The sequence below is a fragment of the Plectropomus leopardus genome, chromosome 7 (assembly GCF_008729295.1).
Source record: "Plectropomus leopardus isolate mb chromosome 7, YSFRI_Pleo_2.0, whole genome shotgun sequence".
NCBI classification, from domain to species: Eukaryota; Metazoa; Chordata; class Actinopteri; order Perciformes; family Serranidae; genus Plectropomus; species Plectropomus leopardus.
The window spans coordinates 11277607-11421785 of NC_056469.1; the positions used below are offsets into that span (position 1 = coordinate 11277607).

The window sequence follows — 144179 nt, forward strand, 5'->3', positions numbered from 1 at the left end:
TTGCTGTCAGTTTTGAACTGGACTTGTGTAACTGCAATAGTACAACAGTGACATCTGATCTGGGATCTGTCAGCTGGAGGTCCTCACAAAGTTTCGAGCCCTGACTTTGACCAATACAATTTCAACAGTTATATAGGAGTTTGATGTGTCCTGCAGCTGAATACCTTTATGCTGATGGCAGCACACTGATATATTGCCCTGTAAGTCCACATACTTTCAATATGTGTCTTCAGAAATGAAAAAGTATTAAAAAGGCTGCAAAAACCTCTGCTGTCTATATTTTCATTTCAGCGTGGTGACAGTAAATATAATCTACCATATAAAGAAAACTAAAGTTACAAAAAATGAGCACCCTAACATGTAAGTACTGTTTCATGACTCTATTTAGGGCAAACCATTGTACAATATGAAGGCATGCAGCAACACACTGACTTAAAGTGTACTTTTCTGGAAAAGCTTCTGCAGCAGGCCACTGCCAGGAGGATAGGAAACAAATTGCTGAGCATGCATATTTTATTTGTTTTTCAGGTCTGGTTTAGAGTGGGTGGAGCAGCAAGAGTGGATTTGTCAGTTTCATTAACACACACACACACACACACACACGCACGCACGCATATGCAAAGACACATACACAAACACACCTTGCTGACAGCTCTGTTGCAAAGGATGTGCAGGTGAATGCACAGGAGGGAGCGAGAGACTGAGCGAGTGAGCAGAGGGGAGAGAGAGCGCTTGGTGGAGAGACGGCAGACTAAGAAAGACAAAGACAGTGAGTCTGCGAGATTTGACAGTGAGAGTTGAGATTAATTCACAATGTCATGAGGACCTCAGAGAAGGCAGATCACGCAGGTGAATGAAGATGAATAATAATGATGAATACACGTAGGACCACGGTGCATTCACTCAGACAACATTTGGCTCAAGAAGGCAGCCATAGCCACCTTAAATAAAAAAGAAAAAAAACATGCTGTAAGGTACACAAATCTAATGTAAATACTTTAAAGATATATTTCAAATTGAAAAAATCTAAATGTCTTCCTCTTGCAAAGATGAATGGTGAATCTAAATCAAGTAAAAGCGAATGAAAACCTGCTTTTAAAAAAAAAAAGCCGACTGTCGGCTTGGTGTGTCAGGGCTTTTAACAGTCGTTACAATAGAAACCTGAATAGCCATTTGCACAGGGTTGTAATAAAAAAAAAACTCTTAGTATATCCTTAGTAAAAAATCCTTAATATTACAGACAAACTAAGCTTTTCCTAAAAATAACAAATGCACTCATACAAAGGTTATCCCAATTATCACTTATGATCAACTAGAAGCGTGTGCCAGTGTATTAATCTGCAGACACTCTGTCCTCTGCTTGTATTTTCTTATTTTCTCCTTTATTTGTTTCATTGGGGACGTTCCGGGGCACATCGTGCAGATGAGGTCTGGACTTTTTAAAAGGTAGCAACGAGCTGATGTCAAATGTGATGGCATCTTAAACTCCATACGTGCGCCATCCACGTCTGCTAAACACAGCTTCATACAACTGAAAGTAGTACATAGATCTCATTTTACTAAGACCCATCTGAATGTTTCGCTGTTATGCTTTCCATGTGGAAGCCAGCCAGCAGACTTAACACATATGCTTTGTTTTATCCAAATCTTTCCTCCTATTGGATGAGTATTTTTAAAGCTTTTAGTGAGATGTTTGAAACCAAAGTAGAACCTGACCCACTCTGGTTAATTGAGTTAAATAAAGCCTATGCAGTCATAGCTTTCACTATTCAATCAATCAATCTTTTCTTCCAGACTCAGGGTCCATATACTATTTTTTTATTATTTATTTATTTTTTTAAAGACAAAACATCACATGCAATAAATAGATTAAAATCATGTCATAAATATAGTTTAATCAATGTCCAACAACAACTACACCAGTATCCCTCTAAACTATAACAAACACACTTCACCAACAGAGCATTGTTCTGTTAACTCTCTTACACTGGCAATACTGCAGAAGCCCACAATTCCTGCACAGTATACCTTTAACGTGGTCTAAATTTATACAGGAAAAAAAAAAACAACAGGAAAACAAAGCAATATCTGCCTCTTTGTTTTGTTTGTCTGTTGATCTGCCCCTTTGGCTGCAACTCTGGGTTCAGCAGTTAATAAATAAACAAACAAATAAATAAATAACATGATCGGGGCACTGACATATTTTTCCAGGGCCGTAGTTCAAGAGGCTGTGCTTCAGAGGGCCCGGCACACATCCTCTGTTGTCCATCTATTGACTGAATCCTATGGGGTTCAGTAAACCCTGCCAACTAAATGAGTGGCAGACTCAAAAGAGATGCCAACTTAGCAACAATTTCCACAGGCAGTAAGTCAAGGCTGTGGCACCCAGACAACATTTGGAGCCAAAGTAGACGGGCAATTTAGCCAACGATTATGACCAAGAGTATTTTTCCATGATACTTTGCTCCCTTGCAACCCATTGTGTTATAGACATTGATTTTGTCTGAGTTGCCAATTCCATCCTTGCTGAGGGCAATACTGTCTAGCTATATTCCCCTGAATAGTTGTGATGGTGTCAGTGTAAAAACAAAAAAAAAAAACCCAAACAAAAAAACATACCCAAAACAAACAAAAACGCACAAATAGGACTTGATTTTTGGCCGTCTCCCCGTCCTGGTAAAATATGTGTAAAGAGAACAGATTTTGCTCAGATTTGGGGCCATCACATTGTGCTTTCAGCTGGCAGTGTCATCTAATATCCATTACAGTTTTGGCATTTGCAACCGCTGAGGCTCCTGAGTTATTGTGCTGCTCAAGTCCAAGCCGGGACGCAATGGTTTGGAAACTAAAGCTATAAAATGTAACAACAAGTACTCTGCATGTCTGAAAAGTGACAGAGCGATGAAAAGACAAAGAGAGGGATGTGCTCTGTGAACAGTAGCACACAGGGAACACAGCTTTCAGTGGCCTCTCCTGTTTGCTGACTAATGAGTGAATAATTGAGTGCAGTCGGCCCTGCGGCTCCCTGATTAGAGCCTGACTGGGCCCCTGAAAAGACAGAAAGGCAGGAGTCAGGTCTTTCTTTCTCTCTGTTTTATCACCCAATCTCTGCTATCCTCTCCACTCTCCACTGCACAGATACTTATCACATCAGATAATAAATTACATGCACACGCACTTACACACATAGACACAATCCCTTACACATACAGTCACACAGTGGTACTGATTGCTGAAACAATATGCCGTCCAATCAGACAATACATGCAGCATAATTGGCCCAGAGGACAGTGACAATGACATTAGCAGCACAGAGCGCAGCGAGAAAGAAGTGAACAGAAGAGTCGGATCATGGTTTTTGTTTTAGAATTTAGGTTTCAGCAGCAAAAACCTGTCTTGTTGGATCAGCAAACCACATCCTCAGAGGGTGAAGTGTCCCTGAGAAGAAAATGGGGAAATGTTTGGAGTATGGAGCTGAACATGTTGCATGGAGGATCTGTCAGCTGAGTTATTAGATGGAAATTAAACAACCCTCCTTTGACGGACGAACTGAATGTGACAGGTAAGAGCTTCAGATTTGAAATATAAAACATGGTGAAATGAGCTTGCAATTAATTGATGTGTATGCAGACACATGCTGTCACCACAACTACTTCATTTATTTTCATATTTCGCATAATTACTGTTTACAAGGCGATCGAAATGATTGCTGCCATGATAACTATGGAAAGTTGTTATGGCAGCAATCATTTCATTGTGCGTTCTAGTATTGAAAAACGTTGTTTGTGCCTCTGATAAGTGCTACCTCTTGCGGCTTATTTATACTGATTTTTATGTACCAAAGCAAAAACTGTCATTTCAAATATTGTGACCTGCACTGCCAACATGGTTCCACACATCCTTTAAGATGGTATAGATAAAGCCAACAGATGGCACAAAAGGCCAGAGTCAACAACAAACAAGATAACGGTGGGGGAGGTCGTAATAAAGTACAACCTAATGGAGGCAGCATTGTAGACAGCAGTGATCTGTGAAGCCATTAAATACATTGTGACATGTGTACGGAGAAATCTTCCCACTATATTACAGATTAATTCCCGTCTGCAGTTTTTAAAATGTCTGTCCTACAGTCGTAATTTGCTTGAACTACACTACACTGCCTCCACAGTCTCTGGTGGTGCCTTTCCTTTTTCCCCGTATCCGTAAAGCAGCAACCTCAAGGGCTGAAAAAAATGAAGCCAACGTTGAACTGCAGTCCCTCTAATGGCCACTAGAGGCTGGCTCCAGAAACCAGGCCCTCCCAATAGACCCCTATGTTAAAATGCCTAACTTTACAGAAGAAATAAACATATTTACAGCCTGGTGCAAAAAGCAGTTCTGGTGTTCATGGCTAATTACAACATGCATGACAACTGTACTTGGTGTGATCTTTATATAAGTCACTCATTTACATTGTTATTAAGCCTTAAAATTATGCATAATTAAGGGTGGGACCACTTTTAGTGACAAGCTGTTTGTAAGTGACCTTGGTGTTTGAGTCAGATCCCCCCCCCCACTCTAAATATCTGAGATGGCGAAGGCCAAAATGCCAAACTCGGGGCTTCAAAAACAGGAGTCCACAAACCAATAGGTGAAATCATGGTAGCTACAGCCATTATTTTATACAATCTACAGAACTTGGAAGATTTATGAAGAAAAGGTGCACTAATATGGACAAAATGAGCTACTGAGCATAAATGAGGCATTACTCAGACTGAACTCACTGGATCATAGGGACACCTCCCTCTTACTTGAAGCAACACACCCCTACTAGTCAGTGTAGCCACTTGTATCTTCCTGAGATATGGCTGTTGATGGTTTGAACGCTTGTTTACTGAAATGAGGATGAGCCTCTCAGCACTAACAAATGCATGCAGATAAACAGTCATTTAACCGCTGAATAATTTGTAAAATTCATCCCAGGGGCAGCATGTGACAGAATTAAGACACCCTTTTTGTCTGCATGGCATTATTTTCCAACTCACTGCTGTTTTCTGCCACTGTGGACAGGAGGGGAAAAAACTCAATTCATAACAGCCATGTGTGAAAAGAGGTGAAATTGAACGTATGGGAGATTTAAGTGTGAACCACAACCGTACATAGATATCTGAAGTAAGCAATGTTCCATTTTCCATGTGTGAAAAGAGCTGCCATGTCTTTCACATGCTCCCAATTCTTCGGCATTTGTCTCCTGTGGTCTATGAAAATGGAGAAAAGTGGAAGCAAACACACACACAGGCACACACAAAGCGCCGATACTGCAGTGCCTGCAGCCACAGTGTAGTAGTAAGAGTGAAGGTGTGTGTACGTGTGTGCATGTGTGTGTTAGCGGGACTAGTGCCAGTCTTGGCATGGCTGGATGCCTGTCTGTGAGCCTCCTGAGAGGGGACCAGGGGCACAACAAATTGGCACACTACACTCCTTAGTCCCACCTGCGTGTGTTTGTGTGTTTATGTGTGTGTGTGTGTGTGGAGAAGAGGCTAATATGTGTGTGTGTTTGTGTGTGTGTGTGTGTGTGTGTGTGTGTGTGTGTGTGTGTGTGTGTGTGCACATGTGAATAGCGGAGGCTACTTTGTGTGTTTTTCTGGAACCCTCTGGCTGAGACTAGCATCAGCTGTGGAGATGCCCTCTATCCTTCCTCCTTTTCCTCCTTCTCTTCTTCTCCTCATTTTTTTCTGTCTTCCTGTCTTCAACTCACCTTCATCCCTCCATCCTTCCTTTTGTCTCACTGAAGGCCCTTACACACATGTATACTCCTCAGTATTAACAGAATAAATTGCACATTTCAACCAAGCCAGCAGCTGCTATTGTTTACACAAGCAACACCTTAAAGGATAATGCATCTATATTTATCTTATTGCCAACATATCCCGTGAAATAACAAAACCAACAATGTGTTAGTCACTCAATAATTTGTGACTTCCCCAGCCTGTTTTATGGCTCTCTGCACTGAGCCCATTTTGCTTTAGTGAAGATGTAAAACACATCACATACATATTCTTTCATTCAAAAGAAAAATAACTTCCTAAAACAACTGGGGCAGCAGTTTTTAGCAAATGTTACTCAAGGGACTAAATGGTGCTTGTGTGGGGGACTATTTTCAGCTGCGGATTTGGTGCACTACTGAGTATTTGCAGTAGCAGGATGCTGTATGTGGGATTGACTTAAAATAAACTACAGTGTCCATGTTCATTGCAATGAAGCCCATGACCTGATGCAGTGATGTTGTTCATTGATTTGTTTTTGGCCAACAATGGAGCTGTACACACAGAGGAATAAAACATATCAGGCTTTAGCTACACAGACAGTATTAGTAAGTAGGACACATTCATTTGGTCTTCTCAAGAATTTTGTAAACAATAAGAAAAACCTGGTCTTTAAAGTGAAATGGCATCTGTCCGTCCCCCTCAAATGAAAAACCACATATCCAAGTCCTTGCATTGTGTATACCATGTAGTTCACACAGTATGTCAAATTGCTGTTTTAACTACAATTTTGGCACCACCTCATACATTCTATTGATGGATTAGTTGATTTGTATTTTGTCTGAGAAATCTGAATTTGAAAAGTAACCAGTAAGTGGAGTTCTCAAATAAATGTAGTGCAATAAAAAGTATAATGAAGTGGAGAATGAAGTGAAAGAATGAAGTGGAGTAAAAGTATAAGTAGCATTAAATGGAAACACTCAAGTCAAGTACCTGAATTATTTCACTGCTGGAAAGATTTTTTATAGATAAAACTAGGTTGTCTATGCAGTAGACAATCCAGAGAAAACTGAGCAACAGGACTGTGGCATTCACTTTGACTCAATAAATAGAAAACCTACAACTACCAGAATGCACTGCACCTAACATCGCCAAAAAACTCTCCTGCTGGTGGGTGATGTAATAATCATGTAACAGTTAAACAGTAAGCTAAAACATGTTTCTACAAGCTTTTGAGGAAATAAGGAATACAGGAACATAGTCTTGGTTCATGTTTGATTGTCACTTTTAATGTCTGATTTGACTTTTGGGTGCATTCAAGAGAGAGGGGAGGGGGGTATCTCTGTCTTGATCCGCTTCTAAACCCTTGGTGTCTGTGGTGGCGGACATATGAAAATAAGGAAGAACAATCTGCACTTTGAGCATCATTCCACTATTGTTACATTTTCACCATCTCTACTCTTTTACTACTTCACTGTTTTCCTCTCTTGCCATCCACCGCAGCAGCCTTTAAAGCAGGGAAACCACGAAATTATACCTTTGTAAAAGTACAGCCATGTTCATTAACTGCCAAAAGGTAAAAGGTGACGATGCCTTTTTGTCTCTTTCCAAGAACAACTGAGATAGAAAAATGAGGGAAATATAAACTTAACCTTTAGACTGTGTTATTTAAGCTGCTCTTTATCTTCAATTAAGCTTGACACTTGACATTTGTGACAAAAAGTCACAATTAACTGCCTTTTCCTCTGACACTGCAACCCATTTTGAGCATAATACAGTATTTTCCTTCCTTTGGGTGGATATTACTCTATTAATCACACGCAAACACCTTCATCTCTATTACATATTTGCAGCAGTTGTAGCCTACTGAGTATCTTCGCCCAACCATTTCCCGACCAACATGCACAGATTCATATTGGTTTGCACAGTGACCAGCAAGTGTATTGGAAATCAATGGCTGCTGCTTGAATTGAATCATGTGCCCCTGTGCAGTGACTGTGAGTGTATCAGGAAGAGAAGGGAGGATGTGAATTGGATCACTGGGCAATTATATCAGGTATGTGTTCCAGCTTGTAGGAAATATCTATATCTACTGTTTGTTCATGTCATGTCTGCAGGTCTTCATCCTTAGAATAATGTGTCCTCTAGTGTTTTATGACATTACAATTCAGCTTCATAACAATTTAGAATGTCAGCGACATGAAAACATCTGAAGACCTTGTTGTTTACAAGGTTTTCCTTTAAAAGATTGTGCTATTTTGTCATTATTGGTGCTTGTATTCTCTACTCAGGCAGCAGGAGAGAAGAGGGGGTGGGCAACTGGGATTTGATCCTCGGGGCGGAAAGAGAACACATGTGGTTGCAGAAGCAGGGGTCAAAACCACTCGTCTATCTTTTAGCACCCATGTCAGTAACTTTTACAATCACTTACTGAGCCTGTGCCAGCAAAACAGGAACCTCTCAGTAGAAAATAAAGTAAAAAAAAAAATCACTTTAGATCTCGTTCACCCATGAATCTTTGCCCTGTAAAATGGTGGATATAGATTTAGTCTTGTCTGACTTGAGGTCTGTAAGGTTTTTGGATCATATTTGTATATTCCATAGGGGTGAAGCCATTCTTGTCTGTTGTTTTTATTATCATGGAGTCACATGGGGAAACTTTAGCCGTGTGCACCTTGGCCAAAGTCAAAAGGAACACCTTTAATTCAGAGACAATAAAAATCAACCAGAAATACTTGTCAGCAGGCCAGTGTTTGCACATTACATTACAATAATACCTGCAGCATGCAGGGAGAGCATTTTTTGCACATTTGCATCATCCTCAGGATATCTAGGAGTTGTCTTTTACACTCAGAAACTTGAGCAATTTGGCTTGATTTCTTTCAAAAACATGTAAGAAAGGCAATTAGCAACAAGAAATGACCGAAAAAATGAATGAGAAAATAATTTCAAAAGTTATAAGAAGATTACCTGATAGGTAAAAGATATGTAAAAAAAATAAAAATAAAAATAATAAAGTCCTTTTTTGGAGGCTAATTTTAAACATATGATTATATATTTATAGATTTCTTGATATTTTCCCCTCGTTATTTGATTTTATACCATTGATTTCCTCTCTCTCTCTCACTCTCTTTTTTAAGGCAATTTTCAGGTCATTTCTTTGTCACCTTTTACTGACCGTTTTTGCAATGCTCGAGGCATTTCATGCCAAGTTGCTGATTTCATCTCCCATTGTTTTTGAAAGAAATCAAACCTATCTGTTTATGTTTCAAATGTTTAAGTACTTGTAAAAGGTATCTGAAGGCAGTACAAGAAACCTGATGCCGATCCAGGTTTCAGAGGGTTAAGGATAGCCTCATTTAACTTCTTTTGAATTCGCACAAAATCGACAAGTGGTCTGAAAAATCTAGGCATGTTGTCACTGAGGCACACAGGAAGACAAATACTGCCAGTAGAAAAGCAGAAGAGAGGCAGAATGAAGGACAGACGCCCAGAGTGTAGAGGAGAGAGAGCTTAGCAGCCAGAGAGACAGAAAGACTTTGAGACAGGCGGGCAGACAGATAATCTGTGGACTCAAAGGAGGGGAATGTCATTGATCTCCCAGAGGACAATACAATACCGGGCCCTCTGCAGTGCTACCACCAGCCCTACACACACACACACACACACACACAGACAGGGGTCAGACCTTTTGGGGTGTGGTGGTGAATAGAGTCTAATTCCTATTCAGTCAGATGGAAGATAGAGAGTCATTGTCAGGAAGCATTACCCAGCATGCCACACACCACATCAGGGCACATAAACCATCATGCATTCTTTTGCTTTTTTGCTTTTAAAAATCACAACTTTCATGACTATTTCATAAACACAGACTGCTTTTCAGTTTTCAGCATCCACTCCATATTGCTGTAGTACATTTTATACAAAAGTTAGCTACGACCAAGTAATCTGAATGAACGCGAGGCATTCCCTGAGTGCTGATGTGGAGTATAACAGGGACTGTTAACTATGGATATATCACTCGCTTCACAGGTGTTCTAAACCATTCATTACATCAACCATTAATACAGAACCCCAGTAATGAGTCCTAAAAACCATAAAAGAAATGAACGGGTTTTTGGTTTGAAGCCCGAAAAAAAGTCTGTGGCTAACAAAAAGCTTAAGAGACTTTCACGTTTTGTTTACCAACATAAAATACGTCAGTAAATACCCAACCGTGAACTCTGAAGACTATATGTGTCTTTAAAACAAAAAAGGTCTGGTGATTGCACTGAAACTTCAAAAATTAAAAAGCAAATGGTGTTTGTTTGGTATATCATAAACATTTGTTTACCACAGAGCTTATTTTCTGCAGTGATCCAAAATCCAATGGAAAAATCTCATAGGCTTTTTGACAAGGGAATCAGGGAGACACTAACTTTCATGTTGGCCTAAAAAAAAACGAATCCCTGGGGAACGTTCTTACCTTACATTAAACATACGTTATAACAAACTGTGCACCTTAAAAGATGAACTTACCTCCACAAAAAACACTTGAGTTAAATTATGAATGGTCGTCAGGAGAGGATGAAGGGAAGGGAAGAAGCTTCTGAAAACCTCCAGGTACGCTACGACACCACTCTGCTGATGAGTTAAGCTATTAATTCACCTGCGCACATGTATGCCACCAAAGCGACTGTCAGCAGACTCATGATATAAACAACAAAGAGTAGCACGCTACAGTGCAGGAATGTTTGTGTTGCCGAGCAACAGTTCAGTCCAAGTCCAGATGCAGAGTAAAATAAATGATTACATTAACAAACAAATCACAGTCTATACTAATAAACTGTGTGTGTAGAACTGTTTTTGTACTGAATATTAGCACGGCTCTAGATATTAATCTATGACGGCACCACAGACATGCTGATATAAATACATCAGTCGGCATTGAAAGTGAAATTGGTTCATTATAATGGAGGCAAAGTTAAAGCAATCGCACAGAGTTTATCCATAGGTCCGTTAACATTGTTTGTAGTTATTTATATGCATTCCAGTAGCCTCTTTTAATTGAACACAAATGGGGAGTATACATTTTGGTCCTACAAACAAGCAATTATCTTTGTGTTTTCCTCTTCTCCATTTTCTTCACAGGCTCACTGATTAAGGTAGCTGCAACATATTTAATTAGGATTTTTTCTTTCCCAATTTTAATGAGGAAACTTTAGTGAAAACTGATGACTTCTGTCCAAATGTCTCTGTCTCTCTTTGTCACTATATTCCTCTTTGAACATATATAGAAACATGTTACCTTTACGGTGCATACATTAATTTAGTGTATTTTCCATTCTTACGCAATTTCTTACAAACTCAAAATGGGCAAATAATGATTCTGTAATTATTACACAAACACTGCCCCTAAACCGTTGATGTGCTCTTGGTTGGCTTCCAATGTTTTACACAGAAGTATATCACTATATCACAACATCAAAGTCGTTTCCCTGCAGATTGTGTTAAAAATACGACACATATCAACCTAAATAAAACACTGACTATGAAAACAGACTTCATAAGACACTTGTTGCTGGCCTTCACAAACTTAATTGATAAAAAGCTTTCAACCTTGATCCAAAAAACACATCTCCACACTCACGTTGGAGAGTGAATAAAAACTGAAATATAATATTATGGCTCAGCCAAGTGAGAAAGCCTCAAATATAACCTCTTTTAAGAGCACCATACCGACCTTGTACCACTCAATCAAAGTGAGGCCCATGCACACTGTTTTAAATGTTTTATTTGTATGTTCAAGGTCCGTGACACATGGCAAGGCTCTCTGATTATTGATGAATGGGAGAAAATGAAGTGGGCTAAAGGGAACAAAACCTCCAGACTGACTATTTTTATTATCTGTTATCAGACGACTGAAAATGCTGCATAAAATGGCAAAAATATATATCTCTAGTTGGGAAAAAAAGACATCTAAAACAGCCGTGTACCGAACATTTTCTACAGAAACCACGGGTTTCCAAAAATACCCTAAAACAACAACGTTTTCCCAGAGAGAAAAACTGAATTCTCTCTTGACAAGCATGTTCCCATGCATTATCAATGGTTTAGCTCGGCCCCATGGTGATAAAACATTTTCTACACATGAGAGACAATGTTGGCTGTCAGTTACTTAAAAGAAATGTTAAATTTGGAGCTATGGTTCTTGGAAACATAGACAATATAAATAATGAACAACGGCTAGAGAAAAAAAAAAAGAAGCCAATTACAGAGAGAGCTGGGAATGTAACTGATCTCCGTCAATGTGAGACAGAAATGGACAGAGATCGATGGATGGGGCTTCGGTACATGTAAATATTTACAGCCTGACGAGTCAATACAGTAAGAGGAGGTGAGAGAGAATGTTAGGGACAAAGAGAGAGACGGACAGACACATGGAGAAACTCAGAGAAACAAGGACTTATTGGGCAGAAAATAAGAAAGTAATTCTACACACACACACACACACACACACACGCTCTTGCACAGCTCACTGTGATAATGGTGACATTTGCAGGCTGCCAGTGGTTGTGTGCGGCTGGCTGATGGCCCACAGCGATGGCCTTTAGAAGAGTGACAGGCCAAAATTACCATTAAGAGCCAGCAGTATTAACCCTCCATTATACATACACCACACACACGCTCACGCACACACACTTCATTGCCATCTATTACTGCTCTATGTGACTTCAATAGCTTAATAACCTCGGTGTTGGAAAGATTTGATTGCTCTCTCTGTCTCCTCTGCTCACCTATCTATCCTTCTCTCATCTGCTCCCGCCTCCATCTTCTGCTCCCTGCAGCCGGCCGGCCGCTCTCCACCTCCGTCTCCACCTCCTCTGCTCCTATCAGTCCTCCCATCTCTCCTCTTCCCTTATCTACTTTCTTTCGCATCCTTTCCTTCTTTCCTTACGTTTTCCTTTCATCCTTCATTACTCCTTTCCTTCTTAGATTAAATACAGAATAAACACCACATCATGTCCTGCAAGAGTATTTTCCCCCAGCCTTTTTTTCTATTTTGTTGCACTTTTATCTGTAATTTATATATATGTTTTTAAAATGTTTTTGTCTACACAAACCTCAGACCTAGTCAAAAATAAGTGAAGTAAAATGAAAATAAAGAAATTTCCCCACAAAATGTACTAATACTAATACTTGTATAAAATGCAGAGTGGAATGTGCATGTTTACTTCCTTTGCTATGAAACCCCTAAATGACACTTGGTGCAACCAATTACTTTCAAATAACATGCTTTTTAAAAAAAATAAAGTCCACCTGTGTTCAGTCTAAGTGTCACATGGTCTCAGTATCTACGTGCATGCTCTGAAAGGCCTCAGATTCTGCAGCAACACTAAGCAATGGGCACTCTCTTAAGAGGTCAGGGGAAAAGTTCTGGAAAAGTTCTGATCAGGGTTGGCTTCTGAAAAAATATCGGAAACTTTGAACATTCCATTAAGCACTGTGAAATCCATGACCCCAACCAACCTGCTAAGGGAGGGTCGCGCACCAAAACTCAGGGACCAGGCAAGAAGGCCATTAAATAGAGAGGCAACAAAGAGACCAAAGATAACCCTGAAGGACCTGTAGAGCTCCACAGGGGAGACTGGAGAATCAGTCCATGGGACCACTTTAAGCCCTGCACTTCACACAGCTGAGCCTTGCTCGATTACCTTATCAGTCATTTTTATGTCTTTTATGCACTATGGTTTCTGCCTTGTGTATTTTATTCCTGTATCTACGTTGGTATTGTTTTAAGTGAAAAACTTGGTTATGGTGGTTTTGAGAAGTGTTACTGAAATACATCAATAGCTTTCTTTTGACTAATGCTGCGTTCACATGGAATCAGGCAGGCAGTAGCTGGCAAACAAAAAACATCTTTTGGATGGCACGGAAAAAAACAAACAGTCACGTGGAATGGCAGGATGGGAAAACTTCACATGCATGATGACGTGTTGTAACGGTTGTACCATACTGTTTACAAAGAATGGAATAAAATACACTGAATGCATGTTTTGTGCTTATTATTTTATGTAGTTTTTCTAGTAATGTCCTGATTGCATTTGTTTTCCCTTTGTGTGTGGGAGCTATGCAACATGGGTTGTAAATTCCATAGCGGAGGACATCAAAAAGTTAAAGTATTTTAATTATGAATGGCAATGCCATCGACAGTTACCATTACCTACTGCTTCCATCCACTTAAACGATACCCGGTTTGCCATATACCATCTAACACATCAACGCAGTGTTAGAAATGTGTAAAGACAAACCACATATGTTGTGGCTACATACCACACTCAAGACAGGACTTTGAAAAGAGGATGAAGCTGTAAGCGACACGTGTTGCGCCATTAAAATCTTTATCCTCTTTTCAAAGTCCTGTCTTGAGTGTGGTATGTAGCCACAACATATGTGGTTTGTCTTAACACGTTTGTACTTTTTCCATAGTACCAGCACCTTTACTAAAGCTGTGCACGGGCATTTTTCTATTTTTGCAGTGTTAGAAATGTTCGCTACGTCATATCCATATGTGTAGTTTTTTTTGTTATATGTACAAAATATCAGGTAAAGAAAATTGCAGCCTTTGTCGGGTTAAATCTGGTTAAAGTGCAGAGTTTTGTTCTTTACATTATGTTTACACATCTCCAACCCTGCTGCAGCACAGAGCTTCACTGCCTAACAGATGTGAAAGCTTCTCCTAACAATACTGACCTTGGCAGCAGGGGATAGACAGGCAGGGCAGTAACCAGACACACAGACAAATAGACTGGCTGATGCTCTACAGGCTGCAGCATTTACTGGTCTGTAAAGTCAAGTTGGGAGAAGTCTGTGCATGGCTTTGGTGCATGTGTGTGTGTTTAAGAGAGTGTGAGAGAAAGCTACTGCCTGTATGTGAAAGTTTGTGTGTGTGTGTGTGTGTGTGTGTGTGTGTGTGCAATGTGTGCACGCATGTGTGTTATCAGGTTGGTGCAGACTCTGCTGTCCAGCGGTGTGTGAGATGAGACAGAACGAACGATTTACCACCATGAAACACTAAGCAGACTATTAAACACGCGCGCACACACACACACATGCACAGAAACAGCCACACACAGCCATCCTTTCCAGCTCCACACACACGCTTTCACTCTTATCTGCTGTGCTACACACAACACACACACATGCACGCACAGATACTCATATTTAGCAGCAGTGTTATCAGAGGTCACCATTGGTCCATATCTTGGCCAGGGGCAAGCACTTTGGGCCTGTATGATGTCAGGCATATCTGCAGATGGAAAACTAACCAGCCATAGCTTCAACACTCAACCTCACACAGTACACACTCAAGCACACAACACTTTGCTAATATTGAGTTGGGACCCAATGATGGCTCTGTGAAGAAACTCTCTTTTAGCTGGCACCCTTCAACAGGAAGGTCAGGAGCAGGGTCAACTGCAGACAGCACTGTGGAGCTCGAGCCGCTGTCCAGCACAAGAATAAGGATGATGCTTACAGAGCTGTATTTTTTCGGTAGCTCATTCCCAATTTCAACCAGTTCCACCCTTTGCTGTCACTTCCTCTTAATTTTGGATTCCTTTCTATCAAAAGTTAATTATTGCCTTTGCACTAATTATTTAGAGCGTGAGTTCTGCAGCACATCTGCAGAATCCTTTGAGTGTTTTTGTTCAGTATTAATGCGAGAAGCAATGTGGGCCTTTTCATTTTGCATGATGCAAACTCAACATGTTATTAACTATGAATCAGAGAACCGCACTGGGAACACAAGCTCGAAGAGTCTAAACGATATTCATTAAAACTGGCACATGATTTGAACAAAAACAAGGCCAGCACAGCCACAAAAAGACTTCTATACTGCAAAAATCTGAAGTCCGCTTGCCTGCATGTAGGTGTAGGCAGGCAGATGGCATGAGAAAGGAGGGTTGGGCGTGTCGAGCAAACAAATGGACTTAAAAATCTGGCTTATAGGCGTACTTCAAAACATACAAAATCATTTTGTTGGAAAGTCAAAGAATAGTTAAAATTCGAGCATATAATCCACACAAATGTAGATTATTTTTTGCTGGTTTCCAGACAGCAAATATCAAACCATCATATTTTCAAAACTTTTAGTTGTTGAATCTAACCCTACCATGCAGATGTCATTACAGTTTTACAACCTCAATACCTGGATATCAATTATCTACCTGAAACAAGCAGGCGAGGATCCAAAGGCATTGTTTGCCCTGAACCAAAACTTCTGCTTTATAGTAGTTCATGAGTGGGTTTCCCTTAAACTAACTACACTTGCCTTTCGCAAGAAGTCCGCCTTTGAGATTAGATGATGTCACCACACTATAAGATATTTTTAACAATGATGTTTTCTCTCAATTTTTCCCCGACTTTGAAACATTCAGTCTTCTGCAAAACAGCATTGGATTAAAAAGCTTTTGTATTTTCATTTCTTTATTGTATTATTTTGATTAATTATTCATCTTTATTTCATTTTAGTAATATATTTTTTGTGTGTGGAGAAAAAACATGTTATATACCTCAGTGGCGTAAGATAGTTACGATGGGACCCATTGCATGGCAGTTAAATAATTATAAAGCACACACACAACTCAGCTTGCACAGCTCATATTGCCTTGTCACACAAACAAATAGAGACTTAACATTGGACAACATCAACATACATTTTCCCCTGCAGTCACTTCTGTAAACGTCTATGACAAAAATATGTAAAATATGTCGAGGAAGCATATAATTTTTAGGGCTGCCCCTTGAAAGTCGGAGGCGAGAATCATCAGAGACCCTAAATTGACTGAGATTGCTTCAAGTCAAGCAGTTGTTTTGTTTTTTCTGTAAAGTTTACTTCTGGGGACGTTTTGGTCCCACGATTTTGCTGCAGAGTGAGTGCTCTTGACTTTCACACTACTCTTTGCAGCTTATGCAGGCAGGTGAGGAATTAGTGAAATACAGCTCACAGTGAGTTAATATGATACAGACTCTTGAATTTGTCAGCAAAAATGTTGTTGCACATTTGCAATCCGTTGTTAGCACCATTACCTTGTTTACTACATGAGGTGAATGCTGCTGTCCCACTGGATGTCCTGCACAGCCTGTTCAAACTTTAAAACTTTGGATGGGAAAACAAACTTAATTATCGAATATTCATATTAAACTACCCAATCCAATTCAAAGAGCATAATCTGGGTAGTAGAGGTCCATACAGCCCTAATACACTGGTTAAAGATTGATGTTAATTTACAAAATAGAAAAAAAAAGTAGAAAAACCAAGCCGGAGTTGTGTTTATCTTTTTGAGGGCATGTATAACATAGCACTATTTCGATTTTTTTTATTTTGATTATTTAGATTTAATGTTAGGTCTCTTTTGAAAACAGGCATATTTTCCGGGTGGCAATCTGAAACGCTCAAAAGGGTTTATTCTCCAACATGTTATTGGAGGGCTCGCTCTCTCTGCCTGTATTGTCTGTATTTACGCCCCTGGTATTCCTTCAGATCAACATGTAGTTTTCTGGTGCTTTCTTCAATGTAAACACACCATTTAATGTGGCTCTCTATTGTCTGTAATGTCCCATTTGATTGGTTGGAGCCTTCTAAAATCGGAGAAAAGATCATCAGGATTGTCTTGACTTGGGCGTGGAGATTACAGATTTGTTGGTATGGAGTTTGAAGGACTTGGGCAATCTCAGACAAGCAGGGTCACGGAGGGAAGGGACGTTATTATTTCCATCATGGCAAATGTAGGATCCACTTATTGTTATCCAAACAAATGTCAACCAGCTTCAGACGTCTTGGCACGAACACTGATGCAGAAAAATAAACAAGTAGAAATAATGAGGCAGTATCTGTACGGTATATCTAGGTTGGAGGCTATTTGGCTGGCTTTTTCTATTGGCACTATCAGCAACGTTTCTCTTACAACCCCAACAGAAACCAACTGAATTAGCCCATACAATGGGCTGATACAACAAAACAAGCCAAGCAGGGGAATAGAGCCATTAGAAGGAGTCATTATGGCCTAAAGTGCTGCTCCACTTTTCTTTATCGGCTTAAGGCTTTACAGGTGTTACATTTTAACTCAACTTGAGACTTAAAAATGAAATAAATGTAGATTGTAAATTTAAATAACTTTGTACATCAACCTCACCAAAGTCCCAAATGGAAAATATCAGTTTAGTTTTTTTTACCAATGAATCAGATAATAGCCTTAAAAAACAATGTTATTAAAAAAAATTATGAGGTGAGGGTTTTAACGAATCAGTGGCAAAATCTTTTTAAATGTGATGCGTGAGACACATTAAAATCCCCTATTCCCTAAAAGTTTCTGATGACAAACTCCTGGCAACCCAGGGGTTTTGTTTATTTTGGGTATGATGCCAAAAATATGAGCTAGACGCTGCTACACGGATCAAGTCTGAATATTATTCAAATGAATTTGCCAATCTCAGGTGACTTGTTTTACTCAAACTTAAAACATACACTTTCTAGACAAATTTACGACAGCGCTTTATTTTTATTTTTATTTTTTTTTGTCGGAAGCGAAAAAACAAAACAAGTTCAGATCACACAGATTCCTCCTCCAGGCAACAGCTCACCTTTATTGTGCGTTCCACATCCAAATTTTGCATCGCAGCTTTTTGTAATTATCATAAACATCAGTTATTACTGATCAAGGGATTTCTATTGATCAATCGGTTGTCTTTATCATCGCCCCAATACACAGAACAGCTCTATAGACTCACGTATAAATACACACACGCACACTCAAAATTGAAAAAATAACAAGATTGCTAAAAATAAAAAGCAGATAAGGATTGGGGTTGTTAAATTATTGAAAAAATAGCAGTTAAAAATCTATTTAGGTCTCCAGAGAAACTCCCTGCCTGCTGATATTTGTTTTGTTCCATTCGTTCTGTTTTTATTGTCTAACTACCCCAGGCCAAACCATCACAAGTGTCTAGCGGGGGAGGTTGGGGAAACAGCCAAGTTGAGGCAACACTCTGCTGCTGCTGCTGCTGCTGCTGCTTTCCCAGATTTATATTCAGGAGCCATTTTCTGATTTGGCTACCCAGAATTCAGTCTGAGCAGGTCTCTCTCTTCTCTATGTCTCACTCTCTCCATCTCTATCACTCTCTTCATTATCACTGTCCACTCCACAAGAGAGTAAAGGGAGAGGAGCAGGGGGTGGGTGGTGGTGGAGGGTTAAGAGGGAGGGAAGTGAGAAGAAGGAAAAGGTGAGACAGACAGACAGAGAGCAAGAGAGAGAGGGGGGGGGGGGGGGGTACAGAGAGCTGTAGCTATCTGCTGAAATATTCATGTTGGTGCCAGCAGCTTTTCCATTCCCCGCTCAGCAGGGGGCTGCTGTTTGATACATCCATCGCTCTCTCTCTCTCTGCTCACCCCTCCCTCCCTCGGTCTCTCTTAACTAGTAAGGTTAGCAGATAGTTAATGCTCATCGAGAGATGGAGGACCGATCTCTCCCCCAACTCGGACAAAGCAGCACTGCCTCTCGGACTTAAAACGCTCTGCATTAAAGAAAAAAAGTCTTTCTCATTTCCCACAATTTTACAAAAAAAACCCTGTCTTTTGGAAATCAAAGCTTCTGCACGTTTCTCCCTTGCATACTAATTAATTGTCTTATAGAGAAAAAATGACCAACATTTAGACCACAGACTGTATGTAAAGAGTTAAGACTCTATAGCCAGCTGCTATGGGTGGATGGTATGACATGATAATATATACCAGGAGATTATATAAATTTGTCTCCAGTCAATGCCATATTGTTGATACCATGCTGGCTATCACTTAACAGTTTCTGAAGGTGTGCAGAACATTGATGGGCAAACAATGAACCAGACTGCTGTATGGTAGGCTAATACTGGATTTTTATCATTTTTGCACCAAAGTGAAGAATATCTTATAATAAAAAAAATAATTTGACAGACACAGATCTATAGACATATTAATTACACACAAATACAAAAATAAGTCCTGCCATTTCAGATCATATTTCGGTCATAAGTTGCACTTATCAGTATTACAAAATTAGGGCATGGACATGCATTACAATTTTGTAGAGTTCCAACCTCAAATACCTATGAGCAAGTTTGACATTATGTTTTTCAACAAATAACGTGTGATATAATATTAAAGCACTGTTTACTTCAGCTAAACAAATATGGGAAGCAACTCTTCCAGTAAACAGAAAATGAAAATTGAACTGTCGCCTCTAGCCTACAGTCACAGGTATGAAATTTGAGGAAATTGTGTCTTTTTAGCATAAAATGAGCTCATGTTAAAAGGGTTGATGATGAAATTTCAGCTTAAGTTGGGGACAGAAGAAGGTGAGTATGAGAAGAGAAAAAGCAGGTAAGAAAGTAACACAGACTGAAAACACTCAAGGGGAGCTATTATGCGCATTCACAGGTTCATACTTGTATTCTGGGTTTTAACTAGAACATTTTTACACTTCATATTCCTCATACTGTCCGTGCTGGACCACCTGCATTCACTTTCTGTCTAAGACACTCCATTTAAGCGTCTGTCTCTTTAAGTCCCCCTTCTGCAAAAAAACTCACTCTGCTCCGATTGGTCAGTGTTTCTCATATGTCTTCACTACCACTTTCTACTGTAACAAACTCACCAATAAAAGCTTCTCAACCAAAATCCGCGTTACCAGACATGTTCCAATATGAATATAATCAAAATTCAATTCAAGAAATTAACAACATTGAAGATTACATGCTTCCCTGATGTTAGCATGTAGCTACATGTAGCAGTGTGGGCAACATAATGTAAACTCTGCAGTAGTGTGCCTGGACAGACTGTTCTCACGCGCTGTTCATACGTTTACCTACGAAGAGTAATACACCACAATTCATATCATAACCCATGTAATCATTAGCCAGCGATTTGTGTATAAACCACTGCTTCAGGGGGGCTGGATCATGTGACCAATTCACACATTGGGGAACTTTGAGTTACTTTAAGGTATTCAACTCAATTCAGTTTTATTTATAAAGCCCATTATTACAAATCACTTGCCTCAGAGGGCTTTACAGGATACAATATCCCTCTGTCCTTAGACCCTCACATCAACAAAGGAAAAACTCCCAAAAAAAACCTATGATGGTTGAAAAATCTGGTAAAAACCCAAGAAAGAGTGGCTGAGGATGGATTCCTCTTCCAGGATGGACAGACATGCAACAGATGTCGTAAAGGACATTAAAATCACAGTATGTCATCAACATGTTTCTTCTCCTATCTTTATAATCTTACCAAACCCAACCAGTGAAACTTTATGCCAAATATGTAACTTCACAGTGTGTACGTGACATCATTTGGGGGTGGGGGGAGGAGCACACAACCCTGTAAGAAAATCCATCACAAGTTGACGTCAGCTTGTGATGGACGTTGGAAACCACACCTGTTGGAAACAGAGCATTCTGAAGCCTGAGGTATTTGCTCACTGGGATTAGTTTACATCTTGAAAATCATCCCAATCAAAATTATTAGCTTCCAACAAGATTTTTTAGCAAAAATGATTGCAATATTGACGTTTTAAAATGCATGCTTGCTTAGAGAAAACTACTGCATATGAAATCAAGTGCCCCCTAAACTAATACAAGCCTCCACTTCTAAAGAGCTGTCACATGGCAACACCTGCACCATGTCACAGCAGCGTGTGGAAAACTTTCCTAAATGTTCCAAGTGCAGACGGGCAAAATGAAAACCATCCATCATTAGCCATCATCACGCGTTGCTCAGAAGTGTTTCGGATTTACAGAGAAGAAATCACAGGCTATGCAAAGAGTTCATGAGCCCCGTGTCTACGCCACAAAGCAACTCAGTCAACTTGTTAAACCTCCTAAAAAAATCACCACCAACTTCAGAATGATGCATGCATGAAAGCCAAGAAGAATAATGTCACTAACATTATTGGACTGTTACTGTTAATCCCCATCCCTGTCCAGCATCAACATCCATGACAGCTGTGAACTGTGACCACTGTTAAAAAATACTTAAAGATACTTATCCATAGAAGATGCACTGAATTCTGGTGAAGAAGAACCTTATTTTCTAATTCGAATGCAGAGATTAGTAGACTTACATTAGCAGGAAGGTTAAAGCAATGCTCTGTTTATTTAAATGTATAAAGAGCATTTAAAATATTTTTTCCCTACAAACAATAATTGTGATAAATAGCCTTTATCTCAATATTGATAATAATAATATTCATGACCATAATTTTTCCCATATTTGTGCAGCCCTAATGTTTACTGCATTATTTGAAACTTCGGCCATATTTAATATGAGGATCCAACACAGTAACTTTTTATATATGACAGAAGAATAAGAATATTCGGTGCCCCACAGTCAACATATTTCTATAACAGTAAGCTGGCTCAGATCGATGTTTGTATCACAATCCAAATGTACTTTTCACGCTCACTATAAGTTTAAGTGGAAATGTTCAGTGTCACATGATCCAAACACTGTTCCAGAGGCCTCTCCACACAGCACAGGAAACAATCCAAAGGAAACACCGCTGGAGAAGAAAAAAAAACACAAAGCAGCAGCTGAAGTCTCAGAGGGCGAGGCTGTGCCTTTCGGTGAACAACCGCATCATTTTATTTAGAACTGATGTCAGGCCTGGTGGTTAAACAGGGAGGGGCTGCCCGTATGATTGCACTGGGTACGTCCATGCCGTGTGCTTGTGTGTGTATGTGTGTGTGTGTGTGTGTGTGTGTGTGTGTGTGTGTGTGTGTGTGTGTGCGTGTGTGTGTGTGTGTGTGCCTGTGTGTGAGTGTGTGGTTGCATTTAACCAGCACATGTGTTGGGGGATGTGGCAGATGTTGCAGAGGCAAGGATTAGTGTGTGTGTGTCTTTAAGTGTGTGCATTAAAAATATCTTCTCCACAGCAGGAAGCCACAGTGGCCAATTACAGTGCAGCATCTGGGCTTGCACACATTTATTAGTGTGTGTGTGTGTGTGTGTGTGTGTGTGTGTGTGTGTGTGTGTGTAGAGGGGATGGGGAGGTTCAGGCGGAGTTCAGGTTATTTACATCTTAGCATGTACAGTTTCAGTAAATGGTGCATTGTGTGTGTGTTTGTGTGTGTGTGTGTGTGTGTGTGTGTGTGTGTCTGTGTGTGTGCATGCGTGTCAGTGGTGAGGCTATGTCACAGCAGCTGAATCTAAACAGTCGCCACGAAGAGGAGGACAGACCAGGGGAGAGAGAATTAGAGGGAAGGAAAGAGGAGTAAATACACTGTAGCAATGAGGACAATGGTGAGAATGAAAACAACACTTTATGGAAGGGAGCGGAGAAAAACTCGATAAGAGCTGTCACTTCCAGCAGAAACGTGATACCTTGCTCTTTTTCCTCTCCACACTCTCAGAAAAGAAGGTCTGGAGTTCAAGTACAACCCTAGCAACAAAAGGTGCAACTGCACCATTCTTAGTCTGTTGCATAATTCCCTGTGGAGTCTGTGGAAAATTGATTCTATTTCGATTCATTTCATTTTCTCTTTTTCAATTAAACACTCTGAGGTGATGATAACTGGTGGATTGATAGACACTGGTTGGCCTGATCTCAATTTAATTCCATTGAGATAAATTAAATCAACAAAGGAGGTGAAATACTACAGAATGGTGTATCACAAATTTACATTTTCCTTCAAGAGAGTCAAATAAATATAAACTTTTCTCATCCTGTAGTTTGGATATTGTAGCTGAATATATCTAAAGTCTCAATACTGTTGATTAAAGCTTAATAACAATGCAAATTTCTGTGGTTAACAACAACATGCAAAGGCCACGTAAAATATTTATCGGTCTTCATTATTGCCATTGTTATGATTAGGCCTGGCCAAAATAGAGAAAATCAAATATCGCCAAATTTTTGGCCAAATACTTCAATATTATATTGTCTGGTTGACAACTAGTACTTTCACAACATATTTACACAATGAGATTTTGATTAATAACCATCAGTAATCTGGATATAATAACTATGTGGGTAAAGACAAATAATTCAACAGCTACAACAGTCTGGTAAGTTCTGGTTTTGTCAAAAATATCAATTTATCAATACATATCGATTCTGAGTAGTTTCAATACATGTTTTCTGCAGTATCGACACTATCAATACAACTCTCGTTTTCTCTTCTCTGAAACTGTGAGTTGACATACAAACAGCTGCAGTGCCCTCTATAACCACACCTCCTCTCACTCGCTGTCTCCTCTCAATTTAATTCAATTTCATTTAAAGGGACTTTTTGCCAGGCCTTTGTTGCCATCAGACACACGTCTACGTCGTCAAATCAAGAGGAAAATGAAAACAGAAATTGCACATCCAAAAGCAAAGAGCTTCTTAACAGCACTTCATTGCATTTTGAAAATGTCAGAATCTCGGAAGCTTCTAAACATGTGCATTTCCACAGGAAGAATATTGTTTTCCTTGAAGTAAAAAAAATTCACTACAATCATTCTGCTAATCTCTGCGACAAACCAAGAAAAGAAAAGTTGTCATGTTATAGCCTTGTTTCATTTATTATCATTTTAAAAATACATTGTAAATTCTTGTCCAAGCGGTATTGAAAATGGTAGCAAATATGAATATTTTTCAAGGTTTTGCATTAAAGTTACAAATTCTAGTATTGTGACAACAAGTTTAAAATATCACATCCCTTTATTGTAATGCAGCGTTTCAAACCAGAAACTAGAGATGCACTGATGGCAGTGGCCGATGTTTTTCCATTGTGTAACATCAATTTTGCGCAGGCTAAAAGGAAAGAAAAGATCAACGTGTCAGGGGACGCATTCCATTGTTTCTCTCATAAGCTACATTGTAAACAGCAAGCCCCTGCATAAATCAGCTGGCAGAGAGCTGGTTAGCTAAAGCCATTAGCAGGCGGTGGCCGGAAAAACTGCTGACGGAGGTTGCATGGAGTTACACTATGATGCGTTTAAGCTCTCTTCGGTAAAAATGAGAAGTGTGTGACATTAATTTATAATGTTCTTGTGATGTGTTTAATGTAATCTTATGAACTGTAGTTTTTGGCAAGAAATTTAGATAAATGCAGCTGTTTAAAAGAAAAATCTTTTGATGTTTTTGCAGCAAGATATAATAGACGGAAATTAACTTAACACACACACACACACACACACACACACACACAGACACACACACACACACACACACACACACACAGACACACACACACACAAATCATCCTTCACGTTCGGGTCTTCTACCAGAGGCCTGGGAGCTTGAGGGTTCTGCGCAGTATCTTAGCTGTTCCTAGGACTGCACACTTCTGGACTGAGATCACAGATGCTGTTCCTGGTATATGCTGCAGCCACTGTCCCCGAGTGCTCCGACAACCACTGTTTCTACCACTGCCCTCACCTTCTCTAGCTCCTCTTTCAGCCCTTAGTATTTCTCGAGCATCTCGTTTCCTTTTTCCTGATGTTGCAATCATTCGGGATTGCTACATCTATCACTACTGCCTTCTTCTGTTGTTTATCGACCACTACGATGTCTGGTTGGTTAGCCATTACCAGTCTGTCAGTCTGGATCTGGAAGTCCCACAGAATCTCGGCCCCGTCATTTTCCCCCACCTTTGGAGGAGTCTTCCATTTGGAGCTTGGGACTTCCAACCCAAACTCAGCACAGATGTTCCTGTACACGATGCCAGCCACTTGGTTATGGCGCTCCATGTACGCTGTGGCTGCCTGCATCTTACACCCTGCTGTTATGTGCTGGACTATTTCAGAGGCCTCTGTGCACAACCTGCACTTTGGGTCCTGCCTGGTGTGGTAGACCCCGGCCTCTATTGCTCTTGTGCTGAGTGCCTGTTCTGTATAACAGGCACGCATGTGTGTGCATACATATATATATATATTATATATATATATAGTAGTACATAAGGGAGACGGCCCCAAGCTCTGACTTGCTAAGTGAATGTTAAGTTAATTTGTTTATTATATATAGCTGCAAAAAGCAGCAAAGCTCTTATATATATATACACACACACACACACATATATATATGGATATATGGATAAAGATATATAGATATAGATATAGGTTTTTGAAGCAGCTTTTGAGTTTTTTAAGTACTATATGTTTTTCATGTGAAAAGTTACATTAAAGGCTCAGGACTTTGCTGCATGTCATCCCCTCTTTCCTCCCCTTTCAGACCTAAGCTGTCCTATCAAAGTAAAGGCAAAAAGCCCTAAAAATAATCTTAAAAGAAAAAAATCAACTAAATAATGAACAACAGCAAAAACAAAACAAAGAAAAACAGCGGTATTGGCTAAGACCTAATTGTTATTTTAAACACTGCCAGAAATTCACAATTGGTGCATCCTGAACCAAAATCTCATATATCTATATCAATATGATATCAATATAATGCCCAGCCACAGTTGTCGTTAGTTAGAAAAATCAGGGAAGGGGGGTGAGCTTGTGTGTGTTCGTGTTTGCAAACGTACACAAATAAGAATTACAAAATCTGGGAAATAACCATTAATCACCTGTGTGCTTCTAAGCCTTTGTGGTATTTCAGGGAATTAATGGAGAAAGCCAATTTTAATTGAGGCGCCCAGACAACAGAGCATAATAATTACTTTGGAGAATCGAAGAAAGCGGCTTCTACAGGAGGTTATTGACGAGTGGAAAAGCGTGCTGTATTACTACTAATTACGACTGGGGCTATGTGAGATCATGTTTGCTATGCTGACCAGATATTCACTGATATGATCCATCCCACTAATACCTGTACAGTGATGAGTGATGCTGTTCATGTGATGAGAGGACTTTATGGTATTTATCTACTGCACATTTTCCGTTGACATCTAATGAGAAAACATATCGAAGCTTTAGATAATTTTGCAAAACTCCATTCACCTCTACGTATTTTTAACATGAAAACTTAAGTTAGCCAAACATATCATTCATTCATGTAGCCAGTCGTGCCAGTTCATTTTAGCGAGTGGTTGAGCTCATGCCACAAGTTTAACTGAGATCTCACACGCTGGTATGAAAGCCTCAGTTGGGACAAATAATGACACCAGATAATTAGAGGTCTGAAGGACAGAGTCATGACACTTTACAGTATTGGTGAAGGAAGAAAAGGAGGAGAGAGGGGTAGTGGAGGAGGATCGAGGTGTATCCAATGAGCAAGAAAGCTCTCATATAACTTTAGAGCAACTCCAATTGACCATGTCCTCAATCAGTCTTTTCCCATGCGTGCGGCTGAGGAGAGAGTCCACTCTAATGTGAGCACATCGACAGTGGCCTGCATTATTCATACGCTCTGTACAGATACTGTGTTTGCAGCACATCTTTTAGAGCACACCTGAGTTGAAAAGCTCGCTAAGATGAGAAAGTGTAAGAATTTAAGTGAACTCTGTTGGGCACCCATTTAACAAATGTGATCACTGTTAATTGCAGAAACATAAATACATCCAGGTAATCATGTCAGAGCAAAACATCTTTAGTCAAAATAATTGATTCTTAGATGCACCATGATGACAGGTTATGTCTTGATGCAGAAAAGTCAATAATCACAAATTTGGAACCCAATTCTTGACATTACAATCGCCTCTAAACATTTGTAAGACCTGGCTGTATACTCCTTTAAGCTGAAGCAGCTGGATGGTAAAAACAACAGGCCTATCATCATGTGCGTCGCTTTAATGTTTGAATATTTGAAATGATTTCATTACTCTCATTTTCCACAGTATTGATAGACTGGTACCAACTGGATGTTGCTGCTCTCTCTTGTAAATGTTTACTACAGTCAGTCTGCTGTTCATTGCTACTAACCAAGAAAAGTTTCCATTGTCATGCTTTAGCCTGCAGTATTATATTTATTTTTAAATTTAAAAAATTTAAGTTTTATGCTCTCAAAGTAATTTTCCCCAAGTATTGAAAATGTTATCTTTTTTTTCAAAGTATTCCAAATTAGAAGTTCCAGTATTATGACAGAACAAGTTACTACTATTGTATCAATAAACTATAACAGAAGCAAATTCATTTCTTTATTTTAACTATGGGTCATTACAAATGTGCTGTGTTTTATAAGTAGCAAGTAGTCACACAGTGAGAAAAAATAAAATTTTGATGCATCAAGATGCATCAGTAATCATTTTTTACCCACTAATCCTATATCAAAATATACTTAAATTGGAGATAGAATTTTATAATGAAATAATGAACTTAAACCACAATATTGCATGCAAAAACGTACAACAAATGAGTATTGTCTATAACGTCAAACCTTTTTATTATTAGTATATAATGACACTACATCTACAATTAACCTGACGCACATTATATAGACTACAACGTACAGACTCTAACAAAGGGAATTCTTAAATGGGTTAAAACCTAAAAGTTTCTGAAGTTGGTCACGTTCAATCTGTCACAAAATAATTAAGAATGTGCTCTGACATAAGTAAATGACATTGAGATTGTGTTTCCATTTTTAATTAATAGAATTAAAGTGAAACGACCCCGGTCCTGCTGTGATAATTAGCTGTTAGACAGCTCATATAGAAAATCTATTGGTCTCAAAGAAGGACTAATGTCTCTGGGTCCAAGCTGCCAATCCCATATACAGGAATGGCCATAACCATTTCTTATTCTTATTCCTTTTTTTATTGTAATGGCTACATGTAGCCACGGGCCAGCACAAGAAAGACAAGAAAAGCTGGCCCGTTGGTGGAGTAAATGGAGAGAAAGAGTAATGCAGAGTATAGATTGCTGCAGTGGATATATTGCTGTAGAGAGCAGAATGTGCTCAGCAGGGCAGAATTAGTCTATCAAGCATAAGATAAAGCATGTAAAATACCCAGTCAGATAATGTAGAGCCCAGGGTATTGACTGCAGCAGAACACCGCAAAGCATCTTAATGTGAAGGTTGGTGGTCTATTTGTTTGTCAAAAATCTTGTTGGCTTCATTGACATTTAATTTTTTTGTACTAAGACTGAATGAATAGCCACTTCTGTCCAATCAGAGTTAGAGCTAGAACTGCTGAGAAACATATCTCATTGATTAAATGCAAACAAAAATCAAATGAAAATCAGTTACAGCGACTTTTATTTGGTCTGCTGCAACATTTTCTGCTCTATTTTATTATGAGGACAAACATCACTATCAGCACATGCACAGCTAATAATGCCCATGCGCTGATTACAGCAGAATGAAACATTCAGTCATCCAAGTTTCTGGCAGGCCTTTAATGCACACCTGCTACTGTAGGGAGTCAGCCTCCACATTATTATTGAATCTGTCATGTTCTCACGACTATAGTGTTGCTTTCTCCTTATAAGCAGCCAAAATAAAGAATAAATAAGCGAAAACAACAATTTACACGCCCTCAGTGGCGACAGCTAACCCGCCCAGCGCGTCTTGTTGGCCTCAACATCGCCTCTTTTGTCCCTGTACTCTGCTGTGTCCCCTGAGGTGAGTTTACTTTTTATCCATGTGTAACTACTGCCCCCCAGCGGCCAAAACCCCTCACTGCCTCCACAACTGCACTGCAGCACGGGCACGCTTTTAATAGAATATTAGATCTTAATAAGGCCCAAAATCGTTCCTCTCACTTGGGGATCAGAAAGTATCAGACACACACACACACACACACACTGATCAGTGTAACAGTTGTAGGAGAAGTTTTATCTGGTTGCGACTCACTGCACACCTTAAATCTTGCGAACCTTCCCTTTGAAACTTAAGGCCAGTTTTACGCAGTTTTTCATAGGCCTATACACTGAAAATGGACTTTAGTTTAACTAGATATAATTTTTAAGAAACTTTAACCAGGAATAACCATATCTGATATAAACTGCTGCTCAAGGCAGATTTGTTAAAAGCACAGAGGGGTACCTGTTTTTTAATATGTGAAAAATTAATTAAAAAAAAAAATTTAAAAAGCACAAAGGAGCTCTTAAAATTGATCTTCACTAGTTTAAACCTCACATTACAGTGCAGTTGTTGCCCTTATTTTATTTTTAATTTCAGGGGAAATTAATGATGTTCCCTGATGGTGTCATTAGGGAAATCTCTGAGCCTTTAGTGATGCTGGCAGCAGTTTTTGCACAGGCTGCAGTGCACACATGCAACGCTAGGTTGTCTTGCAACGTTTACCATCTTCCGGACATAGTTACAATCATTACAGACTGTGTTTTTGTAGCTACTCACCTATCTGAACACCTTTGAGTGAGTCTGGTGCACCACGAGGTCCTGCAAAATCTGCACAGCTTCTCTGCCGTTTCATTCCCAACGCCAGAGTCCACTCCACAGGTCCACCTGGCCTCTCTGCCCCACTTTAACCAGTCCACTCAGCCTCTCTGTCCCAATGCGCACCAAAAAGTTTGCAGACAGTTCAAACTGTGACGGAGATTATCGTTAAAAAAAAACCAAAAAAAAAAAACAGTGGGTACATCAGAAGTCATCATGGGCGTTTTAGCATTTAGCTGACCCTGCATGAACCTGCTAATCAACATCATAGGTGTGCCGCAACTTTTTCTTCTTCATTGGTTTTTAATGACTATTGGCATCCAAGAAGTTGCATTATCGCCACCTACTGGATAATAATAATAATAATAATATAATAATAACAATAACAACAACAACAACAACAACAACAATAATTAATAATAATAATAATAATACATTTTACACCCTATTATAAATATATCATGTATACAACATCCCCACAACATCCAGATATCTCCTTGCTGCATCTATGAGGATCTAAATTTTCTCAGATTGTCTCTTCTGTTCCATCAGGACAGTCAATAACCATCACCACACAGTCCAAAAACTTCATCTGATCCTTGCACAAGCATGCCTCCTGACTGACTTGTCCTCCTTAGCTTCCTGTCTCACATCATTTCTCATCTATTTCCTCACATTTGTCTTTTCTTTCATTCTGGCTCTGGTATTTCTGCCTCCCTCACTCTTTTTGCACAGTTTGCCTTCTGCATGATCAGCTTTCCAAAGAACACACTCTGGTTCTTTCTCATATTCTCCTTCACAGTCGCTCTCTCCACATTTACCATGTGTCAGAATCACTCCTACACACACACGCACACACACACACACACACACAGACTATGACCAAACTTCACCACACCTTTCTCACTGTGTGATGCATCAAATCAGTAATTAATTAAGGTAAATGCAATCATTTTTAAACTATGCTGAGGTACAATAATGCTATTAGCATTATTTACACTTAAACCTCAAAGGGATAGTTTAGATTTTTTAAAGTTGGATTGTATAGGGTGCTTATCCATGGAGGGTAAATTACATACAGTAGATTTCAGTCGGTGCACCCCCAGTTTGGAGAAGCATGTTGGAGTTGGACATAGAAGCGAAGAGTAGAGTTGTCAGCAACAAAACATATTTTAGCCAACTAAAAAAGTAGTCTGAAGTATCTGCTTAATTTAGAATATGTTCACTGCTTTACCTTCACATCAGACAGTGATTTCCAACAGGAAGATTAAATAGTTGTATTACTCTCTAAAAAGCCAGACTCCACTGAGAAAAACAATGATTAAACATTGCTGTTATTGAGTGACTTTGACGCAAAACAGTTAATTCAAAGTCACACAATAAAACAAATTAACTAACTGATCGAAGCAGCAGTAGACCAGCAGTTCAGTGGGCTAAAATTACTGTTTTTGTCCACAGATTGGCTTTGATAGATGGGGAACTGAAGCCGTTAATTGCTTCGCGAACTGCTGGGTGATTGCACCCCTCACCCCTGATTATTAGTAAAATTAATATTCACATTACCCTCTGAACCAACCCTCCTTTTTGTCTGTTCCTGTTTGTCTTCTGGGTTTTGTCTTTCTAATGATGCCACTTTGCTTTAGCAGCCCTCTGGCTATTAGATATCGAAGCTTCCTTAAATGCACTACAAAAATGAACTGCTCATTGCAGCAGGCTACATAACTCAAGCAAGACTGAATCTCTGCAAATTGATTTTCATGGTATTGCAGGAAACAATGACAGCCTGGAATGCAGCACATCAACCTAAACAATCAATTATTGTTGTTAGGGGGCTAAAACATGCAAAAGTATGAGTAGCTGTCCTTGGTTCCCTCACACACACAGACACCTCCTCTTCCTCCTTGCCTATCAGTATCATTTATCATCAGCAGAAGAACTGTTATTATCGGTGTGGTTTCACACAGGTCTCTATTTCTTGCCTTTAACTGTGAATCCCTCTGAGAGGACTGTCATCTAAATTTCCCTCCTATTCATTGTCACCTCTGCACCACTTCAAACATATATGACTAGCATTTATATACATCACCACACAACAAAATAAAAACAGTTTTTAAAAAAAGAGCAGTGACAGAGCAGTATGCTGAAGATAACTAAATCTTATTTTATACTAAAGCGGCTCTAAGGTGTTAATTTGATAACCTTTCAAATACCCAGCAGCTCACGCAGTTGTATTTAATATGTGAGCGGATATGCAGTATGTATAATTAAATCCTTCATGGAGGGTTGTCCTTGGATTCTTGGACAGGAACACAACTTCCTCTGCAACAGCGACAACTTGTCTGAGAGCACACAGACTGTCTTCATCAGTGCACCATGGAGAGAGCGGCTGTGGTGTCGGCCCCCAGGAGTCCCTCAGTACCAGAGTGCAACATCTCAACCTCCACCTTGGCCTTTGACCAGCACTTCACCACAACTGCCAAAGGAATACTCCTCCTGGCTGAGATAGTAAGTGTGAATATGGATCTAAAGCTGTGTGTTTGAAGACTAAATCAGTACAAATGTTTAAACAAAGCTGATTACAGGAAGCTACTATTGGATACAGTCAACCTTTGAAACTTGAACAACTTGTTTTAATTTCTTTAAAATATGGGCAGAAGGCAGCGACCAATTTGACAACTCATGGCCAAAAAATAATAGGACATAATGACATAACATAAAAAGTTTTAAGAAAATTACCTAAAAACAAGCACAAAAAAAGTTTAAAAGTTGATGTTTCCCCCCCAAAAGTGGAGAAAAAAAAAATGTTCATTTCTTTTTCTTTAACATAACTTTAAATATATAATTAGAATGATTATAAATTTATTTTTCTGGACATTTTTCCCTGGTTTCCTGTTCATTTCTTTTAATTTGTGGGACATTTCTGTAGTTGGTCATTGCATTTTTTCTCCATGCTTTTGAAAGAAATCAATCCAATTTGCTTAGGTTTCAAAGGGTGAAATCGTTTGTGAGAGGCGTCTGAATGCATCAATCATTTTCAGGAATTGGTAATGATTTTAATATTTCTGAGAGACATTAAAAGAGAAGAAAAATATGTGTTAGTGATGAGAACTCCTCTCTCCAGGTGATTCAGAAACACACACACACACACACACACACACACACACACAAACATACACGCTTAGGGACAACTTGTGCACATATGAAGGCAGGTTTTGTGTTAGAAAAGAGTCAGAAATTGGAAACTTTCTTTTACCCAAAGGATCTGAAATCTATGAGAGTAAATTGTTTTTTTTTTTTTTGTGTTCAGTAGACTGTATTTAATGGAGTTACAAAAAAACCCAAGAAAAACTAACAATTACTTCTCTAGGAAAATAGGAAGTTAACCAAAAACACACCAAGCAAACCAATTATTCCTCCTTCCTCTCCCTCATTGTGTCTCTTCCTTTCCGATTTAGCAGAGGGAAAAAGTCAAGACAGGCTTTCTGTAAATACAGTCTGGCTGGCTGCCATGCAGAGGCTGGGCAGGCCACGGTTTGAGTATCTGATTGCAAACAAGTGCAACAACTTACAAAAAAAGTAGAATCTAACTGTACAAAGACTCTTAAGCTGTTTTAGATTGAAAATCATATTTGTGTGATTGTATAAATAATGAGCATAACTTTGAATCATAAATACTAGATTTTGATGTTATATTGATAACCAATAGGAGATTTTACTTTAAGAAAAACCAATCCTCTTTGAGGTCATGATTCACACCAAAAAAATGTTTTCTTCCTGTGATATTGAAACATCCAGCAGCAGTCTTTTGTTGCAGGACAGGAAGGGTGAGATTGGCATAGAGCTGGGAGGAAAAAGATTCAGTTACTCACCACAGTTTGAGAGGAGATGAGGTATGATGGGTGTTTAAAATTTGGAAATTATTTATGGAACAACAAATGAATGGCACAGTAGGTTTTTATGTACAAAAGTGACACAACAGTTAACATTATGATTTTTAGTTTGACTTAATTATTTTTCTATTTGCACATCAACTGCCTCAAAATGCTACACTTATAATCTCCTTTTTGTGACTTCAAGCATGTATATGGTGGAATCAATGAGGGTTTAAAGCTCCTGAATGTATTCTGTCAGAATTTCAAACAAAGGACAACTGTACCAAATATTTTCTTCATTCAGTGTGGATAGATATAATAAAGTGCTGCCGTCAGTGGAAAAACACACCAACAAAACTGTGTCAAACCTTGTTTGTTATCACTCTCATTTCTAGTTTTATCTTTCACTTCTTTTTATCTTTTATTTTCTTCTTTCACTCTGATGATAATATGATATGGTCTCCTCTCCTCTACTACAGGTGTGTGGTATGCTGGTGTGGATTCTGGTCGGGGGTACAGAGTATTTTCATTTGTCGGCTCTCTGCTGGGTGATGTTTGTTGCCATACTGTGCTGGGTCCTGACCGTCTGCCTGTTTATAATTTACCTCACTGGAGCCCACCACAAGATACCACAGGTTCCCTGGACTACACTGGTAACACACACACACACACACACACACACACACACACACACACACACACCACACACACACACACACACACACAGTAGTTTGGTTCACTCATTTTGGCTTTGCATTAAACTTGGTTTCCCTGCTTGTCTATTCATCTTTTTCACTGCTTGTGTCTTTCTTTCTTCTAGTCGCTGTGTGTGAACTGTTGTGCTGCAGCTCTGTATCTTGTGACAGCTGTAGCAGATGCTCTCTCAGTCAACCAGGCCATTAGAGGGCGACACAACTACAACTGCTGGGCAGCATCTGCAGTAAGAGCACTTCAGATTTTTTTAGAGCTTGGATGGATTACTGAAAGGGCCTGCTGGGCAAAGGGTCCAAAAAGTGGCAGGGGGCCCCTGGCCTTCCCCTGCAAACTGTCATTCAAATTACTGCAACACTTAACGACTGCTGAGACTCAAAATGATCACAAAAAGAGATGCAAAGAAACTGCAAAGAGACACAAAACAAATGCAAGGAAACAAAAAAATGTCTATTAAGAGCCACAAAACCACAACAATTTGCATAACGACTAGAAAGAGATGCATAACTGTCTTGCTGCTAGAGGTTCTTTGCATATCTGTACCCTGCGGCCCGTTGTCTCATAATCTGCCCATGGTTGAGAGAAAAGTTCATCCAAAAAGACAGGTTTTCCTATTTTACGTATGCATGTATGTCAAAAATATCACAACAGTTTGTATGTCCACATTATACAGAAAAAGAAAAGAGCAGCCTGTTGTCAGAAAAACAACTGACGCTCCATGAGTTTTTGAAAATAAATAAAGGAATATAAAATAACCACGTGTGCAATATAGTGTAGGAATTGTTCAAACAAGTGACTGTGCACTGTGCAAAATACTGTCTAGTCTGGATGCCAAAGTCCCGTCCTCGCTATTGTTTTGGTGAATCATGAGCCCTAATTCTACAAATATGTACAAATACACTGGGCTTTCAAAGCCGATTCACAGATTTTTAGACACTAGTACTCCTTGTGAGAAGTAAAACTCACTTTGTCTGTAAAATTAATGGAATCCTCCTTTAGGTAGTTTTAAGACATTTTTTTAGCAATTGAATCAGTATCTAGTTTTTTTTTTCCACCAGAACTGTATTATTGGCAGCATGGGGAGTATTTCAAAACATCCTTTACAGAAACTATAATGTCCAACTGTTTATGTCCGGATTTTCATTCTGATACATCAAGTCCCTGCTGATACCAAGGGATCAGTGCACTTTTCTCCAAGTTTGAAATATGTAGACATCATAGTGTTGAACTCGCTCAAATCACTGTCATGTATTGTGCTATGATGCCAGTGATTACTGTGGGACTGACATAATGGAATTAATAAATATGATAATATAAATATGTTATTGTAGGCTATAATAATATTGACAAAGAATATGTATCATATAGATGAGGTCATATCATGGCTGACACTGTATTTATGGGTAGAGCAGGGAAAAAAGCAATGTCTAGATTTGTGGCACATTTTCTGTGCATTTCAGTGCATTGGTGTTGAAAGTAAATGACACCAATGAAATGAATTACTGTAATGAAGAGAGCAGAGCAACCATAAATGGAAAAGTTTTACACATAGTCAGGGGCATCGTAGCAGAGGGGACTGATTGCTCAGGGCCCCAGTAGGAGGGGGGTCCTCAAAAAGCCTGGAAAGAAAAGTTTGGTTTTGTTTGCACATTTTTATTCATAGGACATTGTACCATAAGTAAATTAAAATTGGCTGAATAAATCAGTTGAAAGACTGAACTGTATAAAAAATAGTAGAAGCTCTCTGCAGTCCCTTAAAAGAGGAAAATAGTTTAGTCCGCCCCTAAACTGAGACACAGCAAGAGCCAAGTGAGTGACTGATTATGCTAAAATAAAAGGTTTTTGAAAGTGACATAACATGAATCAAGATATGAAGGGCAGGGGCCCACAGAGACTGCTTCTATATGACTTGACTTGACTTACTTAAGCCCTTTGCTTCTCCAATGAGCATAGGTCATTGACAAATGACTTCCATTTCACTCAATTATTATTCAATTATTGCTTCTATATGGGCCCCAGAATCTGGTGCTATGCCCCTGCACATACTACCCAAGATGCCAGATGTGACAGATTAAGTAACTAAGGTGGACACTGAAATTTTATCAGTGCACTGAGATTTTGAGTTTATAGTGAATAATGCTCTTGAAATACCGTCCCTCTCTTTTTTCCCATGCTCCTTCGGTTTCTCATTTTCTCTCTACCTTCCACGCTTGTCAGTTCTTTGCGTTTCTAACCACACTGTGCTATGCAGGAAGCAGTTACCTGAGCTACTGTGCCTGGAAAACCACAGAAGAAGGAAAATAGTCAACTAGTCGTTGCTGTTTGAAGGCAACAATGTTCAGAGCTTTCTCTGAGGAGCGTGTGTGATGGAGAGCTGACTTCAGAGCACAACATGGCTTCAGTCACACAGAAATTTGTGCAGAGACTGTAAATATGACCATGATAGAGTACCTTTGCTACATGACTTGTGTTTTGCAGGAAGACACTAAGGCAGAGGGAGACACTTTTGTTCACAACAAATTTTTGTGGACTCTGTCAAATAAAACTGATATCGGAGTTGAATTGTGCAATTACAAAAAAAAGTAGTTCTCAGAATGAGCAGTAAGCTGTCTGTGATCCTGCATTCAGTAACTTTTTTAATTCACATGAATTTTGTTCCTGGTGTTGGGTATATACTTTGTGTGATAGAGGACCAGATCTTGCCTTTTAAAAAATGCTTTCCTTAAATGTATTTCTTAATTACACACAACCAAGTTGCTTTCATTTATTCATGTATTTTTTAAAATTAATTTTAAAAAACAGCCACACAGGAGGAAGTTACAAGAGGGAAAAGTACCTTTCATAAAATACAGGAATATATTGCAACTGAATTCAATATGGCTCAAAGTACACATTTCTCCAACCAATAAAAATATACAGATATAAAAATCACAAAGTAATCTGTATAATCTCATGCTAACTTTAAAGACAGCATTACTCAAAATACATGTTCAATAAATCATTGCTTTCTTTCCTTCACAACTGCAGAGTGACAAAATACTTTAAATAAAAGCCCCTTCATTTAATAGATGAAAAAAGATTGCCTTGTATATAAAGTAGATCCTGTGTGTTTAAGTGCACCACACAGGGTGACAAACTGAGTTCATCTTTAACCGTCACCATTAATACTTTCTTTTTTTGTTGTTGTTCATTAACCAAGACGAGATTTGGCAGAGGTATTCATATAACAGTGCAAAGAGTCTAAATGCTTCCTTAATCGAAAAATATAGATTGATCATTCTAGTTTATGATTATGAAACAGTAACTGGTTATTAATCAGCTTGTTTTCAATACAGAGTGTTGTTGCTGTTGCTCAGTTCCTGCCAGAGTTTCCAGTGAGCTCCCACAGATTTGAGCCCTGCAGAATTGTAGCGACCACTCAGCATAAATAGCTCAGAGCCGGGGTAGTCGGCATACATGTTGAAGGAGTTCTGTAACAAAGCATCAACAATTAATATGTGACCATGAGTAATAGTAATCGTACCAAAAACAAAAGGTTGAAGGTAATTACATGTGAGGGCTGGCCAGCTGACAGAGATCGCCCATGGTCAGTCTTGAGGACCAGCTGATAGATGTAGGAGGTCTGGTATTTGCCAGAGACCTGTAACATGACAATTTCAGCATATTAATACACTGGGTACATGTGGTTAGTCCTTTATGAGAGATCAAATTATTAATTTTTTAATAATGATCAATTAATATAGTATAATATAAATTAGAGTACATTACTTATTTAAAGAGAAAATGTGCTACTTCTACTATAGTATCCTGGATCTGTATAATAAAATACACTATTATCAATATTATTATTGTTATTTTATAAATGTCAATATACTGTATATTACATAACATTGTCTTAAAAATAAAACAGAAAAGTTTGAAAAACACACAAACACACACACATACGAAAACACAAAAAAACATCCTTAGTGTCAATGAAATAGCTGACCTGAATAATTTTCTCGCCTGGATAAAGAATCAGCTCCTGCTTGTCGCCCCATTTGCGACCTATAACCTCCGACCATATGTAGCCATTGCGCACCTGCAAACTGCAAGGACACACACAGGAGAGAGAAAAAACACTGCTGAACACCAATAATGCAGTTAACAAGAAGATGTGATGGCACTTATTAAAAGAATAATGGATGGGAAAACATTATGTGCAGTCATAATGTATTGTATGTGCAAGAACAAGCAGGTCAGACAATATAGCAAATGCATAGAAAACACACTGGGCGTAAAGGGCGGCTGATTTCTTATGGTTCACTAAAAAAAAAAAAAAAAACACAAGTCCCTTCCCAGCTTCATTAAAACTTTCAATGAGCCCTCCCCTTAAAAACTGCAACACCCTCCCCACTAATATCTCTGTTTTAGCATTATTGTTTCAAAGCAGCAATTTAAGATGTACAAAGAATTCAAACTGGTGTAGTATTGTAAACTGTTAATAATCCCGTTTCACAGTATCCCCAAAATTGCACATGAGATAACACTGCAAACATAGCATAGTGTATTTATGTTCCAGCTACCCTGTTTTTGAACAAAAGCGCTATTAACTGAACAGTTACTGCCATCTTCAGTGACTAAATGCACTGGTTACAGGATTTTTAATAGCTCAAGGGCAGGCTGAGATAAAATATAAATCTGGAATTGAAAAAATATATATTTGATCCAACTACACTTTTCTCCAAAAAATTCAGACCATCATCCCTTCAGCTAAAACAAAAATATCAATAACCCTCCCCCTGTATTCATTTTCTAATAAATTCCAAACATTTGGACAAGGAGGACAGACTGACCCTGTGATGTAAGAGTTTGTAGACTCCCAGATCCTGATCCCAGTGAGCCGTTCGTCTGCTTTAGTGGAGAAGGCAGTGCCACTACCAGGTCCAACAGGAGGTGAGAAGGAGTAGTACGAACTGGGAGCTGGAGAGGTACAACAAAGTTATTATGTAATGGATAAGAGGAAGCTATGGCTTCTTGACTCAACAATTTATGTACAAAGGTCTTATTAGATGGTAGATGTTTGTAAAAAAAAAAAAAAAAAAAAAGTATAAAATTAGTATTACAGGACTCATCAGATGGAAGTCTTACCGGCTAGGCAGCTGGTGCAGAGCACAGCAAGGAACAGGAAGGAAAACATTCTGGTGTGTGAAGGCGTCCAGGGACAGGACTGGAACCAGAAACCAGTTCATCAATCATCATTATCATCATCATCATCATCATCATCATCATCATCATCTTCACCTTCATATTATTATCAATGGCTATACACATTTCTTAAGACATTAATCCAGTCTGGCATTTGCAGATGACCAAAAGCCAGTAAATTAATAATAAATTTAAAAAAATCAGAATTTGAATAATCAGTGCCCATAGCCACAGTAAAATGCTAACGAAAGTTGGTCTATTTTAGAGGGAGCCATGTCCCACATAGTTACAACTTTAGGATACAGATATTCAAACTCACCTGCAGTCTAGATCTTCTGAAACCAGCTCGAGTCCTGAACAAATGATGAGGTGACACTGTGTTGCTGGCATTAAAAGACTTATACATCCCTCCCTCCCTCCCTCCCTCCCCCCCATCACACACACCCCCATACACACCCTAACATTCCTACTTGACAGCCTTTGACAGCTAAATAATAGCAGGCGTCTCATTCCAAAAGTTTGAAACTGATCCAGGAAGAGAGCATCATTTTGATTACATAATTGAATTCAGTAGCATAGTTTGCACGACATTTATGGGAAATTTGAACTTGTCCAACCTAAACCATTTTGTAAATTCTATCTCTCTTTTATCTGTGTCTCATCATTTATTACCTTATTACATCAAAGTTAAATTAGCCTAGTTTTAAAATAAATGTCAAAGTCAATGTCGCTTGTCAGTTCTTTGCATTTCTGACCACACTGTGCTATGCAGGAAGCAGTTACGTGAGCTACTGTGCCTGGAAAACCACAGAAGAAGGAAAATAGTCAACTAGCAGTTGCTGTTAATGTTCAGAGCTTTCGCACAACATGGCTTCAGTCACACAGAAATTTGTGCAGAGACTGTAAATATATGACCATGATAGAGTACCTTTGCTACATGACTTGTGTTTTGCAGGAAGACACTAAGGCAGAGAGAGACACTTTTGTTCACAACAAATTTTTGTGGACTCTGTCAAATAAAACTGATATCGGAGTTGAATTGTGCAATTACAAAAAAAAGTAGTTCTCAGAATGAGCAGTAAGCTGTCTGTGATCCTGCATTCAGTAACTTTTTTAATTCATGTGAATTTTGTTCCTGGTGTTGGGTATATACTTTGTGTGATAGAGGACCAGATCTTGCCTTTTAAAAAATGCTTTCCTTAAATGTATTTCTTAATTACACACACCAAGTTGCTTTCATTTATTCATGTATTTTTTAAAATTAATTTTAAAAAACAGCCACACAGGAGGAAGTTACAAGAGGGAAAAAGTACCTTTCATAAAATACAGGAATATATTGCAACTGAATTCAATATGGCTCAAAGTACACATTTCTCCAACCAATAAAAATATACAGATATAAAAATCACAAAGTAATCTGTATAATCTCATGCTAACTTTAAAGACAGCATTACTCAAAATACATGTTCAATAAATCATTGCTTTCTTTCCTTCACAACTGCAGAGTGACAAAATACTTTAAATAAAAGCCCCTTCATTTAATAGATGAAAAAAGATTGCCTTGTATATAAAGTAGATCCTGTGTGTTTAAGTGCACCACACAGGGTGACAAACTGAGTTCATCTTTAACCGTCACCATTAATACTTTCTTTTTTTGTTGTTGTTCATTAACCAAGACGAGATTTGGCAGAGGTATTCATATAACAGTGCAAAGAGTCTAAATGCTTCCTTAATCGAAAAATATAGATTGATCATTCTAGTTTATGATTATGAAACAGTAACTGGTTATTAATCAGCTTGTTTTCAATACAGAGTGTTGTTGCTGTTGCTCGGTTCCTGCCAGAGTTTCCAGTGAGCTCCCACAGATTTGAGCCCTGCAGAATTGTAGCGACCACTCAGCATAAAATAGCTCAGAGCCGGGGTAGTCGGCATACATGTTGAAGGAGTTCTGTAACAAAGCATCAACAATTAATATGTGACCATGAGTAATAGTAATTGTACCAAAAACAAAAGGTTGAAGGTAATTACATGTGAGGGCTGGCCAGCTGACAGAGATCGCCCATGGTCAGTCTTGAGGACCAGCTGATAGATGTAGGCGGTGTAGGAGGTCTGGTATTTGCCAGAGACCTGTAACATGACAATTTCAGCATATTAATACACTGGGTACATGTGGTTAGTCCTTTATGAGAGATCAAATTATTAATTTTTTAATAATGATCAATTAATATAGTATAATATAAATTAGAGTACATTACTTATTTAAAGAGAAAATGTGCTACTTCTACTATAGTATCCTGGATCTGTATAATAAAATACACTATTATCAATATTATTATTGTTATTTTATAATTGTCAATATACTGTATACTACATAACATTGTCTTAAAAATAAAACAGAAAAGTTTGAAAAACACACAAACACAACAAAACATCCTTAGTATCAAGAAATAGCTGACCTGAATAATTTTCTCGCCTGGATAAAGAATCAGCTCCTGCTTGTCGCCCCATGTGCGACCTATAACCTCTGACCATATGTAGCCATTACGCACCTGCAAACTGCAAGGACACACACAGGAGAGAGAAAAAACATTGCTGAATACCAACAATGCAGTTAACAAGAGAGATGTGATGGCACTTATTAAAAGAATAATGGATGGGAAAACATTATGTGCAATCATAATGTATTGTATGTGCAAGAACAAGCAGGTCAGACAATATAGCAAATGCATAGAAAACACACTGGGCGTAAAGGGTGGCTGTTTTCAAACGTGTGGACATGGAGGACAGACTGACCCTTTGATGTAAGAGTTTGGAGACTCCCAGATCCTGATCCCGGTGATCCGTTCGTCTGCTTTAGTGGAGAAGGCAGTGCCACTACCAGGTCCAACAGGAGGTGAGAAGGAGTAGTGCGAACTGGGAGCTGGAGAGGTACAACAAAGTTATTATATAATGGATAAGAGGAAGCTACGGCTTCTTGACTCAACTTGAGTCAACAATTTATGTACAAAGGTCTTATTAGATGGTAGAAATTTGTAAAAAAAAAAAAAAAAAAAAAAAGTATAAAATTAGTATTACAGGACTCATCAGATGGAAGTCTTACCGGCTAGGCAGCTGGTGCAGAGCACAGCAAGGAACAGGAAGGAAAACATTCTGGTGTGTGAAGGCGTCCAGGGACAGGACTGGAACCAGAAACCAGTTCATCAATCATCATTATCATCATCATCATCATCATCATCATCATCATCTTCATCATCATCTTCATCTTCATATCATTATCAACAGCTATACACATTTCTTAAGACATTAATCCAGTCTGGCATTTGCAGATGACCAAAAGCCAGTAAATTAATAATAAATTTTAAAAAATCAGAATTTGAATAATCAGTGCCCATAGCCACAGTAAAATGCTAACGAAAGTTGGTCTATTTTAGAGGGAGCCATGTCCCACATAGTTACAACTTTATGATACAGATATTCAAACTCACCTGCAGTCTAGATCTTCTGAAACCAGCTCGAGTCCTGAACAAATGATGAGGTGACACTGTGTTGCTGGTATTAAAAGACTAAATGACCTCCATCCCTCCCTCCCTCCCTCCCCCATCACACACACCCCCATACACACCCTAACATTCCTACGTGAAAAAAAAACAAAACATTATTTAGAAAAACAAAAGTTTGAAACTGATCCAGGAAGAGAGGATCATTTTGATCGCATAACATAGCATAGTTTGCACGAAACTTAACACTTAAAATGTATTGAGCAAGAAATTCTCACCCCAAGAACCAGCTGTTCTGGAGCTTCATCAGTTCAACTCAATTCAGTAGATTCTATTGGCATGACATTTGACGTGTTGCTAAAGTGCAATTAAAGACACTGAATGAAATCAGAGGTATTTTTAAACTGGGGCTGTATGAGATACTTATGTAAATAGTCAGTGTGTTACGTACGTGGTTGCCGCGCTCCCAGCCTGCAGTCGGGCGTGCACACAACAGGGATTGATATCAAAACGTATTTTCGCCACTTTTAAAAAGGCCTACAGAAACAACGCATTTTCAGTCTCAGTGGACGTAATATTTAGAATATTTCCACGGCTTTACCTTGCTGTCACACAGCTTTTTCCTTTAGCACTACATATCTCATACGCTGTTCAGCTGTTTGGATCAGAAAGGACTGTTAGCAGCTGTTACACGATCCGACTGTGATTGTGATGATTCCACCATATTCATTTTTGAAGTCATAGAAAGGAGATAATGAGTGTAGCATTTTGAGGCAGTTGGTGTGCAAAAGAAAAATAATTAAGTCAAACCAAAAACTATAATGTTAACTGGTGTGCCACTTTTTTTTACATTTAAACCTACTGTGCCATTCATTTGTTGTTCCATGAATGATTTCCAAATTTGAAACACCCATCATACCTCATCTCAACTCAAATTGTGTATATGTGTGTGTATAGTAGATCTGCTATATGAGTAATTTAAGTTTAACAATTACATTAACAACAATTTATAATATATAATCATCAACTGTAAAAAAAGAAATAAAAGAATTTTAAAAAAAAAACTATGGAGGAGTGGAATGCTTAAAAAGGCAGTGTGTGAGCTGTGAGATGATCTCCAGCTGTTATGTGTTATTGGTTTTTGTGTGTGTGTGTGTTGAGTTGCTTATCCTGAGTTGAATTTGCTGAGGGTCAGTAAAGAGACAAGCTATAGATTGATCTAAAATCAGAGCTATTAATTGTAAAAAAAAACCAAAAACAAAACAAAAACAAACAAAAAATATAAGTAGTGGACTAAAAGAATCATGACAGAGTTTACTCATTCATCAGAAAAATATAAATGTTCAAATCTGACTTTTTTCTGAGTGCCTTTAAGCCCAGCTCAGACCAGTGATTTGCAATAAGAGGAAACCATTTTAGACTGTTGCAGAGAAAGTCGCAGCAGTGTGAACTGGCCTGTCTCAGCTCGACTCAAGCCGGCTGATGGTGTCACCTGTGACTTAACTTGTCAAGTCGCCAGCGGCTGGTTTTAGACACAAGAATTTCTTGTCCATGATGTCTGGACCTGTAATGACCTTAAGGACATTATGGACAAGAAGTCATTTCAAAGGGCAAACTCTGCAGATAAACATTACGTGATATGAAAACAGCTACTACAGGGACCTTAAGGTGTTTCATGAACATTTTTCTGGATGCCGACGTATATGTCGGAATTCATTAGAAATATACTTTCATAAATACAAACAAACAAAATGTAAAGACACCAGAGTTAAGGTTGGTCTTTTGCTTACCACAGTTCTGCTTATACGCATTATCGGATAAACTTCAAATATGTAACTCCCTATCCTGGACCTGAACCCATGGGTGTGTCAGAGAGAAGACAGATCTACTAGTAAGCTGTTTTTCCTCCAAAGCATTCAAAGTCATTTATAAACAAATTCAAAGGTTGAAATGCCAAAATGTCCCGTGCAGTACTAGATTTTTGAAAATATTTTTTACTCCATTTCCTAAATAAATTTATACTTTTACTCCAATAAATTTCTATGTATCGGCATAAAAGTATCTGATTATCCAATAATTTCTGGACATATCTGCACAAGAAGGAGAAAAGTCTGACCCAGTGATGTGGGAGCTGACTAGACTAAATCTAATACATTTTTTTTCTCAAATGCATTCTAAGTCATTCATAAACAAGTTCAAAGGTTGAACTGTCAAAATGTCCCCTGTAAAGGCTTCTTATAATTATAATATTTCTGTTAAAAAGAGTAAAAAAAAAACCCCCAAAAAAAACCAAAACATGCACTTTTTTCTAGGTCTCAGTCCCTCGTGTTGAGTCGTTTAGATACATCCAGTATAATCAAATTGAATGTTTGTCAAGTCAGGAATCAAAGAGCAAATAAGAATCATAATAATTTACTTGAAAACCTTCTTTTGATTAAAGAGATGTGACATGTGACATTCCCTGAACACACGAGTACACAATGTCCTCCCAAATGTGGGAGTTTCCACAACATTGATTCAACTGGTTCTTCTGGAATGACCTTTTGCAGCATTCTTGTACGATGTCTCACTATTATTTTAAAACGAAACGAAACGAAAACTTCCTGCTTTATATATATATATATATATATATATATATATATAGTGGTATAATGTTACGAGTAATATTTTACATTCCTATTTTATACTCCTAAAAGTATATTTCTTCATTTTACTCTTTTTACTCAGTATCTATGTATTTAATATGTATCTAAGCATTTTTGTTGCTTTGTTATGACAAAATAAAAGTGTAAGCTGTGGCAAATCAGTGGTCCTCATGTGCAAGTCAGGTAATAGGGGAATCACATAAAGGCAAGTGTAAAGAAGCACTCTCAAAGCTGCAGTTAAATTTCAATTTCCAGTTAAGCCCAATCAAAATATACATATATACTATTAAAAATATAAGAAAGAAATAATTAAGTTAACGCAAGAAAAAAACTGATGGTGAAAAAGAACAAATTACAGTACAGTGCATGCATAAAAGTCCAAGATATCAATGTCCCAAATTACATGTCATGATACTGAGTGGAACATACATGTCACTGTGTTGCTATGTTAAAAAAGATTGCAATGCCATGTTGTTATAAATAATAATAGATTTTTCCTTGTGAATGCATCATTAAGTTATTTTGTTTAATAAATTAAATAAAATCTACAAACATAATTTGTAAAGATCAATCATCATTGCCTTGCAGTCTTACATGGCGTTTATCTATTATTATTATTATTATTATTATTATTGTCCAGTTTGCATTTTAAAAGTCTTTTTTTTTCATTGCTTTCCTAAAACAGAATGAAATGTAAAAGACAATGCAAAATGCCTGTCTGTCTTTCTGGTAAGTCTCTTTTACCCACAGATGATTGCAAAAACAAGGAAATGGTTCCTGACAGTAAACATGTCTGATGTCGATCATGAGAGAATGCTGGGAATGGTTTGGTGTGGCTATCAACACACGCCAGTGCTCTCTGAAACTGATGAGCAAAATATGCATGTCTGTCATCACAAGACCGTAAAATGCCTTCTGTTTGCCAAAAAGTACACCAACAGGAAAGACCAGAAGAAACGCTTCAAAGGGGAATTTAGAAACAGTCCAAAGACAAGTTTTAAGTTTGAGTTAACATCACTTGAAAATGAAATCATGCACTGTTTCTCTATTTTGGCAGTCACAGAGAGCACCTGTCACACAGCTGAGGAGAGGAAAACTGAATGAATACCTCAGACGAGAAGATTTCTTTAAGTATTATAATACACACACGGCAATTTTTAAATCTAACTTTTAAAGTATATTGACGTCCATGTGAGCATATATGTCTCAGGGGGAAGTCAGTTTGACAAAACCATTGTCTTGACTGATGCATTGTTCTTTTGCACATGGACAGTAACAGCCGTGTGTAATGTCTGTCTGTAACTGTGTTGATGGTAAAATGTTTGACAGGAAGGAAACCTTGTCTTTTACTTTAAACAAAATCTAAAAGGACATATATAATAACCTTAACCTTACCTTTATCTACTCACCTTACATAACTTATGCATAACATCTTGCCACATCTCAAATATTATAAACCTGTCATAGGAGGGAGGGGTATGTTTACATTGCATTCCTGTTATTGTGGTTAATATGTGTGTGCGTCACCAAGCAGAGCATTGGCAGTTCCCCTGTTCATTATTTGTGTATTATCAGTTCTGTTTGAAGGCACTTGGCCAACACATACTGGGTGAACTGACAAAAGAACAAGGAAATCGTATAAAACACTTTGATGACAGGGTGGGGCTATTAAATAATGATTATAAAAATTGTAAAAAGAGGGGAAAAAAAGACAATAAGATAAAGTAAATAAGACACACACAGAGATAATAAAAATTAGGTTTGATAGCAGTTAATAAAATAAAAGCTATGTAAACCCAAGCCTAAAAAGATTTTAACGTTTAAGTTTTTTTGTTTTTTTTTAAGCTGTCAAGGCTTTTGCAGAGATGAGGGCCACTGACACAAGGTGCAGCATCACCGTACTTCTTAGGTCTACTCTGGGGGACATTTAGGGGACCAGAGGTAGAGGATTTTAGGGATCTGGAGGTAATGTGAAAAACAGTAAGGAGTCAGTCAAGAAGGACAGAAGCAAAATCTTCAAATGTTTTCTGAAATGAATAGGAAGCCAATAAAACCTGAATGTTTAGTTTATGGTAAGTTGGCGTGCTACTGCATTTTGGATCATCTGAAGCTTGTTGTTGTCTTAAGAACCAGACATTTCAGTAGTCAAGTATGCTTGGAATAAAAGCATGTTTTTTTCCGTGACTTCCTCAAATGTAAAATGTTGCCTGAGGGAAATATTTCTGAGATAGAAAAAAAATGCATTTCCTCCAAAGCCACGGGGAAAGTATTTGTATGGCTGAAAGTCAGAGAAAAAGAGACAAAACAAAATTCAAACTAACATTTTATGTGAGTTTTATCAGGTTCAGGGAAGCCTCTTTAAATCAATTCTCAAGAAAAATTCCACTGCAGCCTCCCTTATACAATTATTTTAACATCATTACCCCATGTGGATATGGCATGATTTTTATGATAGAGAAAGTGATGTTATTAGTTATAATAATATGTATTTGTTATTATTATTTACATTTTAGCCTTACATTATTTTCCAGTGAAGAACTTATCTGATAAGGAGGATATGGACAGACGGGGAAATATGAGGATAAGGGAAAGGGTTGGAAATTAAGTTTGTTGTCCACCTGCCACTGTGGCTGGTGGAATCCAAAATCTACCACACACTCAATAGATTACTGTTGGGTTTTGTTTTTTTTTTGGCTGGTGATTTCAGCAAATTTAGAAGCCACTTGCATATTTTACCTACATTTGGCTGGTGCTAGCTTTCAACCCTGATAAGGCGGAAATGTCATGCACATTAATACGATATAAAACTCTTTAGAGTTGAACTTTGTCTGAGGAAAAAAAGTTTGACAAGAAAGAAACAAACACAGAGCAGCTTCTCCCTCTCTCACTGAACTTGTTGTTTTCACATGGGTCTAACGCAGGAACAACCCATACAGTGATGCAAAAAAGTTAAACCACTGCAAAGCTAAATAACTCTTTGATGGCTCATCATAGAAGCTGGCATACCATGTCAATTAAATTGATACGGCAGAACTCCAACGGACACAGCCTCAATGAAATAATCCATAACATAACAACCACCTCCCACACTGTAATGTTACAAATTGAACTTAATTACAGGAAATCTATTATGCTGTTAAACAGGCCAGTTGGAAACTATGTCAATATGACAGTAAAGAAAATACATACTGATATACAAAGTCTTCTTATTTTACAGTTAACATTACTATCTAAAATATCAAAAAGAAAAAACTCCTTGGGTAAATAACAATGATCCTTAAACATTTTTAAAATATTTTAATGTAATTTTCCATCAGAATGTACTGCAATTTATGTCCATTAATAATTGATTACAATTACAGAACCTAAATAATACATAACATGACAGCCGACTGAAACAAATCAGCAGGATTTCACAACAAGTTCGAAGAGGAGACTGAACAGGTGACGCAGAAAGGTCAGGTGATTTGTGGGGATTGCTCTGGTAGCCTGCACTTAAAGGAAGTGGTTCCTGGGATTTTAACCCTTTGAAATCTGGATCATCATCAGTTTTCTTGCGATGCATTCAAGTTCCTTTCACAAGCTATTTGACCCTTTGAAGCCTGAGCAAACTTGTTTCAAAAACACAGGTGAAAAAGGCAATGGCCCCTTTGGCAAGAAATTAGTAAAAGGTGGCAAGAAAATTACTTAAAAATTAGTTTGTATGTTTTTTAACTTTCAAAATAATAGTGAAAATGTCCAGAAAACTGTATTCATAATAATTTTATGTTTGAAATTGTTACAGAAAAAAAAATATAAATTAAATTAAGTTGGGTTTTTTTTCCACTTTCAGCACTTTTAAAGTGAGTTCTCTTTTGTTTTTGTATTTTCTTTACTTTTTTATTGCTTATTTAATCATTTTTTATAACATTTTTCTTGGGGTTTTTTGTTGCTAATTTTGGGCCATGTCCTGTTAAGTTGCCCATTGCCTTTGCCCGATGTTTTTGAAAAAAAAAAAAAAAATCAAATCAGTTTGCTCAGGTTTCAAAAAGTTAATATTCAAAAGGAAAGGGGTATAAATGATGAATTTGGGCCACTTGTTTTGCTTGAAGAAAAAATAATTCTCATCAAAAGACAGAGAATATGCACTTTTTTGATATCCACTGAGGGCTAATGTCATTCTGCTGTTTATGTCATCCACAACCCATTAGAGATATGAGCATCAGGTGACAATAAATCGTTTATAGGTTTTGACAGTCCTGAAACGTGACCAATTAATAATCAGGCTTTTTAGCTTGATTGAGAAAGTAATTTTACTATTTTTGAACAATATTGCCATAAGGAAATGCCATCAGATGGGTGAAAATAATTGTTAAGTTTGGCAAAATGTCCAAAGGCACCATAGTTTCACTCAAGTGATGCCAATAATTAAGAACTTGTGTAAACCGCTATCAAAGGCCTTTTAAAAAATATCACAACTTTTATTCTTTTGAAGTTTTCTCAACATTTTGTGGCCTTTCCAGGGGCACAGGCTCTGTAATAAACCATCTGAGCAACTAACAACTTTATAATGTTGTGAGCCAAAAACTGACATTTGCTAACATCATCACATGACATTTTTTAAATGCAACTGTCCTAACATCCTTCATTTTATGTATAGTTTTTATTCTTACCAGCAGCAATTCAAACGAAACATATAGTCACACATTTTCTCAAAGTAGTCATGATCCACACCAGGAACCACGTGGAGTCTTCTGTCACCCTCTTTCAACGGCTCTGTAAAGAAACACAGGCAAGGAATTACAGAATTGACAGGATCTGTTTGTGACACACTCACAACACTTTTTGACTTTTATGATAAATTTGCCTCATTTAGAGCAGCAACCTTTAAAACGTTGTAGCCCGCATTACAACCTGGGGAACAAGAAGGTTGGAGGCGTTGGTATTTAGTTGGCAGAAAAGGTAAAATCAATTAAGCAGCAGCAAAAGAAAGGACTTCAACATATATGTCTTCCTCGTTTCTGATTGCCATCATCGACTGAAATGTCAAATGGACAAGAAATAACTTTGTTGTTTAGCATAGTTTTATCAGAGGTAGGCTAAACGCTAACTCACAGTTTAGCATATGATGTTTCCTAACACTGGCTAGGTGACTCACTAGACTGATTCAATGAGCCAACTTTTCAGGGCTAACTTTAGCTTAGCAGCAACACTACGCTTCTGGACATTTTCACTTCCCACCTTTATAAAGACTCACCACAGATATTAAATTTACTGAACCGTTAACATTATCAACTGCGCCGGGCAACTCTTTTGGGTGAACGACCACATTTTCCCCTGCCATCGCCGTCATTTTTGCAATAAAATCAAACATCTTACAGCTCACCTCAACACAACGACCGATTTACTTTACTTCCGGTTGCGTCTGACGTGTCTTCCGTTTCTCTTGGCAACAGGGGGACGCGGAGAAAAGACAGTTGTTTCACAGCCGATTACTGAAAAATGGCAGGAACTGAGCGCGTAAGTTGTCTGTGTTTTGTGTTGGGAGCATTTTTATCAATCTATATGTTCTTATGTCAGCGATAATACACTTTTAATGTTTATATTAACGTTAGATAACCGAAAACACTGAAATTATGTCAATTTTAGCAATGAAAACTTACTGGCACCTTGCCAACGTGACTGAAATCAAATTGAACTTTCTTTATTAACTACTGTTACATTAGCACGTTATACCAAATATTTCCTAATTTTATTAAATATCTTTTTAAATCTCATTCTGCAGGCCAAAGTTGAGGAAACACTGAAGAGGATCGAAGCCCATAAAGATGTGATTGGAACAATAATAGTCAGTGCAGAGGGTAAGCCAAAAAGCATTAATCTCCAATTTTCAATACATGATTTTAAATGTCTGACTATAAAGGGTGTACATGTTTTATCTTTTTAGGTATTCCCATTAGAACAACGTTAGATAACGCCACTGCGGTTCAATATGGAGGACTTCTTCGCAACCTCACAATGATGGCCAGGAGCGCAGTGAGAGATATTGACCCTCAGAATGACCTCACTTTCGTCCGTGTCCGTTCAAAGAAACATGAGATCATGGTTGGACTCGGTGAGTATGTAGAAACTACATCAGTGTTGCTGACTTATGTTGACCACTGAAACAACCATTTAAGGTTACGGTTGTAACCGAGAAGAGGCTGTGTTTATTACATTTGTACCCTCCGTCTTCTCTTTTTTTATGTTTCTGCAGAGAGCAACTTCCTGCTGATTGTCATCCAGAAGCTTTGTAAATAGCTGCTGGACATTTCCATGGGAGTCAGTCTTTTGTTTGTCATGCTGGTGCTTTGTCCAGGCAAAATATCTTTTTCCACTGTTACTTTGCTCCCGTACTGCATAATCCATTTTTTTCACTTACTGAAGTATGTCACCTTGATTTACTTGATGCATTGTTCATGTAGCCTGTCAATCTGATAAGTGAAAAACGTGATAAACCTGAATAAACGTTAGGGGAAAAATAACAAACGCAGATGCTTCTATACAATAAGAAATTAACCAGGATGTATAAAAATGCTGAGCTAGCTTTGATCAGGACTTTCTATCAAGATGGCAAGAATAAAAGTCTAAGGTGACTTTAAAAGGGAGATCATTACTTGACCCCAGGAGCTTTAGTTGCTCAACTGATTAAAGCTGAGCAATCCTTGTAACTTAATTGAACAGGAGCATTGACTTAAGTGGAAAGGGCATTTATCTCTACATGATAAGCACATGCTTGACCCAGTTTTGGTCTCTGATAACTCTGCACTGTGGATCAGATTTTTCTTGGCATGGTTTGAATTCTTTTGTCCTTTAAGAGATGAGGGTCCCTGGAAATCAACACATTGTAACTAATCACTTTTATCCAGATCGTTAAGTTTTTAGATGCTTTATTTAAGTAAAAGTATACAGTGTAAAAATATTCCAAGTCCTGTATTCAACATATTAATGATAAAACGTAAGTGTTATAAAAATGTACTTAAATGGTTAAAAATAAAAGTACTCATTGGTCAGAATAGTCCCTGTAACCAACTAGTGCTTCCATTGTTTACAACCTTTAGGATTTTGTTAAAATTGTGTTGTTTTGTGGGGTTGTACCCACAGGTACCCATCTATCATTCTAAAGTACAGATGGTGAAATGATTAAATTCTCTGGAAAGCTCCACCCATCTAACACCAGGAATGCGTTCAGCCCCGTCAAATCATAGCAAATAGCATTTTTTTTTAAAAAAAAAAAAGGTAGCATGTTGAACTCCCCCTTGTGTTATGCAAGCATACTAAGGTATGGCAGGGTTTTTCAGTTTCTTTCAAAGGGGCTTTATTAGTATGGGAAATAGATGCACTGCCAAAGCAAAGCCAAAAATTCAAAAATCTGAAGTTCAATAAGTGAAGATCTGCTAAATGTTTAATTATATACATGTCGCCCCTAAATGGGTAAAGCTTGTTTTGTCCATTTGAACAAAAGAAAACATACCTCCAAACCCATTGCACACTGTTCCACACCATTTAAAGGAAACATTGAACCATAGCAAAATGATGCATGCCATTTTGAGATTGAACGTGCTTCTGACTAGTCTAATCAGTCAGTGTGACTGAAAACACTTGTGAGTGTGCAGAACTTTCAAAGGAGCAATGTGTAGGAATTACTGCCATCTAGTGTTGAGGTTGCAGATTGCAATCAACTGAATATCCCTCTACTGACCCTTTCCAAACATGTGGAGAACCTGCAGCAGCCATTATAATGTAATAGAGCCAGTGTTTGATTTGTCCATTCTGGGCTGCTGTAGAAACATGGCTTGCTTCATAAACCAGGGCCGGCTCCCTATGCAGATATAAAGAGCTCATTCTTAGCTACAAAAACACATCAATTCTTAGATTCAGGTGATTATACACTAATAAAAACATATATATGAATATTATTTTCCATTTCTGCCAATATATCTTCCTAGATTCTGCACACTGGACATTTAATTTGTTATAGCTGTCAGATTTACACAGTGGAGTAAAGATGCAATTTAAGTTACATAAAAGTTAATTTCAGATCCATGTCTTTGCTCAGTCTCTCTGAACCTGGCAATCACTTAAGTAGTTGTTGTCTACTCAGTCGTTTAACAAAAGTCATTTTAAAATTCAATGCAGGTTTCTATGAGATCATGCTTTTTCAACATAACTTTACAAAATAAAAGAATCTAACAAAAAAATGAATTGAAAGTGAATAAAAAAATAATCCAAACCTCCAAAAATACTTCTAACGAAAAATGTACAATAAAACTATACAAACTTCTTCATTTAATAATGGTATTCTCCATAATGCCACAGTCACTTATCAGGGTTTCTCTTTTACTTTTGTAAGTTTTGCCGTCAGTTTGTACTTCACTCACTGATTCTAGTCAAGCCACTATGCTCCAGTAGATGGCCTCATTGAGCTACTGAAGATTAGCTGACCTGCTCACTGCTGTTACTTTATTAATGAGCCATGCTGTAAAGAGTGTATGCAACAGTAGAGAGCAGTTTTACACTGTAGTATGTCACACCGTCTGTATTTGTTTATATGTTGTATTTGACTATATTCAAATGCCGACTCTAAACTTTAACCCTTTTTAAACACCTTAATCATAATCAACAATAATATTGTTAGTTACAGTCACAGAAACTGCACTTCATTTCAGGTACAGTAGCAATGCATTTTAATACATCGGTTTTGGCTCTCTGGGGGTTGATGGTTTTTACATCATCTTTGAAGTCTGAAACGGCCACAGCAGGTGAAGCAGGGTGGATGCGTTTATGATCAAATGAGTGATTTTCACTGCTTTTCTGTCTGTGGGTATTAAATCTTAGCAGGCATTGAGATGTCAGAGAAAAGCGAGGTGCCACTTGAGACAAGGGAATTTCTGTGTATGTGTGTGTGCGTGTGTGTACTACTGTACCCTATAGTAGTTGTATAGCAGTATAGCATTATAGAAATATAATATAAATTCAAAATCTACTTTTAGTTACAGCGTAACAATTTTAACAATTTTAGTTGCTATGTTTCTAATCGCAACATCAACCATCATATTGAATATCCCTTCATGCCCTCTGGGTTGCATATACTTATAAATCACCAGTGCAATTTACAGTATCATTAGAAACTTTGGGTGTTTGATGGTTTTGAACAAAGTGAACATGGACTTGTAATGACTGGCTCTCTGGTTGATCCAAAATTGGGCTTAAATTGTGTTTCTTTTTCCCATATTTATGAAGTATGGAGTCATTTTCTCTTCCTCAATCTAATTTAGTTCATCCTTCATTTTGTTAATTTTCAGTCATGCTTTAATAGGTTGAAATGGAATCTTGTGTTTCAGTGTCACTAAATTAAACTTAAATAATAGGCTTTCTTTACAGCAGGCATTTTTAGTTGTCATTGTTATACTTATAAGTTATTTTAATAAAAGCTACCCACTTGCTTTGAAACATTTTTTCTTGTGCATTTTATAGTCACTTTATTTTGTTTACTAAGCACAATACAATGATTCAATTGACCTAAGCGCAGTGCTGTCAGCTGGCAGAAAGTAATGACATTATAAAAGCTGTTAATAGACCCTGATTGTCTAGCTCAGTTATGAAACAGCACCTCTCTTCTACTGCAAAGTTGCTTTAATCTTAGGGAGTCGGTGTGTGTGTGTGTGTGTGTGCAGTCATTGTATGCACACCTCTGCACTGCTTACATCATCGTGAATTAATGAGAAGTTTTCACTCTTCATGCCCTAGGGCCCGATGTATAAATGGTGTGTATGCACAAAAAACATGCATATGCATCTTCCAAAAAATAAATATATATTGGAGAACATGCGGTGACAGTGTACGCATCTCACGCTTACTTCAGACTGGGAGCATACACAGTTTTAGCTGAGATAGCTGTGGGTGATATTTTTGTACAAAAGATCAACTGTTACAAATAATATACTTGTTTCTATTCTATATCTTTAAAGACAATAAAAATGTTAAAAAAAAAATGTATTTAAAACTTCTGAACAGAAAAACACTAAATGAGGAGAAATGCAAGTAAAAGCATCTTTAAAAAGACGCTCCCCCTGTGGTAAATGATCATGTGTCTCAAACTCCATACCCCAAGTTTGTAAAACTGAATTTCAGTTATAAATTTGTTGTCTCTAAGCATGATATGATATGACTTATAGTAAGTGACTTCACTTCTTAAACCTAACAGAACTTCCCTTAAGCCACACAGGATGTCATGACTGTTTTCACACACGGATAAAAACCCACAACCTGAGTTTGTAAAATTGCTGGAGTTCCCCCTAAACATTACATTGAATTGAAATTAAGCTGGCGTTAATTTCTTATGTTCTATTAATATCAAAAGTAAGAATACTCGCTCAAAGAAAGACAGAAATATTCTATGTTTTCATATGCTTGAAAGCACAGAGCGCCACGTCGGCTAATCAATTCAATCTCAGTTGAGTTTAGGTGAATATTAACAAAACAGTTTAAGTCTATCAATGCTACATTCTGCATGTAGAAGCATCTGCGCTCTTGCAAAACTCTTGCAACTTGCTGCAACTGATGTTGGAATCGTCAATTCTACTGAAATAGATTTGTTGATCTTCTGTAAGTATCGCAACCTGTATTAGATATATTTGCAAACCGTGCTGTGGTTGTATTTATTGTATTAACTACATTTTCCTGAAAAGATAAAGCTGACACTCGAGCAGGGATAGCCAAGGCTGAACTTTGCAATGCAACAAGACTTCTGGAAAGATCAGCAATGATGTGACTATACCGACAAGCTGCATTCTATACCTCCCATAAACATTTATGAGTTTAACTGAGCATTAAAGCTGAATATGTGCCATGCAACGTGTGCTAAGTAAAGTATCGTCTGTGTGTGTGTAGAGCAGAAACAGGTCAGTGTTGCTCTTGTGAGGCAGGCAGAGCTGGCAGGACATTGAGAACACTGACTTTTAACCTCACATGTGATATCAAATTTGGGTGCATGAAATTTGACAGGGACATATTTTCACGTGTCAGACTGGATAAATAAATGAGATTTTACACATTTAAACTATTTTTGGTACAGTAGATGGTGTGGGTCTTTTTACCTAACCAATTACTAACAATAATCTACACACACACCTGCAGTGCAGGGGATGATTCATTTACAGAGTTTCATTAACTATGAGTCAGGGTTAAAGTATCATTCAAACCTGTGCATTCAAGAAGATTGACACATTTCATTCCCTCCTACTCTTTTTCCAAACAAATTACCAGGAACACACACCCACAAGACTCCTGCCAAAAGGGAAAATAATCCACCTTCTTTCCGTGCTAATAATTGCACTGATTGTTGTACCTCTGATACACTGAGTGCATTATTTAAGACAAAGTTGACTTCATTATTTTTTGCGAAAAAGTTATATATTTACAGTATGATTACATATAAGATTTTTTATATAACAATGTAAACTGATGCAACACTTTACCACTGGACCATTTGTTCAAAGAAAAAAACATCTAATTTTATGGCAGTTCACAAAAGACTGCACAGCTACAGCGAAATGTTGAGCATAACCCTGACTTGGCTGGTTCTGTGTAAAGCAGAGTCTGGTCTAAAGTGCAGAGGTGACTGTTGTTCAGTGTGCTGAGAGTAAGGGTGGTTTGGCAGGCCACCAGAATTTTGACATACTTTTTTTTTTACATCTAGACTTTACAGGCATTCGTCATATAGTCAAAATGATGACGACTGTCATGGTGGGTACTATTGATCTTATCTAACACTGTTACTGCTCCTGGAGACAGATAAGACTCTATAAATTTAAAGATTAAGACTGAAATGAAAAGTGCATTGAATCCACGACCATAACTTGTGTACTTGCATTATGCACATAAGCCACTCACTTCCACCAAACGATGCGGTGGACAAACTGTACAAGACCAAACCCTAAGTGTCTCTGTGAGGCAGTAATGTTGCAATGCCTTAAGTCAAAAAAGAATTTGGAAAAGAGGCTCCTTAGAATTGCACATTTTGCAATAACAGCTTAGAACTTTAAACATCCCATGAGGGCGCTAAAATAAAATGTTATTTTCCAGAAATCCCATAGTGAGACCCCTTCTAGCTAACAAAATACAGCTTGGTACCATTAGCTATGGCAGTCAGCTAGCCACCTGTGACTGTCATCCACACAGTCAGGAATAACCGTCAGTGCAACCACCAGGACCTCGATGAGCTTCTTTGCATGGGGCCACCAGAATCTAGTTTTGCAACTGCAAGAGCGAGACAAGATCAAGACTTTGAGGGGCTGAGACCAAGTCCAGATCAAGATCAGGCCAGTGTGAGTCCCATGCACACAGTTCTGATAAAATGTGAAACATGAAAACCATAGACACTCCTGAAATTGATCTGAAAAATCAACATTGTTGTTTGACCTTTTTAAAGTTTGTAAAGATGATAACAAGTTCTAATTTTATTCTACAATGGAAGTTACAGCTAATGCAGTAGACATTACGCATGTTTTCTTGGTTAAACCCTCCTTTTATCTCGTACCCACTCAAATTTCCCTTGAATCAAGGCCCCAGCTGCAGAGGAAGTTCCATCTTGGCTTCTTTTTAAAAATGAGCGCTCACTTGTGGTCTTTCTTAACCTCTGAGTCTCATAATGCATTTTTTTTTAAATGGGTCACTGGAAACAGACTCTCTCAAAAGCATCACTGATTAACCCTAACTGACACAGCAAGGGTCAGAGCTATTACACCGTCATCAGGCCTAACTCTGGTCTTTACTACCTGCTGCTGCAGAGGTTGCATCAGAGTGTAACTAAATGGCATTTAAAGTTAAATGTCTGTGGGAATAAAGTGCTGGGTAAGCAGTTAACCTCAGGGGGAGAGGGAGAAGGAAAAGAGAAGACATAATGTGAGAGAGAATACTGATGCCATAAATAGTCATATAGGTTTACAGTCCTCAGGTATAACATGTAATGTATGCTGACACTTTGTATTGCCAGTGTAATTTCTTGTCTTAAAAAGTAGCCTGTGACAGAAACACACACACAGAAACACACACAGATTCACACACATGCAAAAACACAGAGCACAAAAGCAGTGCCCTATCCGGTCCAAACCAGTTTTTGTGATCTGGGAGATTTGGCTTCTCAGCATGCAGACGAAAAAAGAACAAAAGCTTAATTGCATTAACCTGGTTTTGAGCATTAAGACTTCCCAACAAGTCGCTGTGGGCAAAATGTCTATGCACAAACACACACGGCAAAAGGTACTAAACTAAAGGGAGTGAAATAAATAATGTAAGTACATACTTTATATCTACAAGTGAAATAAGTTAAATATTACTTTTTCACTGGAAAAAGTAAAGCTAGCTAAATGCACAATGATGTCTTTGAAAGCAAGGGCCACCAAACATAACTGAAACACTAAATCCCAAAAATGATGAACAATATTTTGAGGGAAGAGACTGACTTAAACTTAATGTAGTGTTTTAGATGTCGAACAGACATGATTTTGTTTTTCTAAACTGTAGGTAAGATTACAGGTTTGTATAACACTATTCACATGTAAGACTGATCAAGCAAGCTGATACATCTTCACCTGTAACCTTTGTGTGAACTCTGCTCTGACCATGCTCTGTACTGTATATTGATGGATGAATGTTGTCCAGTTTTATTATCATTTAGACACGTATGCACTTCACTTGCATTCAACGTGCACCCACACATAAACAGATGAGGATAACTTGCTTATAAATACACCCTCATAAACAGATACAATCTAAGCAGGCATGCCCCTGCAAAACACACACACACACACACACACACACGCACACACGCACGCGCGCGCACACACACACACATGCACGCACACATCCTGACCCTACACACATGTTTACACTTACTGAATTTAGCAATAACCCCTAATGGACTTTTGGATGGTTGGAAATCAATGCCCCCGCAGGGTTCAGCGTGTGGTCATGTCACAATGTCAAATGATCTCTGGGCTGCTTAATTTTATCTTCATGCAGACTCCAGAAACACATAAAGTTTACAGTAAAGTAGGACACTTGCATGATTAAATATGATTCCAGGCACCGAGTTTTGAATAATGTGTAATGATCGTATACAGGTCTAACTAAGCTCATATGGTATCGTGTTTTACTGAAAAATATCTCATCATAACAACTGTACGATAAAATCTTAAATTGACAAAGTTTGATTTTTCTCATCACTGCAATTGAAGTGGCACAGCCAACAGGTTAACAGCAGAAGACGATTCTCTGTTTCAGGTGTTTTCAGTGTGAGAATTCATCCTTTAAAGTTTACTTGTGGTCAAAGAAAAGTTATGGCACAGTCACAGTTTCTCACTAAAATGCAGAGCTTATCGAGCGCCCAGTGGCTCAGCTGGTAGAGCAGGCACCCCATGTGCACAGGCTATGTCCTCGGAGCAGCGGTCATGGGTTCGAGTCTGGCCTTGGCCCTTTGCTACATGTCTTCCCCACTCTCTCCCCCTTTCACACTTAACCTGTCCTGTCCCAATAAAGGCAAAGGCCAAAAAAATAGAAAAATGTCTTGAATGCTTTTTCTTCCTCATTCAATATCTAAAGAGCTGATTATTAGACTTTTTTTTTTTTTTTTTTAAATTAATTGCATTTGTTAGCATCCATGTTTACTTGCCAGCAGTCATCATCATTGCCTTTGAGGGCTCATTGCATCCTCGCTAAGCATCAATCAGCAAAAGAAACTGAAACTGACAGTATTAATGTGTAATACATCGTCCACATGCTCACACGAAATGATACCAACAAGCCAGGGACCTACTTGTGAAAATGTGCTACATGGTGCTATAAATGGCCAAAACAGGGCACTTCTAAGTGCATTAAACACCCACTTTGAATGTTATCACTCAATTAAATGGCTATTGTAAGTGGTTATCAGCCTCATACATATGGATTAGAAGGGGCCTGCTACACCTATTGGCCGGTTAAGAGGCTGTTGTTAATTCATTTAATGAATTTTATCAATTGCCAGTGCAAGCATACATATGAAATACTTACAATTATATGAAAGCTCTCCTGTTTTCATGCTTTTGCTGCATCGCTGAATGGCTTTAGCTTTTTAACCAAACCACACAGATGGTAAACATGTCATCTACTCTTAATTTGAAGAAAACAATGAATATATTTTTGATATATATATTTATTTCAAAAGTACTACAATAAGCACAATGAAAGTTTCCACAGCAGCTACATGCTGGTAAAATACATTTTTAGAAGAAAATAGGTTTGAGGGTAAACCGGTTCCATTCTCTTTCTTTGGTATTACATGATTTGGCTGTTGAGTCATTCTCTACAATTATGAGAAGCAAACAAGTATCAGCTTGATGGATTGCATTGCAAAGCAGGTAAAATGTCAATGGTTATCTTGCATACCCTCGATGATGTTCAAAACAAAATGACCACGATTTTATGTTTAATTTTTGTGGGTTAGGTAACAAGCATCCATGGACCCTGGGGCATCTTAAATTGCTGTCAAACAAAACAATGGCATCAATCCTTGAAATTATCCACCAGTGATAGTCACCCTTGCTATAGATTTCTGAAAAATCAACATACTTTTTTAGCTTACTCATGCACAACTGTATTAGAATGTGGCATTGGCACACTTACTCACAACTCTACGCTACTGAGTGGCCCGGCTTGCATCTACAACTCGAAATATCATCAGATGAATTTACATTTACAAAACTCTTGCAGGGTTAAATAAGACCTTATTTATCAGCCTGCAGAGTGATGCTAGTTTGTGTATGAGCCTGCACGCCTCATTACTGTGTTTGTGTCCCTGTGTGTGTGTGTTTGTGTGTGCGTGTGTGTGTGTTTGTGTACTAAGCCCAGAGAAAAGAGCATGCAGGCTCATAGTTTTTTCTCATGTCTGGTTGGAAGCATGCAGGGGCAGAGAGGATTTACAGGAATTGGAGGAGAGGTGAAGCAACAGTGGTTCTGCAGCAACTGATGCCACAACCTACTGCCAAGAAAATGACGAAGGCGTGTTAAGTGTATGTGTGTGTGCGTGTTTTGTATACACTCATAATTTCCCTAAGACATGGACCTCTGGGACAAGACCAAAAAAATATCTGATGGTCTGTGCACATACAAAAACTCCTTAATGGACTCAGGGGTTTACAGTGGAAGGAAGAACAATAAATAAAAATAAATACTGAATACTAAATACTGGCACTACTACCTTTATAGCAGTTCTGTGTTTGGTTTCATTGCTTTGTCTATGTGGCGTTGCCATACCTCAGCAGAAGCCATCTCTGGACTACTGTGGGAAGCTACCATCGAAGTATAAAGAGACCTGAACAAAGTGTTCGAGGTGTGCCCCCGATCATAAGTTTCACGATGGTGCATGAAGCCAATAAAGCTCAATTAGATATAACTGCAGCTGAAACAGATACGTAACCCAACCACTGGCTACAAGGCTCACCCACCATACCTGCATGTCACTTCACCATCAGCCCCCTTCGCCTCTTGGCCCAGAAGCTGAAGCCCTGCTAGCTATAGATATATATTTATTAGTCCTTTCATAAATTCATTTTGTGCCATACAGCATTCCTGAAATAAATAATCAAACAACACAACAAATAAAAACAACAGGGCATCTCTTCCATATTATAGACCTATTCAACACATATTATTGAAATGCTCTATATAGCCATGAAGCTTTAAAGTATTACATTGAAAAAGATGTCAGTGAGGTTAGAATAAGAGTAATGGGAGGGTTACATCTTGTTACTTATAAGGTGAATTAGAAAGTAGATTATTGCTACATTTGGCCTCGTATTTGTTCACTATAACACCTTGTTGTTGCAGGGTTTTGATAACAGTTGCATTGGAGGGTGTGTATTATACTAGTGGTTGGCGTTTTTTGTCGGGGTATGTCATATACGCCACAAATAGAATGTGTCTGCAGCTATACATGTCTCTCTATATCTGTGGTATGAAATTGCCAGGATTTTCCACATTGTGCAGCTCATAGAGCAAGTGCATGCAAGGCTTATGGTAGCCAAGTTTATCCAAGTGTGGCCAAGCGGCTAACTTCTGATTTAGCCCTCTGTCAACTTAAATTGGGATAAAAAATTTTCATCATGCAGCTCTTCAAGACTTTTGAAATGTTATCAGACCAAATGGCTTAAATTCTAATGGTAGAATGAGTCATTTCGTAGGGGCTGTGATGCTCAAAAAAAAGTGTCCACTAAATTATAGACCTTTCTTTAACACTTTGTATTTGTGGAAAAAAAGGTCATTTTTGGTATCATGTGAGGTACTCAGATGGTATAATTCCACTTCTAGCCACTAAGTAAAGCTGGCCTCTAAGCAAATCATATTAAACACTGCAGGCTGATGTCTCTCCATTGAATTTTACCATACGTGGAAAACTAGGATTTATAGCCTATGGGTATTACTTAGTCTACATCACTGCCGACTGTGATCTTTTATGTTCAGTTTATGAACAGTTATCTCCTTGCAATGTTATGCCAAATTTTTGTCAGAATGCTAACTAGCCAGCATACATTCTGTGCACTAGCTGCTTAGGACTTGTTCATGTTTCAGTAGTTGATGGAAAACATCATTTTGTACATAATCTTGCAGTGAACTGTAATTATGGAAATCAATAATAGTTTGATAAAAAAAAGTGTCAGTAATTGCATGGATCAAAATCTGTTTTGGTGAAAATGGGTTGATTTGCAAGTACAAATCAATCCACCATCACTAATGTTAGCTATCTTAGCTATGTTCCCTGACAGTAAATGAGCCACATAATCAGCCAGTGACCAACAATGGTGCTCACAGGTGTATTGAACTACATTCATGTCTTCATTACATAAAATTTCTCAGAAAGGCCATGCGAAGTAAAGTGTCAATTATTTATGTTGTGCTGCGTAGACAGTAGGCTCACTGGCTCATAACATAACATAATCCTCTTCAGATTAAGTTGAAGGTTTTGGTGGCAAAACATTATCTTCCTTGCTTTGATGACAGGAAATACTGCAAACCATGCAGGTACAGCAATTTTGAACATCCATTCTGGGAACCAAAAGCAGAGACTTTGGCTGTCGTTAGAAATAGTGGGCTGATTTAACGATAGAACAACTGTCTCTCAGTACTAAAACCTTCTTGTGTTAGCATTTCACTCACCCATGCATGTTGATGTCATTCACCACTATTAACATTTTATTTTAAAAAGTCAAAGCTTGCATCATAATTTTAAATGACATGATGAATAAATAAAATCTCAGCTGTGATTTTTCTGCACAGACTTGATTGGATTAATAATTAACAGAATGGAGTTTCGCATATGTGTGTGCACATGTGTAGCATAATACATATACACGCATCAGGCGAACATATGAGTGTGGGCACATGCATGTCTGCTGGTGTATGCATTTCAATATCAGTCTGTGTGTCTAAGTGTGTATATCTCTGTGCCTGTGTGTTCACTAATCGATCTCGTCTGTGTGTCAGAACGAACACTGTCTCAAATTGATCTCCTCCATCTATTTCTCTTGTGTAAGAGCATCGTGACTGATAGTTGACCTCAGAGTTTCTCTATCTCCTGACCTGATATCTGAACATGAACAAACCTGCGTTTGAGCATTGGAGCCACTATCGTTTTGTAATTTTGCAAAATACAGTCCTGTCATTGTAATGTATGCAACTCTAAATAATATATTGTGTTTGTCCTTTTACTGTATATATCCTAAATCAATAGAGCATAGAAGACTGTAGAAAGACCTAGTCAAAAAGTTAAGATATTTTGAAATAACGCCCACAAAGCAGCTCTCACAAACAAGATTACTTCTTCAACAACTCAGCATGTTCAGATGATGCAGCTCATTGAGTTTATTTGTGTTGACCCAGTTAATCCTAATGACCACAGATAAAGGAGACAGACAACTCTGTGATTTTGTTTGATCATTGATAATGATCATTGACTCGAACTTGATCAAGTTTGAATGGCTTGTATTGAACACTGATCGTTTATGAATGGTCAACATGGCAAAAGTTTGCTGCTTTGATTAAATCTTGATGTGAAGGCTTAAACCTTTGAATAATCCTGATAGAATGGAGACTGTTAAGATAAAAGACTCAAATGATAGCTGCAGGAAGATTATGCGGAAAAGGCTGACAAACTAAACACACACACAGACACACACACACACACACACACACACACACACACACACACAGACACCATGAGCGCACTACTGAAGTACTGAATTGAGCCAGCACACACCCATCAAACTATTCATCATCCATCATAAATTCTTGATGTTGCATAATCCCAAAAATTTCAAATGGAACGACAGCACGCTCTGAGTATGTGTTTACTACAAACCACAACTATTCTTTTATGCACGTTTCCTTCCTCAGAAAACTAAAGACTGGCCAAGAAAACCGTTACTCACTTCCTCTTTCGTGTTGTTCAAAGAAAACCAGAGACAGGCAGAGTAACCAAAAACAGGCTGCAAGAGAAAGAAAAAAGAGCAAAAGTGAGGGAGAAAGAGAGAGATCAGTGTGATGGGATGTAGTGGTGTAAGAAGTGTAAAGTATTCAATTACAATAATATTCATACCTACAGGAACTGTTTGACATTTTTAAGAAACATGCATATTCACTTTCTTGCAAAGAATTGCAAGAGGCAATTAATATTCCTCTCCTCTCTGTACTTTAAATATGAAGGTATAACCAACAGCCAGTTAGCGTAAGCTAAAGCCTGGAAACAGCAGAAATCATCTGGCCTGGCTCTGCACCCACCAGCACCTTTAAAGGTCATAATTTAATATGCAGACTATTGCTTTAAAGGTCAGCGTGTAGGATTTAGGGGCACCTATTGTCAGAAATTGTATATAATATTCACAACTATGTTTTGATTTGTTCATAATGACCTGAAACTTGTTGTGTTTTTCTTACTTTAGAATGCTGTTTACATACGGAGAGGGTCCTTTTACACAGAGTCTGCCATTTTGTGTCTTGGCAGTAGCCTAGAATCTCATTATTAACACATGTAGTTAAACATAAAAGTACTCATTATCCTCAAAGGCATTGCTGTCATAATATGATATTTGAATATTTTTACTGATGCATTTACACGTCAGCAGCATTTTAATGTTCTTCTTGAGGAGAAGCTAATTTTAACTTCTTTAAATAATCCATGACTTCTATGTACTGTATAGCAATGCATTGTATCCTTTATGCTTATCATGTAAGATGAATGAAGCACGGTTAAAAAGTGCAGTATTTCCCCTTGAAATTTAGTAGAAATTTAATGGAGATACCCATGTAAAGTACAAGCTCAAAGTTGACTTAAATGGGAATGTAATTAGTTTACTTTTCACTTCTGATGAGATGGGAAGAAAGGCCAAACATCCAGGAAGACTAAGAACAGAAACACAGATAGGAAAGCACAATGAAAACGGACACACAGGCCTTTATCTTTCTGACAAACCACCTCATTCAGCCACTGAGCCACTACCTTGACACAGTAATTCTCTGAACTTCAGCCAGATTTAAGGACAGGGACCCTGAGCAGGTCAAGTTAATATGTCACCAATCCTGGCTTTCAGGCCCCATTGTGAAATCCTCATGTGAGTACGTGCAGGCCATGCTAAGCTATCAAGGGAGAAAGGGAGGGTTTGCAGTCAAAGGGGCTGATCTCAGCGATTGATCCGCTGGTATAAAATGCTGCCCATGGCCGAGGCTCAGAGTGGACATGCTGCTCCAGCACTGAGCCTCCAAACCATCTACCCATTCCTTCTCTTTACAGTCTACCATCACCTTCAATCAGCCATGGGAGTTGCCTACAGCGTTGGAGAGTAAGTGAAACAAATCTTCAAGAAAGCTGCAAACTTTGTCATGCGGGGTCCTGATCATGGGGGTGCTATCTGGAGTTGAATCGGACTTTACTTTGGTTTGCTTGTTTCATTACATATTAGTAAGAAAATGAGAGCTTTATTTCATTATTAGATTTTAAATGCAACCTTCAAGATTTAATTGAGGATGCATGGGATGTAAATCTGTGTCCAAGTCACAGGGATTAGTGTTCTTGATGATGCATATATTCAATGTTACATATGTGCAAAGGAAGCAAAGAGGAGTTACTTTCATTTTACATGGTAGAAAGAGATGTTGCAATGCGGTTGACAACTCTGATGAGTGTGTGTGTGTTTGTGTGTGTGTGTGTCTGTGAGACAAAGGAAGAGAGAGCAACAGTGTGGGAAAGGGAGAGAAATTGCTGTATACTGTAACTGTTGTCGTCAATAGAAAATGGATTTCCAGGATTTCAGCCCAGAAGTGGCTCTCTTTTGGAAAACTGTAAAAGGGGACAGAATCCAACATAAATAACTCCAAATAAGGGCTTCCAATTTTTCACTTATGTTCTCGGATATCCACAGCCCAGCATGATTAATGCCTAAAACATTTAAAGTATGCTTCACTTTCCCACTATTCATGTTCGAGCATGACTCAACAGATAATAGGGATTTGCCAGTGGCATTTGCAACAATTTGTTTTCTCTCTCATGGAAATAAAGGTTGGGCCAACTGCCATTAATGATTTAAGGACGCAGCAACACTTATATGCTCAGTAAACTCCGAAATGTGTTAACTGTTCTGCTGTTGAGATGATGTAATGCATCATGATTATGCTTGGGTTGCACAATTTTCTTTTATTTTCTAACAATATTGTGTCATCATAACTTTATAGTGGTGTTTTATGAAAAAATCATTTTGCTTTTCATGTTAAAATTATTCATTTTAGTCATAGCAGGGCACATGAGTAAATACTAGGGATCCACGATATTGGATTTTTTTGTGGATATCCAATATGTGGATATATAACAAATCATTTGGCCGATAGCCAATGCAGATATCTATTTATCCACTTTTTTCCCCACCTTATTTTAGTGATCATCAAGTCTCTTCTGTCGTGGAATTAACATCATATTATGCATACTCTTATTGTGATGGCCCACTAGCAGATGGAGACATAAAATACAATGCGTTTCAGTCTGTGTCATATTCATTCATTCATTCATTCAAAATACTTAACTTGGAGTTACTGTTTTCAAATGTTAACTTTGTCAATTAAAAAAACAAACAAAAAAAAAACAACTAAAATATCTGTTTGTCATATCGGTAGAAACCACCATGTTGGCCAATTCAAATATTTTATTTTGTAGTGAATATCAACCGATACCGATGATGTGCCAATATTATTGGGCATCCCAAGTAAACACATTATCTTTTTAGTTACAATATACAATGATTATCTTTTATTCAAAAATGCACTTTCTCCCTTTGCTTCCACAGGGTTGACCACCTCTACACCTTCTTTGTCCAGTGGTCACCAGAAATCTACAATAAGGGAAACAAGAAGAACCGCAAGCCCCGCTACCGTATCAGAGAGAAACATCTGAACCGCTGTCTGGTAGTGGAGAAGAACAAGGAGGCTGTGATCAACAAGATCCTCAATAACTCCTCCAACTCAACTGCTAAAAACTGGGAGGTAAGGTTTGAATGAACACACACGATTACAGGAGAAACAAAAGCCCTCTGTGGCTCTTTCTCTGCAGGTTAACGTCAGGGCAAGACGAGAAAGCTCTGCAGTTTAAACATTTGTTTTTACTTTTGTAAACCCTCTCACAAAAATCATCAAGTATCCCCGATTTACAGTAACTGATGCACCAGAGTGCTTGGCAGCTATCCCAGAGGTGGTGGGAAATCCCAGTCTCTATATATGGACATCCTATCTCTTACTCCCTCCCCATTATCCCAGAGCTGTGCTTCACTTTCCTGTTAGAGAGAAAAGAAACTGTTCTCTATCAGAGCAAACCAATGAGAAACCCCTCCACTTAACTTTTAAACCAATAGCATGTCAGACACACAGAGTGAAAGCAACCCAGGGGTAATAAAAGTGACGGATGCTGGTTGCTTTGGTTAACAGACATGTGGTTCTCCAGAGTGCACAGCTTGACAGAGAAATCAGGAGCTATGAAGCTGCTGCCAGAAAATATCAAGGTGTTTTATTTTGCAAGGGACTGTGGGGAGCCGTATGTTGAGGTAGGACTGCAGTGCTGCATCTTATCATGTTAGGAGACATAGGGCTTTTATCGGGTACAATACGCTTTACTTTGGGTTCTCTAACAGAAAAAATTTAGACACTGAATTTGGTGAGTTCTGGTAAATTTTTAGACACCAATTTGTGCCTTCTCTGCATTCATTTATGCTGTAAAGGTCATTAATTCTGTCAAAACATTTCTCTGCTACTCTGATGTTTTATTGTGAAAATAATTCCTACTTCCAATCAAGGTGTACTGGAGGAGTACAGGAGCATTAGGTGACATTGTTTTAGATTTTTTTTAGTATAAAAAAATCAAATTCTTCTTATATTTCAAAGTTCTTAAAACTGTTGAACTTTGTAAATCAGACAAAAGAGCAAAACAATGTTTGTTCTCTTTTAAGCTTTACCACTGAAGTTGCAGCTATAATCATACATTCTAAATGAGGGGGATGTTTCCCCTGCATACACCCCAAAATCCAAACCTATGGTGTTAACTGTAGGCAGGTGCAATGAAATGTTTAGCCTTAAACATTTTGTGTGTGCTTTTTGTGAATGAGTCACTCAGCCACAAGTTTCTGTGTAATGGAGAGGAAATATTAATTTTGTTTTACCTTGCGTCTTCCCCCAGATAATCAAAGTGAAGGACTCCAAACGCCGCCTGAGTCTATGTAGTTCTGAGGACTCTGAGGCAGAGGAGCCTGACTACCAGGAGGAAGTTGATGCTCTCCCTGTCCTGGGAGACCACAGCCAGCTGCTGCATGACTACCACCTGGAGAGAGTGAGTTAAAACAGCAGCTTTATTATAATCTAAGTGAACAATTTTGCAGTGATTATCGCCATTGAGAAAAGTTTTTGTGATGATTATTTTTATACCTTTAAGTACGACACCTTTTGATTAACATCTCCTTTTCCGACAGCTTGCTGCTCACATGCCAGCCAGGACCCAGGGCTACCCATGGCAACTAGTCTACAGCACAGCCATCCATGGGAGCAGCCTGAAGACTCTGTACAGGAACATGGCTGGTCTGGACAGCCCTGTGCTGCTGGTCATCAAAGACATGGACAAAAAGGTTTGTATATTTATCTTCACTCGCCAAAGCTGTTCGGGAGACAAATGTGGTCAAATAGACACCCTGATTAATAATAAATCTGTGGCTCCTCCTTTAATGACCCTGTGTCTTGGTCTTTTTAGGTGTTTGGGGCTTTTTCTTCCGATCCATTCAAAGTCAGTAAATACTGTTACGGCACAGGAGAGACCTTCCTGTTCAGCTTCAACCCTGAGTTCCAGGTAAGAGTGGAGTTTCCTATAGTGTGGTTAAAAACAAATGTGACGTGAAGTTTGCAACTATTTAAGAGCAAGTTTTTATCTCATGAACTAAACATAGATTGAGTATATGAATAACTTTAAAAAAGCATCATGAAACATTTTTGTCATCTAACATTTTCAGATATTTTGAAACATGTGCATTGGGTTTAAATGAGTGTCTAATGTCTTTCTTTTGGCATTTCCCCAGCCATACATGTGGAGCGGTGAGAACTCCTACTTGGTGAGCGGCAACTTGGAATCTCTGCAGATTGGTGGAGGAGGGTAAGTTATTAATTTCGCCCTGTATAATTTAGATACCCAAGGATAAGGCAGAGGTTGCTTCTTCCAATGTCATAAAGTCATAAAAAGAAGGACCATAAAATAGTTACATTAACAGCTACCTGTGAGATATTTGAGATTACAGCACTTTTACTGCTATCTACAGGCATAAAACATGACCAACTTTTATAAGATTGGCATTCATTTTCTATTTTATGTTCTTTCTTAGGGGTGGATTTGGGCTGTGGTTGGATGCTGATCTGTACCGTGGCTCAAGCTTCTCGTGTCCCACCTTCCGCAATGCGTCGCTCTCCACACAGGAAGATTTCATTGTACAAGACCTTGAAGTCTGGACTGTGCAGAACTGAAGAGAGATCATCTGAAAAGTTGAGCTAAATACAATACAACCCACTATCCTGTCTGGAGTTACAGAACTCCCAGACCTTTAAGGAGTCCATGTAGTTCTCGCCACTACTGTACAAAACCTGGTAGATCAGCTGCTATCACCTGTGCACCTGGCTCAGATTAGCCCACATACAGTTGCAGAAGCCTGTTGTGGTGGTCCTCAGGTTGGACGGTCTGTTTATGGTGGTATGATCTGTGCCTGTTTAAGACAAGTGGCCAGATGGAATCCTGTAATTCAGGGTCCTGCTGCTTTAAAATACCGGCTATTCATCAATAGCCCCAAGCTAAGACCAGTCAGTAACTGGCATCTGATGCTTTAGGCCCTCCATGCCCTCCCTTTGTTGTGGGGAGCATTATAATACAAAGTTCACAGTAACACTGTTGAATAAAAAGATTGTAACTACTGTAAGCACATTCAGGATTTAAGGAAAATCTTTTAATTTTTTTGTCTAACAACGATTGTGACATTTTTAAATGTGCGTTTACAGTATGTATCTGCGTGTGTATGTTTGTAAGTGTGTAAGAGTGCATGTTTTGTTTGCTTTCATGGCCCTAAGATTTATGAAACTTACTTGGTGCAGAAAGGGTCATGTAAAACTTTGAGACAAAAGAAGTTGAACAATTACTTCATGGTGAAAAAAAACACTTTAACATGACAGGACCCATACTGGGCTATCTGGATTTTAATTGTACGTTTTTCTAATATGAGGTCTGATTTGAATGTCGTCCATTTGAAAAACTACTGCTGCAGATGAAGACCAAAACACTCAGGTTGAAAAATAAAGTAAGGAATTGCACTATGAATAATGTCTGGCCTGTGATGTGTGCGATTTGTGGAGGAAGCGACCTCAACTGTTAACTGTCACTTCTGTATTTGTAAGGTGAGACAAGGTGTCTATTTGCATAGACAGTATTATGGAAGCATTTCAAATCTTTTACATCCTTTACCACCTATATGTAAATATATAAATGCATTTTTTAAAATAAAATCTAAACAGGAAAGCAAAGCAAACATTCTTGTTGTTTCTGTTTGTTTTATATTTCTTTACATGTGTGAGTCTGCACTGCCAGTGTTGTTTTGTGAAACCACAATAAAACTGTGGTTTACTGGTGAAACACATCACCTTTTACCCTGAGGAAGCTGTTTTTTCACACTAAAAACAAACTATATTTCAACTGTCATATTTGTGTGACTATAATCACAGACAGAACAAACACACGTGCATATAATGAGATAAACAGAACCACAAAATACATTTTCCACTTAAATATTACCACTGAATGAGGAAACAACAGAGTAGAAGCAGAAGTAAAGCGAAAAAAATATAATAATGTGAACTTGCAGACCTCTAGACAATAGGTTTGCTGTACCTTTGGGAACTTCAGTCAGCCTTAAAGGGCCTCGCCATTCATCAGAAGCAGTGGTTTGTAGTGCTTCAAGCTTACAGGAAACCATGCATGGAAATTACCCCATTCACTGATCTGCAATCAGTCTTCAGCAACAAACAACCTGAATAAAGATATTGAGATAAAGCAATTTGGAAATAAAAGATTAAGTGGTGCTCTGCATTACATTTTCATTCATCCACAACAGCATGCACTGAATGAGAGGCAGAGTACACTCTTAAACCACTGCCAGCCTAGATACAGATATGGATGGGTTACTAAATTAGCAAGGGGGGCCAGGTATGGTGGCCCAGAGAGCTAAACACACAGAAAATTAAGAAAACACATGCAAATAGACAAAACACAAGCAAACTTATTTAAAAAAAATCGTTCTCAATGTGACAACACATACACAGCATTTAGAAAAAAATGCTGTAAATACAGCAAATACTTTGTGTTGGTACTTATCTCTACTTTCTATAATTCTCTAAGCTTGGCATCAGAGCCATGCACTCTAACAAACCATAATTTCCCCTAGGGATCGATAAAGTATTTCTGATATCTGATAGTGATTCTGAAACACAAACAAATACAAAAACCAGCTGCAATGAGAATACACCATATTGAAAACTGTTTCCAGGACAAACTAAAAAGAGTCTGTTTCGTCACATTATTTACTGGCATGCTAATAATAAGACATGGAAAACAATAAACCACAAACCATGGCAACAAGAAGTGTGTCCCCACCCTATGCACACTTTATAGCATCCCCTGGGAATAGTTTCCATTGTCATCTGTGCTACTTGCAGCTCGTATTTGGTTGTTTTCTCTGTTTCAAATGTTTTATTACTTAATGCTGTTAAATTGATAGAGATGTTTTCTTGATTTGCTTGTTTTGTGAGAGTTGTTGTGGGTTTTTTTTGTTTGTTTGTTTGTTTACTTACATGCTTTCTGTATTTGTGCCTTGAGCTCTCAGAGCCACTGTAACCTGCGGCTTTAAGCAGGAGCGTCTGTTTGAGGTAACAGAGCTCAGTCAAATTAAAAAAAAAAAAAAAAAAGTAATGTCCTAACCTTTGTGGATATATGTAGGCCACAAAATGACTGCATTAGAGTAAGCCGATAAAGCAGATTAAATGTATGTCTGACATCAGAATAGTCCAATTTAAAGAAATTAGAAAGGATTTAGAAGTTTATTTTCTTTTCCAACAAGGACACAATAAGTAACAACACTTAAGAGTTTTGAGGTTAACTTGCAAAGTAGGCCACCATGGAAAAAGATGCAAAACCACAGTGACAGACAGTGGTGTGGGCGGCCTTGCAGGTAGGAGAGGGGCTTTACCAATGTTAACCAAAGCTACCCAAATGTCTCATACCCTGTCCATGGACACAGGAAGCAAATGCAGTCATTTGCATGCAAAAGAATGAAGTTCCCCAATGCAGAAGTGCTGTGACAGTCTTTCAGCTGAAAGACACAGGGGGACATGTAGCCCATCTGGATGCTCCTTCCTGATTGGATGGTCAACAGTGTCTTTTTCTGACTGCACGTGCTACTAGCTTTTGTGGTTTTGTGGACTTTTTATGGACAATGCTGTTCACTTTAAGGTAGCCTACTTACTCTGCCCCTTTTTAACCGGACCAGATAGTCACAGGAACGACTATGTTTGCTTATTAAGTCCAAAAGTCTCTATTTGAGTTTGGTAAAGTTCAAATGTCGTTGTGGTAGATAAAAAAAAAGTTATAAAACCAGCCAAAATACGTTACCGAGTATAATGTGTTCAACTGCATCGCTCTCTGGTGGCAGTTTACTTCTCCTGCACTCTAGATCGACAATCTTTCGGTTTCCCCTTGTGAGATTGATGACCTCTGAGATCGATTATGCAGGCCCTATTTTCGACAGTTCATGTATAACAATGGCGACCGTCGAGGCTACACAACCTGCTCAGGTTGATGTTTCCAAAACGAGCAGTTTGCCAGCCGAAGGACATGAGAAGAAATGTATTTTCTGCAAGATCGTGAACAATGAAATGGGCACGGAGCTTCTTCACTGTGTGAGAATATTGTAACGATTAAAAATATTGAGTCCCAAGCTAGCTTAGCTTTAGCCTGTTTCTTTTGTTTTTTTCTTATGTTGTGTTTAGCTGCAGCGGTATTAGCTCTGTAAAAAGTACCAGCGTTTTGAATATCTAGCTGTATTTAATGGTTGGTTTTCTTTGGTGTATGTTGATTGTACAGTAAGTTATCTACCATTTTTATTTGGTAGTATTTAGTTTGTATTTTCATGAGGGTCTGTTGTTTACTATTGCAGTCTGTGCCCCATATTTATCTCCTGGGGTTATTCAAAGTCAGATATTGTTTCCAGCCGTGCAGGCATGTGCCAGCTCAGCCCTGTGTTATGTAATTCATATTTGTCAAATCCTTCCTCCACCAACCACTCAATAAATATATTTTACGGATCACACACGGGCTCTATTTTTTGAAACCAAAGCTGTAGGAGAGATTATTAAGAGCTGAAAAGAGGTTTAATGCATGAAAAAAAATAAAATAAAAAAAAAAACAGAAATAAATAAATATAAAAAATACATGAATAAATAGGGGAGTAAACGAATAAATAAATGTTAATATTAATGAAGAAATAAATGAACTTAAAAATGTTAAAACAAATATGGGGGAAAACAATTTAAAGAAAAGAGCCTGAAGTTACAAGACTGATTTTTCTTACTTTTTTTTTTTAAATTAAAACAATGAAAATGTAACGAACATATAGTTTAAAAATATATAGGTTGCACTTAGTCTGAACCCTTCTTCCCTTCCAGTCCTGAATCTGATTTATCCATTTGCACTGACTGACATTTATATGTGCTGCAGGATGAAGAGATCTCATGTTTCAGAGACATCAAACCTGCAGCTCCTCACCATTACCTGGTCGTGCCAACCAAACATGTAGGGAACTGTAAATCACTCAGCAAAGAACATGTGCCTTTGGGTAAGGTTTGAAGTACACACTGTATGTTTGTGGACTGGAACTTGAGTCATAAATATGTTTTTGTTTTTCTTGTCACACCCAGTGACGCGAATGGTTGAGACAGGGAAGGAGATCCTCCAGAAAAACAATGTAACAGACCTCAGTGATGTCAGGTGAGCTACATTCAGTGGTCAGTTTTGTAGTTGACAGCTCCTCACACTAATTAGCTGTGGCTCAACATTGTAAGTGCTTAGTTGTGTCTAGTACAAAGGGAGCAACCCAAACATTGTTAGTGAAGCAGCTTCTGTCAGTTGATATAAAGCCCAGGTCAACGCCAGGTTAAGATTTCTGTTAATGGTGACTGATGCATTATTTGGAGGTGAATTGTCCCTTTGATACCAATCAATACCAAAAGTCAACACTATGCCTGTCTAGACAGAGGAATAAGCTAAAAATCCACAGATCTAAGCCAAGTACTGATAAATATTATGCTTATCAGGACACTTCATCACAATATCTACTGCAGTGTAACATGTTTGTACCTAGAGAACAATAGGCTTTCATCTATTGGAAATTGATAAGCTGATAAACTGCTGTGTAACTGTTACTGACTGATTATTGAGCTTGACATATCTGATGCTTGGTGGATGTAACACTTGAGCAAGTGGTACTCAAACTGAGTAAACAGTAGAAACTTATCATGTCTTCAACCAGTTAGTCTGTGTGCACTAAAATCCTTTCCCTTGTCTGCAGGTTTGGTTTCCACTGGCCCCCATTCTGCTCTGTTACACACCTACACCTTCATGTTCTGGCACCTGCCAGTCAAATGGGCTTCATGTCCCGCCTCTTCTACAGACTCAACTCCTATTGGTTCATCACAGTAAGCCCCTACTTCATTATTTTTTACGTTTGTGCGCCATCAGGCTACATGTCAGAAAAATAGGTCGACTATTCATCTTACAACATGAACATGCTTTTTCTTGATAAAGTGCCGATCTTGTAAGTACTGTGGTTTAAATGTGCAAGTCCTGTTGACCTAGTAATGTAGTATTTGATGAATGAGCAGCTGTTTTGTTTTGGGTTTTCTTTGCATTTCAGAGTTTTTCCTCATTCTGAAATTTGTAACCTAAGACCAAACAAACAATACAGTAGAGTGTGTTCAGTTTCTCTGCATAAATTTCAAAGTATTTATGAGTGTGTGAAAATGTGGTGCTGTATTGGATTGCATTAAAAAACAGTGGCTATACGCCCTGTTGCATAAGGGATTTACAGTCTAGAAACTGATATAATACACATAACTGACTGGAGGACAGTGTGCTGCCAGAGTATGCTCTTATATTTAGTTCAGTAATTCTCTTAGGGACTTAAGTGTGGTGCTGCCACATGCTTTCGTTTATGCAAGTGGTCTTTTCATGTCAAGCAGAATTTCTGTCAGCCTAATGTCTGTTCTGTCCACATTTTCAGGCAGATCAGCTGATTGAACTTCTCAACTCTAAAGGAGAGACCAACTGATCACTCGCTCTGGATCCAGTTCACACAGTACCTATCTTTGATGTGACTGAAACATCCACGTTCTTGCAGATGTCATGTTGGATGACACACTCTCACACTAAGCTGCTGTCTGTTTGATCAGAGCTGATGGCAGTATTTTAAACTGGTGATAATTTGTAACAAGTAACCTCTTTCCAGTCTGGATGCCAAATGGAGGCTTGAATGGAGCCAAATCCTGTTTCTTGCTACTTGAGACATGTGTATTTTTGCAGAAGTTCATGAGTTCATGAAACCTCCATGGATCTGCTGTAATAAAAATGAATTTATTTTATGGACCAAGTAATGTATGGTGTAATTCAACTATTTCATTTGATAATCACAAAGAAAATGTGGAAGGTATCAGCCCATATAATGTAAGATTGCTTTAGTGCTTTGAAAATCTGATTTTATGCATGTGTAAATCTAGTTAAACCCTGTGCAAAAAATGAAATGAAAGTGTAATTAATATATACACATAACATATTGGACAGCTGTAAATATCATGAGTTTCTCAGCATTTCGTGGCCAAGCTCACGTGGGTCAAAGCACTGATGCGTTAACTAGTTACACATCTCCTTTACAGTGGAAGCAGCTAAGTCATCTTCTGACAATGTAAAGTTTTCATAATAAGCTCAACAAGCAGTGAAATATAGTGGGGTATTTGTTTATATGTCTCATATCTGATCTGATGTAATTTCATGGGAAGGTGATAAAGTATATAATATGAAAGAAATGGTTGGTGCATGAAGCGGATATTTTATGCGATACAATACTGCTGTAGACCAAGGAATAGAAAGAAAGAAAATCATACTGTATGTACTGTATGGAAGTGTATGCACTTTAAGAATTAATTTATCTTATAATAAATTATTCATTGCTGCTTCTCTGTGTGTTTGTAATATTAGTGTGCCCCAGATATCAGATTACACTCTTTCCCAGTCATTAGTGTAACTACACCAGTCAGTGCTTACAGTTCACAAAGCATCCACAGAAACACAGTGACTGACAGGAAACTGTTAGTTTCATCTTTATTATAATATCATAAGCTGTACTTGCTAACTGATAAGTCAATTTCCTTATGCTAAAAAACATTCATTAGTTTGCTGTGTGCCAGTTTGGCATGCATCAGTCAGTGCATAGTTTAATGTGTAGTTCTCATTTCTTTAAAGCAGCATTTGTAGTTCATTGTGCGTCTGTCTCAATCTGGTGCAGGTATACAAAGTTTCAAACTAAATTATAAGCACACTTGTAACAAATACATCCTCTAAAGCACCCAAACCAAGTCAGATCAAGTTCATCCTATAGCACCATATTATCTGTCACAGGCAGCCTCATGTTCTCCTTGGCTTCAGTTCAGACGCATTAACCACTCAGACTCCATTTCAGCTGCTCACTCCTCCACTTTCCCCACATTACAAAAGTAATATGGGAAACGTACTATTTTGTGAAGTACCTAAGTTGCCCTAGGAAACCCATTTCAGGTTGAATTTCCCTGAAACATACACATTTTATTATTATCTATATTATTATTAACTTCATTTTAAGTGTTTTGGCCGTTTTTTGGATGCTGTTGGTTGCTTTGAACCTCATGTATCAACATGCTGATGAGCTCAAGTTCACCTGACGTGACCAAAATTCTTGAGAGCATTTGCTAATTGTCATTAACTATCATTCCATGTCGTGACTTTCTGTACTTCCTGTATGTATCTGCACTTTGCAGGATTGATTTAGTAGATTGTGTGTTTTTAAGCATTAGGCGAAAAATGCATTAGTATGCCTACTGTGTGACTTATCAGCCACTTGTGTAAGTATAGGTAGAGGTGTTTAGAGTGCTATTATGTGACAAAAGAACAATCAGTGCTATGTGAATACCACAGTGAGTGCGGCCATGAAGTATCTCAATACTGCACATAAAATGAATCAAGGCGTAAACACTACGTTTCTGATCATTGCAACAGAGTGATAACTGTGTGGTCATCCTTTCCCTGCCACAGCATCTCCCCCTTAAACTCAACCAGCCGCTGCTTCCTCGCTCGCAGCAGAATCCCCACCAGTTTATTAGAGATTGTCACATAATGCTCAAACAGTTTCCCAAATTCCACAGTGATTACTTTCTCATCGCTCCCGCTTCTATCCCCATCTTTGTGCTCTCCAATGTTCCTTATCACCTCACACAGCTCCTCAACCTCTCTGCTGATGTGCGTGTGAGCATCTTTCCCCCGCTGCTCTGTCATGGACCCCTGCAGGGGCCTCCCATAGTCGTCCTGCCCCCTCTGAGGGACCACCACACTGGGCCTGCTGTCGTGACTGAAGGGGTTGTGCTTCTGGTACTCCCGGTGCTCATCAGACCATTTCTGCCAGTTCTCCTTTAAGCCTTTCACAGAAACAATGCACGCTGCAGTGTCGTCACTAAACTGTGCAGGATCTGGGATGTCATCTCCAGTTTCCATGATGGTGCTGCTCTGGCTTGTTGTCCCCATCACTGGCTCTGTTGAATGGGTGATAACACAGCTTCAATTGTTCATGTGGGAACACAATGTTGTACTCAGTGTACTTTGCTGTTTTATTACTTTATAGTTAGAATAATGAACTAAATCCATCTAAATAACTTCCGGATTTCAATATAAACGTTATATTTAACTCAATTGCTGCTGTCTTGTTATGTATTAAGTCTGTTTTTGTGATTCAGCTTTTTAGATCTGAATATATGGTACCTTGGTTTTTGTGACACAGATTCAACTGACAATTCATAAAAAACTAAAGAAAATTAAGTCTATTATTTAACAAAATTAATATCAGTCAAAACTAGAAGAAGTGAACAACCTGCATAGCAATGAGACCTATGAAGACTAAGCCTTTTAGAGATCTGAAGTTATCAAACACAGTTCAACTTACATGTAACACCCTGACTCGATCCTGAGGTCGCCTCTGATAATGTGTCATTGTAGCTAAGGTGCAAACAAATTATACAGTTACACTGTAACTAACAATACTGCACCACTGCTGACAGTGGCAAGACTGCAGATGCTTTTCTGCCGAGGACAAAACCGCTCTGATGGGCGTCTGTCTCAGCCAATCGCCTGTTAGAGAAGATCTGCACAGCCAATCAACGTTTAGAGAGGGCGGGGTGACAAGGCGCCTCTGAAGTAAAGCAGATTACAGCCTGGAGTGGTGAGGAGTTTATTCTCGGACCTAAACGCAAAAGAGTGAGCTACTGTAGATAAAAAATAATGCTAATAGCCGACATGATATTGTTTTGGTAAAAACAAACAAATTAGTTTGATAGTTTATCACTTTGATAAGGTCAGCACATTATATTTAAAATCTCAAAATAACATCAGCTTGTTGGAATTCTGGCTATATATGGTTATGTGTATCAAAATGCACACACACAAAAGGAAAAAAAAATTGCACAGTTAAATTTTAGGCAAAAAAAAAAAAAAACATTTTAAGATGAAACATACGAGAAGACATCATTCTTTTCCATTTACGGTAAATTTGTCCCCCAGCGGTACATTGTGTCTCAGCCCGGTTTCGAGCCGGACGTATTTTGATTGGGCAATAAACATGGCGGCGTCCACCAGCCGATCATGCCTCCAGTATCTGTTACATCTTGCCCAAGATAATCTGGACTTCAGATTACCGGTAACCTTTGTAAACTATCTCAGTTTTATGTCTTTTTTTATTGTGAAAGTTTAAGTTTAATTCTTAGTGAAAAGAGCAGGGTTTGGCAGAAGAGACGAAGAGACCCCCTCTCTTGGTGTGTGGCGTTAGCTACATGCTAATTCAAACTGTCAAAACGGTGTGATCTGATTTAATATTAGCTTTGGTTTCATGTGTGAATATTTCGAAGTTTTATTACATGATAATAACACATAAGCAGCTAATCTCTCTCTCTCTCTCTCTCTCTCTCTCTCTCTCTCTCTCTCTCTCTCAATTGAATTTAATTCAATTTGCTTTATTGGCATGAATGTTTGTAAAACAATATTGCCAAAGCCTCAGATACAATTAAATGATGATATAAATAATGACGAGGAAAAAATCAATAATGACATTCAAACTATATATACTATATATATATATATATATATCTCTCTCTCTCTCTCTCTCTCTCTCTCTCTCTCTCTGTCTCTCTCTCTGAACTCAATCGACATGATAATAAAGTGGTAGTTTACATTGACATAATCTTTATCTTCTTTTAAATCACGTTGTCATTGCTCATCTGTAAATCAAACTATGTGAATAAATCCAATATGCATGTTTGCACAAATGGACCATTGGCTATAAACTATATGTAAACATTATGTTTACATCATAGACTTTAACTGGAGTAATACACACGTGTTAATAAGCAGAATCATGTTCAGTTTTGGTGATGACTTCACTTGTAACAATCTGTATACTCTACTGTGCTCCTGTGATATCTTATTCTCATGGGGATCTTTAAAGGGGTATTTCACTGAATCACTGATTTTACACATGAGGTTTATTTTTCACTTGGAGTACCACTAAGTCTGTGAAGACAGCTGCATGGCCTCTAAAATCTGTAAAATAGTCTGTAATATGAACTGATGGTTTTGAGTTTAAAAGAGTGAGTATTTACCACACAGGGAGGGTCTATCATGTTGTGTGATCTCACTTTTTTTTAAGGTTGACCCATGCCAGTCAATAAAACTCTGGATATTTATTTCAGCCACTGCTGTAACAAATCTGACCGCTCTTCCTTTAATGTGTCTCACTTAACTGCACCGACATTATGAGAGGGGAATATGAAATTGCTATGATATGCTTTTAATCTGCCTCTGTCTGTATTGTTTTCTAATAAATTGTAGTGTATATGTCATTATTTATAATTTATATACTAATTCTTGCAGGAGATTAAGGCCTTATTGGCTCTCAGAGGAAAACCTTTCCACCCTAGTGGAAACTTCAGAGAAAAGGTTTGCAAGTCGCAAGGTCTTATTTTCATTTTTCTCCTTTTCTTGTCAGATTCTAATTAATTGATTGGCTATGATGATTATAAAGTTTTTGTCCAGTAGACTCCTTTTCCCCACACCCACTCTTTTTTCATGCCTCTTCTCTCTAGTCTCCTTTCTGGTGTCTGAATGGTTTGTCCGAGGAGGATGTGCACGGCATTATGACCAGATCTGTTTGCGCAAAGTAAGTCTTTGTAACTTTGTGGGAAGTGTTTAGCCTACACTTTCAGTGATGGAATGACCTGAGCATGCTACACATATTGCCATCCATCTTAATCTGTGCCTTGTTATCTTGGCAGTATTTTCTTTACTATAGTGGCTGAGATTAAGCTGTAGTTCATGTCACATTATCCTTGCAGGTCTGCCTTTGAGCTGTGGGGCCACGGACAGACACACAGTGAGCTCAGAGCATCCCTCCTGAAATACCCATCAGAGAACATGGTTTGTAATGCTGCGGCTTATTGTGTTAGACGCAACAGTCCTTGAAACATCGTGAAAACTTTTTTATGAAACATACAGATTGTGAGCGGATATCTTAAATTTCTGTTTGTGCTATTGCTTCACATTCCCCTTCAGTTGCCATTCATGCACAAAGACTCAACTTACAGAATCAATGTCTACACTTTCAACAAGACTCTGGAGTTTGCAGACAGGATCAAAAGGATCGATGTGAGTGGAAATACATGAATGAGTGCATTTGCACGGTGAGTGTGCATCTTTGAATGCCTGTATATATGTGCAGAATGTTTTTTATTATCTTGGCAGGCTATGGAGTATCTTCCATTTGAGGGAACAGTAAGCCTGAAGAGCCCTCAGCACATCTTCTGTTTGTTGGAGGATTACGGCACAGACCCCAACGACATCCCTGAGCATCCATACTACATGTATTTCGGCCGATGGGTGAGATACGTTGGCGTGTTTATTTATATTTGACAATAAGTAGTGAACTGCAACTGAACACGTTCCATCTTTACACACTCCTGCACCAGATAGCGGATGGACAGCGTGAACTGATTCGCTCCCACAGTGTGAAGAACAGACACTTCATAGGGAACACCAGTATGGATGCTGGGCTCTCATTTATTATGGCCAACCACGCTAGGGTCAAAGAGGATGACCTCGTCTTTGACCCGTTTGTTGGCACAGGTGAGATAACCCTTTCACTCACTCTCAGTCGCATACATAGCTTTAGACAGTCACAGACTCGGAGACATCAGTGTCAATAAGTGGTTTAAAATCTTTGTCTCTTGATCTGTTTTTAGGGAGTCTTTTGGTAGCATGTTCTCATTTTAGAGCCTACGTCTGTGGGACAGATATTGACTACAACACTATTCATGGCAGAGGTGAGTTTTGTCCAATCAGAGCCTGTGGCCTTTTATATTATGGGATTGTAGGTTTATCTAATGCTTGAGTTATGTTTTAATTCAAGCTTGCAATTATGTTTTAGGTCATTTTTAGAATCAGAGCCAACAGTTGCAGGAGCCTTTTCTGACCCCTCTGAATTTCAGATCCTATCCAAATCACCTCAAAGTGTCCCTGTCTTTCAGGTCGTTCGAGCCGTAAAAACCAGAAGTGGCGAGGACCTGATGAGAATATCAAAGCCAACCTGCGGCAGTATGGAACAGAGAAGATGTATGTAGATGTAATGGTGTCTGACGCATCCAAGCCTGTGTGGAGGGAGGCTGCTCTGTTTGATGCCATCATCACTGATCGTAAGCCCTTAGTTTATTATTAACACACCACTGGTAACGCTTACTTAGTGTGAAAGATTGTGATAAATGTGTCTAAAGCTTCTTTATTAATTCCTGCTGTAAACTTATTAAAATGTTTACTGATGCATTATTGCAGCAAGCAAGCACTCCAGCTACATTTGTGCATTCCTCTCATAATGGAATCAGTGTTGTCTTAAATTTGTCTTGTTTGTGATTCCCTTGTGATCCTTCCGTTGTCAGCTCCATACGGTATCCGTGAGTCCACAAGGAGAACAGGCTCCCACAAAGACATTGCTAAACTCCCTGATGGCATGTGAGTTCACCTGATACTCTATGACTCAATGACAAAATTGATTGTGAGGTATGAAATATCAGTTGCTAGCAAAAGTAAAGGGCCTTCCACACCCAGAAAAAGTGAGATGGTTCATCTCAAGGAGCTATGCAGTATTCAGGTTTCTAAAAAATGACAACATGAGCTAAAAATATGAAGTTTTAAAAGTTTTTCCAACTCAAGTGAATGTCAGAGTCCGCACTTCTATTAAACCAAAAACGACACTAACAAACAATATCCTTATGATCACTTTCACAGGGATGTGATGAAAAATAGAATCACTGACCGCCAATCAAAATCTGTCTGAATTTACAGGGCGGCACAGTTCAAATGCACAGTGCATGTCTGGGGCCACTGTTTACAAAAAAGTTGTCATTCATCAGTGTGGATTCTCACATCGTTATCATTCTTGGTTTTTGTGGCTCCTTTATGCCGTGTTTGACTCTGGAGCAGGTGTAGCCTTGGCAGCCTGCTGGTGTTCATTCAAACCATTTCCCTCAGCAGCGTATTTCACTGTTGAGTTCTTCCCCTCTCCTTAAAGGATTGTGGAGTCTTTGGTTGGAATGAAAAGCTGCTGTAACTCTTTCACTTACTGTTAGACTTTTCCTAGGCTTCATTTTCAGTTGTAGGTTTACTGTCCTTGGTAACTTTTCCCAAGTAGGTGAACTTGAAAACTGTGAATGCTGAAGAAAATAATTTTAAATGCTTTGTTTTGTTGCTGTGCTCTCAGTCTGTGTGTGTTTATTTGATTTTTGCAGTTATGCAGAGTCTCACGTCCCTGTCTCTCAGGCGTACCACCTGAGTGACATCTTCACAGATCTGTTAAACTTCTCTGCCCACCACCTGGTTTTGGGTGGGAGGCTGGTCTATTGGCTGCCTGTCTACAGACCAGAGTGAGTATACAGATTTGATTTTATTCAAGAGCCTCTCATAGTAACATCCAGCACTTGAAAGCTGAAACAGATTTCTGCTACTTGAGCTGTCAAACATGGTCTGTGACCTGATTTATTTAAAAACAAGCTTTGGTGAACTGAGATTCTTATTTTGATACTACATTTGACTTGTACTTTGTCCTCATAAGCTTAGATTGGGAACTCCTCCTGCTGGCGCTTTTCTCTAAATAATAAATTGTATCAGTAGGGGGCAGGCTCAAACCATAAACCAGAACTGCACAATACAGGCTTTGCTTGAGCACAACCTAAAACTTTTAAATTTATTGTTGACCTTATTAATTCCCCAACTAGCGAAACAGTATGAAGTAAAGGATTATTATGTAAACATGATTACATTTTATAAAATCTAATTACAGCATATTTAATGAAATTTGGCTTTGTAAATAAATTGTGTGAAGTGTTAATGTAACACAGACTAGTGAAAGTCTGTTTATTAATCAGCTGATGAAAAACAAATTAGTTAACAAGCTGCTAAATGCTTTTTAAAACCCAGGGGTGTGTTTGTAGCTCTTTCAGTTTGAGTTAAGTCGACTGGCACACAAAGGACTTTTCTACCACACTTTTCCGCTTTCCAGCATTTCCCTGTAACACTATTCCATTCCCGCTCCCATAAAACATCGTCCTGCGTGTGTAACCACCTGTGTGAATGACGGTGTTTATACAGAGTAGTATACAGGTGTGTTGAAGTTTTCCCGCCCAAACAGCTGGATCACAGTCAACCACAACTGACAGCTGCTTTATACGTTGGCTCTATAAGACGGCTCCTCTGAAACAAAGTTGTGCATTGTTAAATATTCCGTGCGCTAGCGGAAAGTGAAGTGCTGACTCCAAGTGCAGGTGTTTGACGGTAAATGTATGAACCACAACAGACGGCAGCAGCAACAGACGTTTGGGGGAGAAAAACCCCACAGGGCACTCCTTTAGGCCACTAATTATAAGATCGAGAAGGAGACGAGATAATCCTGCATCCTCTGGTTGTTAGTATGTGTGTATGTGAACGTGTTGTACAAACAGCTTGCAGACTTTTGCTCATGTTCATGTCTGTTTGTCTTTGTGTATGTGTGTGTGTGTGTGTGTGTGTGTGTGTGTGTGTCCCCATACATATGCATAAATGTGTGTGGTCTTTCTTATGAGCCCATGCATACATATGTATCATCATGTTCACACATTTGTCTTTGCTACTCATCTACCACGCTTGACTCTGTGCTTGTCAGAGCACCGTGCCAAAATAAACGTCCGAGGTCAGGCGAGTCAGATATGTGAACTATCTGTCTCTACAGTCTGACCTGTGTGTGTGTGTGTGTGTGTGTGTGTGTGTGTGTGTGTGTGCATCTGTGTAAAATCACAGGTGTGTCTGTGTGTGTAAGCACAGACGTAGCCTGTCTCCTGGGCCTAATCTGGGGCTCTACAGGGGAGATATCGTGTTTCTGTCACCCCCACATATGTGTGTATCTGCCTCCACAACTGTGATAGAAACAGTGAGGATTGTGTGTGTCCGCCTGCTTCATGAAAATGAGGAGGTTGTGTGTGTGTGTGATGACAGGTGACACAAAGTCCTGTCAGCAAAAGACAGCATCTAGACCAGGTCAGACCCCTTAAACTCTCTTCCCTTTCTCCCCTTAAAAATAAATGAAGGAGGAAAAAGTATCTAGACAGATGATGGTATATCAGTCATCACAGCCATTACATGTAATTACAACATAAACACGTGAAGAGAAGAAATAAAGGGGCTTTATTGTCAGGAGTAAGGTGATACATGTGTCACTGATGGAGTATAAGTGAACCATGTTTTCATTTTAAGGTCACGGTTTTTTACTTCAGCATAAATCTTTGCACAATCTCACATTTAGTTGTACTGACACTTCAGCTAGAGGCCACTGTCTTCTGCTTTAGCATCAGATTTTGCAAGATGCAAAATTGAGAGCATAAATTGGATGGATTTTGAAATATTACAGGACAAATAATATGATTAGGAATTTACTTGATGCATTTCAAATCATATTTTTTGGAAATGCAGTTATACAGTCATATAATTGTGTTTCCTATAAAATTGCATTCCCCCTACACCAATGTTATTTTTACAGTTGAAATGGTCCAGTGTGTGAGGTTTAGGGCATCTATTGGCAGAAATTAGATATAATATAATAAGTATGTTTGCAATAGTGGGGTGGCTATTGGGTCCCCTGTCTAAATTTGGAGTTTTTTGCGAGTCTTTGAATGCAGCTCAGGCAAAGCTCCCCATGAGTTCTTCTTTTCCTCCGCAGAAGTTTGTGACTTGCAGGGTAGATAATTAATTTACTGAATATGTTCAGTGCTGATAAGATCAAATAGATGGATGAGAGGAGCTGCTGCTGCAAGTGAAAGCAAACTTTTAGTCCCAGCAGAATGAAAGGTTAAGTTTCAAATATTTTGCTCTTGTCATCTATCTTATAATTCCTTTCAGGATTACTTATTGTCTTTTTTTTTTGAAAGTTTTTATTTTTTATGTTATTTTTTCTCTCAGTAAACAGTATCAGTACTATGATAATCAATTATCATAGTACTGATACTGTTTACCCTGTGAGCAGTAGCAATTATTGTGGAAGTGTACAAAAAAAAAGAAGCACTTAAGTCTAAAGACAACCCCTGCTTCACTTGGACTTTAACACTACCTCAACCGGTCGGCCTCTTCTGATTGGCAGCAGAGAATTATCACCTGACCGCATCACTGTTAGTCACCCTGGCGACCAAACATCCAGTTGCCGCTCAGTTCCGCATGTGGCCATGGCAACAGACAAACAGTGACTTGCAAATCTGGCTTTGAGTTGGGAGCGTTACTACTGTGACGGTGGTTAGGAGAAAGTGCTACTGACACAAATATGCAAACACATACATCATCTGCTGTTAATAGGCCCTAACCTGGCCTGGCTGGTGATGACAGAGCCAGCAGTCAACCTGTCAGTTCACAGTCAATTTTTCCACCTTCATTTTACACAAAATGAGCTACCTTCACTTTACCAGCTGTGGTTACACTACACCAGTCGAATGTTTAGTGATTCGATTGTTTAGATAGAAACATAAAGAGGCATAGAGTGGGAAAGGAAAGATATTAGAGTGCGTGGCAAAGAGACTTGGCAAACGGTAGGTAGTAATTTTGACAGGATTAGCCTCTGTCTGTGTCCCAGCAGTCTCTTTGCGGCCTCCAGACAGAATAGGAAGTGCATTGTTTTCACAAGGGCCTCAAGCATTGCTCTCATTTAGTTCTTTAGGTGTAACTGAAATTGGTCGACCTCTGTTTTTCTGATTCTCTACTCCTTATTTTTTTTTGGAGGTAACTGTGACATGATATGTGTGTGTCTCCCCTTTTCAGGTACTGTGAGGAGATGATACCTCTTCACCCGTGTCTGCGGCTCATCAGTAACTGTGAGCAGACACTCTCCAGCCACACATCACGACGCCTGATCACCATGGAGAAGATCAAGAATCCTGAGGTGTGTGTATATGCTTATGAATGTGTTTGCATTAAATGGTTCAGTTTCAATTTCAATGCAGCTGACATTTTTCTGCTCCATCTGTGCCCAGGGTACGCTCTGCGCTCCGAGAGTGTTGATAAATCAATAACCAAGCGTATATGTATATATATATATATATATATATATATATGTATATATATATATTTTTTAGGCATTCCTAATAATTGGTCCAGCTCCAAAAATAGAAAATCTATTTGTGGCGGGAGTTGTTTTAATAGTTGTCGACACAAACCCTGAGTCCCAATATCAGTGGTAAGCGCCATATGAGCGCAGTAAATTAGTGGGGGTGATGAGCTAGCCAGTAGGGCACACACATGCACTGACACGCACATGTAACTAACACTAACACTAACCCTAAGCCTACAAGAACAAACAGAAAAGCTCAGATTACAACACAGCTACTGCTCAGAACCATTACTCCACTATATCTTTACATAGCAAAAAAGTGATTTATTGCAATATTAATGCACTGAATGTCATATACAGCTCCTTTGATTTTTTAAATTAATTTTCTTTTGTAAATCTGTGTTTCATCAATGAACATTGTGCACTTCTTTGTGACATTTTTGTTTTCATAACTGTTTATTTTCCTACAGGTCACTGTTCTGTTTGCACAGTTACACACATGTAAACTAGCATTGATGTTTGGTTAATGTGCAGGAAAAACAAGCTATTTCACAGAATTTAAAACACACATTTTTCCAGTCGTGTGTGTATGCCTGCAAAGTTGACCGTATAATCTAATTTTACTCATCCTTTGACTAGAAGCACGACTTCTTCTATATATTGTTCTAAGTCCTGTATCGAAGTTAAAATAATAACACATCTGCACAGTGCCAACCTGTGTGCTGCAGAATTTGTTTACTGTTTTTATATGTGTGAGCATGAACAGCAACACATACATGACTTAGTTTATGTAAAATGAGAGCATGTGTGTGCCCGCCTGTCCTTTCATGTTTTTGTTTTTTATGTGTAGTTCATAGGATTGTTTGTATATGTAACCACATAAGTATATGTCATTTACATGTATGTAGCATATGTGTATGTTTTTTACATGTCATCCTAATGGAAGTGGTGGTGTCTCTTTGTATGTCTGGGGTAAATCCTCACCATCTGGCTGTGATTGGCTCATTTCTTTTATACTGGAACTCTAAATGGTTTAATCACACATCGTATGGAAAACAATCCATCTTTGGATCTGACATCCATTCCACTTCAAAACCTCAAATTGCTCCCATAAAGGGCCCTGTATGACACGCACACACAAACACACAGCTGTTTGATCTTATCTGACTGGTATCTATCTCACGTTGAGTTTTTGCTCTCCAAATAGGCCTCAATCTGCACCTATCTGCACTCGTTCGTCAGGGTTCACAGCTCAGTGTGTGTGTGAACACCTCAATGTGTTCGTATGCCTATGATCCGTGTGCATGTGTTAACACTGTTTCTGCATTTTAGCAAGAATGGGGCCAGTCTAATGTCTGTAAACGTTTCCTGTTAAACCAATGCAGTAAAAAAAATCTCTAAAATCTACATTTTCTTATTTATGTGGTGTGACAAAATGTGATTTGTAGCCATAAAATACTTGTTTACCAAGTGTAGCACTAAATGTACGTAACCCTCCACCTGTATGACTGTTGGCAGAGACGGAGTGGTTATTTCCACTGTTTTCAGTTGTTTGTAGTTATGTCTCTGTGTCCTTATTAATTTGGGGGTCATGGTTATGTTGTCAGTCTTGTTACCCAGAGTTTTCCCTACAAGTGGTCATGGAAACTGTTTCCAGGTTGCTTGGCAGCATCAGCGAGCAAAAGAGAGGTGTTCCTGACAAATTACAGGCCCAGCATCGGAGTCATCACTTCCAACTCGACTCACCTCATTATTCCTCTTCCCAGCATCTCTCTTCCTCCCTTCATCCCTCCATCGCTACCTTACAGCCAAGACAAACTGTTTAACTGAAGGGATTCATAACAGTTCATATACACTGAGAATATACCTGAGCTCAGTCCTGTTCCTACATGCAAACCTTTTGATGCAAATTATTATACTGACATGTAGTGGGAGTTGCTGCTTTGACTGGAAAAAGGAAGAGCTGTTTCATCTTTAACATCCATATTACTTTTGTATTAATACAGTGTGATTAAATTTTTAGTCTCATGTTACTTTAAGAAGCATAGCTAGCAGCTGCTTGTTATCCAGGTTTATTTTTATTTCCTTTATTTTTCCCCATAACATTCTTTAACAAGCTATACATTTGAATAGCAAGATGTATCCATAAACTGGATAAAATCTTGTTTTTTTAAACAAAAAGTTAATGGGTAAACATAAGTACATGTATTCAAATATGTAAAATGTGGCTAAATGTAAGAAGTTCTGTGTTTTAATAATAGGGGAAAACAGGCTGTACTTTTTGGCAGTTTAGTACAATAAACTCTACATTTGTTTCTTTAAAGGAATTAGACAGCCTGGCTCATCTAACAGACCCACGCTTCAGCCCCTACCAGGGACACAACGCCTTCAGAGAGAAGTATTTCAGTGGACTAAACAAGAGGTGCGGCAAAGAGGACAACAAAACTGATGTCAGTGGAGAGTGAAGGAATGAACTGCCTCCAAATGAAGTGATTTTCTTTATAAAAGAGAGAAAACAACTGGACACAAAAGTCATAATGTGTTTGTCAGTGGATTTAACGAGGGAACAATGTTAACGCTTATTTGTTATAGTTTAAATTTCTAAAATCTTTCTCACTATTTTAATTATGATTATTTGTATGCCAGTGCTTATTGCTTTGCAAATAAAAGGATAAAATACAACTGTCCTCTACTGAGTTCTGACTATTAAAACCAAATGACAGTTACTACACCAGGACAGTTGACTGCATCAATGGTAAATGCAGCTTTAAATATTTTACAAATAACTTTTAAAGGGGACCTATAATGCTTTATTTTATGTTTATACATAATGTTAAAATGTTGTGTGTTTATAATAAAAATGTCCAAAGTTTCAAATTATAAGTAAAAGTAAAAATTTGAACAAAAATGCTTCAGACCATTGCGTTTCCTACGATTTTTTTCCACTTTTGAGACACACTGATCTGAGCTCATGAGGGATTTCTTTATATGATCATCTGCTCCAGGCTCACTGCTGCAAGTGGTGCCATTACAGAGCCAACACTGCTACATGTAGTAACATGCTAACATCCGGAAAACCTGTAATTTTGGTTTTCAGATCATTCAGCTTAACATGTCTGGTCCCCTTTAAATAGGAATATTGTCTAAAATGTTAAAGAGGTACACCAGTGGTCATTGTGGATGGAGGAGTGACCAACTGAAAATATATCCTGACTTTTAGTCACTAATAGGCTGTATGTTAAGCTCTTACAACAATGGATCCTAAACTTGTCTTTAGAACAGTTTTTAAAACCTAATGTGTCTGCCAAAGCCACTTGGCAGACACAAGTTTTCAGTATTCAGTATCTAAAATCTTTTATATACTGAAATATAACTGCAATGCATATCATTGCTGTTAATGTGGTTGTTATACAATAACAACAACCTTTTTTGTACCAGACTGACCTGGACTGACTTTTATATGACTGTTTGGATTTTCATATTCTGTTGTTATTTTTACCTTTTCACTCAGTAGCAGAGCCTGAATACTAGTAAAAACAGAGTGTCTATCTGCATTTAGAGGCACGGTCTAGCTTTATTCAGACAAAGGCGGCATGTTTAGGCGAGTGAGGCCTCCCTGTGCAGGCAAGAGCCCAAATGACAGGGCGTCCCCACCACGCCGCACACCACTACAGTTAGTCAGCAGCTTTTGTTGTTTTCCAACCACAGTTTACATGCAGCCTGGCTCATTATTCATTTCCTGAGAGCGACGCAGCAGGCCTTTATGTACATTACCCCTTCACTCTGTTTATCAGTTGGGCCTCTGCCTCTCCACCACACTTCCCCGTCTGCCCTGCTTCACAGGGAGAGAGTTCCAGGCACCATCACATGATACCCGGCTCGCCATCGTTTGTGGTGTGTGTTGTTTACAGTTCCCACAGTGCCCTTTTGTTGTCCATCATCATCAACCAAAATCAAATGATTCCACAAGACAGTTAGAGACTTAGCCTTTCTTTACTCATCACTTCTGTCCTCTCTCCTGGCATTTCTTTGCTTGTCACTTGTAAATGAGTACAGTGTTTGCCACAACAGACGACCCCTCAGTGTTTAAGATGGATGTTTGAACACAGTTCCTCTATTACTGTGTGTGTGTGTGTGTGTGTATGTGTGTTTGCTGTGCCACAAAACAGTGATAAACCATGCTCTCAAGAGCCCTCAGTCTCCAATGATGCAGACTATAATTAGGGAAGGATGGGGGGGTTCCTCTCTGCAACACGTAATGCCGTCCAGACGTGGAAATTCTGTTTGTGTGTATATGTGTGTGTACTTGTGAGATCTGGTTTTTGTATTATGCTGAATGCTTACTGCAGCAGAGCAGTTTAATGGTGTAATTCCGTGGTAAAAAGAAATTATTTTAAACCTAACCTGGAAATAACAGTCAGCCATTGCTTTGGTCAGTCTTTACTTCATTCTCCAATTTTCCTGCTTTTTTCCCCCATAATCCCTATATCTTTAATTCTCTGTGTAAAATGAATTTACAGCAACAAAGGCTCAATTCCTCCTCCATTCTTCCTTGTCCCCGATTTCTTTACCACTCTCCATCTCACCTCCACTAGTTCTCCCAGCCTCCTCTTCACCTCCTAACCCGCCTCACCTCTGCCCTCTCCTCCTCTGTCATCTACAGACCTCTCATTTTCTCAAAGGGGAACTCCCTGTAGGAGGAGATGGTCGCTGTCTTGGAACAATGGCTCCTGATTAAACTCCCCCTGTCTAAAAGTGACCTTCAGACTGCTGAATCAGATGAGTGAGGACCTTAAGACACACACGTATACACATATACACAACCGAGATATAACTTTAATTTAAAGCTTTAAGTTAAATCAAGTAATATTCCAACAGCTTCTCAAAGAAGAGGACTAGTCAATATGCCTTCATTTTCCAAAAAAGTCCTCACACTGAAGAGCTAAAATGGATTTATTTTCATTTTGACTGAACCACAAGAACATGCGCACACATCACTATTGGCTTCTCTTTTTCTTTTTTTCTTTTTTTTTTTTGCTGTCCAGAGGCGAAAAGGGCAAGGAGCAAACACAAAAACACACCAAGGAATAGTACAACATTTTGGGAAATGAGTATGTGTGTGTGTGTGTGTGTGTGTGTGTGTGTGTGTGTGTGTGTGTTCCAGTGTGTTTATAAAACTGGCTGGTTAATTGCAGCTGGAGCTGATATTGGGATGATGGCATTACATAAATGTTGTACCCACCCTCCAGTTCCCCATGGTTAACACCATCAGCACTGTTGCTGTTGAAAGCACTGTTAACTGCTAGCCGCTGGCTCAGCCACCTCCATACTGAGTGTGCACGGACAGTCCCGGCTCAGACTCTGGATCATAGATATGCTCTCAATGTCCGTACAGCTGCTTTAATATGAAGCAGTCAGTTACCTTAATTTAGCATAAAAAATGGAAACTTGGGGAAACAGCTTTGAAAAAAAGTGTAATAGTGTAAAAACAACAATATCTAAATATTGTCCACCATGTGCCATTTACCCTTTGGTTTTTGCAGGGATGAAACAAACAATATTAAGTGTACTAATTATTTCAATTATTGTTTCATACAAAGCTAACCAGGTGCTGGCTGTAGCCTCAAATTTAAAAACATAAAAGTAGCATCAATCTTCTTGTGTGACTCTGCAAGAAAGCAGATGAGTGTATTTCCCAAAAAGCTAAACATTTCCTTTAACCACTGGAAGAAAAAGGCAACACACACCCCTCTTAAACTCTTAGGGAGGATCCCTGCAGTCAGAGGGAGAGGTATATCTTTTAAGATCTGATGAAAAGATGCTGCACACATCTGTTAGCCACTGATGGATAGCAGGTGATAAGACACCTATTGACCTGTAACACTAGCTAACACATTGATTCTCACAGGCGTGTGTGGGGCACCTGGTGGAATGTATAAGCGTGTGTCTTGTAGCGAAATTGTATGTGAAGGCTGTGTGGGCGTTTTAGGAGGCAGGGTGGTAAGCATGTGAAGGTGAGAGAGACAGACTTCATAGTGCACAGCTGGTATTCAGGAGTGTCAGAGCTGAACACACACACGTGTGAGTGACTGAACACATGTGGCACAGGTGCAGCGCACCTGTCCGTGGCCAGGGTGGTTTGGACACCTGCAAGTCCTCCAGCCCTTCACTGTTTGCCGCCCCCGCCCTCAGGTCACCCCAGCGCCCTCAGCCACTCTGGGAAGCCCTCTGCAGCCCCTCAGTTGTTGATCGAGGTAAGGTGAGAGCTGTTATCTCAATGTCTGGGAGGAGAAGCACAGCAGAGCTAGAGCCATTATAGTGCTACAAATCACCACAGGAGTCCCACCTCACACAGCTGTGTGAAACTCAAACCATGCTCAGAGAAAAGAAGGAGAGGAAGATGAGGACTGAAGAGGGAGTAGAGAGGAGGATAGATTTAATATTTTGATATTATAGGTTTTGCTTTTATTTGTCGAATACAACTGTGGTGCATTTTTTCCCAGTATCATTAAATTCAATGCCACTAGATGACAGCCTTGAGCAAAGAAAGCGTTCAAAAGTATCTCTCCCAAAGTGATTCCCCCTAGAGTTCCTGTGTGATCTGTGTGTACTGTTCTCCAGCCTACAGACTGTTTGCCATACAATCAATGCCGTTCAGCTTGTAAACAAACAGTTCAGAGGCTAAGCTTTTGAAGTGATAGAGCTGTGGTTGAGAAAGTGCAGAGCAGCTCCGAGCACACAACATCCTCTTTTAAGATACTCGCCTGGAAGTGGTGAGGGTTGTTGGCCCAGGAAGTAAAGGGGGTGACTGAACGGCTTGTCACACAACTTCCTCATCCTTCTTTCACCTATCCACGGCCTATTCACAATGACCATATTTGACTGCCGGATCATCATGCGAGGGTTTTTTTAAATAAAAAATGTATAGAGTAAGCTTGAGGAGACTAAGCAACAGCCATTTACTTTAAATAAATCCCCAGACATCACTCTTTGTGGTTTGTGCAGCTCCTTGTTTTCCTGTTATTTTTCTGGCATATGACCCCAAAGCCCTCCAGAGCACTCCACACAAACATTGTTGATTTTGCAAAATTACATGTTTGTCTGTGTGTGCATGTATTTATGTGTGTTTATGGGGTCATCACACTTAATACGACCGGAAAGACGAAGGAGGAAAAAAGTGTTTGTGGTATAGAGCAGCAGGGAGCAAAAGCCAAAGACAAACAGTCAATGGGTGTATTTGGATGTGTGCACATGTGCCTTATTTTTTGTTTATAGTGTTTGTGTGTACGTGTGGGTTCCTGCGGTCGTCTGTGCTGGTCTTCATTAATGACAAGAAACCGCTGGATGGCTCCCTTACGCCCTTTTTTAATGACTCTTAACTGCCAAGTGGGTACACACACATACAACCCCCAACACACACATATACACACCCAACATGGCAAACATGGTAGTAGTGACACATTTCCTCTTTTGCTCTTGCAAGGATCATAAAGCACTAATGTCTCTAACTGGGCCTAATATAAGACACCGGTGAGGATGTCGGCATCATGAGTGCATATTTTATCCATTCATAAATTTCTTCCTGTTCAGGGATTCTGGGAGCATAATCCCAGCATTCATTGCATTGAAGGCTTGGAAACAACCTGGGCAGGTTACTGATTTGTTCTAAAGCAAATAAAAACACACTGACATTCACACTAATGAGCAAATTTGAGTCCCTGATCTCACCAGAATTTTATGTATTTGCAAAGTGGGAGGAAACTGGGGCTGCCAAAAGAAATATTTGAACACGGGAAGAACACCACAGAAAGGAAATATCAATATCCTCTGTGCTTTAGGTGATTTATCAAGTCATTTGTAGAACCTCCCCCCTGTATTATAAGGCTATTTTGTTCACACTCTAATATGCAAACGTAACAGCGCATGTCCATTCTTCCTTTTCTTTTTTTTTTTATTCCTGACATCCCCTTTTTATCTCTTCCACCTCCAGGCCACTTTGCATGGTCCCTGCATCCCCCCACATCTTCCCTCTCCCTGAGAAATTACATCTTTCAGGATGAGCTGCTCTGCCTCTCAGCAGTGAAGAGTGCTGCTCTGTGCTGGGTTTGAATTTCAGTGATGCACCTCGGTGCCTCTTGAGAGGGTCTGATTGAGGTGTGGGGGTAATGTGTGCATCTGTGTGTGTGCCACAGGCAGTTGTGTGTCCGTGAGCATGGCTGCGTAGATATGTGCTTTGCCGATTACACCGGCTTTGCCAGGTCTCACGGCTGTTTAGCTGAGTGGAATGTGTGATCCATGGGGGTGTGCGTTAGTCAGGGCCAGGATACACGCATGATGCTCTAATGTTTTCTCCTCTGGGACCCGCCGAGACTATCACACCCCTATGACTACTGGCAGAAGTTGCGGGGAGCCTCCTGGCTAGCAACACACTCACACCTGTCTTTCCTGAGGTGAGCCTGCTGTGGACCGGCTGAACCCAGCTCACCTGCATGTGTGGCTGTGTTTCTCTGTGTGCTCTGTCTTTGTCTAACCACATTTTAATTGTCACCTTTTCTTTTGTTTTTAGCCTTATTTACAATGAAGTGTGTGATGACATTTGAGATATTGCACAAAAAGTTCTGTTTTTGCTCTTGACATTGAAGGAATAGTTCAACATTTTGGAAAGTTTGCTCAGTTATTGTCTAAGTTAGATGAGAAAATCAATACCGCTCTCATATCTGTCATGGAGCTATGGGCTTGAGATGGCTAGCTTAACCCTAATTCACTTAAACATTTAAAGTTTGGCATAATTCAGGGTGTGGCTGCTTTGAGTGACAGACTGTCTGTGGATTCTGTTTTAAGGCTCTTAGTTAGATCCACTTCTTGCTCCTGCACAGTTTTACCCTCTCTGTAATGACTTAGTACGAAACTGGGACTCAGTGTCAGGAAAGAGCACCAAACACCAACAATAGTTTATCAGATCCAGATCTCTACTTATTAAATCAGGGGTCATATGCATACAATTAGTCAACACAAGACACAAAGTCTATAAATTCAAGTAGAGTCAAAAACCAGAGAATCAAACTTAAGGAAACGGCTGGAGAGCATGACCACACTATGGCCACAATGACAATGTGGCAACTGAACAGGGGAAACACTGGGCTTTAAATACACAAGGGCTGATTACTAACAGGTGAGTGAAACAAGACACAGGTGAAACAAATGAGGCAATCAACAACGGTGGGAAAACTCAGGAAATAAAAGTGGCACTAAACACAATGAGAACAGATTTCAAAATAAAACAGGAACTGGATACAAACACATGAGCATAAACTTGACACAATATCACAGTCTCATCCAAATCAGCGCACTTCTGGCTCCAAATAATTAAGATGAAAAATTCCAAAAAATTCCAAACTTGACCTGTAAAACAGGAGTCCATAAACCAATGTGTGACTTCATGGTTGCTAGGTCCCCAAATTTTTAGACAGATTATAGATAGAATGTGTTAATTCGTAAGATCTAGAGCTCCTGGTGAGAGAAAAACACTTATTTGGAAAGAAAGCAAATTTGACAAAATGTTGAACTAAGAAACAAGATCCTGAATGCAGACAGGAGTTACATCACAGACTGCCTGCACAATAAAATGAAATATCTTCCCACAGTCAATCATATTTTATGCTCCCTAAATCCCCTCCAAATGTATAGCCTCATAATCACTAGCTTATATAAAAAGTTGTCTTGAGTATTTAGACAACTTAATCATATTTTTTCCATTCAGCCTTTCTGATCTGATAAATCAGTACATATAAAAGTGCTTGGATGAGGAACTTTTCGTAACTTCATTTTCCACTCTGCTGTGCTGTGCAGCCAACAACGACCTCGCCAGTATCTGACAGTGTGGAACTCAAACCAAATAAACCCTGTAGATTTGAGTTAGTGCTTGTTCTTGTTGTTACAGCTTTTTGGCTTGGCGCAGGCCAGGACCAGCACTGACTTTCATCCATGTAGCATAAGGAGCTGCCCAGAACCCTAACAACGTTGTTTTATATTACAAGGCAGCAAAGGAAAGCTACAGTATAATGCTGGTAAAATGTCTCTGAGTTGTCTCTTAGTTGTCTTTCCAAACAGATTTATCATGGGCATCTCAAGCTGCAATCGTCTATAAAATTTTAAAGGCGGAGACGCTTAAATCCAATTCAAGTGTTTTGTGAAATGCGTTTGAGATCGTTAGTTTCTCCACTGAGCAACAACATGCAGGAGGGAGAGGATTCTTGAGGCACTTTAACTGGTTGATATAAAATTAACTGCTACGGGCGGATTAACAGAAAAACACAACTTTTTTTCAAAAAAACCACTAGAAATGCTGTTTTATTTTTCTTCTTCTTCTTTTCTTACTGTTTTTAAACAATGTTGCTATGTTACCTCTTCCTGCCGTAACACCATAAACAATTTGCAGACCGCAAAAGACCCTGCTGGTGGCTCAGGGCTTGCTTGTTTGCCTGCAGGTTGCTGGGATATCCCGTGCTTCAAAAACACATATTTTTTTTTCTGTTTTCTGTAGATTCTGGTTCTATATACTGGTGATAGATGTTGATGAGACAAAGAGCAACCTCATGAACAAACTCAAACTCATTCTTTCACCTGAAAACAAAAAAAAAGCTTTGATGTGAATGGCATGTTTTAATCTATAGTGTGTAATATGAGGCCGGTGGGAAGTTGGTTTCATTTGTTTACTTTGTGTGTTTGGATATTGCATGATGAAAAGTTTGTTGCTGTTGTTTTTTATTTCATTCTTGCGTAGCTTTTGTTGAACATTTTGAGGTTTTATGAATCTAAATAAATAAAATGTGTGTTTGTGTAAGCTTCTGCGTGTGCATGCAGGAGCATGTTGGTGTGTGTAGGTGTCTGCACACCCGTGAGTGTGTTTGTACGCCTGTGTGTGAATGATTTGGACTATCTGTACAATTTGTATCATGGGGGCTTTCCAGAACATCTTTCTTGTTGCTTGCAAATTTTCCTTCCAGCTGCCCCCGTTGAAATCTGCACCCTTCTTGTTTTCCTCCCCCTGATGCTTTTTACCTCCCACCTGCCAGACTCATGCAATGATTCAGCATCTGCCATAAAACAGCGAGCAGCCCCGGTAGTCCAAAAACCGCCACTCTGTTTTATTTGGATTTGATTTGAATCAAGGTGTAACATGGTCATTCTTTGTGGCCCAGGGTTTTTCCACATGTTAAGCAGATTTATAAATCCTGGCACGAATCTGGTCTTTCACAAAGATTCCTTTTGGAATATGCTCTCTATATGCATTGTGTTACAGTTTTAACCTGAGCAAATTGGCTTTATTTCTTTCCCAAAAAAGGGCAATGAGCAACAGAAGAAGAAATAACCCTTTAGTTAAAAAACAAACAAACAAGGCAAGCAAGATTTAGAAAACATGCTTTAAAATTACAATAATTCTGCAACACAATTTTAAATATGTAATTATAAATTCAGCTTTTACCTACTTTTTTCACTTTTTTTCCCCCAAGGAATTTTCCCCTAGCCTTTTAAAAGATAATTTTCCAAATCTACTAATTTCTTGTGATTTGTTGTATATTTCTTACCAAGTTGCTCATTGCCTTTCCCCCATGTTTTTAAAATAAATCAAATCAGTCAGATCAGGGTTAAAAGGTTAAATTACTTGTAAATGGCACCTAAAAGCAGCTTAGGAAAAGTGATGTTGCTCCAGGTTTCAAAGTATTAAAGCAGTTTTTTTTTTTTTAATTAAACTATTTAGTTACTGTGTAAATGTCACATATCTGTCACATGACCCAAAAGAAAAGGTGTGCACAGTAAACTTTTGCTTCTGTACCTGTTGTGAATATTCCTCAAAAATCTGTTTTTGAGGGCAGGGTACCACTGTCTGATGTTTCCACATGGCTATAAATTCTTAAAAATCTTTCACTCTGTTTGACCAGATCAGTTTAGAGTTATGTTTGACCTGTATACACCGGTTTTATCTGACATTCATTTTGAGTTATCTTATAGTTCTGTGGCAGGCTCCACACTTCAAAGTTGGTGATGGTTCATCTGAGAACTGAGCCAGATGGTTCTGGATTCCAGCAACACAGCAGGACGTTGATGGAGACATTATGAGGGTCCAGAGACAGGTGACAGGTGCTCAGATGAAAGCACATCATTGTGATGGATTCTTGGAGTGATAGTGTGATAAAATTGATAGATTTTGTTATAAACTTGAACACGTTCATTTTAGTGTGTGTGTGTGTGTATATGACTCACATGGGGACGTATATCTATTTACACACACACATTGCGGGGACTTGCCTTCTTTTTGGGGAACAAAACTCAAGTCCTCATGATGCAGTTTTATGATGAAGATGGGTTAAGGTGAGGCTAAGGTTACGGTTATGTCAGGGTCAGGGTTACCTAGGTAACAGTTATGCTAGTGTCTCAAGATCACTTTTTGTAGGTCTTAGTCTCATCTCAGACTCGACTGCATTTTTACTTGTCTTGGTCTCAGACAAAGACAACTCAGGATTTTATCGCAAGACTGGTCAAGTCCACAACTGCAAGGATATATAATAGCCTTTGTAAAAAGAAGGGGTTGAATAAAGATGGTGAAGCTCATTTCAGCTCCTTAGTGTTTGTATTTGTTTGCTCATAGAAAACAAAGGAAAAGTGCCACACATAAAATTCACCTCTGTAATGCCTTTTGATTATTCTATGAAGTATTCAATGTAATGTTCTCAGAAGTGATGAAAACACGACTGCATGTGTGTGTGTGTGTGTGTGTGTGTGTGTGCGCGCACACACATGCACGTGTTTGTTTATGTGCATGAGTGTGTCAGTGGGTTAAAAGCCTGAAGTAACAAATGAAGTCCCTCTATTAAATCTTCAAATTGGACCACCATCGAGCACTTCAATTACATTATACTGTACCACAAGCACAGGATCCAGTAGTGCAAACAACAATGGGAGGTAAATAACTTGACCATAGTCATTAAGTGAGCAAATAACAAACTTGACATTTTACTCACCAAACTCTTGCTGCGCTGGGGAGAGGGAGGACTAAAGAGCATAACATTGCCAAAAGCCTCAGTAGTAATTGTTCAGGTGAATGTTCAGTTGCTTAGAAACACAGAATTATAACTGGGTCCATCTGTGCCAAGAGTCAGAATTGGACACATTTCTTGGCAAATGATAAAGAAATTATTAAAGAACTATGGAAGGAGTCACGTCCTGATTTAAGGAGTTTTATCTCACCCTTTATGAGACACTTAGCACCTCATCAGAACTTTCCAGACAGAGATGTTGTAAAAAGGGATGATTGGAGGCTTGCCAACCTGCAGCCATGGTGAGCATGACTGGCAGGTGTTGGTGGGGGTTTTCACTGGTGGTGATTTCCAGTTGGGTCAACACCGTACTGGGAACTGGCTACATCTGTTTTAAAAGTGGCTAAACTGTGATCTGAGTGGTCAACACAAAGGCTTTCAGAAGGTCGGTACTTTAATGGGCATAGCAGATTTTAATTATGATGGCAGCCATGCTCTTTTTTGCCAACCAATATTTGAAGTTTGTCTGAAAAACTATTAGAAAGCTAATCAATCTAGTGTACATAACACTGCTCCACACATTAAGACCAACACCACATGCAAAGCATACAGTCACATTAACAGGAGGGAGTTGGGTGAGAAATTCCTGTGTGATTTCGTAGGCATTGAAGTCATTTTTCTTTAAATCTGCTCTCATTCAGTCAAATAAACTGACCAATTTACCTTTCTATGACTAATTGAAATGGTCTTGAAGGAACCTTTATTTTTAAGAAAGAAAAATAAGACTCAATTTCTCTTCCACCTCACCAGCCTCGTACCTCTTATCCCTCCCACCAGTCCTCATCAAAGGTACATGTGCCCGCAGTCTAACACTGTGTGCACCTCCAACAGTCATTTATCATCATATACTTATTTCTAAAAAAGAACCATTTGTGTAATGAAAGCTCAGATGGGGAAAAAACTGGGGGAAAAAATTTAACCTGTAATAAAAAACAGACATGCCATGTAGGAGGCGAGGAGGTGACGTCTCATTTGCTGCCAGCACTCCCCAAGGTAGTGGTGGTGGTGGGGGAAGCGTTACATTATAAGGAATGAATTAAGGCTTGGATGCAAAGAGGGCGCTTTAGATGCTCTTCAATTTTATGAGGCTGCAAGGAGAACCAAACACACCGTTGTTGGGCTGGCTCTTAATAGCTGAATGGTCTTGCACAACGGCATCACCACCGACTGCCATGTTCCCAGCACTGAGGCACATTTTTCCACTGTTAAGATGTCACCAAACAAATGTTGAGAATATATGCCCAGCAAAAGGCAGATGTCTTTGGAAAGAACGTTGAGGAGAGGCAGGAAGGGTTTTTGAAGGAACATCTGCAAGGAAACGATGTTTGAGCTGAGATTATAGCTGTGATGGTAGTCATTAAGCAAATCTAAATTTGGCAGATTTGGACTGATTATTATTTTAAATCCTTCTTTTCTTTAACAGCTCTTGATTTTACAAGCTCATTAAAAAGCTTAGGGCTCAAAGACATTGTTACTATTCAATTATTGCAATACTTTATTTGTTTTATATACATTTTTATATTATGGCATAGGTATTCTTTTTAAGTGGCACAAAAAAGTAGGCTATAACATGATTTCATAATTCTAATAGTATCATATAGTGGTGGTAGAGAGGACATCCTTTACTTTTTTCACTTTGTTTTTTTTTGTATATTGTATCTCTAAAAAATAAGACACTCAATATATATGTTCAAGGAAAAAAAACAAGAGTCTTCAGCCACATGTGCCACTGTTAACATGCTGATGCTACTGCAAGCAGGTATAATGTTCAGCATGTTCACTAGCTTGCTTGCTGTTCACTAAACAGAAGTACAGCTGAGGCTGACATCTGTGTCATCAGTTTTGAAGATATTTGGGCATAAACCAAAATATTAGACAAACTGTTTTGTTGGGTGGGATAAAACTAAATAGTCAGATAAATAACCCAATTGCCAGAATAAATGTTGGCATTGTATGTTCCCGCAAACTATGGATATGTAATATATCTACATTATTATGCAGCGAAATAATGAAACTTTACTTTCCAACATTACTGTGGTTAAGGTGTGGTTAGGTTTAAGCACAGTAACCTCTTAGTTAGACATAGATCATGTTGTGTCTTAAAATATTAAATTTTGGGAGCACTATCCCGGCAGGAAAGCAGTAATGTTTGATTTTTCGGGATGCTATCCCTGCTGGAAAAACAATTATGGGTCACTACAAAACACCCATTTTTGGGTGACTATCTAAATCATAGTAGTTTTGCTGTATTTTGGTCTCAAATCAATCTTACATAGGGGACACACTATCCACCATCCCCACCACCTTGCAATGACAAGGTGAGCTCGTATACTTTGTCACTTCAATACACATCAATATGATACATATGGAACATGAAATTTAACATGGCTCACAGAAACATACAATGCCAACATTTTGTTGTGGTGACTGGGCAGCAGAAACTGTTCTCTGACTAAATATTACTGTGTTATATATTTTTAGAACATAGTGGGGTAGAGGTATATGATGATGATTGTTATATGATAAAATGATTACATTACAGAACAGTATATACCAGTCCACTCAGCCTCCTCTGTCACATTTTTCAAAAGCTTTTAAAGTGAATGAGCACTCTACAGTCACAACTGTGACAGAGACTATTGTCAAAACAGAAGGATCCCACACATCTCACTAAAAGTAAAAGCTACTCATTAACACAGAAGTCACTGCTAGAAGACTCACCATGAGCATTTTAGCATAGTAGCTGAACCCAGCATGCACCTGTTTATTTTGAAATGTGTTTGAATTGGCTCATCCGTGTATGCCAGATGGTGCATTCAATCCAGGATTAATCACGATAGATGCAAGCTTTTCTTATAAGCTATACAGAGGAACAATAATGACAATCTTAACTATAACCAATATCTTCATGCTTAACTGAATTGCATTGTTAAGCATTTTAAATAAGACCTGGCCTGGATGAAACTCTGCTAGAAGTGCTGTGTGCCAAGAGGAAGTTTGGACTTTGGACTGTCCCAGCACGTAATCCTTCTCTGCTGCAGCTGATGTTTGGCTCCTTTCCTTTGTTCCATTCTTAGAGTTTATCATGACTTTTTCATGTTACTTTTGTGCTTGCTCTACAACAGATGTGTAATGTAGAGACATACAATGTTTTAGGGAGAAAAACAAACAGTATACGTAAAATCACTGATTGAAAACACTACAAGCCCACTTTATTCATCCATAAAATTGCAGACATGCATATAATCCTTGTTTATGCTCACATTTTGCATGGTAGTGAAGTGTTAAATTTGGAGTCAAAAACTCAGAGGTGCTGTTAAGGGATGTGAAGGAGACAGGAGTGGAAGAGAAGGTCATTCTCATAAAAGTGACTTACACATGGTTAGGTCAATGCAAACAGATGTGCGGAAGTGGCTTTGTCCTACATAGACTTTTAACTCTATCACCTTGGATAATCCTGAACAGGTGAGCTGTGGGTTCTCTTTAAGTGTTGCAAAAATTGAGCAGCAGCCACAAAGGATCGCGGGCCTGTTTATGCAGGGACCCCCATGATAGATGTTTTAAAACAACGACAATGTAAGAGCAAAGTATGATGAAAAAGTTTGATAAACCCTGTTATATCAAGACTTAATCTCGTGCAAACAGCTAAATTGGATGCCATTAATTCGGATTTTCACCTGTAACCATCCACCCTGGCATGTAGACAAAGTCGGCTTTGTGAAATACATTCAGTAATTGGCTTAAAATGCCCTCTAAAATCCACACTGTGCCTATTATTATACTAAGAAAGCTTTGAAGCCACGAGGTAATGGACTACTGTGCTGTATTTCTTCTTGACACCCTCTTTAGCGGGGAATCAGATCCAGCACATGTGCTGGCAATGAAAGCTCTGTGATTTAACGTCCAGTTAACTGAGGGTAATGGTTGGTAATTGATCATTCACATTATTTATTGAGCAAAAAGAATTTATAGTTTGCTAATTTAGCCACACCTTGTTTTTTTAAACCTATCTCTGCAGAGAGCACTGACCCATGGATGCACATGAGAAGACATGGACTGAAACACTCACACATGCATAATGTTTGCAATATAATCAAGTGTAAAATTTTGGATTGGGGATTTGGTGGCGTCTAGTGGTGAATTGTAGATTAAAACTAACTAAAACTTCTCCCGGCTAGAGTTCCTTCATTCACTGGGAACTGAATTATCTACAGAGGTCTTTTCCTCTCCAAAACAAACAAAGCAGGCAATTAAAACAGCTATAAACACTGAATAAAGTGGTCTAACATTACAAATCAATGAATCTCCAACGCTGGGGATGGGCTGCTAGTCTCCTTTTCTCTTATAAGTTAATGTGTGCTCACCTTTTTCTGATCAAGATGTTCAGGAGGTTTTTTTTACTGTGAGTCAAATTATCTGTTGAGGTCCCTCCCTTTCTAAAACAAACAGACACAGTGATTTAAACTGATCAAAAACCAAATCCAGCTGTTTCAGTTTAAAAAGTAATGTATTTCCAACACAGCTGACATGTCGTTGAGGGTTACTAGTCTAACACATGCTAATGTGAAGTCACCTTCTTTCCTCCGATAACTTAAGAGTTAGATGTGCAGGAAGTTTTCAATGAAAGCCAAATTATCCAAAAAGGTCTTTTCCCCTCCAAAACAAGCAGATACGCTAGAAACACTGAATAAAGATTTTTCACAACTGACAGTGTAACTCCGGCGCTGCTCAATGCAGTTGGGCTTCTTATTACGATGGCTGACACAAAAAAGCAGATGGACGTATATGGAGCCAATATTTCGTATGACCATACTGGGCTGCTGTAGAAACATGGTGATGCAGCATGTTCATTTCCATAAACTAGGAACCCGCTCTAGTAGTAGCTAGATATAAACAGCTCATTCTAAGGGGAACAAAACTCTTCTTGATTTCAGATGGTTTTACACTAAAGAAAACATACTAACTATATTTCATTTCTGACAATATATCCCCCAAAGTTCTACCAACTGGACATTTAATTGGCAAAAAGAAACATGTTTGTCTATTGCAAATGTGAGGTGTACTGCAAGTAATCTGCTTTGAGTTTTTTTTTTTTCCTGTGAGCTGATCTTAAAAGCAACAAACACACCATCTCTGAGAATCTCTTATGAAAACTATCATTAAACATAAGCTTGTGTATGGTAGATATATGCGCAGGCTTAACTTTGTTTACGATCCATCCATAACTTCTAAACTTCCCTTGTTTAATTTTATGTTCCAGCTTGTACACCATAACAACTTTATTCTCCACTTACACCCTCGTTGTCTGGCTCCATCTCATTTTATCTCACCATATTTTTCTGCTTCTGTCCTCAGTTTCCCCCTCTCCTTCTCTCCTCTCACCACAAGACTAGCTACTGCTGTCACTAAGGATAACCGGAGAGTTAAAAGAAAGTTAAGAGACTTGAGGAGAACGCTACTGTGAAACAGAGGCAGGACTGTTATGGTTCCCTTCACCAGCAGGTCGTGCATCATTTCAGCAGTTGTCCCTAAAGGTTGAGTGTACAGTAATGTTTGGGAGTAAGCTGATCCCAGTGCAGCGCACAGCTGGGGCGGCAATGGTGTATGAGCCAGAGTGATAGCACTGCCAAGACACCAGCATTTGTATTGGATACATTACATGTTTCTGTTTGTAGAAACGCACACACAGACACAGCATATCAAGTCATCCATGTGTGTCGGACCTCATTAGGGAAAAACAATCAGGATGACATCACTTCTTGGGCTCAGAAAAAAGACTCTGGTGGAGGTGTGTTTGAAAAGAAACAATGAAAAAAACAGTATTTAAGATGCCTCTGCTCTGGATCAGTTTCTTTTCTGTTTTTACTCTTGTAAAAATGGCATCATGAGGCAAAAATTATTATGTCAACGTAGTGGTTAGAGGTTATATATCACTGTAATAAAAAGGGTTATCATTAGGAGAAAATCGAGAACGTATTGTTCTATTGTTGAAACCTCTGAGGTTTGTGAGAGACTTGAGCCCAGACTGAACAACAGAGTAAACACAGATGACAGTGATCGGCATCAATATGGATTCCATTTGCACATAAAGTGACATCTGATATACTTCTAAGGGAGAGAGGCTACATGTGTTATCTTGAGAAATGTTTGCTTTGAGTTCAATAACTGTAGGGTCGACTCATGAAACATTTATGATGAATGGCGGAACAAATTTTCAATGCACATTACTTTTCTCATTGGATATGTTATGTTTTGCATCAAACTATCAGTTGTTGTTTTCCCACAACACAGCTCCTGTCATATCAACAAGATACACTTGGTTTTTATCACTAAAAATTAACATATTAGCGTGATAGATTGATTGCAAACACAGTGTACATGCATGCACACTCTTGGAGGTCCTCAAAAGGACTTAAACATCAAATGAGTCCTTGTTTATGCTTTATAAAACGTGTTCTTTGACGGTGATTAATCTACAGATTCATGGTTCATGTCATTTTAAATTATTTTTTTAGAGCTGATGATGCCACAGATAGTGTCTCCGGAACTAAAGCAGACGTTGGATCAGATGAGGATCTGACTTCAAAGTTATATAAAATGCCAAAGTCTGTCATGAAAAACTCTGCTCTTAGACCAAGTGGAAAACATTACCTCAGTTATTCAAAGTGTTTCATAGCAAACAGCAATATTTACTAAAAAACACAAACTAGGGCTCGCAACCAGCTCCACAGGTGCTCACATGTGGCAGAAACAATGCCCGTGGTTTCTGAGAGTATTAGAGGCACAGTTTTGGCTCATCAAAGTGTTTTTATATGTGAAAATTCTTTGGTAAATAGGGCAAATTAGACATAAAAAGTATTCTTGTGTTTCAGCGGCAGCTTCAGTAACATGGCCTCTCCTCAGTGTTACAAATCAGAGAGAAAACAGGCTTTTTATTGACCACACCTGCAAGAGCAAACAAGTGCAATCAAGTAAACAGATCACAGGTGTGTCCTGTCCTGTGTGAGCAAGTTAGACACAGAACACCTGATGAATCAAAATGAATTTTTATACAAGATTTTTAAAAACAATCAAACCCTTTTTCAGTACAACTTTGCAAGTGCATAGACTATCAGATCTAGACATGTTTATTCATATTTGCCTTTTGCTTTGGAGGCACAAAAAGAGGCTAAAGGAAGAGATTTAAAGAAAAACATAAAATATGCACTGTATGCTCTCAGTATGAGTGGATAGTAAAGAAAATAAGACCTCAGACAGATGCTTACCAGCTGGCACCAAAAGTCAATATAACATCAGAAAGAGATTAAACTCTTAGGTCAGACAGACCATAGACCGTATAGACCGAATCCCAATGTTTATTTGCAATAACTTCCGGGTAACAACCGCCACCTCATATACATGTAATCAAATAGTATTGAGCAAACTCTGCCTTCAGAGTGTGCTCAGGCCTAGTTTTAGGCCACCAAAAAAAGAGCCCACCTAAAAAAGCAATGTCAGTTTAGGTATACATTATATTGAAATTATTTTCACAGCTTTATCTTTTATTGATTCTACTGTGAAAAACTATAATTCCACCGAAAGGTAGAGTTGTTGGTCTACCACTGCCTCGATCAGCTATTGTGTGAAGTAAAGTAGAGTAATGAATATAGTGTTCACTTTTTTTAGGTGACAAAAATATGTTTTTACCACTGCCCCATCCACAGCAGTACATTACTCAGCTTCCATACCGGTGGATTTGGTTTATCAAAGACATTAGTAAAGCAACACAGTACATAAAATAAGCACAACAGAAATGTCATATAAGTCAGACCACAGTGTTTAACACTATATCTTTATATATTAAAGTTATGACTGAAAATGACAGCAGAAATAAATATGTTTTCCAAATTTACATATCTTTGCAATTCAAAACAGTTCCCACTTTTCTACCTGGAGGTGAGTTTTGTTGTTAGCACGACATCCCGATGATTCTATAGTCAATAAATAATGGATGTAGCTACCATGATGTCACCCACTGGATGCTGATCTGAAGCCTTGAGTTTGGCATTTTGACCATTGTCATCTTGGTTTTTTTGGAGCCAGAGGTGGCTATATTTGGGTGAGAGGCTGAAAAAACATTCACCACACCTGACAGTTTTCATGAAATTAGATATACAAAGCAAACCTGTTTTGTTTTGTTTTGTTTTGTTTTGTTTTTATACCCGGCAGTAAACATGTTTATTTCTTTTGTAAAGTTTGGCATTTTAACATGGGGATAAATGGGGAATTACTTGTTTTGGAGTCAGCCTCAAGTGGCCATTTAATGAATTACACTTTCTGGCACTTCTGCATTGGCTTTGTTTTTCAGGAGGTCTGACGACATTAGAATTTCATGTAGTATGGATCTTAACATTATGACGTTTTTCAGACCTTGGATTTATTCTCCATACCTTACAACAATATGTTATTATTTTACTTCAAGATGACGTTGGAATGACATTTTTAGAAGACACTGGATTTTGTTTACTTAACAACACAACTTAAAACCAAAAAAATATCAACATCATCTGTTATCAGTGCAGCAAAATAAAGATAGCATCACATATTGTCCTGGCACTGAATTTTGGTCACCTGACAACACAACCTAAATTCAATAAAATATCAACATCTGACAATGTTGGTGGGCAGCTAGGTTACTTTTACCCATGGATTTATATGGTAAATTAGAGCATATTTTGGAAACAAACACCAAGAAAAATGATCCTATTAAATTCACTTTTAGCACAGAGGTTCACTTCAGGTCTCGTGTTACAGGAGATTCATGGGTCCAACTTTTTGATACAGTGTTAGAAAACCTAAAATGGAACAAAGCTTAATATTTGCACTGAGTTGCTTTTGAGAAAGTGGGCTGAGGATTGGTTTGTTTTCATTTGCACACTCTGAGGTATCGCAAGCACATAAACACATCTGACCTGTATCACTCAATCTCTTTGACATATTGATCTCTAAAAAGCACAGAGGCTCTGTGCCTTTTCAAGCTCTGTAAGAATTGTTATGATTCACTGTCTATCCATAGGCCAGAGAGGATCAAATGAAATACTATCACATTTAGAAAATGTCATCTACTTGGCTCATTTTCAAATTGAAGTCAGCACCACTCTTTTGCCGTGCAACCTTTACTCCTTTTTGTGTTAAACACTTCAAGTTGGTAAAGTTTGATGTGTTTTTTGCTGTTCAGGAGCAGAAAAATGCATTTCAATGCCATACATTGAATGGTTCGGCATGCACATATTTGTGCTTGTGAGTAAGCTTTGGTATGTCTTCATGCTTGCAAATGGTGTGTAAAGCATGCACTGCCTGCTGCAATAAGGCACCTGGCATACCCCTACTGTCTTGCTAACAGGGCCTGACAGGTCTGCTTCATGCAGGTCCAAAAGATGGTACTTAAATTATGATGAGTTGGCAGGTCATTACTTGTGTCTCCATAGGATCCGTACGTCAACCAGATGGGCTATAAGCAAGGGTAGAACTTCAGCATTTTTGCCATCTCAGGAAGATCAGATTTTATAAGCCAACATTCATGTTATGGCCAAAGTTTGCAGTAGTATTTATTGACGTTATATCCTGGATCACTATATGACAGGATGAGGTTGTACTGATAAAGAAAGACTAATTTGTTCAAAGTGCTGCTGCAGGCAAAAAGAACGAGTTACGTAATTCATGCGCGTACCACATGGCTATATTCATTTTATGTGAGCTTGCGTGTATACACGCATTCTCCTACCTTCTGTGTGTTTGCCTGCGTTTGTAACTTAATGTCTGTGTGCACATATGTTCTTGCATTTTTTATGTTCTTGTGTGTGCGCATGTGTGTGCATGCATTCTGTACTCTCTAAGCCCCCGTCTTTGATGTGCCCTCCCTGAGTTGAAAGGGTAACATGAGAACTCAGGACCCACAATGCTGCTCTCACCTGTGTCCTTTGATGATAGGACAGAGGCTAAGTAGACCAAACCATGGATGTCTCTGTCATGACACACACACACACACAGATATTCTCCATGACCTTTTATTGTGGTGAGTGCACAACTCAAACCAGTCAAGCCGCCTTTGTTGGCCGTCGCTCTGATGCGCTCCTGTTACGATGGTGGATGGATGGGTGTCATACGGAGGTGAAGGCCATGCTCTCCTCTCTCCATCACTCAGCCCTCACTATAGGAGCCACTGAAAACTCTCAAAAGTAGTATTACTTTAAAATCACTGCTCCTTCTCTATGGATATGTCTTCATTACTCTTCATGCCTCTATGTTTATTTCCAGCTTTATCATTTTCATCTAATTTTACTGACTAACATGGTCCTATATAATTACATAAATCTCAAAATACTCGACTTTAATGTTAACTAACAGGGCATTCTGTATCAAACAGAGCATCAATTTATCAAATAAAGACTTTTTACTGTGATTATGACAAAAACATCATTCTCAAAAAGCTGTTGAACACATGAACTTTAAAGAAGGGAAACAGTCTATATGTATTTTGTAGATTGTGAAAAAAGAAAAAAAAAATGTAGATTGACACTTGGTCATGAGTGAGTGATTTGCCCACAGGAGGGAGCAAAAGGGCCATTTGTCATTATCAACCCCCCTGACGTTTCCTCCTCCCTGCCCTGTTAGAAAGTGTGTGGCTATACAATCACACCTGCAAAATTACATTTATTTTATGATTCTGTTTGAACTTTTCACAGTGAATGTTGAACTTATTTTACAGCAGCAGGTGTGAAAAAAGTTTTCAGTTCTTGGGGGTGCCTTAGCTACCTGGTATAGAGTGTATCACTAGTCTTTACCTGGGTTTGAGTCTGGCCCATGCTACATGTCATCCCCTCTCTTTTCCCTGCTTTTCCTTTCTCTCTCGCTTTCAAAAAGTCAAGCAGAAATGCAAAAAGAGGGTCTATGTTTTTCTATATGGCTCGACTGACAGTAAATCTATTATCCAAATCCCCTTAACCTATTCATGTAAATCTCACTTATTTCACATTTGTTGCCAACAGGGGTTAACAATAGCTGAGTTTGCAGCCACAGAGGTATAATGGTTGGACTGAAAGTGACGAGTTGACAGCAGGATGAGGAGATCCCCTGTGGACAGGTGAACCAGATACTGGCTCAGGTCATTACAAGGTCAGAGCACAGAGCAAGAGAGGAGCTCTGTGTCTGTCTGTGCATGTGTGTGTGTGGAGGATAGTGCTTCCATGAGGTAATGACTCTTCCTCCCTCTGTCCTACATTCTATTACACACACACACACACACACACACACACACACACACTCCTGACCCCTCCCTCCACACACAAACCCAACATTTAGCCAGGCAGAAGCAACCCATTGTCAAACCAAAGAGGCGCTGAAGGGTCCTGTCCTCCGGTCACTTCATCCCTCCCTTCATCCCTCCAGCCCTCAGCGGGGGTGACAATGACCTCTGTCTGAAACAGAATAGGTGCTGCACCTGTGGAGAGAGGAGGACCCATGCAGGCTGGTTTGATTCTTCTTTTACCCTCATTATCAGTGTCATACAGTGCCTTATACACTCAGCAAAAGTAGATCACAGACCCTCCCATGTTTGGTCTTTTGCATAAGTGAAGCACTTTTTATTCTGTTTAGGTGATGTTTGGTTTCTGAGTATGAGCAGTTAAAGAGGGTCACGTTTGAGTATAATGAAAAGTTAATAATCCCTGTGGGTAACATTGGTCATTGTAGCAGATTGGCTGTGATATGTCAAATGAGACTGTCTTTTTGACAAAGGCGGTTTAGAGGTCTATGAGCAAAGGAAGAATTTAACCTAAAATCCGGCACTATCTTAGTGCATCTTGGGTGATGGTTGGCATTCTGGTTTTTCTTTTCTGTTTTCTTTTTTAGTGGTAAATGTTGGTGCATTTTCTCTTTTTTTTCCTTTTTGGTCTACGCTGACAGTTGCAGATGAAATGAAGTCTTTGCAACAGTAACCAAAGTGACAATAGACATTCAGCAGTCTGAAACCTGTCAATCCATCAGAATCCAGATGCAAGAACCTCTGTCAAGACTCACTGTGGACACTAATGTGTCTGGTACCAATGTCCTGCCAATGTTGTGGGCAGAACAAGTCCAGGCAAAGTCCTTCCAGTAACCCAAGTTCTGGAATAAATGTTGGCATTGTACATTTCTGCAAACCACGGGCATGTTAAATTTCTACTTTTTTTATGTTGTGGATATTGAAACTTCTTTTCTTTACATTTCAATTTTCAATTTTATGTTGTGACAGTGCTGTGGTAAACATGTGGTTACGGTCAGGAAAACAACATGCTTTGTCCTAAAATACCCTGTTTAGTCGCCACTGGAAATGTCACTAGTCTTGAATAGAGGTCTGCTGCCGTCTGCTGCTTGGCATCTGTCTCGCCTGGATGTCACGCCATCCACCATCCACTCATCTGCCTGATGAGCAACTCAGCTCATATACATCCAATGTGAACTACATTTTTATAAAGCATGCAACTATAAAACTTCAAGATTTGCAGAAATGTATAATGCCAACATCTGTTGGGGGTAAAGAAAAGCACTGCCGGAAATGTATGTGTGTCATAATTTAAGAACAGGCGTGCAAGTATTGCCCTTCTGTTTACCATTCAAACAAATGAAAACAAAAAATGCATACATAGAACACGCATACTTGCAAAATGACATCTACTCAAGCCGAAGGGCATGATAACAAAATCTAATCAAATTTACCACCTGTCATTTCTCAGCAAGACAACCTCACTTCTACAGTATCTGTATATATTTCTCATCCCTCTCATCCGTCCTTTAGCAAGTCCCCTTCGTCCTCGCCTTCATACTTCCTTTTTACCTATCACCCTCCTGGCCCCCTCCCTCCCCCTTCTGTCTCTCTGCCAGCCCCAGTCTGTCTCCAGTGGCCGAGCCTGAACCAACAGAGCTCTAATCCCAGGATCACCTCTCATCGCTGGGTGACAGAGAGCGGGATCAGCCCTCCTCCCACCTCCAGGAATCTCCAGTTTAACTCTCATGGCTGGGTCACACCACACAGAGCTGAAGATGGGAGGGTGGGGGGGAGGACGACAGAGACACTGACAGAGATAGACTCTGACACATGCGTCATATATTGCCTATGTAATTAGAATGAAAGTAGTGGCTGCTATTTATTGACACAACTGAGCCGGTGTGTATTGTGTGTAATTGTCGGTCTGGTACAAGGTGAACAAGGCTTGTGGCAACATTTCCCTCATAGCTGTCGTGCTGTCATGCCTCCCCTCTATAATGGTGAGCTATACTTCACACATGCACTTTAATACAGCAGATCAGCCTGCAACAACAGACTGAGGCTTAACATGATGAATCACATCAGACGGCTTTAAAGGCTAACACTGGTCAAGCGCTAGTCATAGTCTTTGTTTGATTCTGCTGTGCTATCTTATTATTCTGCAGTAATAACAAGCAAAAATCATAGTGTAGATTTTTATGCTCATACAAATACTATGAAAGCGAACACCAAGACTATGCAGCTCTAGTGCAATTTGACACATGCTATTAGATTTCCAATATCAAGCAACCCAGTTATGCCTAAATGGTCCTACAAGAAAGAGTTAATAGTTAATAATGGGTCTGGTCATCCCCCCTTTTGCACCGACAGCTGCTGTTAATCAGGAAACTGTTAGAGCCGTCACGGGCCACAAAGGAGGGCAGCAAGCAGGCAGGGCCCTCTGGAAACTGAGGGGTTGACTTTGGTAGCACTGCAGCACCACAAGATAACACAAAGCACATCTGCTTAGTCTCAGCACTCACACTTTATCATGATCAAGCATTATTTTAAGATGCTGAAAAGGTCTCGAACTGGTGTTACTGAAAAGTCAAACCTCACACAGTTTTTTGGACAGTCCAAGAATTGCATTTTGTTTTGAGATCATTAACATATTAATATATAGTTTACCTAAATAGCTTGTTTTATAGTTTATGACACAATACGCATTGTCTTCTTTTGGGGGTGAACTGGCATGGGTTGCAGCATGAGTGTGTATTAGTGATGTTATTCTATCCAAAAAAACCAAGGCTGAATCTGATTTCCTGTTGGCCAGACCCTGAGGGAATCGAGTAGTTACCTCCAATAGGCATCTGCTCAATGTCAAAGCTCAGACACTTTGTCATCAGATTATTATATTACCATTACACACAATCCTGCACTTAATGAGGTATCAAATAGTATTGAAAATCAAATTCAGGCTGAACCTCTGAGTCCTAAGGGTTTCCTCCAGTAGCTCTGTGTCATGACAAGATAAAACGCAGCACATCTGCTTAGTGTCAGCGATCCACCACGGCAGAGAGTTGGAGGGATGAACTAGGCGAGGGGAGTGTGTGGCAGCGGTGGGTGATTTAAACTCATGAGCTGATGGCTCTGCTTTTGCTCTTTTGGGAAAGAGGGGGGTGAAAAACAGAGGATTTAATGTGCTGCTTTTTACTGAATCATATTTTGAATGTGTGTTTTTGAGGGTGTTATGCATGGTGTTGGGTCGTAATTAAGAAATTAATGACATTAGAATAAAAAACGATTAATTATTGTGTTATTTATCAGATTCTTCAATGACTCAAGCTCTTTGAATTAAAAATACTTACAACGCAACCCCCAAGCTCAAAGAATAAAAAGTGTTATTTAAAAATTGTGCCACAAATCAGTTATTTTCCTGAACGAGCTAATGTTAGCACTATTTATTCCCATTCAACACTTAATTACCCAGGTGATCCACTCTGAACTAATCTGACAACATTCAATCTAGTTGCAGGAGAGAACCGCAGCAAACTAATGTTGGGTTACTGCGTGCTAATTTTAAAAAATATATACAAAAACTATATGGTGGTCATTAAAAAACAAACTGCTGTATGCAAAATGTGTGGGTCTAAAATTACAGACAGAGATGCAACAACTTCTTTTGACATTTTGAGTTGCAGAATAAACGGTAAGTCAAGGCTAAAATAAACACAGTCAGCAACAATGACTTGATTCCCCCTGTGATCAGATGCATGCACAGGCTAGAAAGCACCAATTAGAAATGATCCTGAATGTTACAGGATGATTTAGTTTATGTACCTCTTCAAGCATAGCCCTTACTATGATTTCATTTTATAAATGTAATGCATGCTGTCTATGTATCGTTACTTCATCAGCAATGCCAGATGAAATGATAAGGAAAGGTCAGCTTTGCTACAGTAAGACTTCACATAGTGTGAAGAAACCTAGAAATTAGGAAACGCTTTACAAAATATCTTCTCCCAAGTTGCTCCTTCTCTCTCAGCGCTCTCTCCCCCCTGTGCCTTGCACAACATCCCTGGATCACAGCACACACTCACATGTAAACATGCATTAACACTGAGGGCCTTCTCTCCTTCATTTCTCCACAACTCTTTTCATTGCATTTGCTCCCTCTGTCATGCAACACTCTAATCATTCATGAAAACAGCTGAATTACTTGAGAAATGATCTTAGAAATTGGGAGGATTTATGGAAAAGTTAAAGAGAAACCTTAAGAATAACATGGGCTCATGTTCTGAAGTCATACTTTTGGTCTTAAAAACATCCACGATGGTTATCATTTTATGACTAACCTACTCTTTCCCTTAAAAGGTTGCTCTGTGAGTCTCTACATGTGTCTGTGTTCAAGTATCTGCTAGCATGTACAGTTACAGTTTCAGGGCAAAATTTCCTATCCATCTATGTGTGCGTGTGCATGTTTAAGTATTGTATGCATCCTTGTGTGTGTACATGTGCCTGAGTGTGTGTCTATGTATGTGTTACCTGGGGTCATAACTCTGGCCAGGACAGTTTTATAAAGTGCGGTGCAGTCAGCGAAGCAGCAGTAAATCAGTTTTATTTGCTGTGTGTTGGGGGTCAGCTCTCATGACACCCCCGGACCCTTACACCACAGGAATGGACTGGCTGGATTTTGCTATTGCAGCTGTGTTGTTGTAGGCTGGTAGTTAAGGGGGATTTATTCTTGCATGGATGTGATTCACCTGAGGAAAAGGAATGGTTGCCATTGCTTTTTTTTAATATTTAGTTTAGTTTGGAGGGTGTACAAAAACATTTTTTCCCCTGCTTTCACTTATATATACTTATTTCATTCACCAATTGTTTTATTTTACCAAAAGAAAGAGTCTACACTCTAGGAAATATGCCTGTTCACTTTTCTGGCTGAGGGTTGGATACCACACACACTGTTCAAAATAATGGAATCAGGCCAAGTGTGAAAAAATCCTTAACTGTTTTTTTTTTCTAAGATCATTTTGCAAGTAAAATGTACCTGTATCCTAACTCAATGATTTATCTTTGGTGGTTTATGATACGTTCACATCATTTCTATATGATAACTTCTATTTGATGAAACTCTGCAGGATTCTTAATTTGCCTGTGTGTCATAATGGGGACAGCTTCACTTATATGCTCTAATAATAATGCATTCTTTCTGATCCTACCACATGCATCAACAGTCACAAAATTACCAAAAGTGCGTTTAGAACACTCTCAGCACACTTGACAAAGTGCACTTAACTGCTGAATTAACAAAAATAGAGCTCAAAGTGTCCTCCAATAGTTGATCCTCTGTTAACATTTATAAATTTGGTCTCTGTGTGAAAAAATGGATGTGTGGCATGAGAGAATATAAAAATTGTCAATTGCGTGAGTCACATGGTCAATTTCATATTTAATTGTATGCAAGGGAAAAACCGTAAGTGTAATCTTCAAAATTTCTGGTGCTTTTGGTCAAAAATTGAGTACTGAAGAAGGCATTACAGAATTTCACATTTTCATACATGCACAACACTACTTAAACATTAAAATGTCTTTTTCTCAGACAACAGTATATTTCTTATTTAAGAAAATGATCTACAAAACACAACAAACTGGACTTGAATGGAGCGAAAGTGCATATCTATAGACCAGGGGCTTCCAAATTTTCTTTCAAGACCTAAAGGAGAAGTTTGGTATATCCCCGGTACCCAAACTTACAAGGAACATAATGAGTTGCCCTAACATCTACATTTATAAACTACTGATAAAGACCACAACAAACCATGAACTGTAAAGGTGTGTGTTCCCTTTGACGGCCTGGGAGCTAACAATACAGAGTCACCAACCAACACACACACAAAACAATCCATTCAAATGTGACAAAAACTCATGACTAATTGTTTTTTCCACTGTCTCTTTAAAGTCCCATCTTTACACAGGCAAAAATGCTCTTTGACTTGGCTTGATAGAGAGAATGCTTCATTTGGAGATTTCTGTCCAATTTGTTCATTTTTAGGCTCTTATTACTGAGCACCTCTCCACGTAAAACACCTCGAGGCCTCTCCTCTGCATTTCACATTGACAAATTCTTCTTTGTTTTGACATCATGCACACGACCGAGAATGAGAGAATCACAGAAATCACACTCAACAGTACTTCAGCCCGACAGCGTTAACATGTTTTCAGGTCAAGATTCACAATAAGAGAGGGATTAAACAGCCCTGCACACAGCAACTGAGCTGAACAGACCAACGTAGCAAAAATAATGCTCTTCCTTTAGTTTAACTAGAAAATGAATACATGTATCATAACATTGTTATGCATTTCACTCTGCACACTGGCGACCCAATTTAAATGGCCTATATTGGGCCTGGACCCTAACTTTAGGAAAGACTTCTGTAGAGGTTTTGGACGAGGCAGACTCAGTACTTATGCTTTCATTTATCTGTCCTTTCTGGGGAGTCAGTCTACCGCAAACAGTTGAGATTAATTACTCCAAAATATAAACTTTAAAGTAAGACAAAATGAATAAAGTAGATTATGTTATTGCTTTTATGTAAATATGTTTCCCATAATAGACGAAAAGAAGTTTGTTATACAGAAAAGTAAACTGTATTGAATTTTGTGAATGAAGCGTCCTTCGTCCACATCTTGTCAGGTCTAATGGTTTCACTTTGCTGTCAGAGACTCACCCCAAATCCTAGAGAGAATGATTCATGATTCTCACTCACACACACACACACACACACACACACACACACACACACACACACACAGTCCTAGAGAGCAGGGCTGTGCTGCGTGGCACACTGATGGTATAAACACTATGTGGGAATGCAAACAAACTCCCTTGCTAGTTCTCTCCTGCTCTTTCAGCAAATCTCTTCCCAGAAGGTCATTTTCTTGGAGCTCATTTACTAAGGTTCTCAGTTTCAAAGTTATCAGACCGAACAAAAACGTCTTAGAAATCCAACACTCTTTTCAAATAAGCAAGCCACTGATTAATTGAATCAAGATCATTTATGATGAAGTATAAAAACTCTCATGTGTGCAAATGGATTTGAATGCAGACCGTGGCTTTAACATTCATATATGCATACCAGGGGTGTATTATACACACTTGCATCATGTGCCTTGATAGGTGCTGTGCTTGTTACAATTCCTAAGTTAAAGCTTTCTTAAGTAGTTTTTGAAGATACTGAGTTACTTAGTGATCCAAAGTTTATTTAATATTTTGACCGCAGAGTTTTACAGTTTTAATTACACACCACAAACACCAAGTGTATCTCGACTCAGAAGGCAGGTGAACAAATTTGAGAATCTTTGCTGAGCAAGGATGCAAAAATGATCCAGGCAATCAACAAATTAGCAAGGGGTCAGTCTGAGGCAGAATCCAAAATGCTGGCACGGTTGAAATGTTGATCAAAAGGTCACAATGCAGATATGAATATGAATTGGAAATCTAAGGAACAGGGCACAAAGACAATCTGGCAGAGAAATAGAGAAAGTGGACCGGTATATATACTAGAGAGCTAATGGGGAATGAGGAGCAGGTGAGAGATGATTAGCAGTCCCATTTAGAGTGTCTTAGTGTCTGTAATCATGGCTAAAAATATGTTTCAGCCAACTGCATTGTGTTGCTGTATTTCAATATCATCTAATTACACAAAGACATGTGCATAGAAATATAAACATATAGTACTGTCATCACAAAACTAGAGTGTGTATTTCCAAGTCAAATTGTTACACATCTTGGCAAAGAACCTCACAGTCGTGTGTTGCAATCCATGCCCTCTCTTCCCTGTCTTTCTTTAATGTATGTCATCTCTGGTTATCTAACAGATCAGAAAGCTAAAGAAGTCATCTTTCACACTAGATAATCAGAATCATTAAAATCCTCACTTGCTGGCGGACCTCCTGCTGTTTCTGAAACCATGACAAATTGCTTTCCCTGCATTCTCGACATCTGCAATAACCTGTCTACTATAGAAATACATATGCATACTCAGCAGGGGGTAGAGGACTGACTTTAAGATGCTGTAGGCTTTGTGAGATAAGATTAATGAAACCCCAGTTTATAAATTCATCCAGCTGAGCAAAAAACAAAAGATAAAAGGCCATACAGAACGACTACTGATCTCACAGATTAATCTGACCCTGAAATGTAACCAACTATATGTTGTAAAGCGGTTTGAAATGTACCCCTAAGAAAATTTCCCAGTGAGAGAAATGCGAAAAGAGTATTGGATTAATGCAGTTTATTCTTAGTGAACAATTACTTTCCATGGCATCATATTGCCCTTTATACAGTACATGTTTGGCATTAGACAGTATACAATGTTAAATCTAAAAAGTGATAGACTGGATAAATTGAAGAGCACTTTCAACAGTTCCTTCTGAAGCTTTTACATTAACACTGGATGACTTTGCCACATGCAAACAGTGGTTCAAACGATGCCCACGCACCTCTGCACATGTGCTTTGGTGTTTAGAATAAGATGCATTGATATTTAGCAGGGCCAGGAAAAATCCCCCTTTGCGCATTCTCCGTCAGAATCTGGGGACCATTTCCTCTCTCTGTGTGTGTGTGTGTGTGTGTGTGTGTGTGTGTTTGCATGCACCTGTTTTATGTTTCTTAGCTATCAACTCTGGAGGTCTTTCGAGGCAGGTTGCAGAGTCCAATAGTCAACAGATGCCCTCTAACAGGTCAAGATTAGCCTATAGGCTGTGTGTAAGGCAGAGGAATACCAACAGAGAGTGGGATAACATATTTTTCACTGTGTGCATATGACCCTAATTTAACTTTGCCATGATAAGTTAAATAATGAAACACAATCAAGTTGAAGCACAAGAGACTTTACACATATATACATGTAGACAAATAATGTGCTGGGTTTTTTCTTGGGGCTTAATTAGGATGTGTGTATATATATTTTGGTAATCATGAATGTGAGTGATTTGGACTTGGACTGTATTCATTTCCTGGAGGTCTCTAATTGAAGTAGACACAGCACTGGTCACACATTTAACCAATCAGTTAGTGAAGCCCTCGAAGCCCTGCGTGTGTGTGTGTGTGTGTGTGTGTGTGTGTGTGTGTGTGTGTGTGGTATGACCTCAGGTTGCCAATTCGTGGACCCAAATGACATCCAGAAGCACTCAATCAGGCCTCTCAGATGACTGGAAAATATTTCACCCCTACAGGCTCAAAGTCAAGAGCAAGGGGTTTAACACCTGAGAGTGGTGGTGGATTAAGACAATTCAAATATTACAATAAACTACACTATTCTCTGCTCTTTTTCTAAAAATAAAACCCTGCAATATAACAAACTTACACTGTCCAAAATGTCACAAAATACTGGAGAATATACTGCATATTAAGTTAATATGTCTGAATGTAATTCCATTGTTTCACAGTGTTAAGAGTTTTTTGAGATTTTATTTTCACAATTCATGCCCACAAAAATAAAACATAAACATGGTTATGCTAACATTTGGCTTTATTTCCAAAATATTATCTTTTCATGAAAAGATGATTAATTTGACATTTTGTGTCAATGTCAATGTCAAATTAATTATTTATATTAATGTTATATTACATAATTATTATTATTTATTATTAATTAATTATGTAATATAACTTGTGTAGTAAAAACATTCCAAGGTGTAAGAAAACTGTGGCCGCTATGCTGAATTATCATCCGTAACAACACTTTCCTGCAGTGCTGTGAGTATGGACAGAAGAATTACCACAACAAAATCCCTCTACAGTACAGTATGAATGCCAATATTAGTGCATTTGTATTTCTATTTTGATATCTTTTTACATGATATGATTATTGTAATGATTTACACAATTATAAAACATATGAGAAACAGAATCAACATTAATACAAAAATCGCAGAAAGTAATGCTAATCAGTCTACATGTGAAAGAGGTGTGATTAAATAAATGCCACCATGAAAAAATGATTTACTAGATTGCACTATTTATAAACTCTAAAAGGAAAAATGAAATATTAAAATAGAGATCTTGTTCCATTGTTCCACTACTGTTATCTTACATCATATTTATGAGAAAGAGATGAGGTGTATCAGAAGAGAAAGGATTTATTCTAGGTGAGTGCAAAAATCCAGGAGAATTTAGGAAGGGTGTCAAAACTGGCAACAGCCTAGAGTCGTTATGGCAGCACTTCCTGGTTAATGGTGTATGAAGAGCCTTTGATCGCCTCGCAGAGCCTTAAGCCACCATCACCGCAAAGCAGAAAAGTAGAAAAATGTGTTGAGGCCAGCAAATGACTTGCTAATTATCAAAAAAGGGACCTTTCTGTATCGTGGTTATCTACAAAATGAGTTTAAAATAGCTTCCTTAGTCTGCCCAAACACATACAATGTGAATGGATTTAACTATAACAATCTCTTAAGAACATGCGAGCCCTTTTGATCTTTTCCCAATTTTCATTTTCAGGATCACAGTTTACTGTGTAAGCTTTGAGTCACTATTTGATTTACGTTACGATAAAACACCAATAGCAGCTGCTACCAAGCTGCTCTTTTCTCGACCAAACCGAGGGACTATTTTTGAACATTTCCATAACCTTTCATCAGGAATACGGTATGTGATACCATCTGTGGTGTATAAATGGCCTTCATTAAAGGGCAGGTTCTTTTATTCTGCCTTCTTATAAAAGTTGCATCCATGTAAAGGCAATGAAAAAAAAAGAAATGGTCACGTAACTATGAAATCTGTCCACTACAGACAGTACTCTCAGATAGTGGATCATCAGTGTGTTCAAAAACACAACACATTATATTAAATTTAGACTGAATTTCAAGAAATGTAACGTATGCATGATATTTATTGTAAAGTATTAAACGTGTTAGTATCATTAAATCTTAACAGCGCTGGAAGTTTTCATGCTTGAGTTGTGTTTCCGTAAGAACATTAATGCCTTATCAGGCTTCTCATCATCCACTGCTGGTATGCATAGCTGGAACATTATATTCACACTTAATTTAACCTCTTACCAGACACGGACACATTTGCACTTCAAGCTCAGTAATTTGGGACGGAAAAAGTGAGGTAGAAAAAAACCTCCGGCTCCAATATGTATTTTTTATTAGTAAATATGATGTATTTTGCCCAGGGCTAGTCTCTTTCATTTCAGCCTGCTGCCAAACGCCAAAGCCCAGGGTAAATTAATACAAACCATGAAGCCATGTGCCAGTAAACTGGACTCAAAATCCTGGCAGAGCACCAGACGCCCATTATTATTTATTAATTTATTTTTAATTCTGCAAATGCTTTGCAGATGTTTCGCATACCTCATGTTTTTTGGGAGACGATGTGAAAGAATAGTGGTGGTACCTAACATGTGCTGAATGCTTTTCCCCCCTATCACTTACTTGAAGCAGAGAAAAATGCTGCAGCTTTTCAAATGGAGTCTGTTTTAGTTTATTTTCAGGTGTGTGTCTATTTGGAATTCCCTTGTGTGTGTCTAAGATTGTGTAAGACAGAAAATGTACTGATCTAAAAAAAGCAACCTTGAATCATTTTTGGATCCTTTCTCCTCCATTTCTTTGTATCTTGGACATGGATTTTGACATCAGGATTAAAAGAGTTCATATGCTATCGGTGTTTCAGTCCTGGTTTAAAGTCTTTCAACCCAGTGCTTTCATGATTAAAATAGCCAAAGTGATATAAAACATGTTGTATTACTAAATGTTGTGCCACCGCTGTATTCTATAGATTTAGATCTTTCCGCTGAAAAGGTCATTAAGTCCATCCGGCAGTGCATCTATGTGCTTATACAAGAACAGAAACACATTAAAGTCATATACTGCCAACACAAACACACAGACTCCAGTCAAAGTACAGTACAATCATAATGACTAACTTTGACCACATTAATACTGTAAAACACCAGTCAGACCACAACAGTCCAAACCAGAGCTGTTTATCAAGAACTTACTGTTTTCTCCTAAACCAAAGCATAAGACCGCTTCTGTAATGGAGGCTGTTTGAAGTCCTTAATCAGTTTTTAATGGTACGGAGTGAGGTGGATATTAACTACTACATGTGTGGTTTTATGGTTACTTGCCATTGCAGTAGTTTGCGTGCTATATTAAGCCATGCCAGATGCACTTAACCCACAGCCTCTTGTTCTGATAGCTGGCTAATGATAGTAATAAACAGGTGCTCTGCGAAATATTTTCTCTTTTGTGATGCCGAATCTGACATTTATTTCCTTTAAATGGCTTTTCAAATAATTTTGAAGAAGAATTCATGGACGTTGCCTGTTGCCATGTGCAACCTTTGAGAGGTCAGTGAGGACATGTGGAGGTATTTCAGTATTTTAACTACAGACTGTATGACTGGAAGGCTGGTGATGACTCGAGTTGTGAGACACATTATATATATTTCTAATGTGGTAAATGTGGGTTTGGTTATTCATGTATATGCAGACGAGTGTTCTCTGTTTGGCAGTGGCAAAGTCCATCTTACTGGAACTTGGTGGTTAGCAGTTCACTCACTTGCACAATGACAGAGAAAAGTTGTTTGAATGGAACCTGTCCTCAGCATAATACAATTGAGTCTATGGCAAGCAGCAACCTCCAGGGCTGAAATGAAGCCACTACGGATATGCCCTAATTGCAGATCCTCAAAAGGCCATTTGACTTGTTCCAACTGTTTTCACAGACCCTCATGTTAAAATGTCTGATTTTACAACAGAAATAAAGATGTTTACAGCGCGGTAAAAACAAACATACAAAAAACTGTTTCAGTCTCTATTGCTCATTAAATGTTATTAAGGCTTAAAATCGCTATTAATAAGGGTATGGCAACTTTGAGTGAAAGGTGGGTACCGGTATTGGTTTACAATTCGCTAGCACAGCAGAAATGTTAGTTAGGTAACATAACCAGACCCCAGATTCAGAGTTTTAGCCATAGCTGTCACCTAAAAAAAAAAACAAAAAAAAAAACAACCTTGTTCAGTGTTTGGTTGCACAAAGAAAAAGATTTGGATGTTAGCTTTTCAAAAAGTACTTTTAAAAATTGGCCTTCTTTTTGCTAGCAAAAATTAGCATTAGCATGAGTATTATCAAAGGTTAAGCATGGTTGTAAATGAAATGCAGCATACAAACTGAGCTAGCTGCTAGTATTAGCTTTAGGGTTGTCTGCACCCTCTCCAAATATGCTCAAAATTGAAAACTTCAGTCCACACATCAATGGCAGATGTCACTGTGGGATTCATCCTCTGAGGACCATGAATATCGGTTCCAAATTGCATGAGAATCCATATACATGGACATTTTACGTAAAACCAAAACGGTCAGGGATTACTGGGGGCATTAGGATACATTCTCAAGGGGCAATGGATGTGTGTACACAAATTCCATAGCAATCGATCAAATAGCTGTTGAGATATTTTAGTCTGGTCCAAAGTTGTGGACTAACCAGCTTTACCTCGCCATGCATATATTCGCTTGCATGGCTAAAAAGGCCATGAAAGATATCAAGCTACCTGGCTTTTTCACCTGCATGTTGCTCTATTGTCCCATGCTATCGTTTCCCTCTGTCTATGAGCTCTGTCTTTCTGAATTCCTTTCACTCTCTTTACTGTAATGAGTTAAATTCATGTGTCTTGGGCCAGCTGGTTGGACTTTATAGGTCTTGAGGTGGAGACCCCAGTTACATTTAAAAGGAGACCCTGTCTGCAAGGTGCAGTGCTTTACAGGGGTCTAATCCAGCAATAAAGACATAGATGAGAGAGAGTTGGAGAGAAACAGTGAGTGTACTTTTACATCGACCCACTCTTTCCTTCACTTTGGTTTGATCTAGCCTCGGGTGCCATAAGGTTTAACATATTTTTCCATGATTTAATTGGCATTTGTTTGCCTCCAGTTTTTACACTGAGGGTCATGGGGTTTGTTGAAAATTAGCAACTACTCCCTTTAATAGCTCTGTTAGTACCTACTCTGTAAGACAGAGTTCTTTCTGGTAATACGTCTCTCCTCACAATGCATGGACATATTATTTTATGGAAAAAGATGGCAGAGAATAGCCATTTATTCCAGTCTTATGTCATTGCTGTCAGTCCAGCATTTATATTCGTATGTCTTGTATTTCTAGAAAACACGAACTTGTGCGACTGGGTTTAAAAGAATACAATGTTCACACAAGACCTAAAACAGAGGATGCTCCAACTGTAAAGTGATAAGGTGTTGACTTCTATGAATGAGAAAATGTCACGATGTAGTCTCCTACAGCTCATTTTCATCTGAGTCCCGCTGCTGAGGCCTGTCCTGTGTTTATACGTGCCGAGCCTTCAGGGCGGTTGCAGCGGCTTCGGGCTCATTCTGTTGTTTTCCCTCTGCCCTGGCGTGGCCATGGCCACGTTTGATGGTTGATTGAACACGAAAACACTTGGCTGCATTCTGCGAGGAAGCCGTGAAACTGTCAGCCTTCCTTCCTTCTGTGCAGCTGAGTTGAGGCTGACAGTGGTGGACAGACAGATGATCTTCTAGACCTCAACACTCTAAACTTCACAATCCCATGCTGACAACCAGCAGATGAAGTGCTGAGAAGTGATTGGACGGATTTTGGGAAATGAGAGTCGGTCTCCTTCCCAGGATTTCTCACATCCAGCCCTCTCTCTTTTTGCATGTCATCAGTCACATTCAGGTTACTAGAGTTTACTGATGCCCATGTGCTTGTTTACTCTCTCAAAACAGAGCTCTTAATGGAGAGCAGTAGTGCATTTAGGTGGTTCTATGATTTCTACATTTGGATTTAATTCTGATACCAGACAATATACTTATTCTTATGTGGAAAATCATTTGGAAAGCAGAAGAAAAACTTACATTTGTCTAAAAATCTAAAATTATTTCTGTCAAGTAAATCATATTGCTTCAAATAGCGAAAGGGGGTCATAAGAAAGTGAAAAATGCTTCTTTGTGTACTGAAAATCAAAAGGATAGAAATAACTTCTCTATTTAATCAGTCCCATTTGGTTGCTGTTTGATTTTAGCTGAGTCAGTAGCATGACAGCTTGACATGTTTTAATGTTTTATTTACATTAATGTCTCAGTGATGGTTTATGTTGATTGCTTTCTCTTTAGATAAATAAATTTTTTTCGTTGGTGATTTAGGAACAACCATACAGTCTGATTTAAATGGCAATAAAAACTTCTATTTTTTTTTTGTAAATTACAGCTATTCTTGTCACCCTTATCTTGCCTGTCAGTCTTCATTGTATAATTTAATAAAACAAGTGCCAAGAAATCACCTTTGATTTGACGGTGTAACTCTAACCAGACTCCGAGCTTTGATTATCTCCCATGCCAGACTAAACTCTGCTTCGCAGCCAGCTGTTGGGGAAATATCCAGACACCCCAGAGATGACCCCACAATTATGAAAATGAAGTATTAATAGCTTAAAATTGCACCCAAATGGCTATCATGCAAGCACACAAGAAAAACCTGTTTGTTTTTACTTTCCATTGAAATCATTAGCAGAGTTTGGAAAGTTTTCTTGGATGAGGTTCAGAGGTATTCTGGACATTTGCAGTGTGTTAAAACTGGAAGTGTGTGTGTGTGTGTGTGTGTGTGTGTGTGTGTGTGTGTGTGTGTGTGTGCGCGCGTGTGTGTGCATTTAAAGCTGTCCGTATTTTTTTGAGTATCTAACATATATACCTCAAAGCTCAATCTGACAAATATTTTGCAAATATACGGTTGCCAAGTTACCTTCAAATTTGGGTGACCTGGGGTTGTGTGCGTGTGTATGTGCGTGTGTACGGGCGTGTGCGCTCTGGGCAAGAGGAGGTCTGAATATAAATTTACTTCAGCTCACGTTGAAGGCTTTATCTACATATTTTCTCCATCCATTCCATCCAAAAAGCTTCAAGGCTAAACTTATAACTGAGAGGAAGAGGGGGGCATTCAATTTCAGCTCAATTTCTGAATTTGACAGTTCAATGAAAATGTATTTTCAAACCAAAGAATGCACATTGTTAGTCGATTTTGTCCAAAAGCTTTAATAGAAGCAAAAATAGACACAATGTGATTCTTCTCATTTCCCCATTAGCAGCATTAGACCTCTTGTTTAATTTCTTCAGTGTTTCAACGCAGTTTCAATTAGCTTTGCAAAGTTTCAAAGTGAGGTAATAGAAAGGGATTTTTGAAGTTTAAGAGTCAGAACATTGAACAAACACTAAATAAGCAAGCTAGCAGACTCGCAAAATATAATCACTAGCAGTCAGAGAAAAACCTCTTTAGACAATATGTGCCTTTTCATCTTTTATTTAGGGCAAGAATGCATTCTCTTTTTGCTGTGAGGGAGATATTTGGTAACACAGAACACAAAATGCCTGCAAGCATATTTCACATATATACTATACTTCCACCAGCTGGTGGTCCCCCACTGTCCTGACACTGTGACGTGACATCTGTTGTGGCACAGCAAAATATTGTGAGTCATTGGCAGTTTGGCATCAAGGCATTCTGCTATCTCAAATTACTTGAAAAGTAATGCATATACAGTATCTGCCGTATATGGAAATAAATATCTCTCTGGGTAACCCCAGACAATCCTGGTTTGAGCTGGGCCTGCATGTTAACGACATCTCGCTCTGCCCTTGTCCACGTTGTGAAGAACTAAGCAGTCTAATCAATCAGATTGTTATTGTATATATTATAAAGGTACTGAAGACAGTTTGGTTTATGAGTGGACTGACGACATCAATCCAGTTTGCTAACACAAATCTCTCATGTTTTTGTTGTTAACATGTATTTAAGCGGATCTGTATGAGTCTGGGCCCTGTGTGGACCCCCAGCAGTCTTTTGTGTTGAGCCAGGGTAGGATAGATGAGACCCTGAAAACGAGACAATTTCCTGGTCTAATCCCAGGTGGAGGCAAAGAATGGTGAGACAGTAGGAGATCCAATGGTGTGTATGTGTGTGTTTACTTGTGTCTTTATGTGTGGCATGAGAGGCCTTGGTTTATAGTTTTTAGTTTTGATAGTACAGTATTAAGGCTGACCACCCAAGCACTCCCAGTCTCTTACAAACCAGTGGCTTTATTCTTACACATCTTGCTGAAAAATGTTGAGGCTAAAAGGAATACTTTGACATCTTGAGAGTTAAATATAATTGCTTTATTTGTTAGGTTTAGAAGATCGATAACACTCTTTCATCTGTTTGCTCGTTCTGAAGCCACAGCCAGGAAACAGTTAATTTGGAGAGCAGGGGAGAGCAGGGGGATACAGATAGCCTGCCTCTATCCAAATATATATATTTATATATATATGTGTGCGGTACCAACTAAAAGCAACTTTTTATGCTGAAGATCATCCACACAGAAAAACCATCAGGTGAACAAAAATACTATAGTACAAATAAAACATGTACAAAAACCAGACTGAAAGAACTTGGGTGAAGAATAGGGCAGAGACACAATAGGGATAACAGGAACGAAGCAGCAGGGACAACAGGAACACAGCAAGGAAAAAGACTGACAAAGGACAATAGGAAACACAGGTTTATATACAGAAAGGAACTAATCAAGACAATGGCACACAGCTGGGTAGGTGGACACAGGAGCAAGAGAGAAACACAGGGACTGGTTAACTACAGAAGGTGTGACTGGGAACACTAGGCTGGAGCAAACGAGACTTGAACAGAAACAGGTGTGCAGGGGAAACTGACAGGGAGGGACAGACGAGACTGATAACACAGGTGAAACAAATCAGGGAAACAGAGACAGAGGGACACAGAATCAGGGAAACACAGAGACAGGGAAAGAGACACAAAGAGACAGGGAGACATAGAGAAAAAATGTACATATATAAAAATATCTCTATCAGCAGCTCCAAAAATGAGTAACATGTTATATGTTTGTTTAATCTGTATAAAAAACCTGAAGTGTAAAAACAACAATAATAAGAGTCTCCAATTTGCTCTCAGCAATTTAACGGTCGTGGGGAAAATTCTAGTTGTAAGTGAGACTACTTCAGCCTGAGAGGTGTATCAGACAACACAAGCATAAAGTTTAAAGCCAATAAAACTATTGTGATTTTACAAAATGACCCACATTTTGTTACCCACATAAAAACAACAGCTGAGGCAATTTAACTGGTACTGTTACTGTTACTGTAGTGTGAACACACTTTGTAATTTTATAAGATTGGTAATTTCTGTCTGTGAACATTTCTTCTTCTTTCCAAAAAGAATCCACTGTGGGTACATAATGTATGTTACTATTGCTTATTTTATAGCCCATTTCCTCTGCTTTCGCACACTCTATTTCACTTATTGCTCCAGCACTCAAGAAATACATGTTGCATCTCAGCAGGGACAAGCAGCATTACGTTCCATTGGATGGGAGCTATCTCCAGCATGATTGGCCAGAGAGAGAGATTAAGTTTCCCAGCCACATATTAATTTAATCATGCAGCATTGTTAACAGATGTCACTGTGCGGTGCCTGGCCCATTGATCCTTCATCAGCATGTGTTACTGCAATCAATACTCTCATTAGCGAGCTGTCAGAGCCGAGGAAATGCTTAGAGAGGAGGCCTTTTTCATGTTCGATTACACTGCGAGCGTTGAGCCGCTGTCCAACTTTGGTGCTGGCCAAGCTTTCAGTGAGCTCTGGGAGTGTTTGGCGTCACACAAGGGATTTCAGGACGAAACAAGAAACATGATTTTACATTTGTTGGAGAGTCTGAACAATAGAGGATGTTCACGCCCATTCTTTGGCTGATTGTAATGGAGTCTCAAGTGGTTCCTCTGGTCAAAGAATGTCCCAGACAGATGCATTCACACACACTCACAAACACACACAGTGCACACATGCCATCATGCATAGTTGGTGTTTTGGTGCAGACACAGATTCTGGCAGATTGTGGAATACATTTACATACAATAATGCACATGTGGTGCACATACAAGCACATATTCAGTCATCTTGATGCCACAAACATATATACATTACTAATAGTCGAAATACTACACTTACAATAGTTGTTGGACAATGCACGTTTCATGTGTTTCATTTATGATCCGTTACAAGTCTTACTGATAAAAACATATATTCCATCAGCCTATTAGCCTGTACACCTGATGTTCAGTATTTCACTTCTTATCTTGCTCTGATCAGCAGTTCACTGAATCCTTTTATCTCTCTTGAAAGTCATTTGATTGAATGTCAGGTTCTAAACTTTAGACACGAAGATTTCCGCTGTGTGAATCTTGATCTGATTGCTTGACTAGAGCAGACGTTTGAGTTGAACTAATAAAAATAGAGTTAAAGTAAAATGGACATTTCCATTCAAATCAACACAACAACCACAGCAAAGTTTACATGTACCACATTGCCACTGCAAAGAATTGTGACTGTTGAAGCAAGCTTCAGTTCATCAGCTCCTTGTAAACTGACTTGCAGCAAGTGGCGAACTCACTGAAGTGAGTAACGACCAGCTGCAGTGGAGTAGTTCAAAGCATGGCGAGGAGTATTTAGTGAAGTATTTTCTTCGCCTTACTGCTAAAGATATATAGGGAATTAAACACTGCATTTAACTGCTTTATATTTCTACTGGCAGATGAAAGAATCACAGTCTTTGGTCGTGCTTATGTTATCCATGTCTCTAATGTAAGATGTCAGTGAGATTCAGTTGAGTTTTGACTGTTGTCTCAGTAACACACCAGGACACACAGATTTTCATAATCAGGAATGTGACTGTAGGCCCAAGAGAGCATTAAAAAGAGACAGACACAAGAAAAACACTGGCGGCTCAGTGTGTACAGTAGGCATTCTCAAACTAGTGGTGTGATGTATTTTACAACTTCACTGTGTTGTCGCCATGATGCCATGTCATTGTTCTGACAACCCAAAATTCTGAAGCCGCATTAGTCCAAAAAAATTTGGTGTTTACTAATCCCAAGAATTTTTACTAAGGCCTACCAGCGTTTCTCTGCAGCGTCTGAACCAACAGTCCTAAAGTTACCTACTCTACTTGGTGTTTCAAATTCGCATGTAAACCACCAATCCAGACCTCTTTTTTTCCATCCTTTGTAGTGTTTTCCAACAACGTCTGAGCAACAGAACTTGGATGTTTTCACCAACCCCTTGTGGCATTTTCCAGCAGCGTTTAAGCGTCTTTTTTTTAACCAGCCTGTCCCTCCATTTCCAGTAGCTTTTGTGCCACCAAGCATGGTTGTTTTAAGCCAACATATAATGTTTTCCTAACCATAACCAAGTGGTTTTCGGGGCTTCAGAATTTTAGATCAGTGGAACAATGGGCAGTCCCCATCACCGTAATAACTACCAACAATCCCCATTTTCTTCTGCATAAGTTAAATGACCCCAGCAAAAAATGTGATGTCTGTTCTTCTGTCATTCTACTTCTATGGATTGCCTGGTCCTTTGTTGATATTTCTCTCTTACGTCACATGAGGATTCTGTGATTCTTGTCAATATGTTGAACTGGACAGTAACACTACTGCAAAACCAAACACATTTCTGTTATCATCACCTGTATCCTCATGTGTCTAGACATGTGAGAAACATTGCTGCATATACGTGTATTACCTTCTGACGGGCATTATCAGATCTGTGTATCTGCAGGCAAGCCCTCTCCGCCCTTATGTATATGGATTTCACTATTACTTAATAACTGCTAATAAACAATTTCTGCCACTTAACCGGGGTAATACATTATATCCTGACACACGGTTGAGTAACCACCTTTCTCTCCCTCTCCTCTTCCAGTTGTGGAATACAAAACACTTGGCGCTGGTCCACAGACAACACTGAGGCCCATTATCTCCTGTATGCTCGCTAAGGCAGCTTTGAAACAAGGGAAGTTCAGTGGTGAGGCCTCTCTTGCTGACCAGGTATTGGGTATTGAATAACTGACCAGCATGGTAATGAAATATGAATAGTGTGTTACTAATGAAACATGGATACTGCTGCGGTTCAGTCAGGCCGCAGGCACAATCACCACCACATTTTGTAGATTTGTAACAGACTTTGTGGCAATTGCATAGATTAAATATCAATCCTGATCATTTGTAAGCATGTAATGCAAATGTTAGGCATTTACATGGCTCAATAAAACAGGCATATCTTGAATGTGATTTACATATGAGAGTATATCTCTGGGTGTCCAGAAGTTCCAGATGATAGAAAGTTATGATGATAGATTGTAATGATATGATGATGGATTATATAGTAATTTAATACACCTGAAGAGGTCCAGAGGATTTAGCAGAGAGGGTAACATATGAATGTTTTCTGCTTGCGCCAGTGCAAATGTATGAACGAGGGTGCCTGCACAGACACACGCAGACCGCCACACACACGCTATATATACTTCATCCAGCACTCACGCATGTCTAAGGAAAACAAATGATTCTCCCTGCAGTCCCCTTACATACACACACACACACACGTACGCACACACTCACACGCACTCCTCTGTGCGCTATCAGTCCTGTGTGTGTCTCCAGAGGGAAACTGTATCAGACAACAGAGTTCACGTGACCTGGGGAGTCAGCCTTCCTTAATCCTACTGTCAGGCCTAATTGGGCAGTAGGGGATTGATCTAGTATGCTCTCTCTCTCTGCGGTGTGTGTATGTGTGTGTGTGTGTGTGTGTGTGTGTGTGTGTGTGTGTGTGTGTGTTAATGCCCTAAATGGCCTCATAACTGAAGTTCATTTAGAAACGGACCTCTGACTCCACAGTCTAGAAAACTAAGACAGGAGTAAAAGAGAGACAAAGCCTTTTTATTTGTGATTTGGAAATTCTTATTAAAAATCAAGAGATAAATAAGTACAGTTAACCCTTTGCAACCTGGACTGAAGTCACTTTTCTTGTGCTGCTTTCAGATGCCTTTCACAAGTATTTAAACCTTTGAACCCAAGTCAATTTGCAACTTATACAACTTTATAACTGGTCAATTTCGCTTGTTTAACACAAAACAGAGTGAAACAACCACTATTCCTAACAGAGACATGTGTATCATGGAAGATACTCAGAATGACTTAATATGTTTCCTTCTACAGTCTGTGAATCTGTATCATACTATCTATGGTTAGCACCATCATACAGCACATTACTGTATATCTAAATCAAAGGTCTATTGCACTTCACCAGTAGAGGGCAATACTGCTAAAACTACTGTGACCAATGTCCAACTCCCTCCCAACACACAAATCACATCCACTGTCTCTGTTGTTTCAAGAAGGTTGAAAATGCTGCTGCCAGATAAGACATATATTTGTTGAACAAAGAAGAAAACTTTAATAAATGATGCCATAATGTGTCTTGTAACAGCGGATAGAGACAGGGGAGGTGGCTGTAAATCATGACACACGTGACCTATCATTGCATTCAAGACCAGAGGAATTCATAATTCCAGTTAAAGGATCTTCCTCATCCCCTGGACCGCCATTCATCTGTGTGCTCTTTACTCTGTGAAGGAAGTGGCTGTGTCTCTGCTTGAATTATTAGAGAGCTAAAGGTGAGCAGCTTAAAACAAGACATGGTGCAAGATGCAAAAGAGAGAGAGAGAGAGAGAGAGAGAGAAATGGATGAAAAAGTGACCAGCTAGATGAAACTAACCAGACTTGGCACTGCAAGTCACCAAGGGCATCCATCTAAAAGAGCAAACTCCAAAACATATGTTTTTACTGCTTCTCTTTCTCTTCTTCTGCCACTTGGAAGGTTTTATTATGTTTTTTTTTACAGTTTGGCTTCAACTTCAGTCACACAATAAACTTCAAAACTATTGCCACTTTATGTAAACTCTACAGGAAGACTGTGCTTACTATTAAAATAGGATCCCCTTAATTCATTTTAGTTTATTTAATAATTCTCTTGCTAATAAGTTTAATTTATTCCCTTTGCTTTTTTATTTGATGCCTGCTGATGTTCCATTGTAAATCTCGCTCAAAGCAACTCGGCCTTTGTTTGACATCATGGGTACAATTACACACTTTGATTGGCTATTAGAGACCTATTCCAGTTACCATGATGACCAGGAAAGATGAGGCATATCCAGTACTTTAGAACTGATTTGTTTCTGCAGAGACCAATAAAATAATCATGCAAGTTGTAAAATGTGGAATGACACAACTCTTCTCAGCTGTCCAGCAATGCAGCTCTCAAACCCCCAAACTAAAGCGCAAAACCCACACTACAAAAATATATAATAAGTAAACAAAATAGCTGCCAACTTTAAAGTAAAGTCAAAACTCAACACAACTGTCTGCAATTTGTGAGAAATTACTTCGTGTCTTCTTCAGATGCCCTGTAGTCTTCCTGTTTTTGTCTGTGAGCGCCCTCCAGACTAATCTGATGCAGAACATTCACATGGTATCATTCATAACATTTAGTCAAAGAGTTGTTATGCTGAACATGAGCTAAAGATCTGCACTTTTAAGACTCTGCAACTCTTTGCTAAATGAGAGGAGGCCAGGTGCTAGTTAATAAACAAACATTATTAATGAATGAGTAATTAGCCCCAATCTCTGTTTGGGGTGTTGAGGGGATCTTTCCCTGGTACTTTTTTAAATATGCAAACAAGCCCTATTTTGGTCCCCTTTTTTACACCCTGGAACCTTATTTAGTATTAATGTCTAAAGCAATAAAAAATACAAAAAAATCACAGTGAGGATATATAATAATTTATTTCCATTGTTAATTAGAAAATGGTCAGCGGGCCACTCAGCACCCTTTTGTGGGCCAGATTTGGCCTGCAGGCCTTCAGACCCATTAGACAACAACAGATCACAGTTTTTTTATTAATATTACAAACAACTAGTGATGATCTGTCCAAGAAACATCTATTATACATGGTAAGAGATAAATATGCTCATTATTAGCGCAAATGAATTACCTGGAATGAATCAATCATCTTGATAGAAGGAGCAGACGTCCCGTTATTTTCTTTTTTTTTATTATTCAAAGTTAATGAAAAATATTTGATATCTTTTTGAATATATTTAAGAAGAAAAAAAAAGATTTTGATGTGCGCTCGCATTATTTTGTCTCCCATGAATGAGCCCAAGTGTCATCCTCCCTGAAGATTTCTTGATTGACAGATGTACTGTTCTGAGTCCTTACAGAGAGCTGTTGTTTGGACAGGTAATGGGCTGAGAGAAACACGACCACAGAAACCACTGTTACACCGGATCTGGTTACACACGCATAGCATCAGTGTGTGTGTGTGTGTGTGTGTGTGTGTGTGTGTGTGTGTGTGTGTGTGTGTGTGTGTGTGTGTGTGTGTGTGTGTGTCAGTGTGTGCGTGCATGCATGCGTGCATGTGTGCTTACCATAACATAACAGCAGGTTATGAGGTTAGGGTGCCTGTGTTTATTTGTTTGCCGAGCAGATGCCCTTATGCAGGGCTTGTGGTTCATTTAACACATCCACATATTTACACAGCTGGATATGAGCTGATAGGGGGATGTTTGTGGTCAAGCAGTTTAATGTTAATGTTATAGGGAGGGCAGATGAAGGTCTGACACATTTTCTTTCTTTCCTGTTTCTTTCTTTCTTCCTTTTAGCATCTTGATAGTTCTGCAGTTTGAGCGTAAAAAAAGCTATGACTTCAGGTCCACATTGACCTCCGCTGTCCCATCATATATTGCTATTTTCCTTAAAGCACCAGCTTTTTTACTCTGCCATCTCTATGCCCAGATATACTGTTCCACATTTTCTCCCCATCTTCCGCCTCTCTCTTCATGGTCGGTCGCTCAATTCTTTCTCCTCTACTTTCCCATCTCCATGCCCAGCACATCCACCTTACACTCTCTGCCCTGGTCTACATTTCCAAATTTTTCCACCTCTTATATCCCTCACTCCCAGTTCCACCCTCCCTCTTGCTCTTTCTCCATACATACAAAAGCCACATGGAGGGTCTGCTTCTAATCTCCACATGCTGGGGTCTCCATTTGTTTTGCTTGTCCAGGGACCCCACAATGCAGTTTCCAGTGCCCAGGACCCACTGAGTGCAGATTTAATTAGATAAGGCGAATGGAGGAAGGAGCTGGAGAATTGAAATTGGACATGGGGGTTTTACAAGGAGGGCTGGTTGGTCCTTGGCACCGCAGGAGCTCGGCACAACAATGCGTGTCACACCGAGAGGAGCAATGAGAAAGTGGAAAAGAAGGAGGAATGAGAATGAAAAATGGAGATGGCATACTTAACTCTACCCTGGTAGTCACTAAGGGTGTGTGTAGCTATTGTGCTCTCCAGTCTATACGCTACTGGTGCCACACCTACTCATGCCACTGAATCTGTGGGGCCTAAAAGGTCTCAAAAAATCAGCACATTCCTACAAAAAAAATATGTACAGTAATAATTAAAAAGTTTCACAAGCATAGGTGACAACAGCATGATGTTACATATACAAAGCTTAGTTGTTTGGTTTAAGGAAAGTACTTTATTTAGGCGTGGCTAATTGCTAAGTTTAAGATACTACTCATTGTTAAATAAGAAAAAAAATGAGAATGAGAAGAATTTAATCCAGGGGACATATTTACATAGTCGACTCTTTACAACTCTTAAGCCTCTTAAAAGTCCTCCTCCATACAGTTTTTCACCTTAGGAGCTCTCTTAAGGGCTGCAACACTTTGTGTATAACACCAGGCCTATAGTCTACCTTTATGGGGACATTTTTAGAAAATGTCAAAATGCTAAGAATTTTTTTTAGAATTTCATTACCTAAGAGCAACTCTTAGTACTGGGAAACTTTGTGAATATAGCCCCAGATTCTCAGACATTAAAACAACAGTCCCTAAAGCATACACCAGCCAATTGTACATGACTGACCACCTGACAAAAAGCAGCAAGGCCAAAAGTGTGCAGAGACTTGTGTTTGTTTTAGTGTTAACTTTAATAAAAGCGTAACTCTACCAGCAAAGAATGTCTTCAGATATTCATGCAGAGCTGGACTGAATATAATATCCCGCACTTCAGTGGTTGCAATATTTTCATCACAGTTCTAATGTCCAATACAAGCATTTTACAAGATGTGTGACTTAAGCATATCTGAAAAACTGAGCTTATACATGCATTATAACAAAAAAATTCCAGGCAAACCACAAACAGGAAAAAATAGCTAGGACCTTTAAGGGTTAAATCAATTGCATACCAGCCAGTTCAGTTTTCTGCAAAGTTTGCTCTTGGTAGGTTTAACATTTGTGATGAATGAAACAATTAGCACATGTTTTAGCAGAGGCTGAGTCATCAATGCTGCCCTCATCATCACATGTCATTTACTTTGCATGATGTAAAAATATTATAATAATGTTTTGTTTTCCGTTTGTCGTCTACGTACCCTTTTTTCTTCCAGGTTCGTACTAAAAAAAAAAAATTGGAATGTATGATGATGTCATCCTTACGCTGACAGCCAAAGGTTCTCATTATCCCGCCTGTCATCACAAAATCACATTAACATCTAGGAGACAAAATAACAAATAGAAATAGAGAATAGTAAGCAGAGATAGGTGGATAGAGGGAGTGTAGAGTGAATGAGAGAGACAGGGTGATGTATGTGTGAAGGGGAAGACAGAGTGGACATGTGAAAACATTGGATGGAGAAAAGAAAGTGTTTCCTTTTGATGGGGGATGAGCATCTGCACGAAAATGAGCCTAACAAGTGTTTAGTGGCTGCTGTGACCCTGAGCGAAAAATCATGCCATCATGTAACTGCAGCTGCTGCATTTCTGAGCCACAGGACGACTATTAGCAACACGACTCAGCTGGGTTAGATTACAGAGCACACGCTGCACCAGATAGTCACATAGAATATTGGTTTCCTAGTGGCAGGTGGAGGATGTTCCGATATATTGTTGCTATTGATTCTTGATCGACAAGATCATTTGTCTACAAACAAAGAATGTTACATTACTTAAGTTTTGGGTTTTTTTGGGTGGGTGGATGAGTGGGTTGGGGGTATCTGTACTTTACTTGAGACCTTTTTTTCTTCCAGGTTCGTACTTCCCTCCCATTGCTATATATATATATATAGCAATGGGAGGGAAGGAAGGAAGGAAATACTGGATTTTGGTTTTTAAATCCTTTAAATCATAAAGAAGACCTTGTTTTTTTTGTTGTTTTAATGTACCCTCCATTTCTAAGGTGGTTTATGTTAAGAAATAAACTTCATGATTCTCAGCATTTACTTGTATTTCTACTTTCAATACTTAAGAACATTTAGTATCATAAAATTAATTTTGATACTTAAATGCAGTAATACTCAAGTAATATTCTAATAGTGCACTTGAAGTTCTACCAAAGACATTTTCGGGTGAAATATCTGTACTCGTACTCAAGTATGGCGTTCAGGTTCTCTATCCACCACTGCCTGCACTTTAATATTATCTGTCCACTCTACGCACTTGCAGCAGCACATTGCCACATGTGAAAGGTTTAATATTCTTTGTGGCTCCAATTAATTCAGAGTCTTCCTTTAAAGTATTATTGGCAGCACATGTAGTTTCAGGCATGTCAGCTGAACGATCCACCTCACTTCACCAACACACAACTCCCTGTATCGTTGATGCACTGCTCCTTATTATTCATCATCTGCCAGGCTTAATGGTAAATTATGGTGGTTTTGACAATTGCACGACAAAGGCTGCAGCAGAGCATCCTAACATGTGTTCTGAAACAAAGTGTACTGCTTGTTTTTCCTTCACTGTCTGCTGACTGCTTCACATGTCTCATGTGTTACAATGTGTTGTAGCTTTCTTTTTCTTTTCGAACTCTTCTCCTCTTTACTCTTCCCTCTCTCTTTATCCTTCCTCCTCTTTGGCAGTTTATCTCTAGAGATGCCTCCATGTTGATCCATCCATCAGCCAGACTCTGAGGGGCCCCCATCACTTTTGAGCTTCCTGTCACAACTTACAAAACCTTACACACACACACACACACACACACACAGAGAGAGAGAGAGAGAGAGTTTCAAAACACAGATGCTATCTTTCTTTCTTACTCTTTGTAGTTATATTTTCACTGTGGTTCTTTGAGAATGCAAAGATTAAAAGTGTCATTGACTGCTTGCTGTGCTAAATGTGGGTTTTCGAGTAAAAATCCTAATGGGCACCAATGAGAGCAAACATCAAATACCAAGGATTCCCCCATTAAACTGATCAAGTACACCTGGTCAATATGAGCTTCTGACTACTTTGAGTTTACTGCAGATTCTTTTAGGTAAAACCAGCCCGTAGTCATTCTAAACTCATAAAAGAGTGATGCTTTGTCAGTGTTTTTTCCAAAAGGCACCTTTGGCATCCTAATGAAACACCGTTGAATAGCGTCAGGTGAGAACACAGACATGCGGAACCTGCTGTGTGCACATGAAATGCAGCAGGACAGCGTCAGGTTGTGACACTGCTGGAAATGACATAAAATAAGGAGAGCGAGGTCGCCTATTTGGCAGGCAGGAGGGGTGGTGGATAGGTTGAATAAACCCAGACTTTCATGCTAGAGTCTGGTGTTTGCTTCCCATGAAACATGTTTTTTTTTTCTACACCTACTCCTCTGCCTCCTTTCCCTAATCCTAACCACCTGTGCCAACAAGTGTGTTTGTTGATGTTCCATTTTTGGTGCTGTTGTTGACTAAATAATAACACGTGCAGCATCATCCCACCATGTGTATGTGTTGACATCAGGGTAGCAGCATCCCTGAGTGCAAAGAGTAGATGCAGAATGATAGCTTAAACATAATATTTAATAATTATGCAGCTTTGTCTGTTGCAAAAGCTAACAGACAAAGCTGCAAAAGGTGACGACTTGGGATAAGAACCTGTTTGTAAAAAGTGTCCAATCAGTAATTGTTGAGATTTCTTCAACATGGTGTCTGACCCACAGTGCTATCACACATTAGCGTGATTGTGACAAGCTAAGCTGTCTCTTCCCTCCAACTTGAAAAATCTCTTGGGCAAATTCTAAAAAAGGATTGCACAGCTTTTGAAGCCACTAAACTTCTACAAAAACAACAAAAAGAAAATGGGAAATTTTCAAAGCACCCCAAAGGGGGGAATGCAACCTTAACTGTGCTGCCAAGCAAAACGCATTTCAGCGCCAATGTGTGATTTGCACGTAATTTAATTAGGTAATATGCATACATTTGCCGCAAAACTGCTTGTTTCTATGCAAATGAGCCTCAGTGCAATAACAATTCACAAAGATCAGTGCCAGTGGCTAAATACAGTTACAGTCAGCATCTTCAGAGAGTTGGTGGTAACTGAAGCACATTGACAGACTGGGATATTTAATCCAAAATACATTCTCTCTTTGTTGCAATCAAATTCTTTGCTTGAAGTTTTGAGAAATGCCCTTAAATGCTCCGGCTGTGAAAATTTCAGTTTTCTATCTTTGCTGTTGTAACTTCCCACGTTCTCGATGCAAAGGCAATATTAATGTTTTGCCACATGGATATAAACTTTAAAGAAGTGTTTGCGCTTTAATATCATTAGCACAATATCTTTTGTTAATCTGCCACTGAAGCCAGATAAGGGCTGCAAGTGTTGAATAACTCTGAAGTGATCGTACAATGTGACTGATCCATCACCTGCTGGTTTGAATCAGTCAGATTGCAATGCACCTTACCTCAATATTAGTGTAAATAGGTCATTCACTACTTTCATGGCCTTCATTGTATGACGTAGCACCACTGGTCATTTTCCCTAAAGCTTAAATCACAGTAAATCAGTAGCTTTAGCTTCAGAAAATCATCAGAAATATTTTTTTAACAGACATTAGGTAAATTTTGATGTAATACTGTGATACTCAAAAATGACTTTATTTTACATCCATTAAGCATGTGAATAATAACACAGGGACAAAGGGTTAGAATATCAAAATTGAACTTTAGATTTCCCTGTTTTTGATAAGGCTAAAAAAGTTTTTTATAGAAATGTAATCATTTCTTCTGACATTAGTGGAGATGCTCTAAACTTCAGCCAAGGTGGGGCACCTCTGATATAAAACAGTGCCCAAAACCATAGACACCATGTATGAATTCTAGATTGTGCATAAATAACATTGCAAACATTGTTGTGATTATAAATATTTTTAAACACAGTCAGTAAAAACATAAACTAAAGCTGGTTGAAATATTAATGAAATTATTATTTCTGCAGTCAGTCCTGCTGTTTGCGTGCACTGTAATAACAATGACTTCTCAGTTAAATATAAGGATGATTTTCTTTGTTTTGTGTTCCTTGCTACTATCACATGTTTCTGGAGTAGAACAGGAAGTGCCCTGTAATGATAAAAGAAGTTGTCTCACGCTTACAAAGCACAATACATGAGTATCACTTTTCTGCCGCCAGACATCACAGACTTGTTGTTCTGTGTGAACTGCTCTCTCTGTTTATCTTTACAGATTCCAGACGAACTCTTGCTGAAAGGACAGTGGCCAAACATCTGTGTGCTGGCACTGAGCAGCGACAGGTCTGCTGCAGATTGGTAATGTGCACGGAAAAACATTGGGGCACACTCGCACACACACACTTCTGTGTACAGATGAATGCTTCACGCACACAACTTCACATACATGGTTACATACCCTGAATAAACACACATAACCAGAGCCAGAGATGCTCACTGATATTTATTTATCAGGTGCTCAATAAGTCAACTTTCAACAGAGACATGGAGTGGTGTAACAGCTGGAGAGACATGCACACCTTCAGCCATCAACTCATGGCTCACCTTGCCGTCGGCTAGAAATAAAACAATAAAGCCAAGCACGACAAATCAAAGCTACTTCGTCCTTGAAACTATTACCTTAAGATGTAAAAGCAGCATTGGTTAGAAAGACCATAAAAGCAGGAAAAAGGTTATCACCTAACTTCCAGGACGCAGATGTGATTGTTTTAGCTGCAATACTGTTCCAGTTGGCGGCTGTTCTCAGGACTAAAGATGTTATTAAGCTTCTCCCCCTCATGTTTTCCTTTTCAAACCATGCTTTTGTTTTATGAAGGTTGTGTATTTACAACTGAAACTGTTTTCCACTGTATGGGATGACATGGAACACCTGCTGTTCACGCAATGTGCTTAACTCCATTCCAACATTAAAACTTGTTCTCGCTGTTACAAAGTCAAGGACACAGATCGTGACAGACCGTGATAGTGATGATGTTTAACAAACTCAGATCTTTTTCTTTTCATACCTCTGTCGCTTTCTTTGGCCACTTTTCTCTCTTTTATTTGG

The 144179-nt window shown here is 38.8% G+C and overlaps 8 protein-coding genes across 10 annotated transcripts; 5 read left to right on the forward strand and 3 right to left on the reverse strand.

The window, feature by feature from the left end:
* The first annotated feature begins 32398 nt into the window (after positions 1–32398).
* Positions 32399–37240, forward strand: cmtm8b (CKLF-like MARVEL transmembrane domain containing 8b). 2 transcript variants are annotated; one of them, XM_042489149.1, is made up of 4 exons: positions 32399–32530; positions 34377–34550; positions 34718–34837; positions 36826–37240. In XM_042489149.1, the coding sequence occupies exons 1-4, from the start codon at positions 32399–32401 to the stop codon at positions 36910–36912; spliced, it is 513 nt and encodes a 170-aa protein (XP_042345083.1). In that variant the 3' UTR covers positions 36913–37240. The 2 variants fall into 2 exon arrangements, with proteins under 2 accessions (XP_042345083.1, XP_042345082.1); XM_042489148.1 differs by lacking the exon at positions 36826–37240 and having other exon boundaries at positions 34718–35564.
* Positions 37241–37358: 118 nt separating this feature from the next.
* Positions 37359–40234, reverse strand: LOC121945124 (zymogen granule membrane protein 16-like). The gene is made up of 6 exons (XM_042489150.1): positions 40115–40234; positions 39739–39817; positions 39444–39570; positions 38597–38696; positions 38159–38248; positions 37359–38078 (listed from the first exon to the last, which is right to left on the reverse strand). Exons 1-6 carry the CDS (start codon positions 40199–40201, stop codon positions 37935–37937), a joined length of 627 nt encoding a protein of 208 aa, XP_042345084.1. The 5' UTR covers positions 40202–40234; the 3' UTR covers positions 37359–37934.
* Positions 40235–41021: 787 nt separating this feature from the next.
* On the reverse strand, positions 41022–43380 carry LOC121945981 (zymogen granule membrane protein 16-like). The gene is given in 7 exon segments (XM_042490370.1): positions 41022–41700; positions 41702–41743; positions 41824–41922; positions 42252–42351; positions 42589–42715; positions 42896–42974; positions 43281–43380. Coding segments are annotated over 6 exon segments (519 nt in total). The 5' UTR covers positions 42945–42974; positions 43281–43380; the 3' UTR covers positions 41022–41598.
* A 7961-nt stretch (positions 43381–51341) lies between these two features.
* On the forward strand, positions 51342–52827 carry LOC121945912 (dynein light chain roadblock-type 2-like). The gene is made up of 4 exons (XM_042490281.1): positions 51342–51436; positions 51702–51777; positions 51864–52031; positions 52173–52827. The coding sequence occupies exons 1-4, from the start codon at positions 51419–51421 to the stop codon at positions 52214–52216; spliced, it is 306 nt and encodes a 101-aa protein (XP_042346215.1). The 5' UTR covers positions 51342–51418; the 3' UTR covers positions 52217–52827.
* A 13901-nt stretch (positions 52828–66728) lies between these two features.
* On the forward strand, positions 66729–72075 carry LOC121945734 (nuclear receptor coactivator 7). Of its 2 annotated transcripts, XM_042490042.1 has the most exons (7): positions 66729–66828; positions 68323–68518; positions 69702–69851; positions 69991–70143; positions 70266–70361; positions 70588–70661; positions 70888–72075. In XM_042490042.1, exons 1-7 carry the CDS (start codon positions 66803–66805, stop codon positions 71024–71026), a joined length of 834 nt encoding a protein of 277 aa, XP_042345976.1. In that variant the 5' UTR covers positions 66729–66802; the 3' UTR covers positions 71027–72075. The 2 variants fall into 2 exon arrangements, with proteins under 2 accessions (XP_042345976.1, XP_042345977.1); XM_042490043.1 differs by lacking the exons at positions 66729–66828; positions 68323–68518 and adding an exon at positions 68967–69072.
* Positions 72076–74348: 2273 nt separating this feature from the next.
* hint3 (histidine triad nucleotide binding protein 3) lies at positions 74349–77787 on the forward strand. Its single transcript, XM_042489147.1, has 5 exons — positions 74349–74497; positions 75315–75432; positions 75515–75584; positions 76165–76291; positions 76876–77787. The coding sequence occupies exons 1-5, from the start codon at positions 74360–74362 to the stop codon at positions 76921–76923; spliced, it is 501 nt and encodes a 166-aa protein (XP_042345081.1). The 5' UTR covers positions 74349–74359; the 3' UTR covers positions 76924–77787.
* An 834-nt stretch (positions 77788–78621) lies between these two features.
* Positions 78622–79949, reverse strand: si:dkey-29b11.3 (actin-binding Rho-activating protein-like). Its single transcript, XM_042489146.1, has 2 exons — positions 79837–79949; positions 78622–79429 (listed from the first exon to the last, which is right to left on the reverse strand). Exon 2 carries the CDS (start codon positions 79419–79421, stop codon positions 78888–78890), a length of 534 nt encoding a protein of 177 aa, XP_042345080.1. The 5' UTR covers positions 79422–79429; positions 79837–79949; the 3' UTR covers positions 78622–78887.
* Positions 79950–80508: 559 nt separating this feature from the next.
* On the forward strand, positions 80509–91233 carry trmt11 (tRNA methyltransferase 11 homolog). Its single transcript, XM_042490078.1, has 13 exons — positions 80509–80586; positions 81816–81881; positions 82028–82101; positions 82277–82358; positions 82494–82586; positions 82683–82817; positions 82907–83063; positions 83180–83260; positions 83465–83629; positions 83870–83942; positions 84719–84853; positions 88263–88383; positions 90876–91233. The coding sequence occupies exons 1-13, from the start codon at positions 80509–80511 to the stop codon at positions 91014–91016; spliced, it is 1401 nt and encodes a 466-aa protein (XP_042346012.1). The 3' UTR covers positions 91017–91233.
* The last annotated feature ends 52946 nt before the right edge of the window (positions 91234–144179 follow it).

Excerpts from the sequence above, each read along its gene's own strand:
- hint3 (XM_042489147.1), top strand. The coding sequence starts at position 74,360 with ATGGCGACCGTCGAGGCTACACAACCTGCTCAGGTTGATGTTTCCAAA. Across the intron at positions 75,585-76,164 it reads ACAGACCTCAGTGATGTCAG|GTTTGGTTTCCACTGGCCCC; the intron begins GTGAGCTACATT and ends CCTTGTCTGCAG. Across the intron at positions 76,292-76,875 it reads ACTCCTATTGGTTCATCACA|GCAGATCAGCTGATTGAACT; the intron begins GTAAGCCCCTAC and ends CCACATTTTCAG.
- cmtm8b (XM_042489148.1), top strand. The coding sequence starts at position 32,399 with ATGGAGAGAGCGGCTGTGGTGTCGGCCCCCAGGAGTCCCTCAGTACCA. Across the intron at positions 32,531-34,376 it reads TACTCCTCCTGGCTGAGATA|GTGTGTGGTATGCTGGTGTG; the intron begins GTAAGTGTGAAT and ends CCTCTACTACAG. Across the intron at positions 34,551-34,717 it reads AGGTTCCCTGGACTACACTG|TCGCTGTGTGTGAACTGTTG; the intron begins GTAACACACACA and ends TCTTTCTTCTAG.
- LOC121945912 (XM_042490281.1), top strand. Across the intron at positions 51,778-51,863 it reads AATAATAGTCAGTGCAGAGG|GTATTCCCATTAGAACAACG; the intron begins GTAAGCCAAAAA and ends TTATCTTTTTAG. Across the intron at positions 52,032-52,172 it reads TGAGATCATGGTTGGACTCG|AGAGCAACTTCCTGCTGATT; the intron begins GTGAGTATGTAG and ends ATGTTTCTGCAG.
- si:dkey-29b11.3 (XM_042489146.1), bottom strand. The coding sequence starts at position 79,421 with ATGGGGACAACAAGCCAGAGCAGCACCATCATGGAAACTGGAGATGAC.
- LOC121945734 (XM_042490042.1), top strand. The coding sequence starts at position 66,803 with ATGGGAGTTGCCTACAGCGTTGGAGA. Across the intron at positions 66,829-68,322 it reads GTTGCCTACAGCGTTGGAGA|GGTTGACCACCTCTACACCT; the intron begins GTAAGTGAAACA and ends TTGCTTCCACAG. Across the intron at positions 70,662-70,887 it reads CTGCAGATTGGTGGAGGAGG|GGGTGGATTTGGGCTGTGGT; the intron begins GTAAGTTATTAA and ends GTTCTTTCTTAG.
- trmt11 (XM_042490078.1), top strand. The coding sequence starts at position 80,509 with ATGGCGGCGTCCACCAGCCGATCATGCCTCCAGTATCTGTTACATCTT. Across the intron at positions 82,587-82,682 it reads ACAGGATCAAAAGGATCGAT|GCTATGGAGTATCTTCCATT; the intron begins GTGAGTGGAAAT and ends TTATCTTGGCAG. Across the intron at positions 83,064-83,179 it reads TGACCCGTTTGTTGGCACAG|GGAGTCTTTTGGTAGCATGT; the intron begins GTGAGATAACCC and ends ATCTGTTTTTAG.
- LOC121945124 (XM_042489150.1), bottom strand. The coding sequence starts at position 40,201 with ATGTATAAGTCTTTTAATGCCAGCAACACAGTGTCACCTCATCATTTG. Across the intron at positions 38,697-39,443 it reads ACAAACTCTTACATCACAGG|TTTGCAGGTGCGCAATGGCT; the intron begins GTCAGTCTGTCC and ends GTGTCCTTGCAG. Across the intron at positions 38,249-38,596 it reads CAGGCGAGAAAATTATTCAG|GTCTCTGGCAAATACCAGAC; the intron begins GTCAGCTATTTC and ends GTCATGTTACAG.